Source organism: Kogia breviceps, chromosome 16, assembly GCF_026419965.1.
Source record: "Kogia breviceps isolate mKogBre1 chromosome 16, mKogBre1 haplotype 1, whole genome shotgun sequence".
In the NCBI taxonomy this organism is placed as follows: domain Eukaryota; kingdom Metazoa; phylum Chordata; class Mammalia; order Artiodactyla; family Physeteridae; genus Kogia; species Kogia breviceps.
The window spans coordinates 40951488-41095666 of record NC_081325.1 but is presented as its reverse complement, the minus strand read 5'-3'; positions in this window follow the sequence as shown (position 1 = coordinate 41095666).

Sequence of the window (144179 nt, the reverse complement as noted above, 5' to 3'; positions counted from 1 at the left end):
TAAAAATAGAGTTACAATATGATCCAGCAATCCCACTCTTGGGTGTACATCCTGAGAAAACAATTATTGGAAACTATACATGCACCCCAATGTTCACTGCAGCACTATTTACAATAACCAAGGCACAGAAGCAATCTAAATATTCATTGATAGATGAATGGATAAAGAATATGCGGTACATATATAAAATGGAATATTAGCCATAAAAAGGAATGAAATAATGCTATTTGCAGCAACATGGATGAGCCTAGAGATTATCATGCTAAGTAAAGTAAGTCAGACAGAGAAAGACAAATATCATATGATATCACTTATGTGTTGGATCTTTAAAAATGAAACAAATGAACTTATATACAAAACAGAAACAGACTCACAGACTTAGAAAACAAACTATGGTTACCAAAGGGGAAAGGTGGGGGAAGGGGAAAATTAAGAGATTGGAATTAACATATACACACACTATACAAAATAAATAATCAACAAGACCTTCTGTGTAACACAGGGAACTCTACTTAATACTCTGTAATAACCTATATGGGAAAATAATCTGAAAGAAATAGATTATGTATATGTATAACTGAAACACTGTGTTGTGCACCTGACACTAACACAACATTGTAAATCAACTGTAATATAAAATAAAAATTCAAAAAATGTATAGCACCATATTAAAACATGTTCATTCTTTTTATTCCATATATGAAGACACTACTGATGTTTGTGATAAATTTATAGTTTTCTAATCTTAATATATAATTCCTTGGCACAAAATCATGTTCTTTAATTTTTAAAAAGGTGTATGTGTTTATATTCAGGAACTAAAATCAAAATAGAAACGTGGACCCGTGCTTCTTATTTTTATTTTTTATTTTATTCTTTTTAACATCTTTGAGTATAACTGTTTTACAATAGTGTGTTAGTTTCTCCTTTACAACAAAGTGAATCAGGTATACATATACATATGTTCCATATCTCTTCCCTCTTGCATCTCCCTCCCCCCCACACTCCCTATCCCACCCCTCGAGGTGGTCACAAAGCACCGAGCTAATTTCCTTGTGCTATGTGGCTGCTTCCCACTAGCTATCTATTTTACGTTTGGTAGTGTATATATGTCCATGCCACTCTCTCACTTCATCACAGCTTACCCTTCTCCCTCCCCATATCCTCCAGTCCATGCTCTAGTAGGTCTGTATCTTTATTCCCATCTTACCCCTAGGTTCTTCATGACCTTTTTTTTTTTTTTCTTAGATTCCATATACATGTGTTAGCATACAGTATTTGTTTTTCTCCTTCTGACTTACTTCACTCTGTATGACAGACTCCAGGTCTATCCACCTCATTATAAATAACTCAGTTTCATTTCTTTTTATGGCTGAGTAATATTCCATTGTATACATGTGCCACATCTTCTTTATCCATTCATCTATTGATAGACACTTGGGTTGCTTCCATGTCCTGGCTATCGTAAATAGAGCTGCAATAAATATTTTGGTACATGACTCTTTTTGAATTATGGTTTTCTCAGGGTACATGCCTAGTAGTGGAATTGCGGAGTAGTATGGTAGTTCCATTTGTAGTTTTTTAAGGAACCTCCATACTGTTCTCCATAGTGGCTGTATCAATTTACATTCCCACCAGCAGTGCAAGAGTGTTCCCTTTTCTCCACACACTCTCCAGCATTTATTGTTTCTAGAGTTTTTGATGATGGCCAATCTGACCGGTGTGAGATGATATCTCACTGTAGTTTTGATTTGCATTTCTCTAATGATTAATGATGTTGAGCATTCTTTCTTGTGTTTGTTGGCAATCTGTATATCTTCTTTGGAGAAATGTCTATTTAGTTCTTTGGCCCATTTTTGGATTGGGTTGTTTGTTTTTTTGTTATTGAGCTGCTTGAGTTGCTTATAAATTTTGGATATTAATCCTTTGTCAGTTGCTTCATTTGCAAATATTTTCTCCCATTCTGAGGGTTGTCTTTTGGTCTTGTTTATGGTATCCTTTGCTGTGCAAAAGCTTTTAAGGTTCATTAGATCCCATTAATTTATTTTTGCTTTTATTTCCATTTCTCTAGGAGATGGGTCAAAAAGGATCTTGCTGTGATTGATGTCATAGAGTGTTCTGCCTATGTTTTCCTCTAAGAGTTTGATAGTATCTGGCCTTACATTTAGGTCTTTAACCCATTTTGAGTTTATTTTTGTGTGTGGTGTTAGGGAGTGTTCTAATTTCATACATTTACATGTAGCTGTCCAGTTTTCCCAGCACCACTTATTGAAGAGGCTGTCTTTTCTCTACTGTATATCCTTCTCTCCTTTATCAAAGATAAGGTGACCATATGTGTGTGGGTTTATCTCTGGGCTTTCTATGCTGTTCCACTGATCTATATTTCTGTTTTTGTGCCAGTACCATATTGTCTTGATTACTGTAGCCTTGTAGTAGAGTCTGAAGTCAGGGAGCCTAATTCCTCCAGCTCCATTTCTCGTTCTCAAGATTGCTTTGGCTATTCGGGGTCTTTTGTGTTTCCATACAAATTGTGAAATTTTTTGTTCTAGTTCTGTAAAAAATGCCAGGGGTAATTTGATAGGGATTGCATTGAATCTGTAGATTGCTTTGGGTAGTAGAGTCATTTTCACAATGTTGATTATTCCAATCCAAGAACATGGTATATTTATCCACCTATTTGAATCATCTTTAATTTCTTTCAACAGTGTCTTATAGTTTTCTGCATACAAGTCTTTTGTCTCCTTAGGTAGGTTTATAACTAGATATTTTATTCTTTTTGTTGCAATGGTAAATGGGAGTGTTCTATTAATTTCACTCTCAGATTTTTCATCATTAGTGTATAAGAATGCCAGAGATTTCTGTGCATTAATTTTGTATCCTGCTACTTTACCAAATTCATTGATTAGCTCTAGTAGTTTTCTGGTAGCATCCATAGGATTCTCTATGTATAGTATGATGTCATCTGCAAACAGTGACAGCTTTACTTCTTCTATTCCTTTTTGGATTCCATTTATTTTTTTTTCTTCTCTGATTGCTGTGGCTAGAACTTCCAAAACTATGTTAAATAAGAGTGGTGAGAGTGGGCAACGTTGTCTTGTTCCTGATCTTAGTGGAAATGTTTTCAGTTTTTCACCATGGAGAACAATGCTGGCTGTGGGTTTGTCATATATGGCCTGTAGTGTGTTGAGGAAAGTTACCTCTATGCTGACTTTCTGCAGGGTTTTTATCATAAATGGGTGTTGAATTTTGTCAAAAGCTTTCTCTGCATCTATTGAGATGATCATATGGTTTTTCTCCTTCAGTTTGTTGATATGGTATATCACGTTGACTGATATGCTTATTTTGAAGAATCCTTGCATTCCTGGAATAAACGGCACTTGATCATGGTGTATGATCCTTTTAATGTGCTATTGGATTCTGTTTGCTAGTATTTTGTTGAGGATTTTTGCATCTCTATCCATCAGCGATATTGGCCTGTAGTTTTCCTTCTTTGTGACGTCTTTGTCTGCTTTTGGTATCAGGGTGATGGTGGTCTCATAGAATGAGTTTGGGAGTGTTCCTCCCTCTGCTATCTTTTGGAGGAGTTTGAGAAGGATAGGTGTTAGCTCTTCTCAAAATGTTTGATAGAATTCACATGCGAAGCCATCTGGTCTTGGGCTTTTGTTTGTTGGAAGATTTTTAATCACAGTTTCAATTTCAGTGCTTGTGATTGGTCTGTTCATATTTTCTATTTCTTCCTGGTTTAGTCTCGGCAGGTTGTGCATTTCTAAGAATTTGTCCATTTCTTCCAGGTTGTCCATTTTATTGGCATACAGTTGCTTGTAGTAATCTCTAATAATCTTTTGTATTTCTGCAGAGTCAGTTGTTACATCTCCTTTTTCATTTCTAATTCTATTGATTTGAGTATTTTCCCTTTTTTTCTTGATGAGTCTGGCTAATGGTTTATCAATTTTATTTATCTTCTCAAAGAACCAGGTTTTACTTTTATTGATCTTTGCTATTGTTTCCTTCATTTCTTTTTCATTTATTTCTGATCTGATCTTTATGATTTCTTTCCTTCTGCTAAATTTGGGGGGTTTTTGTTCTTCTGTCTCTAATTGCTTTAGGTGCAAAGTTAGGTTGTTTATTCGAGATGTTTCCTGTTTCTTAACGTAGGATTGTATTGCTATAAATTTCCCTCTTTGAACTGCTTTTGCTGTCTGCAATAGGTTTTGGGTCGTCGTGTCTCCATTGTCATTGTTTTCTAATTATTTTTTGTTTTCCTCTGTGATTTCTTCAGTGATCACTTCGTTTTTAAGTAGTGTATTGTTTAGCCTCCATGTGTTTGTATTTTTTACAGATCTTTTCCTGTAATTGATATCTAGTCTCATAGCTTTGTGGTCGGAAAAGATACTTCATATGATTTCTATTTTCTTAAATTTGCCAAGGCTAGATTTGTGACCCAATATATGATCTATCCTGGAGAATGTTCCATGGGCACTTGAGAAAAATGTGTATTCTGTTGTTTTTGGATGGAATGTCCTATAAATATCAAGTAAGTCCATCTTGTGTAATGTATCATTTAAAGCTTGTGTTTCCTTATTTATTTTCATTTTGGATGATCTGTCCATTGGTGAAAGTGGGGTTTTAAAGTCCCCTACTATGATTGTGTTACTGTCGATTTCCCCTTTTATGGCTGTTAGCATTTGCCTTATGTATTGAGGTGCTCCTATGTTAGGGGCATAAATACTTACAATTGTTATATCTTCTTCATGGATCAATCCCTTGATCATTATGTACTGTCCTTCTTTGTCTCTTGTAATAGTTTTTCTTTTAAAGTCTATTTTATCTGATATGACAGTTGCTACTCCAGCTTTCTTCTGATTTCAATTTGCATGGAATATCTTTTTCCATCCCCTCACTTTCAGTCTGTATGTGTCCCTAGGTCTGAAGTGGGTCTCTTGTAGTTAGCATATATATGGGTCTTGTTTTTGTATCCATTCAGCCAGTCTGTGTCTTCTGGTGGGAGCATTTAATCCATTTACATTTAAGGTAATTATCAATATGTATATTCCTATTACCATTTACTTAATTGTTTCGGGTTTGTTCTTGTAGGTCTTTTCCTTCTCTTGTGTTTCTTGCCTAGAGAAGTTCCTTTAGCATTGGTTGTAAAGCTGGTTTGGTGGTGCTGAACTCTCTCAGCTTTTGCTTGTCTGTAAAGGTTTTAATTTCTCCATCAAATCTGAATGAGATCCTTGCTGGGTAGAGTAATCTTGGTTGTAGGTTTTTTTCCTTCATCACTTTAAATATGTCCTGCCCCTCCCTTCTGGCTTGTAGATTTTCTGCTGAAAGATCAGATGTTAACCTTATGGGGATTCCCTTGTGTGTTATTTGTTGTTTTTCCCTTGCTGCTTTTAATATGTTTTCTTTGTATTTAATTTTTGACAGCTTGATTATTATGTGTCTTGGCATGTTTATCCTTGGGTTTATCCTGTATGGGACTCTTTGTGCTTCCTGGACTTGATTGACTATTTCCTTTCCTATATTAGGGAAGTTTTCAACCCTAATCACTTCAAATATTTTCTCAGTCCCTTTCTTTTTCTCTTCTTCTTCTGGGACCCCTATAATTCGAATGTTGGTGCATTTAATGTTGTCCCAGAGGTCTCTGAGACTGTCCTCACTTCTTTTCATTCTTTTTCCTTTTTTCTGCTCTGCAGTAGTTATATCCACTATTTTATCTTCTAGGTCACTTATCTGTCCTTTTGCCTCAGTTATTCTGCTTTTGATCCCATCTAGAGTATTTTTCATTTCATTTATTGTGTTGTCCATCATTGCTTGCTTCCTCTTTATTTCTTCTAGGTCCTTGTTAACTGTTTCTTGCAATTTGTCTCTCTATTTCCAAGATTTAGAATCATCTTTCCTATCATTATTCTGAATTCTTTTTCAGGTAGACTGCCTATTTCCTCTTCATTTGTTAGGTCTGGTGGGTTTTTATCTTGCTCCTTTATCTGCTGTGTGTTTTTCTGTCTTGTCATTTTGCTTATCTTACTGTGTTTGGGGTCTCTTTTTTTTTTTGCAAGCTGCAGCTTCATAGTTCCCGCTGTTTTTGGTGGCTGTCCCCAGTGGCTGAGATTAGTTCAGTGGGTTGACTAGGTTTCCTGGTTGGGGTGACTAGTGCCTCTGTTCTGATGGATGAGGCTGGATCTTGTCTTTCTGGTGGGGTCCATGTCTGGTGGTGTTTTGGGGGATGTTGGTAGCCTTATTATGATTTTAGGCAGCCTTTCTGCTAATGGATGGGGCTGTAGTCCTGTATTGCTCTTTGTTGTGCATAGGGTGTCCAGCACTGTTTGTTGCTGGTCCTTGAGTGAAGCTGGGTCTTGGTGTTGAAATGGAGATCTCTGGGAGATTTTCGCCATTTGATATTGCATGTAGCTGGGAGTTATCTTGTGGTCCAGTGTCCTGAGGTTGGTTCTCGTATCTCACAGACACAGCCTTGACACCTGGCTGGAGTGCCAAGAGCCTTTAATCCACCCGGCTCAAAATAAAAGGGAGAAAAAATAGAAAGGAAAGAAAGGAAGGAAGGAGGGAGGGAGGGAAGGAAGGAAGGAAGAAAGGAAGGGAGGAAGAACGGATGGGAGGAATGGAGAGTGGAAGGAAGGAAGGCAGGAAGGAAGGAGGAGAGGAAGTAAGAGAGGAAGGAAGGGAGGAAGAAAGGGAGGAAGGAAGGAGGAAAGAAGGCAGGAAGGAAGGGAGGAAGGAAGGAGAGAAGTAGGGAAGAAAGGAAGAAAGAAAGGGAGAAGCCAAAATAAAGTTGGATAAAATATAGTTATTAAAATAAAAAATAATTATTAAGAAGAAAAATTTCTATTAAAAAAAACGGGTTGGTCTAAACCTAGGACAAATGGTGAAAACAAAGCTATACAGACAAAATCTCACACAGCAGCACACACATACACACAAAAAGAAAAAAGCGGAAAATAATAGTATATCTTGCTCCCAAAGTCCACCTCCTCAACTTGGGATATTTTGCTGTCTATTCAGGTTTTCCACAGATGCAGGGCACTTCAAGTTGACTGTGGAGCTTTAATCCGCTGCTTTTGAGGCTGCTGGGAGAGACCTCCCACTCTCCTCTTTGTTTGCACAGCTCCTGGTGTTCAGCTTTGGACTTGGCCTCGCCTCTGCATGTAGGTCGTCCGAGGGCATCTGCCCTTCTCTCAGACAGGATGGGGTTAAAGGAGCAGCTGATTCAGGTGCTCTGGCACAGGCCGGGGGGTGGGAGGGGCACGGATGCGGGGCGAGCCTGCGACGGCAAAGGCCAGCGTGATGCTGCACCGGCCCAAGGCGCACCGCGCGTTTTCCCAGGGAAGCTGTCCCTGGATCACGGGGCCCTGGCAGTGGCGGGCTGCACGGGCTCCCGGGAGGGGCGGTGTGGCGAGTGACCTGTGCTCGCACACAGGCCTCTCGGTGGTGGCAGTAGCAACCCTAGCGTCCCACACCCGTCTCTGTTGTCCGTGCTGACAGCCGCGGCTCGCGCCCGTTTCTGGAGCTCCTTTCAGTGGCACGCTTAATCCCCTCTCCTCACACACCAGGAAGCAAAGAGGGAAGAAAAGGTCTCTTGCCTCTGTGGCAGCTCCAGACTTCTCCTGGACTCCCTCAAACAGTATATGCTTTGCAGTTCAGATTTTTGGAACTATTAGGTAAAATATCACCTAAATTTATTTTTTGCCCACCTGATGATAATATAGCTGTAATTAATAAATATAATCACAAGTAATCAAAATTTGAGTGATAAAAATAATTTAAGAAAGCAATAATTCTAATATTTTATTTGCAGGCTACTTTTCTAAGTATTATCAGTGACATATAACACATTTCATAAGGTTTTAAAATAGATCTAAATATATTTGCCTTTATCATAACAATTCACTTTTCAACAAATGAGATGGACTTTATAAAGAATTTTAATGCACACCATCTTTGACATGTTTCTTTAACATAGTTGCCAGAAAGGCAACTATTAAAAAAAAAAAAAATCAGTCAGTGTTGCTGCTTTTTCTTGACTTAACAGTATCTGGAAATAAGGAGCTACACCCACACATCCACACATTCTACTATTTACTATGTATTTATTATATATATTTATCCTTTTTTTTTTTTTTTTTTTTTTTTTTTTTTTTTTTTTTTTTTTTTTTTTACCAAAAGCAGCTATAATTTTGATAAATGTCTCTTCCAGCCTTCCCTAGAAGCAGGATCTTGGAGGGAATTTATGAGCTAACAAATTAGGTGGTAGATGTAGGAAGTCACAGGAGCCATACATGAAGAAAGAGGTAAGTGAAGCAAAAGAAAGAGGAAGAGCAAATATAGAGTTTTTTACTGAGCTGACCTCTGTTTCGTAAGCACATATGATTTTTCAGTCTGGCTGAACATCTTCCAAGGGGGTTTGTGACACCTATGCATCTGCAAACAGTTCATCTAAGAGGGTATCTGAGAGAGAATTCTTTTGCAGATCCTTCCCATCTCCTGCCTCCATTTGGTCAAAGTTTTCTTCAAAGGGAGTTAATGCTCCTGTACTTTTAGACTCCCTCATCTAAACTCTTCAAATGCTCTGGGGAACTGGGTGCTCCTTCTATGAGTTTGTGCTTCACCTTAGTGTGTACATTGTGAAAGTGGTCAGGGATTTCTTCTCGAGAGCTCAGCCCTTCCCTGTCTGGATATTCATAGAATTTTTATGTCTTGGAATTCATATTCCATACTGATATCAAAATGTACTACAAGCCTCACAGGTAATATGAAGACAGATGTGTCTGCTTTTCTAAGAATTTGACTTAAATAAATATTCAGTACAAAGCTGAGAAGCAAGTCTCCAGAAGTTTGGTTGTATCATTCCTATTAAAACAAAAATCTGATAAGTACAGCAATGAAAAAAAATTGATGTGTGTAAAAAAAAAATCACATTTATTTAAATCAATTTTAATTTGTTTCTGACTCCCAACCAAACTGTGGGCAATTGTATTTCTGTCGTAATTAGCATTTGTTTTCTACCAATCCTATACAGCATCAGAACTTTTTACTTCAGGGAATCCTCCTGATCCTCAGTCATGGTTACACACTGGTTACCACTGGAATACATAAGGGGTCAGACAGCATGATCATTTCAGGCCCTACTCGTTGGCTTTCTTGTTCTTTGCTTAGGGAATGGGAATCCTTCACAAGGCTTTGTGCTGAATTGTTAGATCCCACAGATATCAGCTATTTTGTGTAAGGTCATGAACTTTCCTGAGGTGAAGTCATAGAACAAGAGGCATATCACTCCATCTCTCTGTGCTTCCCAAGGAACATTGCTATTTCTCAGCATACATGAATTCTCTATCCTTTTTAACTCTAGTCTCAAATCACTTCTCTATTTCTCTTCTCTATGTGAGATACTTGCATTTTATCTTCAGAAAATTTTTGAAAGGTAGAAAGAGACTTCAACACATACATTTGTTAAAATTTTTCTACAAATTAAAAAAATCAAGTTTATGCATGAATTCTAGGAGACTTAAAATTTCATTCCAATCTCAAAAAATTCATCCAGAGATTTGGAGAAAAAAAAGGAATATTATTTGTTGACATCAGTATAAGCTTGTCTGAAACTAGATATGGACAGTTTAATAAATGAAAATTATTGATGAATCTTATTTTGAATATTTATAAGTGCTGACACTTTGTATCCTTCAGGATAGGCCAGGTAATGCTGTGGTACAAGAAGTTCCTAAATCTCAAATGTTTAAAATAAAAAAAGTTTATTTCCTTTATATCCATTGTTTGCTGTCAAAAGAAATCTGCTTAAGGAATCACTAAGTGAACCAGGAGCTCACAATCTCTATGCCAACATGAACTTGGAAGGAGGAAAATAATTCTGAACAATCCAAACTTTTAATTATATATTGTAGCCCAGAAGCAGCATATATGTCTTTCATTCATAATACACTGGGCAGATCTAGCGCTGGCAGAAAGGAGAGAAAAAACAACTATCAATAATTAGCACTAATGACTAGACAGCTAGCTAGAAATGTCTACAAAGATAATGACCAAGTTGCATTTATTTCAGGAACAAAGATAGTTAAACATTACAAAAAATCTATAAATGAAACTAATAATATTAAAATATAAATAGGACATTAAAAGATAAATGGAATAAAAGATTATCCCAATAGATGAAAATAAGAATTAAGTAAAATTCAACATCCATTCATGATTTTTAAATATGGAAACAAATAAACAAAACAAAAGGAAACAAAATAAAAATTAAAGAAAATCACAATAAGGGCTTCCCTGGTGGCACAGTGGTTGAGAGTCCACCTGCCGATGCAGGGGACGCAGGTTCGTGCCCCAGTCCGGGAAGATCCCACATGTTGTGGAGCGGCTAGGCCCGTGAGCCATGGTCACTGAGCCTGCGCGTCCAGTGCCTGTGCTCCGCAACGGGAGAGGTCACAACAGTAAGAGGCCTGCGTACAGCTAAAAAAGAAAAAACAAAACAAAAAACAAACAAAAAAAGAAAATCACAATAAATTCAAAGTTATCTATAAAACTATACATCAATGATAATATCACCAATAACTATAGAGCACATGATATTAAATTCTAAAAAATACATTAATAATTATTAAAAGCTATCTAGAGGATCAAAATAAATGAAGAAAGATACCATAGTCCTACATTGAAACTATCAGTAAGTCAAAGTTCTTTATTCTTCTACTGTAGTTATGTAGTTTAAATGCAATTCCAATCAAAATCACGTTTTTAAAAATAAAAATCTGAATTTAACATTAATATGGAAATGTAAAGCTCAGTGGAATGGAGGAAGGAAACTTTCCTTAACAGTCATCAAAATTTACTACATAGCTAAGTGAATAAGATAGTAGGTATTGGTATAGTGACAGAAAAATTGGCACATTGATCAGATTTCACAATACAAAACCAGACATACCTGTGTATGAACACTTGGTAGATAATGGAAGTGGTATTGCAGATCAATTGGGAAATGATGAGGTTTTCAATGCATTGACAATAGTCTATCCATAGGGGAAAAATGAATAAGTATTCACATAATTTAAAAATTAACCCTTGGTAGATAAGACAGCCAAATTCTATAAGCAAAATTAAACTTTAGAGGACAGTGTAGAAGAATATATAAAGACCATAATGTAGGAAGAGATTTTTAAAGAAACAAGCACAGAATGCTAACTTCAAAGATTGATCAATTTGGCTACATTAAAATTTTAAAGTTCTGCTCATCCAAAAAATAACAAGAGAAAAGTCAAACCACAAACTGGGAGTCAATATTTAAAACACACATAACCAAACAATAAAGCACTTCTATAAATTAATGTAAAAAGATAAATAACAATCCAATTAAAAACAGTCATTACTCAAAAGAAAAAGCACATTTGAGGAATATGTATCTAAAAATATGCTCAAAATTGTTATTCATTAAGAAAAATCAATACAATTATGTTACCTTCACTATAGACTGCCACAAATTAAAATGCTGGAGAATACCAAGTATTAGAGAAGATGTGTATCTAGGGGATGCTTATACATTGCTGTTTGAAATGTAAATTGGTATAATCACTTTAGAAAACAAGTCAGTGTTATTATGTAAAGTTGACTTATCACATATAGTACATTCCAGAAATTTCATTCCAACATATTTACCTGAGAGAAAATCTTGCTCATGTGCCACAGAGCAGATACACAAGAATATCTATAACATCATGGTTTGTAATAACAATTTTTTTTAAAAAAGGAAATAAACAAATTTTAAAAGTATGGGTAAGTGAACAAATTGTACTACAGTCAATTTTACAAGACTGGATTAGGAGAGTGACATCATCAATATGGTGACATAGGTCACTCCTGACTTCAGTCCTTCTCCCAAAACACAATCTAGCAATTATCCATAAACTAGTCATTGTTGAGAAAATCCCAGAACCTGAAAGTGAGGCTGAAGCATCTCTCTGGACAAAAAAGATCAAGAAGGATCCATTAGAAAGATAAGAGGACCAGCTACACTTTGTATTGTCCCTCCTCCCAGGCCAGCACAGTGCCTCAATGGGAAAGTTCCCTGAGCCTACAATTTCTCCAATGGGAAACAGAGAACCCAAGGTGGTTATCCAGCTTCCCCAGCATTGGAGGACCCTTCAGAGACCCACTTGAGTCTTATCTCATGAAGATCACTGGGGAATCTGCAGAGCTTAAGCACTGGGGATCATATAGAAACAATAAAGTGGCATGGCTTACAGCAACTGTTATTCAGATCTTGGCAGACCATATTCCTGCTTGCAGTGGGGACTGAGCAGAGATCTTGGACAGTGGCTTTGCATATCTGCAGAGCCCAGCCAATGGCCCTGTCTAGTCAGGGAGCTTGGTTGGCAGCTCTGCCTGGTTTGGATCTTTAGCCAATGGGTTGTACAATACATGGAACCCTTTCTTCAGTTCATCCCAACTGCTGAGCCAATCTCATTCCCATGGGATGTGTGGCCACAGATGCCCTGTTCTATGGCACACGTGGAACATTTTCTAAGACAGATCATATGACAGACCACAAAACAAACCTCAACAAATTTAAAAAGATAGAAATTATGCCAAGTTTGTTTTCTGAACACAATGGTAAGAAACTAGAAATCAATAACAGGATGAAAGCCAAAAAATTCAGAAATACATGGAAATTAAAAAAAAAAAAAATCCTGAATAGGTTAAAGAAGAAAACCAAAAGAAAGTAAAAAAATGCCTTGAGACAAATGAAAGTAACATACCAAATCTTCTGGGAAGGAGCAGAAACTTTCCTAAGAGAGACGTTTATAATGATAAATGCCTACATTAACAAAGAAGAAAGATCACAAAAAAACAATAACTTTACATCTCAAGGAACTAGAAAAGAAGAACATATTAAGCTCAAAGTTATCAGAGGGAGGAAGATAATAAAAATCAGAGCAGAAATACATGATATATAGAAGAGAAAAAAATAGAGAAAATCAACTAAACAAAAGCTGTTTTGGGAAAATATGCACACAATTGACAAACCCTTAGCTAGACTAGCTAGGAAACAAAAAGAAGACAAATAAATAAAATCAGAAATGAAAGAGGAACCATTACAAACAACACTACAGAAATAAGAATTATCATAAAAGTTTACCAGACACAATTGTAGACCAACAAATTGGATAAACTTATAGAAATGGATAAATTTCTAGAAATATACAACCTACCAAGACTGAATCAGGAAGAATTAGAAAATTTGAACATATTAATAAGTGAATAGGTTTTATCCATAACTGAAAACCTGCCAACAAAGCAAAGCCCAGGAACAGATGGTTTCCCTGGTGAATTCTACCAAACACTTAAAGATGAATTAACATCAATCCTTCTAAAGCTACCCTAAAATATGCAAGAGCAGAGAACACTTTCAAACTCATTTTATGAAACCAGCATTACCCCAATAATAAAGCCAGAAAAGGATACTATGAGAAGAGAAAACTACAGTTTTCAGTTATCAGTATAACTTATGAATAAATATACACAAAATTCTCAATAAAATATTAGCAAACTTAGTTCAGTAGCACATTTAAACTATTGTACACCATGATAAAGTGGGATTTACCTCTGGGATGCAAAACTGGTTTAACATAGGCAAATCAGTAATTGTGATACACCACATTAACAAAATGAAAGATAAGAATTGTATGATTATCTCAGGAGACACAGAGAAAGCATTTGATAAAATACAATATCCTTTTATGATAAAACTGTAGAAGAAATTGTGGATAGAAGGAGAATACCTCACCAGAACCAAGGCCACATATGACAAACCCACAGCTAACATCATACTCTGTGATGAAAGGTTGAAAACTTTTCCTCTAAGGTCAGGAAGGAGAAAAGGGTGCTCAGACTTACCACTTTTTTTTTAACATAGCATTGAAAGTCTCAGCCAGAGCAATCAGGCAAGAAAAATAAATAAAAAAACATCAAAGTCATAAAGGAAAAATAGATGTTCTGTTTGCAGATGACATGATTTTATATATTTAAAAATCCTAAAGGCACCACCAAAGAGTAGTTAGAACTAATAAATTCAGTAAAGTTCCAGGATACAAAATCAACATACAAAACTCAGTTGCATTTCTATACACTAATAATAGAAAATATGAAAAAAATAGGAAAACAATCCCATTCATGATAGCATCAAAAATAATAAAATACTTCACAATAAATTTAAGCAGGGCTGCAAAAAACCATACATTGAAAACTATAAGATATTTATGAAATAAATGGAAGAGGACATAAATAAATAAAAAGATTTCCTGTGTTCATGGACTGGAAAAATTATTGTTGAAGTGTCCATACTACTCAAAGCCATCCATATATTCAATACAATCTCTATCAAAATTCCAATTTATTTACAGAAATAGAAAAAAACAATCTTAAAATTTATATGGAATCACTAAAGTTCCCAAATATCCAAAGCAATTATGAGAAAGAAGAAGAAAGCTGGAGACCTCACACTTCCTGATTTTAAACTATATTACAAAGCTACAGTAATAAACAAAAGTGTGACACTGGCATAAAAACAGATTCATATACCAATGGAACAGAATCAAAATCCCAGAAATAAACTTAAGCATATATGGTCAAATAACATTTGACAAGGGAGCCAAAAATACTCAACCAGAAAAATAAATTCTCTTCAATAAATGGGGTTTGGAAAACTGAATATTTATATGCAAGAAATTAAAACTCTATATCACACTGCTCACAAAAATAAAATTTCAATAGATTAAATATCTAAATGTATTACCTGAAACTGTAAAACTTCTAGAGGAAAACAGGGAAAAATCTTTTTCACATTGATCTTGACAAAGACTTTTAGAAGTGACACCAAAAGCCCAAGCAAAAGCAAAAAAAGAAGGGGTGGGGGACTACATACTTGGTTAAAACTAAATGTTACTCCATAGCAAAAGAAACCATTAACAAAATGAAAACTATGGAATAGAAGAAAACATTTGTTAATCATATATTTCTTAAAGGATTAATATCCAAAATATTGTGATTTATATTTATGATTCTCATAAATCTCAATAGTAAAAAAAAAAGTCTGGTTAGAAAAATGGGCAAATATCTGAATAGACATTTTGCTAAAGGTGATATGTAAACTGCCAATAGGTACATGAAAAGATATTCAGCATAATTTATCATTATGAAATTGTAAATCAAAACCACAATGAGTTATCACCTCACACTTGTTAGAGTGGACACTTATTATTACTTTGGGGCCACACAGATAATCCAGGCTATCTCCAGATTTTAATACCAACTATTTAACAACCTAATTCTATCTGCTACCATCATTCCACTTTACCATGTAACATAATATTCATAGGCTTAGGGAGTTAGTAAATCACATCTTTGGAGGGGCATTATTTTGCCTACCATAATATCATTTTTATAAAACTCCAAATCAGATTGAGCTGCAATGTATAGTTCAGGCATAAATAGTCAGATGATACAACTACAGCACAAGAAGGAAAGGATGTTAGACACAAAGTTTAAAATAGGGATTGCTTTTTGGTAAAACAGGTGATGAGCTATGGAAGAAAGTCTTAAGTAGATGAAAGTTATTGTCCATGTTTTGGGGTTGGATGGTTGCTTAAGGATGTTTATTAGTGATGCATGAACAATAATCTCTATAAATATTATTTATATTTTAGAATGTGACAAATATTTTAAAAACATAAAATGGAAAAAAAAATAACCAAAATTTTAGAGCAAATCATATGAATATCTGAGTAAGAAATGAGTGTTCCATGACAAGGGAACAATAAGTGCAAACGTCCTAAGAAGGAATTGGAATTTTCAAGAAACTCACTTAATACAGCATAAATTATTCAGTCTTATATAGTTATATTCATATATTCCATACAATATATGCAGTACTAATAAAGAATATATGTAAAATATGCATAAATTAAAGAATTTTAAAATAACACAACAGTACTATATTTTCATTCTTTTTTTGCCTCCAACATAAGTTATGGATAATAATTTTGTGTTCCATTGGTCTAATTTCCCACCTCAATAGTATGAGGTAATAGTGTAGAATAGTATCTAAGCTTTGTCTCATATAATTTTTTACTCACCCATAAAAAGGAACGAAGTTGAGTCATTTGTAGAGACATGGATGGACTTAGAGTCTGTCATACAGAGTGAAATAAGTCAAAAAGAGAAAAAGAAATATTGTATATTAATGCATATATGTGGAATATAGAAAAATGGTACAGATGAACCTATTTACAGGACAGGAGTAGAAACTCAGATGTAGAGAATGGACTTGTGAACATGGGGTGGGGTGAGAAATTGGGGGATTGAGATTGACATATATACACTACTATGTGTAAAACAGATAGCTAGTGAGCACCCTTTGTATAGCAGGGAGTTCAGCTCAGTGCTCCATGGTGACCTAGATGGGTGAGATAAGGGGGTGGGTGGGATGGGGGGGTTGGGTGGGATGGAGGTCCAAGAGGGAGGGGATATATGTATACATATAGCTGATTCACCTTGTTGTGCAGCAGAAACTAACACAACATTGTAAAACAACTATACCCCAATTAATTTTTTTTTTTTTAATTTAATACTAATATGTAGTTAGACTCATGCTAGGCACTATTGAGAATCCAACAGATATCCTTTCTTTTTTTATAGAAAAAAATTTCTTCACATTAAATTACTTTTTGGTATGGAGTGGGTAAAAATCACTATAGGCTGATTTATTGTTTATATATTAACTGTTTTATGGTAGATAATAATCTATATTCTAATTTCACATAATTCACTCTCCAACAGACAAAATAACTGATATTTAACTTTCATAAAATAGTCAATCTATTCATTTCCTACTGTTTTATTGCCCCAGATATTATGATCATTTTATTATTTATTTCAGACTGTTCTACTCCAAAGACTTTGCCATGGTTTTTCTTATGCAAATATTACGTTTGTTAGGATTCTTGTTGCAATAATGGAGCCTGGAGGTCTTTTATTGAAATAACTAATTGCAATATTGAATTGGGTCCTACGGTGATTTCTTACCTATATATACACTTGAGAAAAAGTGTTTTCAAGTCAGGATTTAATTTTCTTTTGACTGTATTATGTACTTTTAAAACAAGTACAAAATAATGATAAAAATCATAAAATTATTTATGTAATTCAAAACTTGTTGTAATAGCTTAATATACTTGTTAACAAGTTAGAAAGATTTCTAGTAGTGAGAACAAAAGTAAATACTTTTGTCATATTGTAGAATCTAAAATAAAGAAAAAGGAGAAGAGGAGAAAAGGAACTAGCAGAAGAACAAGGAAAAAGAGTAGAGGAAAGAAAGATTAAAAATAACAAGTTATATGAGCAGGAATGTGAAGTAATCCACAACATATTTCTGTAGTAGCAAATTAGTAATGGATTCATGCCACAAATTGTCTTCTACCCTCATATCTCAATTCAAACCACTTCGTTAAGGAATTTTTAGAACTGGAAACAAGAATATTTACTTCTCTGGATTTTTCAAAAAGTGCCTAGAAAATTACATGTGAAGAATTTTTCTTGATGTAATTAATTCATAACTCAATTTTAGCATATAAAATTACATTTAAATTGTCTACTTACTTATTGGTTGCTTCTAATTTGCAAACTTTTTAGGAAGAAGAAATATATTTTAATTTTTCTGCCTAGTCCATTGCAGTACATAGTAGATGTTAATAAATGATAATTTACTGAATGATTTACATTGCAAACTGCAACATATAACACAAGTAAAATGATTAAAATGAAGTCAGGTTTGTTTTTTTTTTAATTGTGGACATGGATCATTACTTAAGAGTTAATATCATCCAATAACCTCAATTTTAGCAGCAAGTAAACAGTTACAGAGGGAAAAAATATATCATGTCCATATTTGTACAACCAGGTGAAATACAAAGCTAGAAATACCATGATCCCTTTAATGAAAAAATTGAGGAATTGAAAGTGTTTTAATAGAAATCTTTTGCCATAATATTATCAATTAATTAGATAAGCATAACACTTAAGGAAAGTATATATTATTGTAGAGATAATAATAATTTCATTGTAATTATTGTTAACCTGTGCATGAATCACAGTTAGAGTTCTACAGTGAAAATGCAAAATAGATGTAAAATTTGAGAACTACTAATTTATATAACATGATTTATTATCTAAAATATTTATGCTCCATGGTAAGTGATTCCCTATATTCTAGGTCTGCATAGAAAGTAGTGGTATTATCTGGTGAGTAGTAGTTTGAAGTTCCATTTTGCAAAAGTGATGACAGCTTCATCCTGTGTGGCAATATCATGTCATTAGTTTTCCTATTTCTATATTTACCTTAAATAATCACATCTATTTCACACACCCAGAATTTATTTTTGTTGTTGTTGTTGTCTTTTTAAGACTTCCATTGGTGAACACCTAAGGCATTTGGTTGAAATCCTAGAAAGTTCTTTTATACCCTAGGATTAAGTACAAAACCAAAATAATTCCCCTTTGCTCAAGCCTCAATATTATAAGAGTAACCCACAATCCATAACTACCTGTCAAAATAAAGCAATATACTCTATAAAGGTATATAACACAAACTAAACTCTCTAAAATATATATTTTTAAAAATGTCCAGAAAATTTAGAAAACAAAACAAAGTTAAATATAAAAAGAAGCAAGAAGAAAAAAATGTCTTGTAATCAAGGGAAAGGATAGTCAATGTAAGGAGATACCATAGATCATTTATACAGTGATATTAGTAGACAAGAACATTAAAATAGCTATTAAAATATATTCAAAATTTTTCAGAAAAAGTGATTGAAGATGGATTGTTTTGGTAAGAAAAATTGAAAAATTGAAGTGGAGCCAACTTTTATATGAATGAAGAAGGACCAAAATTTTATAGCTGAAAAATGAGATATCTTATTTAAAAAATAACCAAAATTTAAAACAAAGGCATAGAGGGAAAAAAAAAAAGAAAACTGACAGAGTCTAAGGCCAGTGGGATAATATTAGATAGTTTAACATATATACCAGTAGAATCCTAGAAGGAAAAGGGAGAGAGAAAGCTACAGACATTGACTGAAGAGATCATAGTTAATTTTTCTCATGACTTTTGAAAGACCAATCTTTATGTTCAACAGACTCAGCAGACCCTAGAAACTCGCACATAGGCACATCATAGTCAAACTGATGAAACTAAAGTTAAGGAAAACAATCATAAAAAAATGAGTATAATAAAAATAAATAGTACATATAGTATAATAAAAAAATAAAGATGATGCCTCTAGTCAGAACAATATAATACAGAGAAAAATGGGATTACATTTTTAAAACAATTTTTAAAGAAAAAAATGACCTGTCAATCTATAATTCTGCACCCAGTGAAAATATACCCTTAAAAATAAAGGCAAATTAATACATTTTCAACAACAACAAAAAGCTGAGATGTATGCCACCAGTAGATAGTCACAACAAGAAATACTAAAGAGAATTTCTTCTGGCTGAAGATAAATCGTCGCAGATAAAAGCCAACATCTGACTAAAGAAAAGGACATCACTCCAAATGATAAATATGTGAATAAATATAAAAGGAACATGTCAAGAATTAAGAGAAGGCTATAGATCATTCAAATAAAATATAATATGTATGTGGGTTTTATAACATATGCAGTAATAAAATATATACAATGGTAGTATAACGTATGGGATAATTTGAACTATACTGTTAACAATTTATTTTATTGTACGTAAAATAGTATATCAGTTTGAGGTAGATTGTGATAAGGGTTTATATTTTAATTTTTAGAGAGCCCAGTAAAAATAATAATCATGCAAAGAGGTGGAGCTAAACCCAATAGTGGAAAAAACATATTTTTCAATCTAAAAATGTAGTGAATTAACAACAAAGCAAATGGGGAAAAAATATTAAAACAATATACTCATACACAACTATATCACAAATTACATTAAGTAAATGGATCTAACAATTTAATTAAAAGGGATTGCCTGAATAAATAAAAACAAAACAAACAAAAAAGCTGTTCGATAAGAGACTGAAATTAAAAATAAGGACACAGACAGGCTAGAAATAAAATGTTGGAAAAAATATGCTAGGCAAATACTAGTCATAAGAAAGTGTGTTTATATTAATATCATAAAAAATAGAATCTAAAGCAAAATAGATTGCTAGAGACAAAGAGGGAGATCATAATTACAAAATTATTAATTACTCAGAATGACATAACAAAAATAAATTAAAAGGTGAATATATTAAAAGATGAATTTATCAAATAACATTACTTCAAAATATATGTAGCAAATATTGACAAAACTGAAAAAGAATAGTTGTCACATTAACTTCCCTCAATCTCTTCTCACAGGGTATAAATGCCTACATATTTCATTTTGATAAAATATTGAGTCTTTGGAGAAAATTTTTAACATTTTTACTGTCAATTTCCAGCAATATTTCAATGGTTAGTAATGATTTTAGCTGCTTGGTGTCTACTATAGAAGCATAGGTATTCTTTGAACTAATCAATATTATTAAGTCTATAAAACCAAGCTCAAATTTGTAAAAATTAGAAATTTATTTTGTGAAGAAAAAAATAAAAATTAAGATGTTCTGTGGTATTTATGTGCCTTTGATGGAACAGGGAAATGACCATAAGCTGCATGAGGGTAGGGGACGTTTTCTATTAATTTCTTAGTATATTCCTAGTGCTGGTGGAGTACTTAGCACATAGGAGAAAAATCAATAAATAATTCTTGAATAAATGAATATATCTTTTAATCAATGCGCTAGTTTCACAAGCTTCTTAAGTTCTTCAACAATCTGATTTTTTGTAGTATGTATGTATGGCTATAAATACATAATATGCAAATATACTAAATCACAAGAATATAAATTATCTCCTAAAGGCAAGATACAAATGTATACTTCTAGCCTGAAGTTCTGCTGAAAGAGAAGCTTAAATAACCTGAAAGAAGAAAAACAGAAGAGTTAATGGGAATACATGTAAAACTGATGCGTAATTAAGTTGTATTCCATAGAGAGTTATACAATTCAAACTTCACTCTTGAAAAGATGAAATACTTACTATGTAATTATTATGCTGTTATTTACACCATGATTATTTTACCATATTACACCATGATTATTTGTGGCAGCACTAACATATAGAATGTATGCATATATATATATATATATATATATTTGTGTGTGTTTATATATATATACTATATATATATATAAAACATATATGATAGTCAATCTTCTGTGACTTTAGATGAGATTGAACCGTAGAATCATTTCAAACTTCACAAGGTTATTTGTGTCAGGAATCTACTTCAAGTAAGAGAATTGGATCATTTCAAAATTTGGACTAAAATGTGACTCAATAAAAAAAAAAGAAAAGCCAAAAAATATGAGCAAATATGTGATATTTTTCTACTCTACTGGGTTAAGAGGGAGAGATTTTCCAATATCTTATTCTTATTTATTTTTCCCCATAGTTGATTAAGATGTTTTGAAAAAAATAAACAAAATGAACTAACAAATAATATCTTGCCCTTATTTGTCTTAAATACTTACTGTTCTCAGAATGGAATAACAGAATAATATAAGGACTCTATAAGAATATTTCTTCTATGATGTCCAGTAAGGCTTAAAGAAATGGAATACTTGGACAAAATGGAGACTAAGATCACACAGTTTAGGGGCAGATTGAGAACTTTAGTAGCCAAGGAAAGAGACACTAAATAATATTCACTGATCATAGTGTTATCACAGATGGATACTGACACCTTTATACAGGGGTTGGGTAGTTTGAGGTGATAATATTTCAGAAGGGGAAGAATGGACTCTGAAACTAGATTGTTGTTTTTCAAATCCTAACTCCCTTATTAATTAGCTCTGTGACCTTGGGCAACTCACACTATATACATATAGTGTGAGTATATATATATATATATATATATATATATATCTATATATATATATATATATATCAGTAATTGTACCTACTTCATGGGTTCATTTTGAGAGTTCAATGAGTAAGTCCACATCCATAATCTCTTACTTGAAACCCTCAAGCCCAAAGGTGTTTTAGAATTTTTCTAATTTTAGAAAGGTGAAATGGTATTTACACTGAAATATTCCCTGTGGGTTATAAAGAACTTTGACATTTTTGTGGTGAAAGTTTCCTATATCTACATCAAGTGGGATTCATAAAAAATATGAACTACCTCTTGATGTATCAAATCAGGTTTTACAGTAAACAAATTTTCACCAAACATGAAATAACTTTCAGTTTTCAGAGCTTTGTGGATCAGAACTGCAGAAAATGAATCTGTATATGGAAAGCATACAGAACTGTGCCTAGAGAATGAATGTATTTGTTAATAAAAAGGAATATGTTAACTCTACTGCACTATGTATGGATCAGGTCATATTTGGGGTATTGTATCTAGTTCTAGATGTTTCATTTTCTGTGTAGCATGACACGCTAGCAAATAACACATAGGATATTTTTATAACTGTATATGTTAGCTGAATGGGAGAAAGCACAGTTGTATTCATTCTACACCTGTCTCCTTAAACTAGGCTAACCCACATTCATATTTCAACCTGGCTCTCCAATAAAATGAGTCAAAAACTGTGTTAAGTTCCATGGGAAACTGCTTTCCATCTTAGATCCAGACTTTGTTGGGCTTGCTCCCTGTATAACTTCCACCTCTGGCTCTGTACTCCATTCACTACCTCCATCTGGCACTCCTGAAGTAGTATTGGCCTGATCCTTTCCTGCCTAGATTTTAGCTTTGTCTTCTAACTACTGCCTCAGTTTCCATACTGATGGAGAGGAAGAGTCCTTTCAAAACTACCCTCCACCACTTCTTCCTGTGTCTTTAAGTAAGAATTGTTGGTTAGAATATGGAGTAGCTCAAACTGTGTGCTCATGAGACTAGAACCAGCACCAGAATTGACATAATCTACTAATACAGGTAGACTTCCGTTAATATAAGTAAGGATGTAAAGCTGTAAACAACACTACAGACTGTTTCACCAAATGATGCACCTCTGTCAATGCTGAATGATCATCAAACATTTTGATTATTGGCAAAATGCTTGGTTAATGGAAAGAAGTTTAGCTGTCAGATTCCCTACACTGCGAATATTCTATAGCTCTAGTAATAAACTACTGCATTATATAATTCAGTTTTTGATTAGCAATCTCTGAAATATTTCATTGAAACACTTTAAAAATATGTATACTTAAAATGTGTACATATTTCATATTTTCATAAAGGAAGACAATTTCAAGCTAAGTAAATTTATAAATCTAGGCTAAACATAGTTTTTACATTTTTTGGGGGGTGGGGGCTGGGCAGAGAACAACAGAAAAGTGTAGATTAATAGTTTTTCTAAAATATGAGGTGATGCTGTTTTGGCATAACTTCTCTGTATGTTCAGCTATTTTTGGACAGTATTAATTTATTACAGAAATAAATACCTAAAAAATTATTTTGACCCTGAGAGAATATTAAGATTTCTGAGAACGGCACATGCTGAACCACCAGTGATATCTCTGTGGGAGAAATAAAGTGAATTTCCTTCAAGGAAGTAAGGCACAGTTGTGAATTTCTTTTATGTCAACTTGGCTAAACATGTTAAGTAAAATTTAGTGAATAAGGTACCAAAAAAAAAAAAATAAAGTAGTAGGTGGTTGAAAATTGATTCAAATAATGAACTGCTTTTATTTTTTTTATTTTTTTTTTATTTTTTTTTTAACATCTTTATTGGAGTATAATTGTTTTACAATAGTGTGTTAGTTTTCCCTCTACAACAAACTAAATCAGTTATACATACACACATGCTCCCACATCTCCTCCCTCTTGCATCACCCTCTCTCCCACCCTCCCTATCCCACCCCCCCAGGCGGTCACAAAGCACAGAGGTGATCTCCCTGTGCTATGCAGCAGCTTCCCACCAGCTATCTAATTTACATTTGATAGTGTATATATGTCCCTGCCACTCCCCCACTTCGTCACAGCCCACCCCTCCCCCTCCCCATATCCTCAAGTCCATGCTCGAGTAAGTCTGTGTTTTATTCCCATCCTACCACTAATCTCTTCATGATATTTTTTTCCCTTAGAGTCCATATATATGTGTTAGCATACGGTATTTGTTTTTCTCCTTCTGACTTACTTCACTCTGTATGACAGACTCCAGGTCCATCCACCTCATTATAAATAACTCAGTTTCATTTCTTTTTATGGCTGAGTAATATTCCATTGTATATATGTGCCACATCTTCTTTATCCATTCATCTGTTGATGGACACTTAGGTTGCTTCCATGTCCTGGCTATTGTAAATAGAGCTGCAATGAACATTTTGGTACATGAGTCTTTCTGAATTATGGTTTTCTCAGGGTATATTCCCAGTAGTGGGATTGCTGGGTCGTATGGTAGTTCTATTTGTAGTTTTTTTAGTTTTTTCTCCATACTGTTCTCCATAGCGGCTGTATCAATTTACATTCCCACCAGCAGTGCAAGAGGGTTCCCTTTTCTCCACACCCTCTCCAGCATTTATTGTTTCTAGAGTTTTTGATGATGGCCAATCTGACCGGTGTGAGATGATATCTCATTGTAGTTTTGATTTGCATTTCTCTAATGATTAATGAGGTTGAGCATTCTTTCATGTGTTAGTGAGCAATCTGTATATCTTCTTTGGAGATATGTCTATTTAGTTCTTCTGCCCATTTTTGGATTGGGTTGTTTGTTTTTTTGTTATTGAGCTGCATGAGTTGCTTATAAATTTTGGAAATTAATCCTTTGTCAGTTGCTTCATTTGCAAATATTTTCTCCCATTCTGAGGGTTGTCTTTTGGTCTTGTTTATGGTATCCTTTGCTGTGCAAAAGCTTTTAAGTTTCATTAGGTCCCATTTGTTTATTTGTGTTTTTATTTCCATTTCTCTAGGAGATGGGTCAAAAAGGATCTTGCTGTGATTTATGTCGTATAGTGTTCTGCCTATGTTTTCCTCTAAGAGTTTGATAGTGTCTGGCCTTACATTTAGGTCTTTAACCCATTTTGAGTTTATTTTGGTGTGTGGTGTTAAGGATTGTTCTAATTTCATACTTTTACATGTAGCTGTCCAGATTTCCCAGCACCACTTATTGAAGAGGCTGTCTTTTCTCCACTGTATATCCTTCCCTCCTTTATCAAAGATAAGGTGACCATATGTGTGTGGGTTTATCTCTGGGCTCTCTATCCTGTTCCATTGATCTATATTTCTGTTTTTGTGCCAGTACCATATTGTCTTGATTACTGTAGCCTTGTAGTAGAGTCTGAAGTCAGGGAGCCTAATTCCTCCAGCTCCATTTCTCGTTCTCAAGATGGCTTTGGCTATTCGGGGTCTTTTGTGTTTCCATACAAATTGTGAAATTTTTTGTTCTAGTTCTGTAAAAGATGCCAGTGGTAATTTGATAGGGATTGCATTGAATCGGTAGATTGCTTTGGGTAGTATAGTCATTTTCACAATGTTGATTCTTCCAATCCAAGAACATGGTATATTTCTCCACCTATTTGTATCATCTTTAATTTCTTTCATCAGTGTCTTATAGTTTTCTGCATACAAGTCTTTTGTCTCCTTAGGTAGGTTTATTCCTAGATATTTTATTCTTTTTGTTGCAATGGTAAATGGGAGTGTTTTCTTAATTTCACTCTCAGATTTTTCATCAATAGTGTATAAGAATGCCAGAGATTTCTGTGCATTAATTTTGTATCCTGCAACTTTACCAAATTCATTGATTAGCTCTAGTAGTTTTCTGGTAGCATCCTTAGGATTCTCTATGTATAGTATCATGTCATCTGCAAACAGTGACAGCTTTACTTCTTCTTTTCCTATTTGGATTCCTTTTATTTCTTTTTCTTCTCTGATTGCTGTGGCTAGAACTTCCAAAACTATGTTGAATAAGAGTGGTGAGAGTGGGCAACCTTGTCTTGTTCCTGATCTTAGTGGAAATGGTTTCAGTTTTTCACCATTGAGAACGATGCTAGCTGTGGGTTTGTCATATATGGCCTTTATTATGTTGAGGAAAGTTCCCTGTATGCCTACTTTCTGCAAGGTTTTTATCATAAATGAGTGTTGAATTTTGTCAAAAGCTTTCTCTGCATCTATTGAGATGATCATATGGTTTTTCTCCTTCAGTTTGTTGATATGGTGTATCACATTGATTGATTTGCGTATATTGAAGAAACCTTGCATTCCTGGGATAAACCCCACTTGATCATGGTGTATGATCCTTTTAATGTGCTGTTGGATTCTGTTTGCTAATATTTTGTTGAGGATTTTTGCATCTATGTTCATCAGTGATATTGGCCTGTAGTTTTCTTTCTTTGTGACATGTTTGTCTGGTTTTGGTATCAGGGTGATGTTGGCCTCATAGAATGAGTTTGGGAGTGTTCCTCCCTCTGCTATCTGTTGGAAGAGTTTGAGGAGGATAGGTGTTAGCTCTTCTCTAAATGTTTGATAGAATTCGCCTGTGAAGCCATCTGGTCCTGGGCTTTTGTTTGCTGGAAGATTTTTAATCACAGTTTCAATTTCAGTGCTTGTGATTGGTCTGTTCATATTTTCTATTTCTTCCTGGTTCAGTCTCGGCAGGTTGTGCATTTCTAAGAATTTGTCCATTTCTTCCAGGTTGTCCATTTTATTGGCATACAGTTGCTTGTAGTAATCTCTAATAATCTTTTGTATTTCTGCAGTGTCAGTTGTTATATCTCCTTTTTCATTTCTAATTCTATTGATTTGAGTCTTCTCCCTTTTATTCTTGATGAGTCTGGCTAATGGTTTATCAATTTTATTTATCTTCTCAAAGAACCAGCTTTTAGTTTTATTGATCTTTGCTATTGTTTCCTTCACTTCTTTTTCATTTATTTCTGATCTGATCTTTATGATTTCTTTCCTTCTGCTAAATTTGGGGGTTTTTTGTTCTTCTTTCTCTAATTGCTTTAAGTGCAAAGTTAGGTTGTTTATTCGAGATGTTTCCTGTTTCTTAAGGTATGATTGTATTGCTATAAACTTGCCTCTTAGAACTGCTTTTGCTGTATCCCATAGGTTTTGGGTCGTTGTGTCTCCATTGTCATTTGTTTCTAAGTATTTTTTGATTTCCTCTTTGATTTCTTCAGTGATCACTTCGTTATTAAGTAGTGTATTGTTTAGCCTCCATGTGTTTGTATTTTTTACAGATCTTTTCCTATAATTGATATCTAGTCTCATAGCATTGTGGTCGGAAAAGATACTTGATACAATTTCAATTTTCTTAAATTTGCCAAGGCTAGATTTGTGACCCAATATACGATCAATCCTGGAGAATGTTCCATGAGCACTTGAGAAAAATGTGTATTCTGTTGTTTTTGGATGGAATGTCCTATAAATATCAATTAAGTCCATTTTGTGTAATGTATCATTTAAAGCTTGTTTTTCCTTATTTATTTTCATTTTGGATGATCTGTCCATTGGTGAAAGTGGGGTGTTAAAGTCCCCCATCATAATTGTGTTACTGTCGATTTCCCCTTTTAAGGCTGTTAGTATTTGCCTTATGTATTGAGGTGCTCCTATGTTGGGTGCATAAATATTTACAATTGTTATATCTCCTTCATGGATCGATCCCTTGATCATTATGTAGTGTCCTTCTTTGTCTCTTGTAATAGTCTTTATTTTAAAGTCTATTTTGTCTGATATGAGAATTGCTACTCCAGCTTTCTTCTGATTTCCATTTGCATGGAATATCTTTTTCCATCCCCTTACTTTCAGTCTGTATGTGTCCCTAGGTCTGAAGTGGGTCTCTTGTAGACAGCATATATATGGGTCTTGTTTTTGTATCCATTCAGCCAGTCTGTGTCTTTTGGTGGGAGCATTTAATCCATTTACATTTAAGGTAATTATCGATATGTATGTTCCTATTACCATTTACTTAATTGTTTCGGGTTGTTCTTGTAGGTCTTTTCCTTCTCTTGTGTTTCTTGCCTAGAGAAGTTCCTTTAGGATTTGTTGTAGAGCTGGCTTGGTGGTGCTGAACTCTCTCAGTTTTTGCTTGTCTGTAAAGGTTTTAATTTCTCCATCAAATCTGAGTGAGATCCTTGCTGGGTAGAGTAATCTTGGTTGTAGGTTTTTTTCCTTCATCAGTTTAAATATGTCCTGCCACTCCCTTCTGGCTTGTAGAGTTTCTGCTGAAAGATCAGATGTTAATCTTATGGGGATTCCTTTGTGTGTTATTTGTTGTTTTTCCCTTGCTGCTCTTAATATGCTTTCTTTGTATTTAATTTTTGACAGTTTGATTATTATGTGTCTTGGCGTGTTTCTCTTTGGGTTTATCCTGTATGGAACTCTCTGTGCTTCTTGGACTTGATTGACTATTTCCTTTCCTATATTAGGGAAGTTTTCAACTATAATCTCTTCAAATATTTTCTCAGTCCCTTTCTTTTTCTCTTCTTCTTCTGGGACCCCTATAATTCGAATGTTGGTGCGTTTAATGTTGTCCCAGAGGTCTCTGAGACTGTCCTCAGTTCTTTTCATTCTTTTTTCTTTCTTCTGCTCTGCAGTAGTTATTTCCACTATTTTATCTTCCAGGTCACTTATCCGTCCTTCTGCCTCAGTTATTCTGCTATTGATCCCATCTAGAGTATTTTTAATTTCATTTATTTTGTTGCTCATCGTTGCTTGCTTCCTCTTTATTTCTTCTAGGTCCCTGTTAACTGTTTCTTGCAAATTGTCTATTCTATTTCCAAGATTTTGCATCATCTTCACCATCATTATTCTAAATTCTCTTTCAGGTAGATTGGCTATTACCTCTTCATCTGTTAGGTCTGGTGTGTTTTTATCTTGCTCCTTCATCTGTTGTGTGTTTTTCTGTCTTCTCATTTCGCTTATCTTACTGTGTTTGAGGTCTCCTTTTTGCACGCTGCAGGTTCGTAGTTCCTGTTGTTTTTGGTGGCTGTCCCCAGTGACTAAGGTTGGTTCAGTGGGTTGAGTAGATTCCCTGGTTGGGGGGACTAGTGCCTCTGTTCTGGTGGATGAGGCTGGATCTTGTCTTTCTGGTGGGCAGGTCCTCGTCTGGTGGTGTGTTTGGGGATGTTGGTAACCTTATTATGATTTTAGGCAGCCTCTCTGCTAATGGATGGGGCTGTAGACCTGTCTTACTCTTTGTTGGGGATAGGGTGTCCAGCACTGTTCTTTGCTGGTCCTTGAGTGAAGCTGGGTCTTGGTGTTGAGATGGAGGTCTCTGGGAGATTTTCGCCGTCTGATATTACGTGGAGCTCGGAGGTCTCTTGTGGACTAGTGTCTTGAGGTTGGTTCTCGCACCTCAGGGACACCGCCCTGGTGCCTGGCTGGGGCGCCAAGAACCTTTAATCCACACGGCTCAAAATAAAAGGTAGAATAAATAGAGAGGAAAGAAAAGGAAGGAAGGAGGGAGGGAGGGAAGGAAGGAAGAAATGAAGGAAGGAAGCAAGAAAGCAAGGAAGGAAGGTGCAGAGGAAGAAAGGGAGGAAGGAAGAGAGGAAGGGAGGAAAGAAGGGGGGAAGGAAGGAAGAAAGGAGGGAAGGAGGGAAGAAAGGAAAGAAGAAAGGAAGAAAGAAAGGGAGAAGACAGAGTAGTATAAAGTATAGTTATTAAAATAAAAAATAATTATTAAGAAGAAAAATTTCCTTTAAAAAAAAACAAACAAAAACAAACAAACAAACAAACAAAATCAGAAAAATGGGTCGGTCTAACCCTAGGACAAATGGTGCAAGCAAAGCTATACAGACAAAATCTCACACAGCAGCACACACATACACACCCACAAAAAGAAAAAAAGGGGAAAATAATAATATATCTTGCTCCCAAAGTCCACCTCCTCAACTTGGGATGATTCGTTGTCTATTCAGGTTTTCAACAGATGCAGGGCACTTCAAGTTGATTGTGGAGCTTTAATCCGCCGCTTCTGAGGCTGCTGGGAGAGACCTCCCCCTCTCCTCTCTGTTCACACAGCTCCTGGTGTTCAGCTTTGGACTTGGTCTCGCCTCTGCGTGTAGGTTGTCCGAGGGCGACTGCCCTTCGCTCAGACAGGACGATGTTAAAGGAGCAGTTGATTCGGGGGCTCCAGCTCACTCAGGCTGGGGGGAGGGAGTGGCACGGGGGCGGGGCGAGTCCGCGACGTCAGAGGCCGACGTGACGCTGCACAGGCCCAAGGCACGCCGTGCGTTCTCCCGGGGAAGCTGACCCTGGATCCCGGGACCCCGGCAGTGGCGGACTGCACGGGCTCCCGGGAGGGCCGGTGTGGAGAGTGACCTGTGCTCACACACAGGCCTCTTGGTGGTGGCAGCAGCAACCTTAGCATCCGACACCCGTCTCTACTGTCCGTGCTGACAGCCGCGGCTCGCGCCCGTTTCTGGAGCTCCTCTACGCGGTGCTCTTAGTCCCCTCACCTCACACCCGAGGAAGTAAAGAGGCAAGAAAAAGTCTCTTGTCTCTTCGGCAGCTCCGTGCCCGCTTCTAGGGCTCCTTTAAGCGGCGCACTTAATCCCCTCTCCTCGTGCCCAGGCAGCAAAGAGGGAGGAAAAGGTCTCTTGCCTCTTCGGCAGCTCCAGACTTCTCCCGAACTCCCTCCCGGCCAGCCGTGGCGCACTAGCCCCCTTCAAGCTGTCTTCACTCTGCCAACTCCAGACCTTTCCCCGGGATCCGACTGAAGCCCGAGCCTCAGCTTCCGGCCCCGCCCGCCCCGGCGGGCGAGCAGACAAGCCTCTCGGGCTGGTGAGTGCCGGTCGGCACCGATCCTCTGCGGGAATCTCTCCGCTTTGCCCTCCGCACCCCTGTGGCTGAGCTGTCCTCCGCGGCTCCGGAGCTTCCCCCTCCGGCGCCCGCAGTCGGCGCCCGCAGTCTCCGCCCGCGAAGGGGCCTCTAGTGTGTGGGAGTCTTTCCTCCTTCACGGCTCCCTCCCACTGGCGTAGGTCCCGTCCCTATTCTTTTGTCCCTGTTTATTCTTTTTTCTTTTGCCCTACCCAGATATGTGGGGAATTTCTTGCCTTTTTGGAGGTCCGAGGTCCTCTGCCAGCGTTCGGTGGGTGCTCTACAGGAGAAGCTCCACGTGTAGATGTATTTCTGATGTCTCTGTGAGGAGAAAGGAGATCTCCGCGTCTTACTCTTCCGCCATCTTTAAGCCGTCTCCCTGAACTGCTTTTAATACTTGAAACATGTTAAGGTAATTAGAATAAATTTTGTTAATATCTGCAACCATTCAAATATGAGATTCTTGTCAAGTATAGTTTGCCTTTTCTATTGATGATACAATTCAGAAAATAAAATAGAAAATCCTTAAAAGGAGACCAGATTAATATTAATTTTCTATAACAAAGGACTCTGAAAGAAATTATATAAATTGATGCTCATTATGCCCATCATGTAATGTACTTAATTATTTGAAACTTATTTGAGTGAGGAGGTAAAATGGCTTGTTTTTGTTGTTATGTTCCAGAAGAACAATGATGAATGCCTTTCTTTACTCACCATATAACATGACAACAGGAGACACACATTAGTAGAAAGGCAACTATGTCCTGCCTTCTAAATTCTTCAGGAAGAACAGGTGTGTTGATTGCTAAACCTACTAAGAGATTAAAATATTTAGCTATACTTTTAAAATCAGCCATTCAATTCACGTTCTCCTCTTTCCTCATGAGATAAGGGATGCATAGTGAGCTGCCAGAAATCTGACTGTAAAACAAGGTGTTGTTTTTGTGAGACTCATGCTACAAACCCTGTTTTGAATAGTGCGCAACAGCTCTAGACCCTCATTTATAATAGCCACATATTTCCAGTTAAATGAAACTCATCTAAAATGCAATGTTAAAATCAAATTGTATAACATTTACTTGTTTTCATTTTATCTCTCATCATATAATAAAATTAGTTGGAGTGTTTTAGATGGTTTCGATAAGTCATTAAGAAATTATTTCATGCTTGTTTTTGGACTAATGCACAGCCAGTCCCTTTTACAGTTTAGAACTTCTGGGAAATATGAGGAGAGAGAAAGCTGAGGAGAAAGCAGAAGATTTAGAACTGCTTAATCTAACCACAGATCAAGAGGAAAAAATGGGGAATAATACATTTCCACAGCAGAGGGGAACCTTACTTTTGTCGGACAGCATCGTTATTAATTCTCCCAAAAAGCTGGAATGATAAAAACAATATAATGGCACCACTGTGTAATTGATGATATTTTTAAAAGAAAAACAGAAATGCAACTTAGAGTAAGAAGATGGTCAGCTCAAGGAGCTTCATGTAGTTTGTTTTTGAGTCCTGCAACCATTATGATAAGAAATTAAACTCCATGTATACATATATATTTAATGTTTGTTAAGTGTGAAAATATCAATACTTCATTGGCTTTTCAGAATTTAACAAGAAAAGTCTATTAAATTACATATTATTGAGAGAATTTGCTTAAAGTTAATTGTATGTCTGTTTACAAAACCAACATTGACAAAGGTAATATCCACCATTTTTCATTTGTGCAATAAATGGATGTATTGTAAATTCCACAAGTACAGGAATAATTTCTGAATTCAATTTCTGCACTACACCTAGTATAATACTATATAGAGGATTACTATAATTAACTTAAGCTACCTTATCATTGTGACTTTGTTCCTTTCATTTTGATTTAATGGCAAATTAATAATAATTTAATTAAAATGTTTATTATAAAGTGGTTACTCTATTTGAAGCATACATTTTGTTTAGGGAGGGAAGTTGGTGGTCTTCTTCCACTCTATGCTTGTAATGTTTCATTGCCATTTCTCTGCAAGGCTAAGTAAGCTTCACTTTAAGTGTCTAGCAACTAGTAAGTAGAGGGACAGGTAAAAGAAAAGATCACTTTATTTCATTTATGCTGATTAACTCTGTATTAGCAAATAATGTAGTGCTTAAAATTTTATTGCCAAAAGATTTGACCTTGATATTATGAGTAAGTTATAGGAATCCCGATGCTTGTGTACATTATGGTAATAACAGACTTTGGGGCCAAAGTTAGCCTTTAAACAAGTCAATAAGACATGGGATTTAATGACTTATCAAGATGTCCAGCAAGACTAAATATTAACTAGAATGCAGGATGATAATTATCAGTAAAGTACTTTCATTTTTTTATTTATATTCTTTTTGGCATGCTCTTTTTCTCCTTTTCTCTCTTTGTAATTATTATTTCAGTCAAAAAAGGATTTGTGGACAGATATATAGATGATAAATAGAAAGACTGACATTTGAGATATGATTCTGCTTTTCTTTTCTCCTCCTTGTTACCAAATTACCAGAGTAGAGTAGCTGAACTCACCTGGTTTTACAATACTTCTGTTTCCATTTCCCTTAAACTTTCTGTTACACATTTTCATGGCTTTGTTCACGTGGCATGAGGCATACCTTTATATCTTTATTTATCTGGAAAATTCTTATTCATCCTTTATCACTAATCTCAGTCATGTCTCCTCTAGGAAGTATTTCCTGAAAGCCACTTTGTGTTGAATGATTTGCTTGCACACCACACTATACATACATCAGTCCTATCACAACATTTCCAAATGGCATTATCTCTTTGGAAGTGCATTAAGGGAAAGGACTGTATCTCTTTCATCTTTGAGACACATGTACCCAGCAGCACTTGAGCATAGCAGGTAGTTAACATATACACTGAATTCACTGTTTTTGAATGCACTGTTTTGCAACTTACAAATATTTATTTAAAATTTATTCATAGATTTTGAAGTTTCTTGTGTTCTCTTGTGTTTTTTATTAATTGCTTTGTTAATGGCAATTTAGTGTTCAATCATAGGATTTCAATGATGTATTTGTAAAAGTTTTGATGCTTTATTTAGATGTTAATAAATTTATAAATCGTTAAAAATGACTCAAGAAGAATGATAAAGTGTGAAAGGTCTAATAAATGCAGCAAATAAAAAATAGAGGCAAAAGGAAAAATTAATATAAATGGCATTTAGATGATTATGACACTTTTGGAAAAACAAATCAAGCACTGATTATTTCTCTGCACAAAACTTAATGCTAAATAAATAATTTTTAGTTAAATAACAAATGTATTAAACACTGAAGAAATATAGGTGAAGATTTATGTTTTATCTATAAAAATGATATTTCTAAATATAAAATTTATATAATGTTATAATGACAAACAAGATGGAAAGATTTGTCAACATAAACTATTACATACATATCCCAAATCATCATAGACAATATTAACAGTCAAGTTATCTGGAATAAAATATTTATATCATACATAACTGAGAATTGATATCCTCATTTTATTAAATTCTTACAAACAAACCAAAAATATATAAACATCCTAAAAAAAGAAAGAACGTATAAAAGGACAGGTCACCAAAGATATACATTGTATTAGTAATAAAAAGATTTGCTGAATCATACATGTTATATCCAGTTGATGAAAGATAATGGAAACATTTCAAGAAATGTTACTTATCTTTGAAAATGTTAATAATAAAATAAAAGAGCAGGCAGTAAAAAAAAGTGCATGAGGTAATTCTAATCTGTGTCTGTATTTAAGCATTTGTATAATTAAGTTGATAATAATTAATGAGGATAAGGGAGTTAGAGATTTTTCTATTCAAACTTTTTCATATCTTTATATTTAACCTTCCCACAATAAACACTGATAATAAGAAAAAATATAGAATTGAGTACATTTCAAAATATAAAATTTCTTATTCTCTATAAAACCTTATTTCAATCTAAATGTCATTAGATACCTAACTGATACATTAACATTTACTTTCTGGAGACAATAAACATTATTTTTGTATGCTTTATAAGCAATTGAAACACTCTTGTAAAAATTATGAATGTCTTTCTGTGTCTACTTAACTCATTATTTTCACTATTTTATTATAACCTTCTGTTAATGAAGTACACAAAAATGAGAAACTTCTCAAAGCAAAGAAGATATCTCCAGAACAAAAAGATCACATCTAGAACTTGTCATTTAACTTCAGGATTGAGCATCATAGAGAGTCAAAGATAAAATGCCCAATGCAAGGATGTGAAATGTAGTTTGGTAAACAAGATATCCTTCAGGTTATTATAAATTCAACATTAATTACATTACTTTCTTGCTAGTGTGACATTTTTAATGTCCTCTTTCACAAACCAGTTTTCAAAAAACTTGTTTCAACAATGTTCAGCTAGATAATAGGTCCCTTAGCAAGTAAAAATGAAGTGATACAGATATTGAAAGCATTCTGTGCCCTTTGAAAATATTATGAAAGTAACTGCACAGATGGGCTGAAAGTTTAATTACCTCAAAAGAAGAGTGTCAGAGTCATCATTGCTGCTGCAACTGGAAATTTAGCAACCAAAATATACATCAGGAAATTACTCTGTGAATATATTTCAAATATACTGAAGAAACAGCTGCCATTCCTTTTATGTCTCCCAGACACGAGAGTTGCAGGGATGGAGTAACATGGAGATGCCACACTGGCTTTTTCTTAACTTGACATTTTCTAGGCATTTCTCAAATATGCCAAACTGGGAGAAATATATGAAATACAGTAACACGCAGCAATTAAAATAACACCAGTTTGATTTCATGTATTTCTGGTGTGCATTTTTGGGTAAAAGTTTATAGTTTTATTACAGGATGTAATGTTATTTTGGGCTCATTTTTATTACAGAGCTAAGACAACTAACATTATTTATATAGAATGACTAAGCTTCCTTTAACTGAAAATACTATGCTACTTAGGCCTTTGTAAATAATCTTTAATAATTTTGTGTACTTTAATATATCATCTTCTAAATGGTGATATGAAATCCTACTTCAGTATCATAGCTGTGTGGCAAGATTTCAGAAACTGTGAAAGAAAAAAACTACTCAACTGAGATTAATTTTCAGAGTAAATATTCATTCTTTTGCATCAAAAAAGATAAAGTGCATAAGAAAATAGTAAGAATATATGAAACTGCTCTCAAAACAATTTACAATAGGTCATAAGGCCCACTGTGGCATCTTGCCATTCTCTTCATCTTTGTTTCTGGCAAGATTTTGGCTGGAATTCTTTGAGCCTGACTTATTACCGATAATGGTAACTATGTACTTAACGAAAGACAATATAGTCTAAAGCTATAAAAGAAATGTGTGTTCATTTATATTTACCAAAGCAAGTTTTACAAGTATAAGAAGCAGTGTGACATAGTCTGGGAAATATTGAGAAACTATGACATTATAAAGCATTGTGTATCATTAATAACATCAATTTCTGAGAAGCAATACAATTTGTAATTACTCAAACCCCAATATGCTGAGTCCCAACTGAATTAATGATAACTCATTTTTACCTCCCAAACATGCATTTCATATAAGCCAAGTCTTACTTTAGGTCTTGGGAAAAAAGAATACAACTGGGACCATAGTTACCTATAGAGTATTAGTTAACAAATAGTTGGTATCTTCTGTAATTTAGGCATGTATGTGAGCCCCTATGACTAAAAAGTCCCAAAACTTTATATACAAGAGAATATGCAAAATATTATAAAGTATTTTAATGGCAATTAAAGATCTTGAAGGTGTTATAATTATAAATTTCTTGAAATAATTGTTTTGTCTTAAAATTTTAGCATGATCCAATGGAATTTCACCTCAATGGGTCAAGAAACTTAGATTTTAGAAAGTCATTCTTTAACAAATAAACTTAGATCAGAGATTTATAAGATATTATGTTAGATACATGGATCCAAGAGTGGTAAGTGAATAGATGTAGGATCCATAAAGACTTTTTAAACTTCAGTTAAATAAAGAATACATATATAATCAATGGCATCTTACATGCATGGCACCCCATTATTTGTCTGACCTCATGATCTATCACCTGACTCCACTCCTGGCCCACTGTACTGTTGTTCCTCCAACACACTGGAGGTGCTCCTGTCTCAGTGCCTTGGACATGCTGACCTTTGCATAGAATTCTCTCCTGTTAGAGGCACGATTTATCTCCTCATTCCTTCAATTCTTGATTCAATAACTACTTCTTTAGGAAGCTATTCCTGGTCAATGTATCCAAATTTCACCACCCCATCCTAACTCTCGTCAACTTACTCTCTACTTTTCTTGCTTTATTTTGTGTTCTTCTTATCACTTATTATCTAACATAGTGTAGTACATACAGATGTTACTTTATTTAAATTTTTGACTGTTTTCCTCACTAGAATATAAATTTCTTGAGAGCAGGGATTCTCGTTTGTCTTATTTGCTGTAATTCAGGCTCACAATAATATTTGTTGCATGAATAAATGAATGAACTAACTGCAATACAAAGTGAATGAAGTGCTGAAAAATTTGATCCAAAGAATAAATATTCTATTTTTTTCAAAAAAGAGGGCAGATAAGCTAATGTTCCTTTTCAGACTTAGAATTCTATGATTCTGTAAGGCACATGTTTAATAAAGCTATTTTATGCACATACACACAAATTTCTTATCATTTCATTATAAGGGAATTAAGATTCTCAATAATAGAAAGGAGGGAGGCAAACATATACATCTGGGAAGGAAAGAATTAAAAGGTCTGGCTTTTGATCTATTTCTCTCCCAATTACTGGTGACATATTCCTGGAGAAAAAAGAAAAGTCATCTTGTTTAATATCCGTGTAGGCATGCTGGTAACTGGATCATTTTGTATTGATAAATAGACTAATTCTATTTGCTAGGAGAAGAGCTCTTACACACTAAGTACACTTAGCATGATGTCCCTGACATTTATTTATGGTAAACCAACCTATGGGTTTATGAGTTATTAAGCACCAGAAAATGTCTCATAAGCTATACAATTATCTGGATTATAACATGGAGATATTAGTTGTGTAAACACTCCCTGCTGCTGTATATTGAGGTGAAAACACACCTCACTTAGAGATAACATCTACTACTTGGATCAGAGAAAGAATGTCAGATGTAGAAAGGAAGAACCTGGGTAGCCCTGAGAATGTCCGTGATTCTCACTATTCCCTTTGGGCCTCTTGACTGCTTGTTTCCTTCAAATTATTAATAATACCTGATAGCTCAGCATCAAATGGCTAAAATATCTTTGGAGGTTGATTCTGGAGCATAGTTCAAAAGGACTTTTTAAGTATTAAAAGCTTGAAATTAAGAGACCTAAAGTTCAGGTTTGTTCCTTACCAGAATATCTTGAGGAATTTACTTAATATCTTTAAGCCTGGATTCTTTATTTGTAAAATAAAGATAATACTTCAAAGGTTTGAGATGAAACATAAAAAAGGTAGTGCATCTGATATAGTTGTCAAGGAAATACTGAGTGTATATTTTTACATGTGTGCATATGTTAGACTCCTGTCTTTTATTGGAATAACAGATAAATGTATCAGAGATCTCATCTCATATCTTGAGCTTTTCATTTGTCATCAATAAGAAATAGTTATTGGAAAAACCTGATTCATAGCTAATAAGGTGGAATAGAGATGTGATTTCATTCACTCATGATGGTTTAGAGATAAAGATATCAAGTTTATTAATCATCAACTCTACAGCTGGCAATGAACTAGGTGTTTTCCATACACTAGTTCATCTAATTCCCAGAACAACTTTCTGGTGTATTGTAATCCTGTTTTATAGAAGGGAAAATTGGGGTTCAAACAGGTTGCATAATGGAAGTAGAAGATTGATTTACATTGTGCATTTGTCTTTGCCCTCAGTGATTAACAGAGACTTGAACTTACTAATTAACTTTAATGCATTATATAAGCAAACCCTAACAACTCTTATGATAAGACAGAAAGGAATTTTATATATACACACACACATATACATATATATGCATATATATATTGATATATATTAAGCAGGAGACTGAAGGAAGAGAGCAGAAGTGGTAAAACATTGCAAAAGGTTAAACTCCTAAAGGGTGTGATTGATGCTAAGTTGGGATTTGTGGAAAATTTCAAAGTAAAGCAAAAAGCACAAATAACAAGCCTAGCAAATATCAGTTAAAATTGCACAGAAAATTTCAGAATTTCTTAATTTACAAAAGGAAGAGGACCAGTCATGACATTTTCCTGTGAATACAAAGACTTTCATAAGTTTGGAGCCTAAAACCTGATGTTATATATATTGCATAATTAGATAACTTAGAACATATACAATGCATACCTGGAAATTCAAACAATAAAATAAAAACAAAGAATAGTTTTCACCATTGTATTCCTGATTTCATTATTTGGAAAAGTTTCACAATTCTGCTATATTTTGTTTGATGCCATCTTATTTCTTTGAAGAGCCCAGAAGATAAAATTATTTTAAAAATATTTTTATTTCCAAATGATATAATGACAAGTTACACTTGTCATTGGGTCTCTATTTTTTTTCTGGTGTTATTAACAATTACATTTTTCTTATTTAAATGTTTGCATTCAATGCAATATAGTTTTAAGGAAAAATTGTTCTAAATGAACCTCTCTAAAGTTCACCTTCTCGAAACAATCTATTGTGAAGTCATGCGGCAACTTAGACAGCAACTTTCTGCCTTAAATATCGTCAGTGAGAGGAGAAAAAAAAATGTCTTGAGCAAATGTCTCTTCTCAAATGGGAGAAAGTGACATTGCCAGTGAATAGAGGTGCTGCTTCTTATCTGTGCTTAATAACCTCTCTCACTGGCACCCATTCAGCTGCCACCTAGCACAAAGACACTTCTGCATGTCATTTAACAGGGCTGCATTAATACACCTAACCAATCAATGGCTTCTACCCATTCCACAAGGACACCAGTCTGTAACTATTACTAGACACTGTCAACAGAAAATGACACCAGAGTTGCAAAAGGCAAAATGTTGTCAGTTTAATCAGAGAACAGACAAAGAAGCAAACAATGCTACCAAGGATATAAGCATAACAAGGAGACTCAGAGGTTGGCATAAGCCACTCTTGGCAGGTCCCAGTGAAACCAGCTTGAAATTCAATGATATAAAATCTAATAGAATGACATAGACCATCAGAACTGCTTTTTTTCCCCATTCAATTAAAATTGGGGACTGCTTCTGGCAGAAGGAAGATCATTAACAAAATACTGGAAGACGGTGCAACTTGAATAGACTTTAGAGGAAATCAAACTATTTTTCCTTCTAAGAAAAGGACCAGAAACCTAAATTGTATTACGATTTGTTTAATCAGTTAATTAAGTTTCCTTTCCATGGAAAATTAAACAGATGTTTTTAAAAGTCTTATTATATTAGGCCAGTGGTTTTGAATTGGTGTATGTGTACACTGACAAGATAACTGTTCACATTAAGTAGTGATAATAGTGATGGATTTCTACAATTATGCATGTGGAATAGGTCTCAGAGATGATTTGGCCCAACCTGCTCATTTTACAGATGAGAGAGCTGAATCTGAGATAGGATGAGTGAAGTGCCTGAGAGCACAAGGGCAGTGCTGGGCTCCTGGCTCTCAATCCAGCTCTTCTTCCATAGCACTGTTTAAGGTTCATGTTTTACAATAATAATTCAATTTTTATCTAGAAAAAAAGGATTTCATTAATTTTTGATATACATGTAATGTGTGTTACTTGTGAAACAGTGAAAGGGAATTATTTTAATTATGTTACTTCAAATAGAAGAGTCGTAAACAATGGAGTATGCTTCTACTGCCCCTGTAAACCTTGTAAGATTCCTCTTCCACTCTCCTTTAAAAACTTGGGGATGTGCGGTGCCTTTAAAATACACTAGAGACAAGGGCCACAACTAGGCCAATAAGAGCTGGCTGAGAGCAGAAAATACACTGGCAAAATGTCAGAGATGCCATATCCGATCCCTCACTGCATTAATCTGAGTTATTTGGCTGGCTCATGACCCAGTTTTCACAGGGTTCAGTATTTTGGACTCATCTTTGAGATTGTCTGCAGTGTCTCTTTATGTAGAAGTCCAGTGCTGACTATGCTGCTCACTTGAAATGCCTCTTTTGGCCAAGTCTGGTCCATCCTTTCCTCCAACTCAATTTCCCCCAGTTCAGTTTCTGCTAAGTCCTGTAGCTCTGGCATGAGTTATACATATGGAGAGCCAAGTGGATAAACCTTTTCCCCCGGAAACATTCCAGACAGTTCCCTACCTCGGGCTGACAGCTTTTCCGGGTAGCTAAAATTGAAATTTGGTTTCAAAACTTACCCATCATTTATTATCTAAAGAGGTCTATTTCTACCTTTCAAAGTCCATGTACCTTTTGAATAAATAAGAAATATCTCAAGGATTATCTGTCTCCAATACTGACATAAGCACTTAATGGTTATATGTGACAATAAGAGTTAGTGTTTGCATTACCTGTGAAGAATGTGTCGGGCATGGATATATGGAGTTGGAGTTCTGTTATAAAAAAACTATTTCTTTATATTTTCAAAATTTAAAATTATAAAATATTTAATATGTTTATTTGAGTTTCACATACCTTCCCTTAAGCTTCTAATGCCCTTATTTCCTTTTCCCCGTACCTCAAGATGGGCTTTTCTTGTTTAAAGTGTGAATGCACACACAGTACTATAATATCTTTCTCCTTCTCCTTGACTCTCTGCCTTTCGCCTCTCCCAACTCAGGTAATTTCACCATGAAGCAATTTTTTTCTCACATCTTCTCATATTTTCTTCCTCTCAGCTTCTTCTGCCAACACCCATACTCTGCACCATTATCTCAGAAAAGTTTTCCTGTTGTTTATCCCCTTAATTTCATGATTAAACATGCACACACACACACACACACACACACACACACACACACACAGAGGGAGAGAGAGAGAGAATTATAATTATCATGGTTAATTAGTGTAAGGATAGTCCAAGTTTAACACACACACAAAAAGATAGTATCCTTTCCTTGACATTAGGAAGAATAATCACTAAGTGGTATCAACTTCTGGATTCCTTTAACATTTCTAGAAATTGTAGCAAATTGCCTCCCTATTTCTGCTTTGATTCTATAGTCACTCAGATTTAAAGATATTATTTCCCATGTAAATTTTCATTCTGCTTTGTGTAATTATAATACTGAAATGTTGGTCATCTTTTTCACTAAAGTTATGCAACTACACATTTTGGGTTAAACATAAACCTTGTATGTAAAGTAAATGCATTCTAAATGATCAACATACAATAGTTTCTGGAACCCACCATTTTGTAAACTGAGAATAGTCTGTATAGGGCAATTTTTTAAAATTTCAAAAACTGTGTTAAAAAATGGCATTTCAAGATGTTGGCTATGGAAGCAACTCAAATGTCCAGTGACAGACAAATGGATAAAGAATATATATATACCTCACATACACTTAGTGTTAAAAAAGAAGGAAATTCTACCATTTACAAAAACATGGATGGGCCTGGAAAAAATATGTTAAGTGAGGTAAGCCAGTCACAGAAGGACAAATGTCACATTATTCCACTTGTATGAAGTACTAAAAATAGACAAACCTATAGAAGAAGAAATAGAATGGTGGCTGACAGAGTATGGGAGGAGGGAGAAATGGGAGTTGTTGTTCAATGGGTATAAAGTTAAAGTTATACAAGATGAATGAGTCCTAGACATCTGCTGTAAAACATAGTTCCTACATGATATTTTGCACTGAAACATTTGCTGAGGGTAGATTTTATGTTGCGTTCCTATCACCAGAAAATAAATAAATAAATAAATAAACAAAGGGACATAGGAAACTCTTGGAGGTGATGAACATATTTATTACCTTGATTGTGATGATGGTATCAGAGATGTATTTGTTTGTTCAAACTCATTGAATTGCATACATTAAACATATGAAGTTATGTGTTCATCAGTTATGCCTCAATAAAGCTGTTAAAAACAATACAGTTTGTTAAAGAGTGAGGATATGGAGAGTAATGATGAGTCAGATATTGATTAGTAAATAAATAAGACTTAAAATAGTGATTTTTCCCCTGCATATCAGAATAGGATAGAGGTTAAGAGGGTGTGGTCTAAAGTCAAGACTAAAAAGTTCAAAACCTTGTTCCACTGTTAACTACGATGAACAAATTGTTCAATTTTCTCTTCCTTTCTTTCTTAATCTACAAAATAAAGACAATATTAATACCTTTTTCCTAGAGCTGTTAGAAAGGACAAATGAGACAATACACATTAAGCATTTGGAGCCATGCCTGGCATTCACTAAGGGTTAGAAACTATGATTATAATAATAAATAGTGATACTCTCTAGCTCTGAAGGACTGTTCTGATTTCAGTGATGTCTCACCTCTCTTGCACTCCTGCTGCTGTTCTACACAGGGAATGGAGGTAATCATTCAATTCCTGATACATGAAAAGACATGTACTGGTTATCTGATTCCTTTACTGGCTTACTTTGCAACTCTTGCAAACAATTATGGTCTTTCATATCAGTTACTATTTTGAATTCAAAAGGATAAATACTTATCATAAAGTGTATTGTAAATTATTTCTATTAAGACCTCATTAATAATTTAAATCTTCCAGGCTTTAGTTTTGTCTGCTTATCTCTGGATCATTCTGTAATCTCAACTAATCCATCCATTATAGGTATATTATATTCATGTTTCAAAATCATGTAATTCCTAAGGGCCACAGGGTAATAGTAGTGTTCCTCTACAAATACAATAATATTTAATTTTATAAGTAAGCATATTGGATTTAGTTTACAGCAGTGCATTTGAAAATTTGATTTGCCTGTGAAAGATCTGGCTATCTTATTGATATGCAGTGTATCTTGGTTGGGTGAGGTCCAAGAGTCTCCATTACCAATAAGCTCCCCAAAGATGCTAATTTTGCAGGTCAATGTCAGCACACTTTGTTCCACACATAATTTATAGAAAATTATTATGATCTTTAATATATAAATTAAAATAACAGGTCTAATTTTAACTTTCAGGATTTAGATTTGGCGTTAGGGAGTCAATATAACAAATTCTAGTTTGCAGTTATTTGATGTCACAGGAATTTGAGTTGATATTGTTTTTGTCTGCATGTATATTGAATTTTAAATAATTATATTTTCAGTATCATAATTCTAATACTTTGAATTCATCAACATAGGGGATAGTTTCCAAAAGAGAATAAGAGAATTGATGTGACAATAAAATCCAAACATGGATTTTAAACCAATGTTACCAAGTCTTATCTTTCTGTGACAAGCTTTAAGATTTAAAGAACAGCAAAGTTTAAAAAATACCTTTGGTTCTTCTAGTAGTAGTATACACTACAGTTCAGGAGCAGTCAAACTGATACTTCACTGCAAATCTTCTACTTTAAACAGCACTGGTATAAAGGTTGGGGGAAAAAACATGCAATATTAACAATATGACAAGACGAGAAGAGTAGAGAGGGAAGAGAAATGTCAAATTGTGAAAATACATTCGAGTGGAAAAGAAGCATGTTCTTGGTAAGGGTACATCATGTTGGGCTTATATACTGCAATATACATGAATAAGGTATGAAAAAGAAAGATCCTACTCATAATTAATTGAGCTTATGAAGTTCTGTTTTTTTTTTTCTGATTCAACACATTGATACATTTTTAAAATATAAAAGTTTTGAAAGAGAAAAAAGATACCCATAGCTATCATCATTCTTTCTTAGTAATACTAAGAAAGATAAAAGAGAAATAGAAATGCAAGTGAATTTTTATAAAATTCCATTAGACATGACAGTAGGGGGATTAAATGATTACTGCTCTTCTTTTGAATTTTTCATTTCGAAATTTAGATTTTCAGAGAATTGCAAGGGTAATACAGAGAGTTTTTACACATCTACTCAGCTTCCCCTAAAGTTAACATTTTACCAAACCATGGTGCATTTATCAAAACTAAGAAATTAACATTGGTATAATACTGTGCACTACACCATTTAGTGTTCATCATTACAATAATATCCTTTTTCTATCCCAGAATCCAATCTAATTTACCACATTGCATTTATTCATGTGTTTCCTTAAATCTCCTCTAACCTGTGGTAATTCCTTAAGTCTTCCTCTGTTTGAATGTCATTGACAAGTTTGAAAAGTACTGGAGAGGTATTTTATAGATTGACCCTCAATTTGGGTTTTCTCATTATTAGACTGCAGTTTTAGGTTTTTTTAAAAGAATACCACGGAAGTGTAGTTACCTTCTCATTGTATCAGATCAGAGGGTACATGATATTAACACGACTTATTACTGTTGATGTTAAGTTTGATCACTTGGTTAAGATGGTTTCTGCATGATTTCTCCACTGTGAAGTAACTTTTTTCTCCATTTCCACACTATAGACATAAATAAGTCACTGAATCTAGTCCGTCCTTAAAGAAGGGGAGTCAATTAAGATCTATCTCCTACAGGAAGGAGTATTGTGATAAGTAAAGTAATATCTCCTCAATATGCTTTTCCTAATCCCCAGAACCTGAGAATACGTTTTCCACTGGTTATCTTCAAGATTTTCTCTGTCTTTGTTTTCAACAGTTTGAAGATGATATCCCTAGATATGCATTTTGTATTTATCCTTTTCAGTCTTATCTGAGGTTCTGAGATCTGTGGTTCAATGATATCACCAATTTTGGAAATTATCAACCATTAATTCTTCATATATTTCTGTTTTGTTCTTTCTTTTTCCTTCTTCCAGAATTCCACTTATGTGTATTTTAGATCATTTGGATGTGTTCCACAACTACTGGATCTCTGCTGTGTTTTCTTTCTTTTCCACTAGTTTTTCTCTTTTGTTTTCAACACCTGGGTGATATCTACTGAACTATCTTCATTTTCACGGATTCTCTCCTTGGCTGTATTTGGTCTGCAGATGAATCCTTCAAAGACATTCATTCGTTCTGTTACTATGTTTTTGATTTCCAATTAAAATTTTCTTATAGTTTCCATACCTGCAGAAATTATCTACTCTATCTTGTATGTCTTCATGTTTTTCATTAAAATCTTTAAATATTAATTGTGCCTTTTTAACTACCCTCACTGAAAGTTCCAGGATTTGTGTCCTATATGAATCTTGATCTGATGGTTGCTTTGTTTCTTCAAATTGTGTTTTTTCTTACCTTTTTGGATGCACTGTAACATTTTTTGGAAGTGTGATGTGTTGTATAGAACTATAAATCCTGATGTATTTTATTTTTATGTGTGGAAATGAGCATGCTTTTCTTTCTGGTAGGCCTTTATTTGGGGGCAGGGGGCAGTGGTTGTGCTAATCTGACCAGGAGTTGGCCTGGGTTTGAAGTGTATTGTTGCTATACTTAACCTCAGTGCGCCAGAGGCTTTAAACTCTTCTAGTGATGACTTTTGTTTATGGTATTGGTTTATTTGCTAGATGATTTTTCTCTGTTTGTGCCCTACAAGGTTTTAAATCATCCTTTGTTCCTTAGAGAGATTACAGTACTGCAGCTTTTTAGCTTTGATCTACTGTCATTATTACCTGACAGTTGTTAGTGTGCTGAAGGTGGGGTGGAGAATGCATTCTCTTGTATTGATTAAGCCTTAATATTAAACAATTTATTGAGGCAATTAACCTTGATCTTCAACCTAAATGTCCAGGTATAGGCTACACAAGTGTTCTAGCTTCTCTTCCACCCTGGACCTGGACCCAACATGAATTACTGCCACCCCAACACACCCTCTGGTCCCCATATAAAGGGTTTTTGTTTTTTGTTTTTTGTTTTTTTTGGTTCATATTCCCTTCTTCAGCTGCTGTGAGTATCCACCAGGGCCTTTAGCTTTATTTCCCTCCCTTTTACTGATTAAGGCTTTTGTTTCCTGGGTGATATGAGGGAGATAGGTGTGGGAAGGATTTCTCTCCCCTCTTCCAGCTACAGAAGATTTCTACCACAACCCTCAGGCTACAGATTTTGTTTTCCTTCTTAAGGTTTTAAAATTTTTTTCCTTGAGGGGAGATTGATCTAAGCAGGGCTTCTGCAGTGACTGCTTTTCCCCCACTCAGCCAGCAACATCAGGAAAGCTTTCTTAGAGTTTTCCTTGATTTTCTCACTGAACAGCTGGTGGAATTGCTGGGAGGGAGAGCTTGAAAGTGGATGGGAATCCTATGTATGTCTGTGGTCCTTGGGTGCCTTACACTCTCATGAGAGCCCATACTTGGGGACTTTGCAATTTATTAAAATTTTCTCACTGAATCTTACTCCCAGTTCTTTGATGATTTTCCAAAAATTATTAATTTTAAGTTTGTCCAGCATTTTCACTTGTAAGGGTGGGAGTGACACTCTTTTCAATTCTTTATATATATATATATATATATATATATATATATATATATATATATTTTTTTTTTTTTTTTTTTTTTTTTTTTTTGCGGTATGCGGGCCTCTCACTGTTGTGGCCTCTCCCGTTGCGGAGCACAGGCTCCGGACGCACAGGCTCCGCGGCCATGGCTCACGGGCTTAGTTGCTCCGCGGCATGTGGGATCTTCCCGGACCAGGGCACGAACCCGTGTCCCCTGCATCCGCAGGCGGACTCTCAACCACTGCGCCACCAGGGAAGCCCAATTCTTTATATTTTTGAACTAAAATTGGAAAAGGCTTATCCAAAAGTCAAGCATAAGTCAGGAACAATCTTTTCTAAATTTCTTCAGCTCCTACTCCATGGGGGAGGAAAGAATAGGGTGCTCGTAAGTGTTGTTTAAAAAATGTAAAAGAGATGCATTTGTCAAATGCATTTGGAAAAAAATAACTGCTTTAACCCAATACACAACATTTCCTACTGTGACTTTCCCAAAGTCTTTGATATGTAAATATGTCTGGTCATTCAACAACAGAATGATGGTATGCTGGTTTTCAAACATATTTCAATGAGAAATACATTTCTCCCCTCTGAAAATATCAGGTAAGCTATCGGTAGTCAGAATACACTTTGTAACACCTGATTATTTTAATTAAATAGTATACAAAATATACTTGGTTCTCATGTTTCCACATTGTGAAACTTCTTATCCACTCCTGCTGTGATGGACCTTCCTCCTTTGAATAGACATCTGACATTCCAGGTAGCCCAGAGAGACACCGGACACCTTTGAACAACACCTCTTTGGATTGGCCTAAGAGCTGGGGGCTTTCATAGAAACCAGTGGTTAGACAACATAATCACTAATTACTCTGGCTATACCTAAATTTGACTATGAAGAGAATGGTCAAGTTATTATATGTTATGTAAGAAAGGGGTAGAAAATATGGCATTGAAAATTGGAAGAGAGTAATTTTTTCTTCTCACATTAAGCTGTTTCATTGTCCCAGCCACAGCATCTGTGACTGTGCATAAAAAGTGCTTTTCCATTTTGAAGAAAACTCAGTAATGTACATTTTTATGTTGACCATTTTCCTTAACATTTCTTAGCCACTTAGTTGCAGTGAATTCTTCCTAGGTTTTGATATTTAGAATATAAAAAAAAAAAAAACAAACATTTTTTTGGTAAGTATATAGTTTAGATGCTTCCTCAACTTCACTTTCATAAGAAATTGACAAATAAAACTGGATTTAATTGGTCAACCAGTATTAAAGAATCCATTAATGTCATGATAGCCTAAAAAAAAGTCATTACAAAAGGCAACAATTTTTTTTTTTTTTTTTTCCTGGAAGTTGAGAAGGTTTGCAATAAAGAATTCCTATCTCAGGGACCCTAGAACATGAGGAGATGCTTAACTAATGGTTAAGTTCTGGTCGTTCAAGGTTAAAAGCTATTTTTTATAGTCATTGATTCATTTCAAATTGGTTTCCTGCAAATGTCAATTAAGTCAGAAGGCCAGGACAAATTAAAAGTCCAAAATCCAAATGATCACACACTCTGTTTTTTTTTTTTTTTTTTTTTTTTTTTAATTGAATCAGCTGTTTTCTATTTTAAAAAAGTATACATTTTATTTTATGGTCACTTCTGAAGCATTTTGGAGATGTCACGTAGACATGATCTCAGGAGAATTTCTTGCCTGGTGCAGGCAACCTCTGTAGTTGGCTGTGTAGTCTTATATTACTTTGAGTGTGTAACTTTTGAGTCAGAGTTTCCTATGGCATGAAAAGCCTGGGTTGCCCTCAGGGATTTGTCACACTTTATTTAGCTCAAACAGGGATTCAGAAACCTGGAAAATGTACTCTACTTGGCAGCCCAGCTCTTCTTGCAAGTAGTGAAGTTCAAACTATCAAAGAACTTTTCAAGGTGACAATTATATAACATAGTATGTGACCTTTACATGAGATTTAAGCTGGGAAATTTAAGCTGAGGGGTTTCCCTCCTGCTGGCATGAACCCTGTCTCCTCTATTAAACATACAGTTTGGACAAAACACAGTTTGGCTATATGTAAACCATTTTTTCTATTCCATACTAGCTAAGGGACGGAGTTTAACATTACAAAGATAGTAATACACATGTTACCTTCCTGCTACCTTACCTGATAATTTGAAATAATTACAACATCCTTAGACCTCCCTTCTGGTTTGTAAGAGATGATAGTGGTCCCGGATTTCCTCACAAAGAAGGGGTTCTTTAAAAGAATTACACTGACAACTATGATAATTGGACTATTACAGAGGCATTAAGCTGGCTTAATCATTAAGAATCTAAGATGAAATAGAAGAAATGGAGTCTCTACTTAGTAGGGGCGGTGATCTGGGAGAATGAATCCAGTTTTGATTAAGAGTTGAACTAATCTTTTGTACTCCCCATCACAGTGGGATTTCATAATTATAAATTAAGTGCATCAAATAGTATTGAATTATGTCTTATATATAAAAATACTATGTTTTTTGTTGATTTTTTTATTTAGTTTTCAACATCTTCTTTGTTATGAAAAGAACATTAGGGAATTTTATGTTAAAACAATATCAGGCTTAGAGTGACAATCATTTGTCATCTTATCTTTTAGTGATTAGAATGTAGAAGAACCATGGACATGTACCTTTTCCCTTAATTTATATTTATTGAGTACCTCATATATTCAAGAAATGTTTCTGAACCACTGTAGAGCAGTGGGGAAAAATATTAAAAACTCTTTATCTTTCATTTTATTTTTTCCAGGTAATATTATATAACAATTTGTTTCTGCTCTTTTAGAGAAACCCATAGAAGCTCCACTCTCTTGCCGTGAAACCACAGCAGAGTCTGCAAACTACAACCAAGAGTGGCAAGAGAAAAAGCAGAGGTCACATGAGTTAACAGCAGAGTAAAGGAAGTTCCACAGAGAGCTTGTAGAGCTCTTTCTTCAGCGCAGTCAAAGGCAACCCCCAAGAAGTGGGAAGGGAAGAGGTAAAGAGAGCGCTTTCTGTTAAATAAGCCCAGGGGACTGTGGTTCACTCCTACAGTTTAAGGTCCATTTGTATTGCATGCAGTAGTATTTCACAGGATCAGGGTTAGAACAGAGCTGTTTCTTAACAGAAAACACTCTATTTTTTAAGAAAGACCTATTTTTTTCTCTTTTTTTTAACTTTTTTCCCTATCAGCCTGCATAGTGTCTTTGCCTGCAATGACACTTTTATTATTTTATACCATGAAACAAAACCAGAAAACAAACAAAAATCAACTGAAATAGAGCAAAACTACTCCTAGGAACTTGAGTCATAAATTGAATACAGTTTGTGTTCTAATTTTTGAGGTTACTTCACTTTTAAAAATTGTTTCTTCAGGCATATTGAGGGTTTTAAAATGACAGCATATTTTATTGGAATATACTGATATATTTTCATTCTAGTACTTAACAAGATAGAGGCATCAATCCCTGCTTCAATTAACATGTATTGACTGTACATAATTTAAATTTCTCACTGTGAATCAATATTCTGTAAAAATTTTTTTTTGTTTCTAGTATAAATGTTTTCCCTTTCTCAACATTACATTTTGGGGCAGTCCTTAATGATATATGCAGAGAGCTCTTGTGTGTGAAGTTCATAATGAAAACAATAAGATTTTTCCTGAGAGAACAAAAATCTGACATACTATAGGTCCAAAAAAACTCCTACATGAATGCATACAATAAAAGTAAAATTAACAGAACTTATTTTAGTATTAATATTTCTAAAAAATGAAGGAAACAGTCTTCATCATCAGGTCCTGGTAAAGCACAAAATGCATATATTCTAGAGTAGTTTTGACATCCAAACCTCCTGTCAAGCTACACTGGCTTCATTTTCTTGGAAATTCATTGATCTTCCAAAGACTTTTCAAGGTCTAGTATGTTGAAAAAAATAAGTCCTATTCAATAGTGCAGTTCTTCTCAGTCCTGGAAATCTGGGATATAATAGGGAGTGAGTGTGTTTTTGAGACCTGAGATGATGGCATTTAAGTGCATAAGCCTCAGAATCATGAACCTCCAATTTGCCCTGAGCCCATGCAAAAACTTACTCAAAATAGTTACCTCAAAATGATGTTAGTTTTTTTTTTTTTTTTTTTTAATACCTGCCTTTGCCACTTCTAATTGACTCTGCATGTTACTATAGTGATGTCTCAGCTGTATGAGTAGGGAAAACTGGCTAGGAGAAAAGAGCATATGCCTCCCAAATTGCAGATTCTGGATAAGTATGGTTGAAAATCATGAGAACATGTGTGGGAGTGAATTGTAGGTTACAGTATAAGGAAAATTTAAAGATATAGAGGTCTTTCTTTACCCCGGATTCACTGTTCTAATAATAAACAATAAAGTGCTTGAAGCTGGTTCTAATAATTTGTCTGTATTCTGTAATTAGGACATATAAATAATGAGGACTTTATATCAATATGATGGAGTTGCTGAAACTTCTTTGACATTTTATTAGGAAGAGGCAGAAGGCTAAGGGAGGTGGTTGTATCAAAATAGATCAATATATATGACCTGAGACTTCATCATTTGCCTATATTCTACTGAAGGGCCCACAAGACATTTCTATCTCTAAGACAATAAGGAATATGCTGATGAGAACACCACTCTTTTATTTGATTAAATCATGTCTATGTCAGTTGTCATGAAACTGTTTATTTGGCATATGTGTTCCTTTGAATTTCACTAATACGCAGGATGAAGATCTGTTTTGTTCTCATATAGCAAGGACAGAAACATACATGCATTGTTTTGCCTGTGTGTCAAGTTAACTCTCCTGATCTGCAGATACTTTAATTGTATTAGTATTCAGTAAAGCATCAACTGACCCAGAATATTTTTTTTAATACATTTATTTATTTATTTATTTTTGGCTGCGATGGGTCTTTGTTGATTCTCACGGGCTTTCTCTAGTTGTGGCGAGCGTGGGTTGCTCTTCATTGCGGTGTGTGGGCTTCTCATTGCAGTGGCTTCTCTTGTTGTGGAACATGGGCTCTAGGCACTTGGGCTTCAGTAGTTGTGGCATGCAGGCTCAGTAGTTGTGGTTTGCGGGCTCTAGAGAGTAGGCTCAGTAGTTGTGGTACACAGGCTTAGTTGCTACGCAGATTGTGGGATCTTCCCAGACCAGGGCTCAAACCTGTGTCCCCTGCATTGGCAGGTGGATTCTTAACCACCGTGCTACCAGGGAAGCCCGACACAGAATATTTTTGATGTAATGCTAATTGGACCTGCCAAGCAGGAAGTAGTAAATAATCTAGGTGCCTTAGTAACAAATACACATGTCAGAAGCCATAAAATAAACTTTTCAATGATTCAGAAATCTGCTAAATAAGTGAAATCCAATAGTATAGATGTTACTGAGACAAGATCTAGAGTAAAGGAAACTTATCCTCTAGAGTAAAGGAAAGTTTTTTGAATCAAACCTTGTACCACTAAAAAAATCCTCTTTGGTTTTGGTGCTTTCTGTGGAACTCTTTAGATTGCAGTGTCAGCATTTATCTTTTGGAAGTCCTGCTCCAAATCACTGATCGATTGGTACAGACTTGTCCTGGGGTTGACAGCCAGTCTTTCTCCTCAGTCACACCTGTGCTAGTGCAATAGGTACACCAATACAGAAGCATAAGGGCAGAGATAGGTATTATGCATTGGCTCAGATACATGGAATTAACTGTACTAAGAATCTTCTATTTACTCTTGCTAGTGGATCTGAACAGCAGTAGCATAGAATGTGGCTGGGCTTTGATCTGACATCATTACTTAATGAGATTGACCAGCAGATGGATTACATAGGTTCCTTTTCTCATTGGAAGGTCCATGATTTTGTCTTTACTGAAACTGACAAGTACTATGAATATAGGTTTGCATTCCCTACTTGCAGTATCTCAGACTACAGTACCACTCAAGAGCCTATAGAACACTGAATAACACAGTAAATATATATCCTACTGAAGGTTCACTTGTAGAAAAATAGACATGAACAATGATTTTATTGTATAACTCAATGTATTTATATATCATTTGGGAATCTTTAAATAATTTATGGCATATTAATACAATGGAGTAGTATGCTTTATAAATATATTAAATACATACCTATCAATAAGAATGTGGGTAAATATATTATCCTTTGTACATTTCAGCCTTCTTTTATTTAACATTTTGAAAACTAAATATATGTGTATATTTTCCCCTAAAATTATCTGAAATTATTACTGTTTTTAAACCAAACCCTCATATTCTCACTAGGGCTAAAAAAAATATGAGGGATGTAAAAATGTTTCTCTGGTATAGCTTCTTTTGAATTTGAAGCTGATACCCAATCAGGGCTGAGAATAATTACATTAGTACAGCAATTACCAAACTTACATGATAAGAAGAATTAGGCAAGGAATGTGTTAAATTATAGAATCCCAAGTCCTTTACCTGTATATTGATCTTTATTTGTTGTCTGGGGTACAGCTAAGAGTTTTGCCTTTGTAACTAGGTCTGTAAACTAAGTCTGTAACTGTAAACTAAGTCTGTTCATAACATCATATTAATTGGAAAACAATACTCTAAAATGTAGTGTTAGGGCAGCCTCAACAGCAAATCAACAGCAAATCGAGGGCATTAATTTAAGACTTTAATCACAGAAACGATATTTTTGTGACAGGAATGTTTGATTCGAGTGTTATTGCATTGGCTTTTTATTCTCTTGATTCTAATTTGTTAGAACCCATTTTTATAACTAAGCTGTAAGGTCAATTTGTATTCTGTTTCTCAACAATTAAACACTGTCCTATATAAAATTTGAACCTTGAATGACTGTTTATTCCTGAAGCCTAGCATATGCTTTGCAAATAATAGGAGAGTGTCACCAAATTACTCACCTGACCAAAAGGTATGTTATAAATGGTGAAATATATCTGCTTAGATATTGAAAATATTTTTCATTATATTTAATTAATTTGATTATAGACAAATCATTTCATTTTTTTTCTAAACGTGAAGAGTGGATATAGTCATCTTTAAAACTAGAACATATGGTTGACCTATGTCACTTTATTTTGTATAACTGAAAATGAAATGGAGGAAATTGATATATTCATCCTTATGTTGATATTTTTAAAGCAGAAAATAATTTCCATGGGCACCTGGGAACTGTTAGGGTAGTTAACACTAAATTTCAAAGTGATAAACCATATATATTGCTGTGTTATGAAGGAATAGATTGTGTCATATAAACATAGGAAAAAATAGACATTAGATGCTTATTTGGCTTTCCTTTATATGAACGGCTATAGAGTTTTCTGGCTCTTGAGAATAAAGGTGTATCTTTCATAGAAATTTAAAGCTACATCTTTTAACACTTTCTTTTTCGGTACACAAGTTAATATCTCTTGATGACCCAGCGTATACTATTCCCACAATACACACATTTTCAACGTAAAAAGGTGCCTTCTCTATACAATACTATTAGTACAAAAATAGATTTATATCCTGTGATTTCAGGTTTTAAATTTTACAGAAAATGACTATCTTGTATGTTGTTAAAACAGAAGTTAAGTAATCATTTGAGCAAGGTTAATAACAAACTGAAGGCAACAAAATATTTTTTAACTATTTTATTTGCTAATCAAGACTTTCTTAAAACTGTATTCCTAGAATTTTTATATCGGCGAAAAAAAGGTTATTGTTCTAATCTGGCATGTAACTCTCAAAGCAAGCAAATTTTGCTTATGATATGACAAAATGATTACATGTGGTGTATACCATATCTCTTCAATACTGTTTTCTTCAGACAATTAAGGAACACTAATTGTGTTCAGAGTATACAGCACAAGTTGGTTTAATATCTGTAAGAAAATTAATGTTGAGTATTTATTAAATTGAAAGTTTGGATAAATGTTCAGTATTTTAAGTTCTCATGCTGAACCACCATGACACTTTAACCAAATGATAAAACACTTTTGCAACAGATCTTTGTAACTAAATAGGTCCTAAGTGTATTTCATGAGCAATTATAATTCACAACACTGATCCTGGTTATATTCTACTTCTTCAATTATGACTTTCTTTTTCTTGGGTGTCATTTTCCATTTCTGAGATATTATCTGCTTTGGGATAATAAAGAAGCCATTGTCTTTTATTCAAAGGATTTTGAAATGTTACAGTACCCATAAATACTTGAAAATCCTTCATCAAATCTTAAAAGGCTTTTTCATAAATTGAAGTATAAAACAGGTTATTCAGGTGGAAAAGAATGAAATTGGATCCCTGCCTCAGACCATATATGTCTTCAGATAGGTTAAAGACTAAATGTCAAAATACAAAACCATAAATTTGTCAGTAAAAATAAAAATTTGTAAATATATTTTGGATATTGTGTAGGAAAGGACTTACTGAATAAGATATCAAAAAAGCTTTTTTTTCTATAAAAGCTTAACAAATTTGATTCTATTAAAATTGAGAAAGACATGTTTAAAGAAAATGAAAAGGCATGCTATACCAGTGTATAGAATATATCTATAATTGCTTTGTATCAAAAAATATAAAGAAAACCTACAAGTCAGTGAAAAGTACACATACAGAAGAACAGAAAAAAGTGGACAGAAGACACGAATAGGCATTTTACATAAGGTCAATAAACAGAACAAGATGATGTGACTGGCAAAATACACATCAACAACTTTATGATGTTCTGTCTTATTCCTATTACATTGGCAAAATGTAAATCTGGCAATACCAGTGTTAGATACTATGATGATGGATAGGATCCCTTATACACTTATAGTTGGAGAGTTAATTGACTTACAACTGAAGCAGTTTGCATTATTTTCTTACGTTGATTATTCCCATGTCCTCTGACCCAGAAAACCCATTTCTAGGTATTTACACATGAGATTCTCTTGCATCTGTGCATCAATGACAGATTCAGAAATATTGTATCACTGATGTTCACAATAACAACAGATTGGAAGCAACTCAAATGCCCATTAATGACCCTACATTCAAGGAATAAATTGTGATGTTGTATTTGGAAAATTGCATATTATTTGACAGTTTAACATGAATCCAAGATTATGAATGAATCTTAACAATATCCTACCAAGTGAAAAATTAAGTTTCAAAGGTTGCTGATAACCCTTTTTTAGTGAAAGAAAATGAAAAATATACTCTTTAGAAATACATGTAGCTGAAAATTTAGAATAGTCGAGGGAGGAAGTGGTAAAAGAAGAGCAAGAGGCCATTTGGTTAGATGGAATTTATTTTTAAGGTTCTAGATTTTATTTTGGATGATGTGTAAGGTTGTTTATTATACAATTAAAATACAGAAGTACATAAATAAGTACATAGAAGCTTGCCTTATATAGATTATTGATTACAATATTTCATAAATCAAAGAGTACGTTAACCAATCCTGAACAATTGGCATCCATTGAAAATTAATAACTGTGGGGCAGTAGCTGTCTCATCCCATGTCTCAATAACATTTTAAAATTATTTTTTATTCCACACCATATCTTGGGATTCCGTATATAAAATGGGTGTTCTTCATTTTATATGGACTTTAAATTCTTTCTCTATCCCTTTTCTCTCTCTATTTTGATGGTTTTATTCTAGGCTTCTATATTGACATTACACACTTGAACATGGAGTGAAGGAGTATAAGTAATACTTAGTGTTATATCTTTCCCCCCACAAGTCTTCCGTGCAGGTCAGTGCATGCAATTACACCATATACTGCAACAGCCTCTCTTCCTCTATGTTGTGGGTACAAGAGGCTTGTGGAAGGTTCACAGCAAAATTGAGCAGAAAGTACAGCGAGTTTCCATACACCCCCTGCTCCTATCCAGGTTTGGGCTTGTCCCACTATTAACATGTCTCACCATACTGGGACATTTGTTACAATTGATGAAACTCATTGACATGTCACTCAAAGTCCAGAATTTCCATTAGGGTTCACTCTGGGAGTTGTACTTTACATGGGTTTTAACATTTGTGTAATGAAAAGTATCCACAGTTTGTTGATGTCTTTTAATTACCCTTTTAAGGTCTTTTGGATTCTTCCATGTTAGGTTATAATCCCTACTATTATGGTATATACAGCATTGCCTTGATCATTTTTTTAATTAGGTATATGTCTTCCTACTACTATGTTGATAAATATAGGAAAGAGCCTAAGTCTTACGCTTTTTCATAGACTCAGATCTATCAGAGTGCCTTAAAGCTAGTAGAAACCCTATTAATTCTTATTAATTAACTAATTAAAACCCTATTAATGCTTATTGAATAAGTGAAATCTGGATATACAATTCATATTATGCTCATTTTTTTTGATCAACTTCATCTGAGTCCCCTGATGATTTCTGATTAAAAAAAAAAAAAAAAAAAAAAAAAAAACCAAGACAGAATTTTCATATATAGTGTCTTGTTTTTGATATCAAAACAGAGGTGATTTTTCTCATCACAAAGCAATAAGGACACCATAATGGAAAGACTGCTACTTGAAAGAAAAAATATGTCCATAGTTGAATGTAAAAATTATTGAGAACAACTCGTTCCAACAATGGTAAATTGTGATGTGGAGGTAGATGGAAGTAGGCAGCACACAAACAGTGAAAAGAGTTTCCAGCACTTTGTCATGAGTCAACACTGAGAAAACTACAGGCAGAGCAGGCAGGCTTGCTTCAATCAGAAGCTGGGGAGTTTTTAGAGCTGAGGATTCGGGCCTAAGGTGAGCGCAAGAAGCAGAGTTGCAAACCCTGACAAGCTCTGCAAGTAACATCTGCAAATCAAAGAGCAACATCCATGTGTGCACAGTGTGGAAGGGACTGGAGGTTACAGATTCGTCTCTTCCGCTTCACCCACACACACAAACAGCAATCACTGACAAGAACATCACTTTAGAAGGGCCTAGTGAAGTTCTATTTATTGATTTATTCATTCATTTATTTATTTGTATCCTTTGTACTTACTGTGAGGCAGTTTTATCAGGAAGGATCCAGTTTAATAAATCTAATACATAAAAGTGGAAGTAAGACTATTTATGTTGTAAGAACAAATTTCTGTGGCTGATTTTGACTTCTAACAAAGGCATTTTAATCTGATCCATTTCAAAGTGATAAATGCTCCCAGTATATAGGCCCCAAAGTATAGTATAATTATATGTCTGTATTTTTGAAACCGTAGGATGCTGAATCAAATTTGTCAACTCTGGGGAACTCTCTGACATGTAACCTGTGTTATGCATCACCTTCCCTGAGAGTATGAGGAAAACTAATTCCGTTCCTGGAAGGATAGGCTGACTCCGATGCAATTCACATTCAGAGTTCCTCTAAAAAGAAGATAATGAAACTATCTATATGGTATCCACACATTTTCAGTGTCTGAAAAATAAACGTAATTAGATATTCTTAATAAGTTGGTGCTCTCCATTCTTTTTAGAAATACTAGGGGGATAAAAAGAGAATGAAGGATCTATGTTCGGAAAGTGATTACTCAGAACTGAAATTATTTTTACTCAGCTTCAGTGTAAAATTTCCCTTAGGTACATTCTATTTGTGGGAGCTAGAAAAGAGAAAGAAACACCACAAACTTCAAATTCATTTTTGGCTTCTATCTCTGTGCAGGTGAATTAGTTAAATATTTTCTTTTACGTAACAGAACGTGTAACAAGAAAAATTCATTTAGTCATTAGCAGCCATTTGTTAGGCACTCTTGTACTGCTCATATTGTTAGTCACTAAAGACAAAGAGACATGAATAAACCAGCATGCCTGCCCTTGTAGAGGTCACAGCCTAGTTGAGGAAGAAAGAAGTACAATGTATTAAGGTATGCTGTCACGTAGAAATGTCCTGCATTTGGGGGCCACAGAGGAAGCATCCAATGTTTTGTGTGAGTTGGGAAGAGATATGGGTTGAATAAATAAAGATTCATAGAAGAGACAATATTAAATCCCAGTTTGAAAGATGAATAAGAATTTTTATGGTGGAAAAGGAGGCCAAAAGGAAGGGCAGGAACACTTTGGGCTTTGGAAATATAACTCAAAAACAAGAAGGAACATTTCTCATGCTGAATGTGTGTATTCCCTGGAGACTAAAGCTTAGATCACAAGAATGAAATTTGCAAGTAGGTGTATCTTTGAAACACTAAAACTTTTTTAAAAATAATATATTCCCCCCTCGTGTTGTGAAAGTATAATAGTTCTTGCTCTTTGAACATAGAGACATCATGAATAGTGGAAAGAACATCAGCTTTGAGGTCTGGTGATCTTGAGTTGAGATACTAATTCAGCCACTTATGAGCTAAGTTACTCTCAGCCTGAATTTCCTCAAGTGTAAAGTTGTAGTGAAATTTCTACTTTGCAAGGTTTGGGATGGAGTAAAGGAGGCATTTATCTGAGAACTGAGAGCTCAGACATGGGCAAAAAGACACACTAGAGTATGGCCTTTTGTTTTCCCCATCTGTTTTCTCACTTCTGAAAACATCATTTTAATGTGGTTGTATAATTTTGCTTTAAAGCTTCAAGATAAGTGTGGCTTTTGGTTTTGTTAGCCAAGATAATACTTTTAATCCTTATTAATATAAAGGATAAGCAATAAAGAAATCTGTGAAATAATTATGTCAACCATCCTAGAAAATGTATGTGTATCTAGTTAATATTTTTACTGATCTGAAAACTTAAGATAAATATTACTAGGGTGAGAGAAAATGCTTTGAAATGAGCCTTACTGAATAGGCCTTGGAGAAAACATATGGCATTTAAACAATCTGGATGTCCTGTGAAATATGATTTTCTTGTTTAGGATTTTCTTGTTTAGTGAATGTTGATTATTTTACTTCTCTTTTTACTTTAAGAAATGACATCAATGATATTTGCAGCAGCAATAATTGAATATCTATTTCTCCTTATATTATCAAATTTAAGCATTACAAAATTGTTATGAGATAGCTACCATTATCCACATTTTGCAAATAAAAACCTTCTGAATTTGCACAGGGAGTACGTGGTGGAGCCAGTATTAGAATGCAGGTTTGTCTGACTCCAGTCTAGAGAATGTCTTCAGTGATGTAGTGGCTCTTACTCTCCCTGGATTATTAGAATGAAAGGAAATAATGTTCCTAAATTCTTCCTTTTTAGTACTCAAGATTGTGCAATATTTCAAAAATTCTCTTGAATTTCTTCTTCTATCTAGTGGATCTATTTTCATTTTCCCCAAAGAGACTCACTGAAGTTTTCCCAGATACTAAGTTTCTGTACCTTCTCCTGGCTATAGACTTTTCTACTATTGTGTTCTTGTCTCTTCTCCTTCCATCTAATCTATGCTGGCATGCCCCAGTCCCTTCTCTGCTACAGGGGTTGCCCCAGACAAGTGGAAGATGAGACATTATTTAGCCAGTGTTGAGCACCAACATTGGCTTTATGTTCTCTTATTCTTACATAAGATTCAAATCTTTCACTAGACCTTTGACTTAGTATGCTTCTTCCTCTCTGGAAGACTATTAGAAAAGTATTCCAGATAACTTGAGAAATGTCATATCATTTCAGTCTCAAGAATATTCCTTCTTATAAATCATTAACCTTGAATTAAATTCATACACAACCAATTCTTAAATTCATTTGTCCTAGTCTCCTTAATGCCTACGTATTTTTAAAGAGAACATGTTTTCATAAACCAGATGTTTTTAGATTTGGGCCCTATAGGCTGACCACTAGCCTCAACTGTTCTTTTATTGCTAGTTTATTGGGGCTGAGAAAATAACATATATCATCCTCAATCTCACATTTTATATTCCTGAATATTTTTATGATCTGTGTATACACATGTTATGAAAATTATACAGCATTCTTTCCTCAAGAGGTCTAGCAGAGGGATTGGGTCTTGGATCATTTTACCCACAAAATATGAGATGTAGAATAATATGTATTTCACAGTTTTATAGAACTGTTAGTCTCTTTAAAGACACTTTAATCTAATCTTCATTTTTTACATTGAGACAACTAATACCAGGATCATTTAAGGGAAATACTGAATACAGACAATTAGTATGAAAAAATTGGTAACTACTTCTAGCTTTATTTTCTTCTTAAAATTAGAGGATGATGGTTTTCTAAGAAGTATCATATAGTGTTGAATAACATTTGTATGCCATATCAACATTAAATTCTTTGAATTCAATATCCACCTAAATCAGTATGTATTTAATTCTTAAAAGTTGACTGAAAAACAAAATTCACCCAAATATGCTTTACACACTACCTTTTAGAACCTTTTAACCTAAGTTCTGCAATTCTACTCAAAGGATAGTAAAATAAATTTGTACAAAGGTACAATGAACAGTATTATTGGATTTGTATATAAATAAAGATTAAATTAATGATGTATTGACTCTTGGAACTAGTTGTTTGCACTTTGTTTTATTATTAGAGAGTTTTAGGTTAGGAAAGACCTATTCATCAAAGGCTTTTTTGGAGTCAGGCTTCTTTGGAGTCCCTCATATCAATGTTTTCAAATTTCTTTCCAGTTGTACTATTATAGATATTTGCTTCTTGATAGTTGTAGGGTTCTATGGACAATGTTTACTATGATTTCCTAATTTTAATCACTACTTGTAGTTAAACTTTACCTTTCTACACACAGCAAGATGGGTATCCTGAATAAAATGAAACAATATGGCCTCTGAAATATATATTGGTACTTAGCAATGTATAAATTAGAAAGAACTAGAAAATTGAAATAACTTGAATTATGCCGTGTTCTTTAACAATTAAATGGCAAATATCACTAACATTTAGATAAATCTTGTAATGTAAACAAAAATAATTAATTGGAATAGAATAGATACTAACTTTGCAAGGTTTTTAATTTTTTGACATCAGAAAACAAATATAACATTTATGTACATTTCTAAAGATACATAAATTATCTTTAAGCTCCTATTTGAGTGACAGCTTTTACTAGAACTGGCAATAATTTTTACTAGCCTCAGTTAACCGGTGAAATGAACTTGCATAAGAGACCTAAAGGTACTTTTTTTCCACTTACCTTGATTTTCTGCTCCAGTTTATTTATGTATTTGTTCTATAAGAAGAAAATACAGCGAACTAACTTAAAGGTGATTCTATTTTGGAACTGTCTTTTAAGTCACATATTGAATTTTATTTAATTTTAGTAGTGCTCTCAAACTGTACCATTCATAAGTCTCAGTAATTTGATAAACCAAAATGTATTAACTTAATCAAGTTTATTTTCAGACAATGTCATTCCAAATCCCATACAAGAATGCCATTCTCAGAAAATTTGTTTATTTTTTACCTTAGTCTGTTTATTTCATGTAACATTTGCCTTAGTCTGATTTATTTCATGTAACATATTTGGGTTTGGAAAAGCAATTAAAATCCTACCTCAAGAAACAAGAAACATCTCAAACAAACAACCTAACCTTACACCTAAAGCAATTAGAGAAAGAAGAACAAAAAAAACCCAAGTTAGCAGAATGAAAGAAATCATAAAGACCAAACCAGAATAAATGAAAAAGAAATGAAGGAAACAATAGCAAAGATCAATAAAACTAAAAGCTGTTTCTTTGAGAAGATAAACAAAATTGATAAACCACTAACCAGACTCATCAAGAAAAAAAGGGAGATAAATCAAGAGAAGCAGAAATGAAAAAGGAGAAGTAGCAACTGACACTGCAGAAATACAAAAGATCATAAGAGATTACTACAAGCAACTACATGCCAATAAAATGGAAAACCTGGAAGAAATGGACAAATTCTTAGAAAAGCACAACCATCCAAGACTGAACCAGGAATAGAAAATATAAACAGACAAATCACAAGCACTGAAATTGAGAATGTGATTGAAAATCTTGCAACAAACAAAATCCAAGGACCAGATGGCTTCACATTTGAATCGTATCAAACATTTAGACAAGAGCTAACACATACCCTTCTCAAACTCTTCCAAAATATAGCAGAGGGAGGAACACTCCCAACTTATTCTACAGGCCACTATCACCCTGATACCAAAACAAGACAAAGAGTCACACGAAAAAAGAAAACTACAGGCCAATGTCACTGATGAATAGAGATGCAAAAATCCTCAAAAAAATACTAGCAAACAGAATCCAACAGCACATTTTTATTTATTTATTTTTTTGGCGGTAGGTGGGCCTTTCACTGCTGCGGCCCCTCCCGTTGCAGAGCACAGGCTCCGGACGCGCAGGTTCAGTGGCCATGGCTCATGGGCCTAGCCGATCCGCGGCACGTGGGATGCTCCCGGACCGGGGCATGAACTCGCGTCCCCTGCTTTGGCAGGCAGACTCTCAACTGCCGCGCCAACAGCGAAGCCCCCAAAAGCATATTAAAAGGATCATACACCATGATCAAGTGGGGTTTATGCCAGGAATGCAAGGATTCTTCAATGTACCCAAATCAATCAACGTGATACACTATATTAACAGATTGAAGGAGAAAAACCATATGATCTCAATAGATGCAGAAAAAGCTTTCGACAAAATTCAACATCCATTTATGATAAAAACTCTCCAGAAAGTAGGCATAGAGGGAACTTACCTCAACATAATAAAGGCCATATATGACAAACCCACAGCCAACATTGTTCTCAGTGGTGAAAAACTGAAACTATTTCCTCTAACATCAGGAACAAGACAAGGTTGTCCACCCTCACCACTATTTTTCCACATAGTTATGGAAGTTTTAGCCAGAGCAATCAGAGAAGAAAAAGAAATAAAAGGAATCTAAATCAGAAAAGAAGAAGTAAACCTGTCACTGTTTGCAGATGACATGATGCTATACATAGAGAATCCTAAAGATGTTACCAGAAAACTACTAGAGCTAATCAATGAGTTTGGTTAAGTTGCAGGATACAAAATTAATTCACAGAAATCTCTTACATCCCTATACACTAATAATGAAAAATCTTATAGAGAAATTAAGGAAACACTCCCATTTACCATCACAACTAAATGCATAAAATACCTAGAAATAAACCTACCTAAGGAGAAAAAAGTCCTGTGTGCAGAAAACTATAAGACACTGATGAAAGAAATTAAAGATGATACAAATAGATGGAGAGATATACCATGTTCTTGGATTGGAAGAATCAACATTGTGAAAATGATTATACTACCTAAAGCAACGTACAGATTCAATATAATCCTTATCAAGCTACCAATGGCATTTTTCACAGAACTACAACAAAATATTTCACAATTTGTATGAAAACACAAAAGATCTCAAATAGCTGAGGCAATCTTGAGAAAGAAAAATGGAGCTGAAGGAATCAGGCTCCCTGACTTCAGACTATATTACAAAGCTATAGTAATCAAGACAGTATGGTACTGGCTCAAAAATAGAAATATAGTTCAGTGGAACAGGATAGAAACCCCAGAGATAAACCCACACACATATGGTCAACTTATCTTTGATAAAGGAGGCAAGAATATAAAATGGAGAAAAGACAGCATCTTCAAGAATTGGTGCTGGGGAAACTGGACAGCTACATGTAAAAGTATGAAATTAGAACACTCCCTAACACCACACACAAAAATAAACTCAAGGGCTTCCCTGGTGGCGCAGAGGTTGAGAATCTGCCTGCCAATGCAGGGAACATGGGTTCGTGCCCCCGTCTGGGAAGATCCCACATGCCATGGAGCGGCTGGGCCCGTGAGCCATGGCTGCTGGGCCTGCACGTCCAGAGCCTGTGCTCCGCAACGGGAGAGGCCACAACAGTGAGATGCCCGCATACCACAAAAAAAAAAAAAAAAAAAAAAAAAAAAAAAAAAAAAAAAAAAAAAAAAAAAAAAAAAACTCAAAATGGATTAAAGACCCAAATGTAAGGCCAGACACTATAAAACTTCCAGAGGAAAATATAGGCTTAGCACTCTATGACATAAATCACACCAAGATTGTTTTCGACCTACCTCCTAGAGAATTGGAATTAAAAACAAAAATAAACAAATTGGACCTAATGAAACTTAAAACCTTTTGCACAGCAAAGTAAACCATAAATAAGATAAAAAGGCAATTCTAAGAATGGGAGAAAATATTTGCAAAAGAAGCAAGTGACAAGGATTCAACTCCAAAATTTACCAGCAGCTCGTACAACACAATTAAAAAAACAAAACAAAACAAAAACAACCCAATCCACAAATGGGCAGAAGATCTAAATAGACATTTCTCCCAAGAAAATATACAGATTGCCAACAAACACATGAAAGGTTGTTCAACATCACTAATCATTAGAAAAATGCAGATCAAAACTACAATGAGGTATTACCTCACACCAGTCAGAATGGCTATCATCAAAAAATCTACAAACAATAGGTGCTGGAGATGGTGTAGAATAAAGGGAACCCTCTTGCACTGTTGGTGGGAATGTAAATTGGTACAGCCACTATGCAGAACAGTATGGAAGTTCCTTAAAAATCTAAAAATAGAACTACCATACGACCCAGCAATCCCACTACTGGGCATATACCATGAGAAAACCATAATTCAAAAAGAGTCATGTACCAAAATGTTCATCGCAGCTCTATTTACAATAGCCAGGACATGGAAGCAACTTAAGTGTCCATCGACAGGTGAATGGATAAAGAAGATGTGGCACATGTATATGATGGATATTACTCAGCCATAAAAAGAAATGAAATTGAGTTATTTATAGTGAGGTGGATGGACCTAGAGTCTCTTATACACAGTGAAATAAGTCAGAAAGAGAAAAACAAATACCGTATGCTAACACATATATATGGAATCTAAAAACTATATATATATATATATATATATATATATATATATATATATATATATATATATATATATATGTTTCTGAGGAACCTAGGGGCAGGACAAGAATTAAGATGCTGATGTAGAAAATGGACTTGAGGACATGGGGAAGGGGAAGGGGAAGCTGGGACAAAGTTCAAGAGTGGGCATGGGGCTTCCCTGGTGGCACAGTGGTTGAGAGTCTGCCTGCTGATGCAGGGGACACGGATTCGTGCCCCGGTCTGGGAAGATCCCACATGCTGTGGAGCGGCTGGGCCCATCATCCATGGCCCCTGAACCTGTGTGTCCGGAGCCTGTGTTCTGCAATGAAAGAAGCCACAAAAGTGAGAGGACTGCGTACAGCAAAAAAAAAAAAAAAAAAAAAAAAAAAAAAAAAAAAAAAAAAAAAAAAAGAGTAGGCATGGACATATATACACTACCAAATGTAAAATAGATAGCTAGTAGGAAGCAGCCACATAGCACAGGGCAATCAGCGAGATGCTTTGTGGCCACCTAGAGGGGTGGGCTAGGGAGGGTAGGAGGGAGATGCAACAGGGAGGAGATATGGGGATATACGTATATGTATAGTTGGTTCACTTTGTTATAAAGCAGAAAGTAACACAACATTTTAAAGCAATTATACTCCAATAAAGATGTTTAAAAAAAAATGAAAGTGTGTCTTCATTCATTCCATCTGGATATGTGTCTTCCATTCCATGTGGATATGTGTATTTCACACAACTTGGCATCAAGGCATAAATCCATATTTATGTAATAAGCAACAATTGAAAATTAGTTAATGTAAAATGTTTATCTCTTGAAATAATATATGCAATAAGTCTTAAATTTATGAACTGTCTCTAATGTATGAACCTGTATTATGTAAGTACTAAACTATCTATTGATAAATTTTATGATTGATTCATTTCCTCTCTAATATGGTAATATAAATTGAACTCAATTAGGATCAAGAGATATTTATTCAACAGCTACTCTTTTTCAAAACGCTCTTCAAATACACAAGGCACTCTTTAAACATCTAACTCTACACAGACACAAATTTGGTTATAGCCATACAGTCAATACCTGTTTAGAACATTCTATGCATTAGGCCCTGCATTTCCTATTGGGAATAATATGATCACTGTTCTTATGAAATTTATAATCTGGGAAATTCTTCTCCTTCAAGAATCTTCCATTTTAATTACAAAGTCTAAAATAAAAGAACTTGAAAGACTAGAAAATATTAAATGAGTTCTTAGCTATGAAAAAAGATATTTATTAGCCATTAACTCTTATCATGATTTAACTTTTGAATTACAGTCAATATGGAATGTGGCATGTTTTCAAGTCACATTCAGCTAACATAAATTGCATTTGTTTTGATAAAAAATATTTTATCTTTTAGTTCCATGTTGGCCAATAGCACATAAATGTAACAAACCATTGACTACTTACTTGGACAAGATTTATTTGAATCTTTCCATTGATATTTCAACTGAAATATTATTGTTTATTCACCTGAAGAGCAGTTGGAAAGTTTAGATTTGTACATTTTAGATTAACAGATTTAAATGATTGAACTTCTCTAGGACCTTAGCAAGTTAGATTTTTGTTAGTAAAATACGTATTTTGAGCATTGGTAGTATATATGCTATACATAGTGTGTGTATAATACATTCTACATATTAACTATGTACACATATATTCATTTATCCTATGTTGTGACACACATAGTAGAAAAATTGAAGATCATAAAATATTATACAGCTATTATTGGAAATTTATTTAATAATTTAATTTAAAATTCATTACATATCCATTAGGTCAATACTGAAATATTGATGTGCACACAAATCTTCAGGGGATCTTTTTAAAATGTAGATTCCTGAACCCAACTTCCAAAGATTTTTATCCAGTATGTTTGGAGGCTTGCATTTCTAACTCTCAGCTAACACTGATGCATAGACTTCAGTGTGAGGAGCATTACACTAGATTTAAAAGTCTCTATTAGATTATAATCTACTTATAAGCCTTGTACCTTAGTATTTTTCTTCCTCAAACTGTATGTTTTATCAAACAAAAACATCTGAGACACAGGAATACTTACATCAAGATTACGTATGAAAAATTAAAGAAAAAGATTACATATGCAACTATGAGGGCGAACCTAAGATATTTATAGTGTAATGAAACATGTCTTACTGGTGAAAAAAAAAAAAAAGGAAAAAAAAAAAGAATAAAGAGGCATCACCAGAGACACTGTATTGTGATCCTATCTTAATCAGTGTTCTTATATTATTCCCATATTATTAAACGTGAGTAGTCCAACATTCAGAGCTGTATCCACTAGAAGTTTAAGAATATTCTGGGAGGCAAAAAAAAAAGATTTCCATAGAATTCATTTGAATAAGACAGTACTTACAAATTTTATTTTTAAAAAACAAGTTAGTGGAAAAACAAAGTACATAAAATAATGGGTATTTTATATAATTTTTGATACAAAAAGCCAAATAGACAAGAACACGGTTAGTTTCTCAGAATTTAATTAATATCAGAACATAGTCTATTACTTTGTCGACAACCAGGAGAGAGGTTCTGACAGATGTTTTAGTGAGGAGGAAGTGGAATTTTATAACAGAAGTCATTAAATAAGCTTTATAGTTAGTTGTAAATGAATTTGTAGAAAATGCATACAGTTCTCAGTTTAAGAAAGCATTTAGACATTATTTATAAGCTTTCTGATATCAAAGTGTTTTAGAAGTTTTCAGATATGATTTTGAACTTCATTTTGGAGAATTCTACATTACAGTTATAATGAGGATTCCAGCAACAAAATAAATACATTTAAAAGCACACTGTATAGAATTCTGTATTAACAAGGATTGTTTCTCTGGGTACGCTATAACTTATGAATCATGGTGAATTCATGGCTATTTTGTCCCTTTCCTTTGTCAGCTGTGTAAAATTGTAGCCATGATTTCTGAGTATTGAAAATCATCTTAGTAATCTATATTTTACTCTTTTATTCTAATATTCACTTTCCTTTTAAATAAAAAAAAACCCACTTGTAATGATAACCAGATCTTGCTTTTCTCTATTCTCATTTTTGACCAAACCAGTTTCTTTTACAATGAATATGAAGACTTTTAAAAGGTAAAACTATAACATAATGATGTTTTATTTAATAGATGTCTGTTTCCATTTCCTAATATTTCTGGCAACCAATGTAGAAAGACTGTAGAATTGCAGTGATTTTGAACTTGATATCTACTCTAAAATCTGTTTAAAAATACATTTCTACTGAAAAACCAAACCATTAATGTTTTAGAATGATATCTGAGTGCTTTTATTTTAAAAATGGAGTAGTTATTAGAAAAGTATGTAAAAGTAAATAGAAAAAAAGGATATCAAAATATCAAAGGTGTCTGTATTATCACAGTCCTGGGTTTGATGCAGAAGTGCAATTTAACATTTATTCCTACAGGAGAGAGCCATTAAGGAAACTTTGGAAAATTATCCAGTCCATGTTACTCATATGCCATGCAGAGGTATGTCTGAGAAAAATCCTAGAGGCCCTATACCTTATTAAAAATTGAGCTGTTTTCATTTCCCATAACCCTCTATTAGTTTATAACCTCCTAGTGTCAGAAAATTTTCTTGCTATAAATCCACTGAATCATTTCAACAGCCTCTGGGTAAAAGCTACACCTGTTCCATATATAAATGGTCTAACAGGCTTTATTGTTAATGTATGAGCTATAAAGAGTCAAAATAAATGCTATTGTTAATGATATTCAAAGTTTGTGATGCTAACCAAGAACCATGATAGTATACTTTCTTCTTTTTGGCAAAAAGGAAAATGGAAGACTGAACAAACCAGTTAAGATGATAGCAAAAGTTCAGTTAGGACTCTTAAAATATTCATGCTCCAAAAGACCCCAAATTTTTTTGTAGTTGGAAACATTTTTTATAAAACAGAGAAAAGGAAAGTGTGTCAATTTCATACCCTAATGCCATCTCTTCTTGCGTTCAACTCCTAACATAAAATCCAGATTTATTTTCTATGTTCAGTATTCATAATTTATTCTTTCTCTCACTCTATCTCAACTCTTGCTGTAGATTGACAAATTCATCAGATTTGTGGGTGGCCAGTGTCGAAATGTTGTAACTATGTATTGATTAGGTCAAAGTATTAGTCAAAATTATTTGAAGATTTATAACTTCTCTACTAACTTTTTGTTTTAGAAATAATAAAGAGACAGGTCTGTGCTCTTTTTGAATTTCTTCACCCCTCGCACTTTTTAAACAAAACTGGACATTTCTCATTAAGTTAGACTTCCGTGTTCATGAAGACTCAAGGATTTATAAAATTATTTCTCCTAGGGAAGAGATTTCATTTATATATACAGGGGAAATGCTTAGATTAGACTATGCCATGAGCTCTATGATCATTTTAGTAAACAATTAAGAATTATATGCTATCATTTTATATATAAGAAATTGCATTCATTTATAAATTTTCTTTCACCATGACTTATCAAGCCAATTATTCTTATTAGCAACTAGCTTAGTGTTTGTTTCTGTTTTTCTTTCTTTACAATTGTTGCCATAATTTTATGTGTCAGCAGATTGGCCATCTTTGTAATTGATGAAAAATTACATATTATTTCAACTTTGCTAATAATGCCAGACCAGGAATTGAAATACATTATAGCAGAACTTTAATATATCAGCCTTTAAATGAGCAACATTATTAACTGAAAAATAAAATGACACACTATAGAACTCTGTACACTTTAATGAATCTCAAAAAAGTTTGGAAGTAATTTGCAGTGTTTTACTTTTTATCATTTTATAGTAAGCTGTTCAACAAGAATAGGAAAATATAGCTAAAGTTTAAAGAAATCTAATTTTATATTGCTACTAATAGGCCTCTAGGTTTTAATCTAATCCATTATATAATGGAGTGTTAAATTTTTATTTTTGAACATGTAAGAAAGTGTTGTCTCTGAGTATTTACTCCCAAAGGTAATCCTTTTCGACTGAGAAGGTCACTGGGGAATTAGGATCTGAGGTCGTTTTAGAATAAACACGTTATCTATTTTTTGCAGTATGTTTTATTTGTCATGATCACTGTGACTGCTTAGATAACGTCTCCATTTTTATGCTTTGCTTAGACATCTATGTGTCACCCTCTCCATAGAATGTCAGTGGCTGAGAAATTGGAAATGGAGGAATCAAAAATGTTCAGACCATTCTGTTATAGTATTAGTGACTATAAAAGATTATGTTTGAACTTAGTGGTATAAATTTAGAGTAAGCAATAGAAGGCAGGAGAAACTGTATTAGCTAGGGCTTATCTATCCTAAGATTTACACACAAAGGTAGTCAAGCTGAATGTTAATATCAGACAATCCAAGATTTGGTAGAAGGAAATAAGAAATGCTTATGCTGTTCCCATTAGATAAGGAAAAGAATGAAGAAAGCAAGGTAGAAGATAACCTGTCTCCTGTGTTCTTTCTCCAACTAGTTTTTTTTATGTCAGTATTTTCATGAAACTTGAAGAAAATCAATTTAGTGTTTCCTAAAACACCTTGATTTCATGAGTCAGTTTCCATTATTGCAAAGGAGAATGAGGATTGCTTTCCATGCTAGTTAATCTGTCATCATGGGTCCACAGATGCAAAAAACTGTCTGTGCTTTAATATATTCATCAGCAGAAGAAATATTTTTAAATAAGGCTTTAATTTTAAACAAACACAAACTAAAATCTCTTTTTTATTCTCCAGATGACAGTTGGGAAATGTTTGCCTGGAAATAGTAATGATTATAAGTACTCCCCATCCGGGTTCACTTTGTTGTTTACAAACCGACCGGGTTTGCTATGTGCTGATTTACACATGCTTTGGGGAGTATTTTCTTACCTTTTAAAAATGACCACTTTTGAAAGTTCTCTTCAAAATGATGATATTGTTCAGTATGATATACAATAATATAAAATCATTATGATAAAATTAATAATTCTAGGGGGGACCTTCAAGAAGGTGGAGGAGTAAGAAGTGGAGATCAACTTCCACCCCACAATTACATCAAAAATACATCTACATGTGGAACAACTCCTACAGAACACCTACTGAACGCTGACAGAAGACCTCAGACTTCCCAAAAGGCAAGAAACTCCCCATGTACCTGGGTAGGGCAAAAGAAATGTGATCTGCCTACCAAGGTATTTATTTATAATGATGAGTTACCAAATAGTTTGTCATCGCCTGACAAAGATCTCTAGCTTTCCAATCTCTGATATAACTTGTCTCACACTGCCTGACCCTTATGTCAGTGCAACAATTTCTTTTTATATTACAGAGTAACTACAGTTATACTGCCAATACAGATGACTGAAGACTGAAGGAATAGGCCTTGAGTGTCAAAGGTCTTGTAAGACTTTCCATTTAAGCAAATGACAGCATCATTAGCATTAGAGCTCTAATCTGTAACAATAGGCTTTAGTCTTTTCTGTGATGTTAAAGATCTGAGCCTTTTGTTTTGTATTGCCTTAAGGTAGCTGTCAGAAAATTAAAAGGGACAGGGACCATGGATGCAGGGAAGCCAAAAAAAAAACCAACAAAAAAAGGGCTTAAAAAATATTTAAAGGAAGGGACTCTGAGTATGGTTACTTTACATGGAACAGACTTGAAAGCATATATCACATATACTATTTCTAAAATTTTTAATTTTGAAATTATTATAGATGCACCGGAAGTTGCAAATATAGTGAAATAGGTCCCATGTATTCAGCATCCAGTTTCTCCCTATGGTAACATCTTCCATAATTATAGTACAATATCAAAACCTAGATTTTGACATTGGTATAATGTTTGTGTATAATTTTATATCACTTGTGTAGATTTGGATAATCACCACTGCAATCAAGATAACAAGCTATATTCCATTACCAAGTTATCTCCCTCATGTTATCTCTTTATAGTCAGGCTCACACCCTACTCCCCACCATCACAAACCATTGGCAAACATTAATGTGTTTTCCACCTCTATAATTCTGTAATATGAAGAATTTTATAGAAATAGAATCTTCTAATATGTAACCTTTAAGGAGTGACTTTTTTTCACTTAGTATACTTTTCTGGAGATGTATCATGTTGTTATGTATATTAATAGTTTATTTTATTGCTCAATATCATTTATGGTATGGATATATCTTGTTTGTCTAACCATTTTCTCATTGAAGATCATTTGAGTTTTTTCCAGATTTTGGAAAAACTATTTTCACTATTATGAATAAAACTGTTATAATTTTTTCTGTACAGATTTTTCTGTGGACATAAGTTGTAATTTCTCTGGGATAAATGTTTAGGAATGCAAGCACTGGGCCAAATGAAAGTTACATGTTTAGTTTCTAAAGAAGCTGACAATCTGTTTTCCAGAGTGGCTGTGTAATTCTACACTCTGACATGCAATGTATGAGTGATCCAGTTTCCATCCTTGACAAAATTTGATGTCACTATGTTTTTTTGTTTTTTTAATTTTAGGTATTCGAATAGGTGTGTAGTGATATTTCATTGTGTTTAATTTTCATTTCCCTAATGATTAGTAATGCTGAACATCTTTTCATATACTTATTTGCCATCTGCGTATACACTTTTGTGAAATATCTCTTCATGTCTTTTGCCCATTTTCTAATTGGATTTTTTTAACTTTTGAGTTTCCAGAATTATACTTTAAATTCTAGTCTTTTGTTTGATTTGTGCTTGTGATTTGCAAATATCTTTTTTCCTGTCTGTAGCTTGAGTTTTCATCCTCTTAACAGAGTTTTTCATAAAGCAAAAGTTTCTAATTTTGTTAAGGTAAAATTTATTGATTTTTCTTTTTATAGTTTACATTTTTGGTGTCAAAATTCACTACCATGTTGTTCTCAGGACCTGAGGTCACCAGCTACTCTTTCTTCTTCTCTTTAACATTAGGTCACTTAACATCTGTTTATACATAATGGACAAGGTTTTCTGTTGTTCTTCCTTAGCAGGAGGAATAGGGAAAAGTATGAAATCAGCCTATACTAAGTTTTTGAGACAATTTTTCCTAAAAGAAACCACCTACACGGTCTTAAAAAAAAACAGCCTTCAATAGTTTGACAAGCATTAAAACAACTTTCATAGGAAACAGACTAAGATCCTGTCCATTCTCCCCTGTGTCCAATTCAGATGTGTCCATAGAAGATAATACATGCCCAAGTTGTCAACTCAAGGATTACTAGGAGACAATCCTCCTACAAAAGAGCATCCATTTCTTTCTTCAATTTTTTTTGGCCAGCTTTATTGTGATAAAATTGACATATAATATTGTATATGTTTAATGCATACAATGTGATGATTTGATATGTGTATATACTGTGAAATACCACAATAAGGTTAGTTAAAACATTATTTATCGCACATAATTACTATTTTGTTGTTGTTGTAGTTATGGTAAGAACATTAAACCTCTAACCTCATAGCAGCTTTCAATGTAATATAGTATTGTTACTCTAATCACCATACTGTGCATTAGATCCCTGGAGCTTATTCCTCTTCGAACTGGAAGTTTGTAACCTTACCACCATCTCCCCATTTCCCCCACCCCTCAGCCCTAGAAACTACCATTCTACTCTCTGTTTATATGAGTTCAATGTTTTCCAATTCCACAAACGTACAGTATTTGTTTGTTTAATTTGCTTATCATAATGCCCTCAAAGTCCATTCATGTTGTCACAAATGGAGTGATTTCATTCTTTTTGTAATGACTGAATAATATTCCATTGTACATTTATACCAAAGGATACCAAATCCTTACTTGGTGAGGATACCAAATTCCTACTTTATCCCTTCATCTACGGTTGGAACTTCAGGATATTTTCATGCCTTGGCTATTGTGAATAATGCTGAAATAAACACAGAAGTGCAGATGTCTCTTTGACATAGTGATTTCATCTTATTCAGCTACTTATGCAGAAGTAGGATTGCTGGATCATATGGCAGTTCTATTTTTAATTTTTTGAGGAACCTCCATACTGCTTTCCATAGTGGCCATACCAGTGTACATTTCTCCCAAAGGGACACTGGATTTCCCTTTTCTCTACATCCTCACCAGTATTTATTACCTCTTGTCTTTTTGATAACCATTCTAATGGATGGGGAATGATACCTCACTGTGATTTTGATTTGCATTATCCCAATGATTAGTGATATTTGGCACTTTTCCATGTACCTGTTGGCCATTTGTATATCTACTTTGGAAAAAAGTTTATTCAGGTCCACCTTGTAACTTTATTTTTGGCCCACTTTTTAATTGGAATTTTTTTTTTTTTTGCTATTGAATTGTCTAAGTTCCTTATATATTTTATATATCAACCCCTTATCAGATGCATGGTTTACAAATATTTTCTCTCATGCTATAGGCTGCCTTTTTAGTTTGTTGACTGCTTCTTTTGCTGTGCAGAAGCTTTTAGTTTGATGTAGTCACACTTTGTTTTGTTTTGTTTTGCTTTTTTTGTTTGTGCTTTTGGTGTCATATCAAAAAAATCATTGCAAAACCAAGGTCAAGGAGCTTTTCCCCTGTGTTTTCTTCTAGGAGTTTTATGGTTTTCAGTCTTGCATTTAAGTCTTAAATCCTTATATTAAGTCCTTAATTTTTGTGAGTTTTATAAGTTAGGGGTACAATTTCATTCTTTATCATGTGGATTTCCAGTTTTCCCAACCCCAGTAACTGGAGACACTCTATTTTCTCCATTGAGTCTTCCTGGAAACCTTCTCCAATATTAATTTACCATACATGTGTGAATTTATTTCTGAGCTCTTGATTCTATCCTATTGGTCTATGTGTTAGTTTTTATGTCAATAGTATACTCTTTTGATAATAAAAGCTTTGTGGTATAGTTTGAAATCAGGAAGTGCTATCTCTCCAGCTTTGTTCTTTCTCAAGATTGTTTTGCCTATTTGGGTTTTTTTGTGGTTTCATGCAAATTTAATTTTTTTTTTTTCTATTTCTGTGAAAAATGCCACTGAAATTTTGATAGTGATTGCATTGGCTCTATATGGCTTTTGGTAGTATTGACATTTTAACAATATTAACTTTTCCAGTCCATTAACATTGCATATCTTTTCATTTATTTGTGTCTTCAATTTCTTTCATCAATATCTTGTAGTTTTCAGTGATGGACATTTCACTTCCTCAGATAAATTTATTTCTAAGTATTTTTTTGTTTTTATGCTATTGTGAATGGGATTGTTTTCTTCATTTCTTCTTCAGATAGTTCATTGTTACTGTATAGAAATGTTACGATTTTGTATGTTGACTGTGTATCTTGCAGCTTTATTGAAATTGTTTATTAGTTCTAACAGTTTTTTTGTGAAGTCTTTAGGATTTTCTATACATATAAAATCATGTCATATTCAGAGAGAATTTTACTTCTCCCTTTCTGATTTGGATGAGTTTTATTTCTCTTCTGGTCTAATTGCTCAGGCTAGGACTTCCATCACCCTCTTGAATAGGAGTAGTGAGAGTGTTCATTCTTGTTATGTTCTTGATCTTAGAGGGAAAGCTTTTCACCTTTGAGTATGATGTTAACTGTTGGTTTGCCATCTCTTGTCTTTATTATGTTGAGGTATGTTTCCTTCTGTGCTCAATTTTTGGGAAGTTTTTATCATGAAAGGGTGTCAAATGCTCTTTCTGTATTCATTGAGATGATTATATGATTTTTGTCTTCCATGCTAATAATGTGATGTATCATATTTACTGATACGCATATATTGAATCATCCTTGCATTACAGGAATAAATCTCACTTGATCACAGTGTATAATACTTTTAGTATGCTGTTGAATTCAGTTTAATAGTATTTTACTGATAATTTTTGCAACTATATTCATCAGGGATATTGGCCCATAGTTTCCTTTTCTTGTAGTTATCATGTCTAGATTTGGTATCATGGTAATGCTGACCTCGTCAAATGGTAAGCATTCCCTCATCTTTTTGGAAGAGTTTGAGAAGAATTATAAGAATTGACATCAATTCTCATTTAAATATTTGGTTGAATTAACCATGAAATGATATGGTGCTAGATTTTTGTTTTGTTTTTAATTGGGAATTTTTTATTACTAATTTAATCTCCTTATTTGCTACTGCTCTGTTCAGATTTTCTAGTTCTTCATGATTCAGACTTGATGGGTAATATGGTTCCAGAGTTGTATTTATTTCTTCTCGGTTTTCCAGGTTTTTAGCATATAATTTTTCACAGTATTCTTTTTTGAGCTTTTGTATTTCTATGGTAAAAGTTGTAATTCAGTGTAACATATATTTTTTTTCACTTATAATTCTAACTATTTGAATCCTCTCTCTTTTTCTTGGTAAGTTAGCTAAAGGTTGGCCAATTGTTTTATCTTTTCAAAATACCATCTGTTAGTTTTGTTAATCTTTTATATTCTTTTTCTATTTCATATATTTCTGCTTTGATCTTTGTTATCTCCTTCCCTCTGATAATTCTGGGCTTTTTTTTTTTTTTTTTTTCTAGTTCCTTGAGGAGCAAAGTTAGATTTTATTTAAAATCTTTCTTTTTTTCTTAATGTAGGCATTTATCACTATAAACTCCCCTTTAGTACTCCTTTGCTGCCTCCCATTAGTTTTGGTGTGCTGTATTTTCATTTTCATTTATTTCAATATATTTTAAAATTTCTCTTCTGATTTCATTTTTTACCCAATCGATGTTCAGGAGTGTGTTATTTAATTTCCACACATTCATTAATTTTCCAGTTTTCCTCCTCTTGTTGATTTATAATTTTATGCCATTGTGTTTGGAATAGATACTTAATATAATTTTAATCTTCTTAAATTTGCTGAGGCTTGTTTCGTGACTACATATGATCTTTCTTGGAGTAGGTTCTGTGTGCACTTGGGAGAATGTGTATTCTGCTGCTGTTGGATGGAATGTTTTAATTATCTGTCTTCAATTCCTGGATATCCATTTCTTTGGGCCCAGTTACTAAAGGTGTCCCATATTCCTTTCATGAAGAATTATTTCCTTGGTTCTTCATACTCCCTGTAACCTTGTACCTCTGCACTTGAAGATGCTTTTACCTCTTCCAAAATTTATAAACTATCTATAATAAGAAGATCTTCATCTGTGGATGGGGTATGCTGAAGCTTGCTATGCTTAGTGAAGGAAACCAAGTGTGGAAGCCTGTTCAAACCAGGTCTCGGGGCATGGTAACTCATTGGCTTAGGTCATTGTAGTCCTCAGCATCAACAATCATTTGGTCCTTGGCAAACACTGTGGGGTGATCCACAGAGACTTCAAGGGCTTTTATGGTCCTCCATGGTTCCTCCTGGTCTAGCATCTAAGATCATGACAAGCAGTGGTATTGCCTGGAGCCAGTGGTATGTACAAGCTCAGTTGTGGGGGCCAGCTGCAGGTGTTTGTGTAGTATCAGGGGCCAGTTACAAAAACAATTAGTGGTGAGAACTAAGGTTTGCAGCAAGGACTGGGGCCAACTGAGCACGATAGAAGCTGTAGGGGCCTTGGCTGTCAGTGTGCACTGCCATGACTGCTGGGTGTCTCCGTGGGTGGACAGCATTGGAGGCTGGTGATGGGAGTTGGGGAAGCGTTGTCAGGTGTACAGCTGGAAGAGTGAGCATAGTGATGTAGACCAGTGTCAGAAGATAGGGGAGAGCTGATGAAATCTACAGGGGTCTATGGTAGCTCTGCTGGCTGTTGATTTCTTCAGGGGCAAAACTGCTGCAGTTGTCTACAGAGCATGTTACTGGGAACACTCTTGCTCCTGCTGTGTGGCTGGTATTGGTAGCTTCTTCTTTTCTTTCTTGTTATTGGCCATCTCCATGAGTCTTATCTTTGCTGACCTCTTAGTGGGGGGTGAAACTGAAGCAGATCTGCAGGAGGTAAGCAAAAAAGCTGGGGCAACACCTTGCTCACTCAGTTCTTAGTTTCCCAGGAAGGAGAACTCTTTCTAGGCGGGGAGTTTCCTCTTGTTGCTGAGCAATGGCAGCTTTTGGGATGGGATAATGCAACCAAAATTAAGTTGTTCTTCCTTCTCTTTCTGTGTGGTTATTCTCAAGTTTTTTGTTCCTCTGTGTTTTCAAAGCTTCTGAAGTAGAATCCAGAGTTCTCCCAGAGTTGTTTTGGTATAGCTGTGTGTATAGCTGTCTAGTTGTGTTGTTTTGTTTTGTTTATTGGTGTATAGTTGCTTTACAATGTTGTGTTAGTTTCTGCTGTACAACAGAGTGAATCAGCTATATGTATACATATAACCTCTCCCACTTGGACCTCCCTCCAAGAGGCACATGAAAAGATGACCCAAATCACTAGTTATTAGATAAATGCAGATCAAAACTATGATTTGAGGGATAACCTCACACCAGTCATAAAGGCCATCATAAAAATCTACATACAATAAATGCTGGAGAGAGGGTGGAGAAAAGGGAACCTTCTTGCACTGTTGGTGGGAATGTAAATTGATACAGCCACTGTGGAGAACGGTATGGAGGGTCCTTAGAAAACTAAAAATAAATGTCTAATTATTAATCTTTTGGCGAAGATGGAAGCTGGAGCACCAGTTTGTGACAGTCTGTGAAAAGCATCCTAGGAGGTCTTCAGTCACTCAGTCTACCCACCTTGGTCTGGCTGGGTTCTGGTGGCACTTTCTTCATCCCTTTCTTCCCCTCCTCCTTCCTCTGTCCTCACCTCCTCCAGGCATGTGGTAGCTCCATGCCCTATGCCTGTGCCAGGAAAGGTGCAAAGGACTAGTAGGGATACTAGACTGGACTCAGCAATGCCACCATCAAGAGAGCAGGATATGTGTGTCATTTGGAGGCTGAAGTTGTTAAGAAATGAACCTACCTTTCTTATGTTTACTTACTCCTTAAACAGTGACTTTTGAAGAAACATATTGATGATGCAGACAAAATTTGGAAGGAGCTTGACTCCCTGAATTGCTTCCTAGAAAGTTTCATAATGAAAACCCACATTAGACTGCTCAGTGAGTGAGAGGGAAAATTCCACTAGAGTTTATCCCTTAGAATGATCATTATTATCCTAACAATTACAGGACCTTCAGAAACTATTACAGTTAGTAGCCATAAAATTCCAAAATTCTAATTTTTTTCTCATGACTCTGAAGCTCCAAGAAGTAAAGAGACACCACAAAATAGAAATCAGAGTTAATTTTCATAAAGTTTAGAGTTTCCCTTTCTGTTACCTTAAATTTTCTTATGTCTTCTACTTCATTTATAAAGTAAGTGTTTTAACCGCCAAACAGATAATAGAGTACTATGGGTACTAACAAAATTCAGCACGTTTTTATTGCCCAAGTGAGCTAGTATGTAAGTAAATATGCATGAATAGTACATAAACACAGGTACTCTTTTTTTCTCCCTAGCATGAGTATAAAATGTGTTATCTTACTAGAAAAGCAAAAAAGACTATAATTTTCTATCTAAATGTTATGGTTCATGCCAACTGGTGAAACTGCAGTGAGAGAAAACACTGTTCTTTGCTGGGTTATCCTTGTCTATTTCAGGAAGAATAGAATCTGATGTTGAAAGACTTTATCTCATTCCCAGAGTTTAAATATGTATGAAGGAAGGTATTCGTTTTGATATACTGGACTAATAGTGTTAATATTTAAATGGTTCCTCTTTTATTTCTAAAGTAACGCTTCATTAATATGTGAAATATAATATCAGCTTTGGTCATATTGTTTCAGTCTGTTTGGCTGCAGGCCTTGTGTGACAACCTTGCATTGATTTACATAGTGAAGACTTTTTTGCTGCTGAAGGGGACTAAAACTTCATGTTTAAACACAGGCTTTTTGCAAGGAATAAGAGAAACTGAATCATTAGGATTTGTAGATTACAAATGACGGTTGTATTTGAAATATGTTAGTATGTCTAAAGATTGTTCTCTTTGATTAAGTAATATATGTTGGCTTCTTAATCGTTAGAGATCATCATTAAACTGACAGAGATTGAAAATCTATATCCTCAAACTTTTAGGATTAGTAAATTTAACAACTTTCTTTCAAAAGTCAAACCCAGAAGTATTACTGATATACATTTCTTAATATTTTTTATGAGTAAAACTTCTGTATTTAACTTTTTATTATGGAAAATTTTAGACATTTAAAAATGTGTGATGAATAGTTTAATTAACCTCCAATTATCAATTCATGATCAATAATTTTTCATTTATATTCCCACCTATTTCTCCTCCCTCTGAATTGATATGAAGTAAATCCCAGATTTCATAAAATTTCCTTAAATGAACAGTTTAAGCAGAATTAGCATTATGGTAAACAACAAAGACTATCAGTCCAAAAATGTTTATATATGTATATATATAAATAGATATGTATTACACAATAATATACAGTTTGTACATATATACTGTTTTCCTTCCTTAGAATAATTAATTAATTGAGAGTAATTTTCACCATCCCAATCTATTATAACTCATTTTCATTACTAACATTTCCTTACCAACTTACTATTTTTGTTAGTTGAAAAATACATTGTAAAACAACTCTTGCCACCCTGGAGCTTACATTATAGAAAGGTAGATAGAAATGGATAAGAAAACAACAGTGATGATAAGCCATATGTCAAACACACAGTGACTTTTTAAAATACTAAGACAAGAGAAATGGAATAGAAAACTTTCAAATCCCTGTTTATTATCATCTTCTTGCTCATCTGTGAGTAGATGTGTTCAGAGTTACTGGCTCAAGATGTAGCAGTAAATGTCTGTAGGGGAGCAAAATTTGCCACCCCAAAGTATGCCTCCTTGGCATGAGGATTAATTTAGGTTCATCATTTTAAATGCCTGACTCAGAAAGAACCTTCCACCTTCCCCCAACTGCTTAAAAGTATGTATATAGAGGAAGTGTTACAGGACGGAAGCTATCCCCACAGATAACTATAGTATGAGCTAGGTGTATAGAGAGGGAGGAACCTAGCAAAGTCTGCTAGTTAAAATTCCCTTCTCTGTCCCATTTTCTCTATGAGTCCCAGAAAACATTTGCTTACCAAACATTTGCTTTTCCATCTCCGTGTGAATTACATTCCACCCCTTTGAAGTCCCAAACCACTACGCCCAACATCTATGGCGAGCTGCGTCTGACCAGCAGAATAACAGTCGCCACACGCTAGATTCTTCTCGTATCACACTTTATTGGAGTACAGCTTGGTTATGGAAAGATGGAAGGAAGACGCCGCAGCCTTAACGGCAGCTGCCTATATAAGATTCGGGGTACTGTGCAAGTCTCTGACTGGTTCATATCGAAGGCATAGCCACGCGTCACCTTCGGACTGGTTACTGCTCCAAAACCTTGTTAGCATATTCCAACGCATGCGCACTGGCTACAGGATGGATGATTCAGCTTTTTCTATCCTGCTTTGCGGCAACTCTTTGCCGCGCCCCACATCTCCCCCTTATTTATTTACTATAGCACTCAGTGAAGTTTTGCTGGTACGCATGCTCACACCATGGTGTGCTCACGGTTCAACAGCAGTTTTTCACTGGCACATCTACGACACCCTCCTGCGTGCAAGGCCAGCATCGGGCTGCAGGGTGCTAGGGCTGTCTAGACGTAAAAAGGGGCTCCCCATGGAGGTGCAATGGCAGCAAAGCCTCTCCGTGCAAGGACGCTCATCTGGAATTATTCAGGGCAGAGAGCCAGGCTGCCGGGGAATCACCTTCACTGATAGCCAAAAGCGCCTGAGTGAGCAGAACCTTATCTCGACGCGCTCGGATACGAATTCGACAGACCAACCAGAGACATAGCACAATCCCAAACAGGCAGCAGGCTGCAAATATAGCTATTCCCACCCACTCTTTGAAAAAGGAGAAAGCAGAGGAGGGCCAAGAGGTAAAGTCCCCGAAAGTAACCGGCTCCAGTTTGGTAGCATTAAGCCGCAATATTTGAATCTTCTGTTTCAGTATCATCCGTTCCGCCTCTCGGGACCAATTTCCCGCTAGGAATCCTCCGATCAATCTGCTTTTATTGAGTGCATGATTATCCATTGTTGCATCATCCGTGCGACAGTCGGTATCCCTTTCGAGTTTCTCTTCCACGCTCCGTGTCAATCTTGACGGCACCCAAATCGGGTCTTGATCCGACGGTTCACTCCGTGTGTCGAGTTCTGAATCGGTCCTCCATGCGGGGTGCAACGTTCCCGGGTTTCGGCACCACTTATGGCGAGCTGCGTCTGACCAGCAGAATAACAGTCGCCACACGCTAGATTCTTCTCGTATCACACTTTATTGGAGTACAGCTTGGTTATGGAAAGATGGAAGGAAGACGCCGCAGCCTTAACGGCAGCTGCCTATATAAGATTCGGGGTACTGTGCAAGTCTCTGACTGGTTCATATCGAAGGCATAGCCACGCGTCACCTTCGGACTGGTTACTGCTCCAAAACCTTGTTAGCATATTCCAACGCATGCGCACTGGCTACAGGATGGATGATTCAGCTTTTTCTATCCTGCTTTGCGGCAACGCTTTGCCGCGCCCCACAAACATCCTCTTTAGTCTTTAACTGAAGATGGTATTGTATTTATGGTAGGACTTTGGCCATTTTGGTGAATTTCTCATTTTACCCCAGTCTCTCCCATGTATTAAAAATGCTATCAAGCTTTTGTTTGATTGTTCTCCTGTTAATCTGTCTCATGTCAATTTAATTCCTAGGGGGCTTCCCTGGTGGTACAGTGGTTAAGAATCTGCCTGGCAATGTAGGGGAAATGGGTTTGATCCCTGGTCTGGGAAGATCTCACATGTTGCGGAGTGACTAAGCCCATGAGCAACAACTACTGAGCCTGTGCTCTAGAACACGCAAGCCACAACCACTGAAGCCTGTGCACCGAAAGCCTGTGCTCCGCAACAAAAGAAGCCACTGCAGTGAGAAACCTGCGCACCGCAACGAAGAGTAGCCTCTGCTCACCACAACTAGAGAAAGCCTGCACGCATCAACAAAGACCCAATGCAGCCAAAAATAAAATAAATAAAATTTTTAAAAAAATGATTCTTAAACGAATCAGAAGAACCAAGGAGGCTAAAGAAAAAATTCTTCCTCCCCAAAATACCCATGCCTATTTTTAGGAAGCACTGCCCATAGATATATCTAATGTACTTTAAAAAATGCATTAGGCAGCCTCTGGATATAATTTTAAATTGTGATCTATTCCTGATGTTTTGATGTTGACATCTTTAAACTGATTACCTGAATATATGCTAACATAAGTAAGAGATAGGCACAAATATTACAGAATGTATATATAGTACTTTGGAGATGGCTTCAAATTCTTGGACAATCCTCCACCAAAATGTGGGGTTTGTGGTCCCTTCCTTTGAATTTATGAGGGCCTTGTGATTAATTAACCAAAAAGAATGTAGAAGTGGATTGTGCCCATTTCTTGGCCAATGCCTTACAGAACTGGCAACTTCTACTTCCTGTCTCTTAGAATACTTATTCTTGGAACTCAGCCACCACCTTGTGAGGAAGCTCAATCTTTCCTATACAAAGGAACTCATGTAAAGGGGAACCCAGGTCCTACTACTAGCTGCAGCTATGTTTCCAGCTGACTGCCTGTACCAATTTACTTGCTGTGTGAACTTAACTTCTTAGAAATTGTCCTCCAGCCCAAATGGAGATGCTGCATTTCAAATTGATTAAAACAGAGATGACTGATTTAAATTGCAGATTCTGAAGCAAAATAATTGATTGCTGTTGTTTTAAACCACTAGGTTTTATTTGCTATGAAACATTAGATGATCTTAAAAGAATAAAACTCCATGTAAGTTACCTTTTTAGGTAATGGACTTTATGAAGGAGGGCTATTTCTGAGGTTTATTCTGTATTCTTAGAATACCATCATCATTAAAACATCAAGTTGTTTGTTTGTTGAATGATCTGTGTCCTTCTTGATGCCTCCACTGATATTATATAGTACTCTTCAAATTTCTTTCATTCCCACCCCCCAACCATATGTCCTGCATTCCTCTTTCATTGGAATTTTTAAAAAGGCATAGTGTATGTTTGATATATTTTCAATATCATATGATCTGTCAAGCTCTCCTCTTCATGGGGTATAAAATCTTTGAAACTAAGAACCAATTTTTTCATGCCTTGAAGGATCATGTTTGTCACATAATCAATGTTTATTTTTGAATGAATGAATGAGTTAAACATTACCTTGCTTAGTGTTCTTATTCCATGGGTTTATATTGTTTTTGCCTACTTAAATATATCTCACTATAGTAACTTTATAAACTCTATCCTTTTTCAAATACAATTACTTTAAGTAGGTTGTAATGAAAATGATTCTTTTTTTTTAAATAAAAATGATATATGTGGAAATGAAACCCAGTAAAGTACCTTTAAGATACAGCTTTTTTGCCAGAGGAAAATACTATAAATCAGTCTTATGATCCAGTGTTTTCTAAGGGGAAACTGTACATGCAAGGGAATTAAGGAGGAAAATTAACTTTGAATTTTTATCTTCTACTCAACTACTAGTAGCTAGGTGTCAATTGTCAAAATTAAAAATAGCATATCAAGCAAGGTCCATTCAAGAGATTAGAGACAACACCATTATTTTAACAAAGAGTATTTAATATAAGGAATTGCTAACCAAGTATTAGAGAAAGTAAAAGACAAAAAGGGACAGTAAGATGGTAGCTGTGTGAAGTATCTACCACACCTAGAGTGGGAAGAGGTAAAAATTATTATACTTCACAAACTGGGAGGAGGGGCACTGGATTTATGAGAAAGGGTCTCAACAGGCTACAACTTGTTCTTCTGAAGGAAGATGAGGGGCTTCTTCTGGGAATATAGGAAACTCAAGCTGAAGCCAGCTGCTACTGTTGGAGCTAACAGCTACCGTCAGGTTGATGAACCGCTGGTGGAGCTTCATAGGAAGTGGAGTGCCCCTTCTTCCTCTTCTGGTAGCTAGGTCTCCTTCAGAGCTCTCTGTTGGCTGAGTTTAACAAGGGTCTTTTGGGAAAGCTGAATGTGTTTTCCAGAGTCCCAGCGTCAGCATTAAGTAGCAAAGAATAAAGGGGTTGCTTTGAAGCTGAGGGGAAATAGTTTAAAAATCAACCCATATGGGGTGTTAAAAACCATTGTACAGCTTTGGTTCCTGTATGTTCTCATTCACCAGGGTCTGTGTTTTACATTATAGTCATTTAATGCTCCTCTTTTAGAAGTTTTCTCATATAGGAAGGATATTGAATATTTTTCCCATAAGTAAAGGAAGGAATGTGGATTACATATATAATAAATGAATATACATTTACTCTTGATTAGTCAGGATTCAATAAGTTTGGACTAAATTAATGATAAAATTGGATGCAGATACAGGCAGAAGTATGGTTATATGTGCATGTATGTCTATTTGCATTGCTTAGCAATTACAGGTGGAGCAATGCATGAAAAAGACAAAGGAAAAGGATGAAAAAATAAGTAAAAACAAGGATCAAGTAGGAATAAGAAGCAAATAAAAGAATGAATAAGAAGCAAATAAAATAATGAATAAGAAAATAATGATACTGACAAATTAGTCAAAAGGAAACCAATCAAAAACTAGTGTAGGATTAATCTTTTGAAATCTAAGTGCAAAACATATTCCTAGCCTAATGTAATTTTAAGAAGTGAGGTCAGGAAAGAGTGTAATCACTTTGACTTCTTCAGAATAGATTACTCTACCTCTGCTTCTCTGTTCCCAGAGCCTCAATAAACTATTCCTGTACTTAGCAGGTTGTAGCTTTGTATTCTTTCCATTTGGGCATCTGTAAGAATGGGCATATCTTAGGCATTTTTGTTTTGCAACAAAAGACAACATTACCAGTTTAGTAGAACTTGCTTATTACTTACAGAATTTCACTCCAAGTAAGAGATGCAGTACATTTTGTAAATCTGTTAAGTATTGGGACATTATTTAAGATTGAGAAAGGTAAGAACTGAATATGGTGTAAGTTCTACAAACGTGACAAAGGAAAAGTCATTCTCTTATCCATTACCTATCTATATTTATCTATCTGTATCTCTCTATATTCATATATATTATGTTTATATATGTTAAATTTATGTTTAATAACTATTCACATACTTTGAAGAATGTTTCTTTAAACATGATAGACTATCACACATCCAAGGAACAGTGCTTATATTTCCTAGTTAGATTTTCTAGGATGAGTTGACCATGTGATGCAACATGACCCTTGAGCCCTCTGTTCATTTCAGCCTGGACAGTGGCTCAGGGGATAAGTATTTTGACTGGCAACTAGTGGCAGTCATATGGCAACATAATCAACAATATTTGTATTTGTCTCTGTCTCCACCACCATCTGTGTGTGAGTTTATGTTGTCATTAGATAACATTTTCAGCATCATTACTAATATTTTCTTACCTTATATTAATACCTTTCCTTACTTTAATTTGCCTGTATAAAAATATCAAAAGAAGAATAAACCCGCATCCCACTTAGTTATTTTCTTGGGCCATTATTCTTTGAAGGTTGGTGTCTGTCCCAAATGTATAAAACAAACACAACCTTCCTTCTCTACTACATATTATGAATTTAGTCCATAAAGTACCCAATACTGTTTATATTCTTTTCCATTTGGATACTGAATTGTCATGATACTTTGATAAGAAAGACTAAAATATTAGAAGATTGTTCCTTTGCAGCTTCAATATTTATCATTTTTAAAAAAAGGACCTGGGCTTCCCTGGTGGCGCAGTGGTTGAGAGTCCGCCTGCCGACGCAGGGGACACGGGTTTGTGCCCCGGTCCGGGAAGATCCCACATGCCGCGGAGTGACTGGGCCCGTGAGCCATGGCCGCTGAGCCTGCGCGTCCGGAGCCTGTGCTCCGCAACGGGAGAGGCCACAACAGTGAGAGGCCCGCGTACCACAAAAAAAATAAAATTAAAAATTAAAAAAATAAAAGGGCCTAACTTAATACTTATGATTTTAATTAGATGGACTTTATTCAGTGAAACAATGAAACAGAATCTAGAAATTTGCATCGATTTGGTCTGTTAGTTTGGTATTTGCCAAAAAATACATAGGTGTAGGTACATATACAATGCCCAGGTAGCTCCATTGCTTATCTTAATTGCATCTAAAACATTAATATATTTCATAAATAAAACACTCCCAAATATTAACTACTTCAATGAGGGAGATAACAGAGAGGGTGAATAGGCTCTCATTATCAAGTTTATTCTTTCATTAGGGACACAATTAAAATATTTGAAATTTTAAAAATGTAAGAAATAGGAAAAAAGAAGAGGGACAGCAGAAAGAAAAAGAAAGAAGAAAAAAAAAACAGGAAATAAAAGAGTGAAATGAGAATTGAAGAGAGAGGAGATAGAGAATGGAAAGGGAAAAAGAGTGAGAGCAAGCAGGTGAAAGATAAAGATATAAAATAGTACTGCTAAATGATGTCTGAGATTATATCTGATTTACTAGTGAAAAGAGACTGCAGAGTCATAGAAAATCTGCTAGTTTAGAAGCTGTTTTCTTATAATTGAATTTTCCAATGATCTTAATCAGGATATGATTTTATGTGCATTATGCTTTACATAAACATTTCTATTTTTTTCAGATTCCAAAATTTCATTAAAGCTTAGAATTTTCCACTTTTAAAATACTCCACACATAGTAAATTAATGCATGATTTTCTTGTTAAAATCAGCCTTGCCTAAAATGATCTGTAGCTGAACAGGAGCAATAGCAAAGGTGTGAACTACTTCAGGGAAGTGCTAACTTCAGAGCCCAAATGAAAACATTTAAATGCTAAAATTTTTCAGCAACAGCAAACAGATATTTCTGCAAAGTATCATTCATTTCATGTTTTCCAAACTACTTTTTCTATGTACATTTACTTCTTCATTCTTCAAACTTGGACTTTCCTGCCACTTTACCAATTTTCTGTGCCCATTCATCCTTGAAATGTTTCATTTTTACTTCTCAATCTCTCCTCCTCTGCAGTAATTGCAATGGAAGATGGGTGTATAGTTCTGCTCTAAAAAATGAATTCAGTATTAGTGACATGTACCAGGCTGATGGCACTGCAAACTGAAGGCCATTGTTTTAATCACAGTAACCCAGGAACCAAACAACATTATCTCACAGTTGCCTGAACAACTTTTCTCAATTCTATTCTGAAAGAAGGGACAATAATTAAACTTTTGGCTTAAAACATAATTTGTGTTAATTTTTAAAATGACTGTGCATGATATAGGTTTCTGCTTGAAAAGACATATTGTATTGATGATGCCAATCAAATAGCCATTAGATGCTATTGAATTTGAGTGGCTCACTAAGGCAGACACCTGCCTACTAATTTTAAGTTCCAATTAAGTTTTTGATTGCATAGAAATTAACTCTCAAAAAGAGATAAACACATATTTCAAAGGTAACTTGAATGATTCTAATGTCATTGTAAGCAAATATTTTATTCCACGGGGCATATACATTTCTAGTAATGTGTCTTCTAAAATATGAAGGAATTAAAACTCCTCTCTCCCTGTATAAGCATATATAACAACTTCGTACAAAATGCTCACTCCAGAATAAGTTTTCAACTGTCTGAAACAACACTCTACCCCTACAAACGTCAACTAATAGTGGTTTTGTGGTGCTAAGACAACAAAAATAGACTAAGATGCAGGATGACTAGATTTACTAGATTTAAGTAAGATATAGATATAGGGTAGAGTAGATAATCACAAAGGTCTCATACTCATCTAATAGTTTTCAACTGAAATAGGCATGGTCTTTTGAAGCTAAAGCAAAGCCCTATGGAAATGTAGAGAAATCTAGAGAGTCTTTCTCAATGAATTTTTAAAAGAGTATGACTTCTTTTGGGTAGTTAGAATCTTTCTCAATATTACAATTCAATGTAGCCTTAAACTCTTTCTCAAATGTAATCCCATCACATAACTTCACCCCACCATTAGGACTTATTTACTTTAATAGATTTTGTTCATCAAGATTCCCCTTAAAAAGCAAATAACCTTTAGGATACACAATACTTTATGTTTGTTATTAGCTAATATAAGAACCCAGATGGGTTTATAGCATAAAACTGGGGGGGGGGATAGGACATAAACAAAAGACATGGGGCTTAAACCTTGTCTTTGAGAAAGGGAAGGGGATCAGAAAAGGAAAGAACAATTCCTAATTGCTAACTTAAGGATTTAGGAGACTAACTAGCTTACATTTAATGGAGTAATGTGATTAGGAAATGACAAATTCTAATTATGAGAGGTAAAAATGAATTAGAAGGATTTCATTAAAAAAAAAAGCTAGAGAGTGAAGCTTGATAACATCTTCAAATATTAGAAGGACTAACAGGGGATCAAGAGATTAAAATCTAAGGTCATAGCCAGCACAAATGAATAGAAATTACATGAAGTAAATTACAATTAAATATCAGCATAAGCTTCTTAATATTTATAACTGTATAGTTAAAAAATCATGTGTCTACAGAGGTAATAGTTTCTTCATCTTTGGAATTTAAGTAGTGTTTAAACAACCATTGCCAGAAAAATATGCAATGTTCTTGCTTAAAGTGAGCATTTAGGCATTTGGTAAAAAGTTTTCCACAAAATGTTAATTCCAAAGGATATTAATTATCTCTAAAGGGTAAAAGATTCTATTGTCAAATAGGTACGGTAGATACCATTGAAGTAAAGTTAATCATGCAACTTTAATGCACATCTTCTCCCAGTCTTCAGTATAATAACACACTACTCAAATCCCCAGTGGGAAATAGTCAGTGCTTATTAAACATGGAAGATCATGAAATCCCTTATTCATTAATGATCATATGGTATGATGCTTTACATAATATATTTTGGGAAGTATAATCTATGTCACAAATTATAAAAGATCTTATGTTCTTTCAGAATTTAATCTGGTTCAAACTATTAATAGGTCCTGTTGCAGTGTAATGTGGTAATTATGACTTAAGTATGAAATATTTCTAAGCCATACAACTTTTTCCTTAAATCACACCTCATAGATAAATGCCCAGCTTACCTATATGAAAGATTGATTGACTTCATATCTTTAGAAAGTTAATATTTAGCAATCTTTATTGGAAAAGCTATGGCAATACTATAAATATACATGATACTTTTTAATAACTCAATATGAATCATGGCTGTTAATTCTTAGAATAAACATATGAGGGTGTATTATTATTGTCATTTTACAAATGAGAAAACTGAGTATCAGATAATTGAAATAACTTGTCCAAGAGTATAAACTTAAAAAAATGAGTAGGATCAGTGTTTTTGTCTTCAGAGTCTTTGTCTTAAAATTCTTACTACTTTATTATTAAATAAAATATGTGTGATTTTTTTCAGCAAGCTTTTAAGCAAAGATCTTTAAAAATAGAATAGACCATGAGTCATCTTAATGATTCAAATACTTTCTTATATGAAAACACCAGGGTGGATAAATTATCTCTGGAGCTTCTTTTTGGCTTTGTGAAAGTAAACATAAATTGAAAAATAATTTTCATACAATAAAGAAATTTGCACACTGTTATTAGATAAAATGGTCTCACAGTCACTTGTTATAAACTTCTGTGAAAAACAGGATTGATTTTTATCAGTCTGAAATTTTTCAGTGGAAACAGTCATTGCTTAACACAGAAGAATGAACTAATTGCTAAATGCCATTGCTAAATGCAATTTACATCCTATATGAATGTAGGAGGCAAATTTTAACTACTTTTTCTGGAAAAGATACATATGATTAACATTAAAAGAAAAGATACATGGTCTTTTCTGAAACTTAATAAGTTTTTAAGCCAGTAACACTACCAATTTGCTAAAAAACATAAAAAAATTTTGAGAAAATTAAGCTTTAAATTCAAGGCTATGAGGGAAAGTCTAGCATTACCATATGAATGTCAAGATGGTTTTTAATTCTTTGGACTGAGTATTTTAATTTTTTAAAAGTGCCAACTTTGTTAGGAGATAAACTAAATTAGTAGTTACTGCAAGAAAAAAAAAGATTGCGTTTTCCCATTCATGGACATGGTTGAACATTAAATCTGCATTAATTATAGAGCCATGAAATATGTAGTTTCAGCTATTTTTTTCCTATTGTAGAAAAATAGTAAAAATATAAAATATAAGCAGAAAAATTATATCCTCAATAGTATGAGGCAAGAATAAATCAGAGATAAATAGTCTAGACCTAGTCTTGTCCATTTTTCAGACTTTTGCTTTTCTGCTGACAGGTATATAATGTAAACCTTATTCTGAATTCACATATAAATGAGCTTTCAGGACTTATTAGATCAACTCAAGCTGTCTTTTCAAAAAAAAAAAAAAAAATTACACTGTCCATGATTCTTAATTGTTAACATGGTCAGAATCCATAAACAAAAAGACCACTAAATTCATCTACGGCTATCTAATTTTCTTTGGTTTTCCTTTATTTTATTGAGGAAGAGTTTACATTGGCTCATAAATATGACTTCCAGACACTGTAAAGCTCAGTGACTTTGGTGTATCTAAGATGTCTTGGTAAGACACTCATGGCTGAATCATTGAAACCCATTATGTTGTTTCCTTCTATCACTGTAGTTTGTGGAGATGTTCTAAGGGAATGTCATATGCTTTGTGAACATTCTGAAATGAATGATTCCAGTTAACTAGTGAGTAGACCTCTAAAGTATTGTTTTTATTTGCTGTCTTTTCCTTGATTTCTCTGTTTTGCATCTCAAAAATAGAAGCAAACAAACTGGAAGAATAGAAAAAAAATGAAGGAAAAAATTCTCTCTCTCCTCCCTAATATATGTATATGGAAATATTTAATTTTCCCATAATTCTGTAAAGTTATACAAAAATTTACTAGGCAATTATATTGCTGAAAACTCAGATAACTTCTCTCACCCTGCATTGTTCACATTAAGAATTGAATATTTTCTTTTCCAAAATCTGCAATTTGATCAGAGAAATCAGTTCTTTATTTTGATGAACAAATTTTTTTCATATATGATACATATTAAAAATAATACTTCAGTATTTTCCTTGTCAAAATTAACTACTGATAATGCATGTTCTATAAATATATGTCCTATGAATATATTTAGGATTGTGGGAAGAGATAATAATATCTTCATGGAGCAAGAATAAGATTTTCTCCAACTTTAAAAACAAACTGTTGAACAAAAATTTAGAAAAAATACAAAGGTTAGCCAAATTTTATACCATCTGGAAGCTACAGTCATTCTCTGGATCTTTAGAATGATGCAATAGATCCCAAGTGCTGGATACATGCCAGTAGTCACAAGGAACAGCTGATAATAGGTGAGTCTATTTCTACCCAGTTCTTCAGCATGTTTATGGAAGTCATTTAAGGTTTGAGATAATATCTTTTGTTTCTGTCCTTCTTTCTTCCTCCTTCCTCCCTTCCACTCTTCCTCCCTTCCTTCTTTCTTTCCTTCCCTCCTTCAATGATGATTCCTATTTTATTGCTAAGCCCTATGCTAAGATATGGGATTCAGTTGACAGTGCAATAATTTGGTAGTTTCCTTCACAGAGCTTGGAGTCAAAGGGGGAGATAGTAAACTATCAAAATTGTATACAAATAAATATAAATATGAAATTTTGTATATTGTGTATTATGACAAGTATGATGAAGCCAATGATCAAAGATTTTGAAATCAATTAATAGTGGTAGGGAGTATAACTACAGCATTAGATAGCATAGTTAAGGAAAGATTTTCTGAGAAAATAGCACTTAATGATATTTGAACAAGGAAGAGGAGACATCCCTGAAAAAGAATGTGTTTAAGGGAAAGAATAATTCACTCAAGAGACTAGCATAAACTGACTCTGCATGTGAATGATGGGCTTTGAGCCTCCCTGGTGGCGCAGTGGTTGAGAGCCTACCTGCTGATGCAGGGGACAGGGTTTGTGCCCCAGTCCGGGAATGTCCCACATGCCGTGGAGCGGCTGGGCCCGTGAGCCATGGTCACTGAGCCTGCACGTCTGGAGCCTGTGCTTTGCAACGGGAGAAGCCACAACAGTGAGAGGCCCGCGTACTGAAAAAAAAAAAAAAAAAAAAAAAAGATGGGCCGTGTGGACAAATGGTATTGAGTAAGCACAAGAGTCATTTGCCTTGAAGTTAGAGAAATAAGCATAGGCTGTATCAGACAGGTCTTACAATCTACATTAAGCACTTTGAATTCTTGTCTAAGTGCAATGGAGAAACATTGTAAATGCTAAGTGAAGGGATTATAAGCTGAATTTTATATTTACAAAATATCTCTGTAATTTTTACAGAAATATAGCAAGCAAGAAAGAGGTAGACAAATTAGTGATCTATTAAAACTATCCAGGTTAGTGTGGGAGATGGTGCGGACTAGTGCAAAAGAGAAGTAGGAAACTGGAAAGAATGTAAGTTTGATTTTTGAGGCAATTTTGCAGAATTAGTGATGATATGGAGTTCTTTGGGACGTAATGAGGAACATCTAGTGTTATTCCTCAATTTTCAGCTTGAATGACTCAGCAAATAGTAATACCATTCACTGAAATGTGAATGCCTGGTGTTTTCAGGGAGGGAAGGAGAGGGGAAAGGTGACAGTTTGTTATTGCATATGTTACATTTACAAGTAGGTTTTGTTTGCTTTTCTACATGTTAAATGAGAGAACTGTGTGAATGAAAAATATTGTCTGTGTTTGGAGACCTTCAAGATGGCTGAAGAGGAAGATGTGGAGATCACCTTCCTCCCCACAAATACATCAGAAATACATCTACATGTGGAACAACTCCTACAGAACACCTACTGATCACTGGCAGAAGACCTCAGACCTCCCAAAAGGCAAACACTCCCACATACCTGAGTAGGGCAAAAGAAAAAAGAATAAACAGAGACAAAGAATAGGGATGGGACCTGCACCACTGGGAGGGAGCTGTGAAGGAAGAAAAGTTTCCACACACTAGGAGGCCCATTCACTGGAGGAGACAGGGGTGGTGGTGGGGAAGCTTTGGAGACACAGAGGATAGCACAGCAACAGGGATGCAGAGAGCAAAATGGAGAGATTCCCACACAGAGGATGGGTGCCAACCAGCACTCACCAGCCCGAGAGGCTTGTCTGCTCACCTGCCAGCCGAGATAGGTGGGGGCTGGGATCTGAAGGTCAAGCTTTGGAGGTCAGATCCCAGGGAGAGGAATGGGGTTGGCTGTGTGAACAGAGCCTGAAGGGGGTTAGTGTGCCACAGCTAGCCAGGAAGGAGTCCAGGAAAAAGTCTGGACCTTCCACAGAGGCAAGAGACCATTGTTTTGGGTGAAGGAGGAGAGGGGATTCAGAGCACCGCCTAAATGAGCTCCAATGACAGGCGCAAGCCACGATTATCAGCACAGACACCAGAGATGGGCATGAAACGCTAAGGCTGCTGTTGCAGCCACAAAGAATCCTGTGTGCAAGCACAGGTCACTATCCACACCTCCCCTTATGGGACACTGTACATCCCGCCACTGCCACGGTCCCATGATCCAGGGCCAACTTCCCCGGGAGAACACACGGCATGCCTCAGGCTGGTGCAATGTCACTCTGGCCTCTGCTGTCAAAAGCTCACCCTGCATTCCATAACTCTCCCTTCCCCTGGCCTGAGTGAGCCAGAGCCCCATAATCAGAGGCTATTTTAACCCTCACCTGTCTGAGCAAAGAACAGACACCCTCAGGCAGCCTACGCTCAGAGGCGGGGCCAAGTCCAAAGCTGAACCCCAGGAGCTGTGCGAACAAAGAAGAGAAAGGGAAATCTCTCCCAGCAGCCTCAAGAGCAGCAGATTAAATTTCCACAATCAACTTGCTGTACCCTGCATCTGTGGAATACCTGTATAGACAACAAATCATCCCAAAATTGAGGTGGTGCACTTTGGAAGCAACAATATATATATTTTTTCCTTTTTCTCTTTTTGTGACTGTGTATGTGTATGCTTCTTTGCATGATTTTGTCTGAATAGTTTTGCTTTTACCATTTGTCCTAGGGTTCTCTCTGTCCATTATTATTATTATTATTATTATTTTTTAAGTATAGATTTTAGAACTGGTTATCACTGGTGGCTTAGTTTTTTGGTTTGGTTGCTCTCTTCTTTCTTTCTATTTTTTTCTTTTATTATTACTTAAAATTTTTTTATTATTAATCATATTTTTTATTTTAATAAATTTACTTTATTTTATGTTTTTTTTTTCTTTCTTTCTTTTATTCTCCCTTTTCTTCTGAGCCATGTGGCTGACAGGGTCTTGGTGGTCTGCCCAGGTGTCAGGACTGTGCCTCTAAGGTGGGAGGGCCAAGTTCAGGACATTGGTCCACCAGACACCTCCCGGATCCATGTAATATCAAATGGTAAAAGATCTCCAAGAGATCTCCATCTCAGAGCTAAGACCCATCTCCACTTAATGACCAGCAAGCTACAGTGCTGGACACCCTATGCCAAACAACTAGTGAAACAGGAACACAACCCACCCATTAGCAGAGGGGTTGCCTAAAATCATAATAAGGTCACAGACACCCCAAAACACACCACTGGATGTGGTACTGCCACCTGAAAGACAAGATCAAGCTTCATCCACCCAAACACAGGCACAAGACACTTCAGAAGGAAGCCTACACAAACCACTGAAGCAACCTTTCGCACTGGGGGCAGACACCAAAAAAAATGTGAACTATGAACCTGCAGCCTGCGAAAAGGAGGCCTCAAACACAGTAAGTTAAACAAAATGAGATGACAGAAGAAACATACAACAGGTGAAGGAGCAAGGTAAAAATCCACCAGACCAAACTAAAGAGGAAATAGGCAGTCTACCCAAAAAGGAATTGAGAGTAATGATAGTAAACATGATCCAAAATCTTGGAAATAGAATGGAGAAAACACAAGAAACAATTAACAAGAAACTAGAAGAACTAAAGAGCAAACAAACATTGATGAACATTGCAATAAATGAAATAAAATATTCTCTAGAAGAAATCAATAGCAGAATAACTGAGGCAAAAGAACGGATAAGTGATCTGGAAGAAAATATAATGGTAATACCTACCACAGTACAGAATAAAGAAAAAAAGAGTGAAAAGAATTGAGAACAGTCTCAGAGACCTCTGAGACAACATTAAATGCACCATCATTCGAATTATAAGGGTCCCAGAAGAAGAGAGAAAGAAAGGGACTGCGAAAATATTTGAAGAGATTATAGTTGTAAACTTCCCTAAAATGGGAAAAGAAATAGTCAATCAAGTACAGTAAGTGCAGGAGGTACCATTAAGGATAAATCCAAGGAGAAACACACCAAGACACATATTAATCAAACTATCAAAAATTAAAAACAAGGAAAAAATATTAAAAGCAGCAAGAGAAAAACAACAAATAACATAAAGGGAATCCCCATAAGGTTAACAGCTGATCTTTCAGCAAAAACTCTGCAAGCCAGAAGGGAGTGGCAGGACATATTTAACGTGATGAAAGGGAAAAGAAATCTACAAATAAGACTACTCTACCCAGCAAGGATATCATGCAGATTAGACAGAGAAATTAAAATATTTACAGAAAAGCAAACATAAGAGAATTCAGCACCACCAAACCCGCTTTACAAAAAATGCTAAAGAAACTTCTCTGGGAACAAAACACAAGAGATGGGAAAGAGCTACAGTAGCAAACCCAAAACAATTAAGAAAATGGTAATAGGAACATACATAATGATAATTACCTTAAATGTAAGTGGATTAAATACTCCAACTAAAAGACATAAACTGGCTGAATGGATACAAAAACAAGATCCATATATATGTTGTCTACAAGAGACCCACTTCAGATCTAGGGACACATACAGACTGAAACTGAGGAGATAGAAAAAGATATTCCATGCAAATGGAAATCAAAAGAAAGGTGGAGCAGCAATTCTCATATCAGACAAAATAGATTTTAAAAGAAAGACTATTACAAGATGCAAAGAAAGACACTACACAATGATCAAGGAATCAACCCAAGAAGAAGGTATAACAATTGTAAATATTTATGCACCCAACATAGGAACACCACAATACATAAGGCAAATGCTAACAGCCATAAAAGAGGAAATCGACAGAAACACAATCATAATAGAGGACTTTATCACCCCACTTTCACCAATGGACAGGTCATCCAAAATGAAAATAAACAAGGAAACCAAAGATTAAAAGATATGTTAAACAAGATGGAATTAATTGATATTTAAAGGACATTCCATCCAAAAACAACAGAATACAATTTCTTCTCATGTGCTCCTGTAACATTCTCCAGGATAGATCATATCTTGGGTCAAAAATCAAGTCTTGGTAAATTTAAGAAAATTGAAATCATATCAGGTATCTTTTCCGACCACAACACTATGAAACTAGATATCAATTACAGGAACAAAGCTGTAAAAAATACAAACACATGGAGACTAAACAATACACTACTTAGTAACCAAGTGATCACTGAAGAAATCAAAGAGGAAATCAAAAAATACCTAGAAACAAATGACAATGAAAACACGATGACCCAAAATCTATGGGATGCAGCAAAAGCAGTTCTAAGAGGGAAGTTTATAGAAATACAGTCCTACCTCAATAAACAAGAAACATCTCCAATAAGCAAGCTAACCTAACACCTAAAGCAATTAGAGAAATAAGAACAAAAACTCCCCAAAGTTAGCAGAAGGAACAAAATCATAAACATCACATAAGAAATAAATGAAAAAGTAATGAAGGAAACAATAACAAAGATCAATAAAACTAAACCTGCGGCTTTGAGAAGATAAACAAAAATTGATTAACCACTAGCCAGACTCATCAAGAAAAAAAGGAAGAAGACCCAAATAAATAGAATTAGAAATGAATGAGGAGAAGTAACAACTGACACTGCAGAAATACAAAGGATCATGAGAGATTACTACAAGCCACTATATGCCAATTAAATGGACAACATGGAATAAATGGACAAATTCTTAGAAAAGCACAACCTTCTAAGATTGAACCAGGAAGAAATAGGAAATATAAACAGACCAATCACAAGAATTGAAATTGAGACTGGATTAAAAATCTGCCAACAAACAGAAGCCCAGGACCAGATAACCTCACAGGAAAATTCTAAGAAACATTTAGAGAAGAGCTATCACCTGTCCTTCTCAACCTCACAGGAAAATTCTAAGAAACATTTAGAGAAGAGCTATCACCTGTCCTTCTCAAACTCTTCCAAAATATAACAGAGGGACGAACACTCCCAAATTGATGCTACGAGGCCACCATCACTCTGATACATTAACTAGACAAAGAAGTCACAATTAAAGAAAACTACAGGCCAATATCACTGATGAACATAGATGCAAAAACCTCAACACAAAGCTAGCAAACAGAATCCAACAGCACATTAAAAGGATCATACACCATGATCAAGTGAGGTTTATCCCCAGAATGCAAGAGTTCTTCAATATATGCAAATAAATCCATGTGATACACCATATTAACAATTTGGAGCAGAAAAACCTTATCATTATCTCAATACATGAAGTAAAAGCTTTTGAAAACATTCAACATCCATTTATGATAAAAACCCTGCAGAAAGTAGGCATAGAGGGGACTTACCTCAACATTATAAAGGTCATATATGACAAACCCACAGACAACATCATTCTCAATGGTGAAAAACTGAAACCATTTCCACTAAAATAAGGAACAAGAGAATGTTGTCCACTCTCACCACTATTATTCAACATAGTTTTGGAATTTTCAGCCACAGCAATCAGAGAAGAAAAAGGAATAAAAGGAATTCAAATCACAAAAGATGATTTTAAGCTGTCACTGTTTGCAGATGACATGATACTACAAATAGAGAATCATAAAAATGCTACCAGAAAACTAATAGAGCTAATCCAAAAATTTGGTAAAGTAGCAGAATATGAAATAAATGCATAGAAATCTTTTACATTCCTATACACTAATGATGAAAAATCTGAAAGAGAAATTAAGGAAACATTCCCATTTACCATTGCAACAAAATGAATTAAATACCTAGGAATAAACCTACCTAAGGAGACAAATGACGTGTATGCAGAAAACTATAAGACACTGATGAAAAAAATTAAATATGATACAAACAGATGGAGAGATATAACATGTTTTTGGATTGGAAAAATCAACATTATGAAAATGACTATACTATCCAAAGCAATCTACAGATTTAATGCAATACCTATAAAATTACCACTGGCATTTTTTACAGAACTAGAACAAAAAATTTCACAATTTGTATGACGACACAAGAGACCCCAAATAGCCAAAGCAATCGAGAAAGATAAATGGAGCTGGAGGAATCAGGATCCCTGACTTCAGACTATACTACAAAGCTACAGTAATGAAGACAGTATGGCACTGGCACAAAACCAGATATATAGATCAATGGAACAGGATGGAAAGCCCAGAGATAAACCCATGCACCTATGGCCACTTTATTTTGGTTAAAGGAGGCTAGTATATACAGTAGAGACAAGGCATCCTCTTCAATAAGTGGTTCTGGGACAACAGGACAGCTACATGTAAAAGAATGAAATTAGCATACTCCCTAACACCATACACAAAAATAAACTCAAAATGGATTAAAGACCTATATATAAGGCCAGACTCTATAAAAACTCTTAGAGGAAAACATAGGTAGAACACTCTATGACATAAATCACAACAAGATCCTTTTTTTCCCACCTTCTAGAGAAATGGAAATAAAAACAAAAATAAACAAATGGGACCTAATGAAACTTAAAAGCTTTTCCACAGCAAGGAAAACCATAAGCAAGATGAAAAGACAACCCTCAGAATGGGAGAAAATATTTGCAAATGAAGCAACTGACAAAGGATTGGTCTCCAATATTTACAAGCAGCTCATGCAGCTCAATATGAAAAAAACCATAGAACCCAATCCAAAAATGGTCAGAAGACCTAAATAGACATTTCTCCATAGAAGATATACAGATTGCCAACAAACATATGAAAGAATGCTCAACATAATTAATCATTAGAGAAATGCAAGTAAAAACTACAATGAAGTATCACCTCACACTGGTCAGAAGGGCCATTATCAAAAATCTACAAACAATAAATGCTGGAGTGGGTGTGGAGAAAATAGAACCCTCTTGCACTGTTGGTGGGAATGTAAATTGATACAGCCACTATGGAGAACAGTATGGAAGTTCCTTAAAAAATGAAAAATAGACCTACCATATGACTCAGCAATCCGTCTACTGGACATATACCCTGAGAAAACCATAATTCAAAAGGAGACATGTACCACAATGTTCATTGCATCTCTCTTTAAAATAGCCAGGACATGGAAGCAACCTAAGTGTCCATTAGATGAATGGATAATGAAGACATGGCCCATACATACAATGGAATATCACTCAGCCATAAAAAGAAACAAAATTGAGTTATTTGTAGTGAGGTGGATGGACCTAGAGTCTGTCTTGGAGAGTGAAGTAAGTCAGAAATACAAAAACAAATACCGTATGCTAACACATTTATATGGAATCTAAAAAAACACAAAACAAACAAAAAAAGTTATTAAGAACCTAGGGAAGGATGGGAATAGAGACGCAGATGTACAGAATGGACTTGAGGACCCAGGGAGGGGGTAGGGTAAGGTGGGATGAGGTGAGAGAGTTGCATGGACTTATATACACTACGAAGTGTACAATATATAGTCAGTGGGAGGCAGCAGCATAGCACATCGAGATGAGCGCAGTGCTTTTTGACCACCTAGAGGAGTGGGATAGGGAGGGTGGGAGGGACTCACAAGAGGGAGGAGATATGTGGACATATGTGTATGCATAGCTGGTTCACTTTGTTGTAGGACAGAAACTAGCACACCATTGTGGAGCAATTATACTCCAATAAAGATGTTAAAAAGAGAAGAAAGAAAGAAAGAAAGAAAGAAAGAAAGAAAGAAAGAAAGAAAGAAAGAAAGAAAGAAAGAAAGAAAGAAAGAAAGAAAGAAAGAAAGAAAGAAAGAAAGAAAGAAAGAAAGAAAGAAAGAAAGAAAGAAAGAAAGAAAGAAAGAGAAGAGAGAGAGAGAGAGAGAGAGAGAGAGAGAGAGAAAGAAAGAAAGAAAGAAAGGGAAGGAAGGAAGGAAGGAAGGAAGGAAGGAAGGAAGGAAGGAAGGAAGGAAGGAAGGAAGGAAGGAAGAAAGAAAGAAAGAAAGAAAGAAAGAAAGAAAGAAAGAAAGAAAGAAAGAAAGAAAGAAAGAAAGAAAGAGAAAGAAAGAAAGAGAAAAACAATACATTTTGAAAAATAAATAAATAACCCTCCAAAAATATATATATATTTTTTCTGCCATATCAATAAACAAAGTATGTTGCAGCCATCAATCCATCATATTACAGCAGCCCTGATGGTGAGCCCTGAGAGAACTCAGGATGGAGGCATTATGTCCATCTAGCAGTCAGCTGCTGCAGCCACACCTAATGGTGTACCCTGAGGAACTCAGGATGAGAAAACACAGGATAGTGACCCCAGATAGCTGAGGTCATATCAAAGGGATGATTTCAGTGAGCCCAGACTCTTGCATCTTCCTGTACATAGAAAAGCTCTAAATGTCTTAACTTGAAATACCTGGTTTTCTTTAATTAACAGTGATCTTTAGATGTTCCTACTACCTTGTCTTTGTTGCAAAACTTCTATATATCCCGACTCCCCCCTGCCCCTGCCCCTGCCCTTGCCTCTTGGGAACAGTCCCTTAGAGTTATCTGAGAGCCGTGTCTCCCAGGCTTGAAGTCCTTAGATTGTCCACCAAATAAAACATAACTCTCAACTTTTAGGTTGTGCATTTTTTCAGTCAACACTTGCATTGATGATGTAAATTTGAATGGAGTTTAATCTTGAGGACAGAATAGGTCACTCTATTAGTTTCCTAGGACTGCTGTAACAAAGTACAACAAGCTGAGTGACTTAAAACAGTAAAATTGTTTTCTCACTGTGTTGGAGGTTTTTAGAAATAAATCAAGGTGTCTGCAGGGTCATGCTCCCTCTGAAGTCTCTAAGGGGAGACATTTTGCTTTTTTTCTTGCAGCTTCTGTAAGGACTAGGTGTTCTTTGGGTGGCAGTATAACTATTATCTAGGTCTCCATATTTATATGGCCATCTTCCCTCTGTGGCTCCGTGTCTTCATATGATGTCTGCTTTTTGTGTATATCTCTCACTTCTTGTAAGGACACTGATTATATTTGATGAAAGTCCCAGATTATTCCAGTATGATCTCATCTTAACTAATTACATTTGTGATGACACTATTGCCAAATGAGGTAACATTCTGAGGTGTTGGGGCTCAGGACTCCAACACATCTTTTTGTGAAACACAATTCAACCCATAACTGTCACCTATAAAGAGAGTGTAGAGAAAGAAGAAACAAACTTAGCAATGAACACTTGAGGAATTTCAGCATTTAGATTTCTTATAGTGAAGGCCCTGATGGAAGGTCTGGAGTGTTCGTTAGGAGGAAGTCAGGCATGTATTTCCACCACATTAAGTGAAGAGAGTAATTAAGGCAGGAGTGGCAAAAAGCATTCAATTCTATTATGAGGAGTAAGATGAAGGCAGAAAATGGCTAAGTTCATCAATGAGCAATGGAATTGCTGATGTTCGTAATGATAATCCTGGCCATGAGTAAAACATTAAATTATGTCAAGTCAGCATTACTCAACAAAGCAAGAATATGTGAAGTGTCGTTTAGAAAATTTACATTGAAGTTAGTACTAATATTATTATGTAATTTAGGTGTTGATGTTCTCTGGAAACTCTATGATGAATAACAGCTAATTTCCAAGATTAAAATGATTCTGTATGGCTAATTAGTCTAATGTTCTCTATGTATATGATGAAATAGTGGAGCATTACTTTCAGCTCACTGTGGAAGAAAATATATTTGGATGTTTTACAGTGAACAAAAAGAAATTTTACCTTCATAAGTGACATGAATGCAGAAAACAAAACCAACAAAAATGTGAAAATATAGAATCTGAGGGATTTCTAAAATATTGGAAAGCTAAAAGTTATAGAAGAATATATAAAAATATTTGGTTATATATACATATATATGCAACATATCACAAGATATACCATAAGCCAAGTCAAGAAAACTAATTTAAAAATTATTTCTAATGCTAACATTTATAATAAATGACTCTTATATATTAATTTTACAAACACCAAAAATGAAAAGTCTACAGTAGGAGTGGAGTAAGAGAAAGAAAAATGTTGAAAACAAATGTGTATATGGTAAAAACAACAGTACATTGTCTTATTTAAGTAAAAGTACATATGTGTATGTATATATGCACAGCATATATATCTGTGTAAAGAGATGCATGAAATTATAGTCTCTCAATGGAGTTTATTTTAAGGAGGTGAGAATTTAGGTGATATTTATTTCCTTTCACGTACTAATATTTGTAAAGTTAATATAATGCAAAGAAAAGCAACAAATACCTTCTCGTGAATAAATGAGTGGACACAGCTTTCCTCGATATTGGTGTCTACAATTCTATCATGTACATTTTTAATGATTTACTGAATGGACGTTTATAACTGTCTTCTTTGAGTAAGGAATTAAGAATGAAAACTATATTCTTACCCTCATAAGATTGGTATTTTACTGGGTTAAGTCTCAAAATAAGTGCATTCTTTTAATTTTTTGTTTTAACTTTTTACTTTACAAGCACTGTAACACAGGCCAATAATTTTATATATTAAGATTTTTTTTGTATAAGTATCTCTTGTTCCTTTTTCCTGTTCTTAAATATCTCACCACTAGAAAATTTTTACCCTGGACTGCTTATCTTGCCTAGTCTTAAAATTAATGAACAAGAGTTAGCTAAAGAGGTCAAAGTAGTAATAAAAAATAACTTACATAAAAATGTGAATAAAATACAGAAATCACAAGAATATATGTACTTAAACATGTGAATTTACATTTTATTAAAACAGTATCCTCATGTTTCTCATGATAATGCATAAAGGTTATGCAGTTCAGTAATGTTAAGATGTAATTCATTATGAGACAGGTAAATCTAATGCTCTAGTGAACCCAAGGCTAATCATATTAATTTGTGTGCCATTGTTTAGGAGAGAAAAAGGTCAAATTAATCCCAAAAGCAAACTGGGAAATATTCCTAGTCCCCCAAAACTTTCAAATGAAGAAACAACATTGCAGTCTCTATATTACTCTCAATGAAATAAGCAGAAATTAATGAAAATCTAGGGAAATGTAGGTTCATATTTATTGTTCATATTGAACATATTATATGTTCACATTTATTGTTCTGAAATACTCCACAAGAAAATTTCTAGAACTGAGGAAGCAGAAAATATTCTCCCATCATTTTCCTGTACTCTCTCCATACAGCTTGTCTGAAGGAGAAATTGCTCAGTTAATAGTTTCTATAGAAGCAGTTTAACCAGTTTCCTAGGGAGCATAGTTGCTTAGGAAACTCAAATATATTAGAGCACAGAGGCTGTGATAAGACACCTACTGGTGCACTTCTTCATTTTTTTCCAGCTTCTTCTCACTCTCCTGGCTGTGCTCTCATATGTCAGAAATGCAGAGTTGGAAAACCAGTGTGGTTCTTGGCACAGGGTGGGGTTCAGATAATTGCTTACAGGCTTACCATAAAGACCACCTTTGGTAGACAAGTTATTTTTGAGGGCAGATTGGGTGACATTTTCCTACTCTGCAAGCACATTCCATTGGCCAATGGGATAATCTCTAAGGATTTTACTATAATCATATTCTCTGAAAACCCTGGCACATTAAGAAATGGTAATTGAATTTCATGAGAGCTATTTTCAAAATCTGCCCAATTAAGAAAAAAAAAAACCCACAAGGATATAGTTATACAAGACACATTCTAAACCTTAGGCTGGTTTCCTGAAAATAGCAGTGATGTTTTCCCTTTGAAATGCTTAATGATATACAAAAATAGAGTACATGTTATAAAATCACTTTGGGATTTTTTAAATCAATGAATAATTCTGGTGTTAATGAACTGTTTCTGTCTTTTATCAAAAATAAAGGTTGTAAGAACGTTAAATTTTATGCCTGTTTTTCTACTTACTATCTATCTAAACTGGTTTTGTAATGCTTTTGAAATTGGACCACTCATTTTCAGTTGATATCCTTTAAAAATGTGAAATGATGATGGTAACGTGGAGACAAGTGCTGCAAATGTGACTCGGGGTTTCAGCACACCAGGCTACCACATTTCGCAGCTGTTTGGTAGACATGAGGAACTAAGCTACAGGACCCATGCCAGTGGGCTGGGAACCCCTAGATGATGCAGCATTATAAAAAGAGAAAAAAATAAACTTTGCAATTAGCCAACAGCAATCCCTGAGGTTCGAGGCTCAGCATTATTCCCTGCCATCTGCATTCTCTCTGTGAAACTCTTAGAGAGAGGCCATCACAACTTTTTCTCAAAAAAGGTTCATAACAGATTATGGTAAAGCTACTCATATTTTAACAGTCCTAGATATTCAGAGGGAGATAGAGAGAAGAGAGAAGAATTTCCTAAAGCCTAATTCAAGTTACTCCGAGTTAAAGTGAGCTTTAAACTGTTTTATAAATGTTTAATTTTCCAATTAACTTTGTGTGCTTTGATGGTGAATGGAACTCTGAGACTCTTGTTCAGACACTACCTACCTGCTTAGGGTCAAGATCCTACTTCTGTTTTTCATCTTCCTTTTGTGTCAAGGTTTCCCTGGGCATAAAAGAGATAAATGCCAAATATTTTTATCCACAAATAACAGTCAATGGCATGATCTTCTTAAAAAAATCCTGTAATTCGGGCACCCCTCCATGATCCCTGACTCTCCAAATTAGAATGAACTCCCAGCCTCACTACAGCTCTTGGACTTCTAAGAACATATGCCTGTTAGTGACCTGTTAAGTGCTGGGTTGGTCTTTCCTGAGTAAAGATAAATAGCACAAACTGTGCCTTCTCTAAGACAGCAGCTCAGAGATCTGAAATTCTTCTCTTGCTTCTTCTACATTTTTTTTTTTTAGTTGCAGTCAATATTTACTAGGCACTAACTTTGTGCTTAATTGTGCCAGGTACCGTATCTATATTTATATCTATAGATATAGAATTAGATAGATAAAAATATGACTCATCATCTTTGTGGAACTAACTTTCTCCCATCACTAATTTCAGGACAACACCCTCTTGAGGAACACTGACTACATCCAGGGCAATCTATTAATTCTGACCTGATTGTACACCCTGGACCTTCTTGGTTTTTATGGCTGTTTGACAACATCCTTGGGACCTTTCCTTAATCAGGAGCAAATAGCTTCTTTAGGGAAACATTTTACTCCTGCGGATTATCTTGGTGTCTTCTGTTAAAAGGCAAGAAGATCATAGTGAAGGGTTACTATGAACAGGGAAAAAGAGTAAGAGGAAGAAATATCCAAAAGTTTATTAAATCATTTTATACATAACAAATATCTACATGTCTAAACTAACAAAATGACTCTAGGTCTATGGACATTTCCAACAAGGCAATGTAATCATTTTTATTTATCCTCAAGTTTTCCATTTTCTTTGCAGGATTTCATATTTTTTTAAAAAAAATACAGTTTTACTTGGTTCAATGAAGATGTATTTTCCACAGAGCAGTCAAAAGGAGCCATTTCAAACTTTTTTTTCAGATCCCATGCCCCAGCTCAAAACACCGCAGTGTCCTTCCATCACACCAAGGAAAAGCCTCAAAAGTCATGCAATGGCCTACAAGCCCCTCCATGATCTGCCCCCAATTACCTCCCTCCCCTTTGCACCCAGCACTGGCCTTTGCACTCTTCCTCTGTGTGCCCTGCATGCTCCTATCTTAGGTCCTTTTCCTCATTATTCTCTCTGTCTTGAAAACTTGTCCCCAGATTGTTTATGGCCCATTCCCTCAAGTCCTTTAGGACACTAAAAGTGCCTTCTTCTCAGGATTTTCTCTTCTAGTCCCATATCTAAATGTCCATACTTATCCCTCTTTATTCCTTTACTCTCCTAATCATTTTATTCTTAGCCTGCTTTACAACACTATGCATTATATATCTATTATTTCATTCTGTTTACCAAACAGAGTGTAAGTTCCATGAAAGAGAGATTATCTTGTTAACTGTTGCATTCTAAGCATCTAGAAAACTACTTGAAAACAGCTGAGCTTAAAAAAAATTAGTGATCTGAGTGAAAGAATGAAAGAATGATTGAAAAGGTCTCTATAAGCAACAAGTAGAATATTGTTCATGGTTCTCGAGTTACCTCATAAAACCTCCTCAGAGTGCCACTTTTCCAGATTCTTCTGGCTGTCTCTTCATGAGAAAAAAAAAAGAATATGCTTTGAAATACTTCTTTCAGTGATGGGTATGCAGCTTTCAGATGACCACTCATTATATTATAAAGGACAGTTTACCAACCCTTCTTCTTGAGAACCTCAAAAGAAAACACATATGATTCTATGTCGTATTAATTAACATTGATATTTTATTGTGAAAAACATGAAAGTATAAGTCTATGTGTTAGTAGTTTGTGCTATGGGACACATTCTGCTTTTGTAGTTTGTTACATTTTACAATCAGGTGTTACAGTGAATACAATTTTGCGACAATGATTCAAATACCAAAAGAAACAGAAAAAATGGTCTCCTGTGTTAGCTTGGGTGTCCTCAAAATAGGTTTCAGACAATGACTTGTGTGAAGATAGTTTGAGAAGCAATGCCAGAGAGTAAGTGGGAAGAACAGAAAGAGTGAGGCAGAGAGGCAAGAAAACCAGTGTAAAGGCACATTATCAATTCCACTGCTGTATGTAACAGATGCTTCTAGGAAGCACAGGGAATGCCTTCCAGGATTGACTACTTAAAGCATGTTTCCAACATTGCTCATGTCAGTTGATAGTTGCTTACTTCAGAGTGTTTACACCTGTACTGCTGACCTGCCCACACTGTGAGCACTTCCTACTTCTACCCTGCAGAAACCCTGGGAAAGTCCAAGAGGATGTGAGGTTGGAGCATTAGCAATAAAGAGGTGAGAAGTTCATGCTGCATTCCATCCACAAGTGCCCTACATGAAGTTCACTCTGTTACTGAGTCTTCAAGATCTCTACTGATGACTTACTATGCCAGGGTTAGTGGGATAAGCTACAGTCCTCTTTTCTGAAACAGCTTAAGGCTGTTAGTGATATTTATCATGTCCCTTCTCCACCACCAATTCTAGATATGCCTTCTCTTCAAGCAGCATTTCATCTGTTCTTGGTTGCTTGTCTGATGGAATCTCCAAAAATTTCATCTCTGAGAAGTCTAAGCCTGGAGATGCTTGGTCCTAACTGTAATTGCTGCAAAAGTCCTTTCACAATAGTACTAGGTATATAAGCACCAGGAGAGGCCCAAGTAGATCTCCTGATGTCCACACAGACTCCCTGCCCCCAGAGAACCTAGTTCTACTATGTTCCTGAGTACAGATGTCCTCACCCTTCTACCCCCAAGAACCAGAACATCTAATCCAGCAGAAGCTAGGGCATTGGTCAAGGAAGCATAAATTCTTCATAGATGAGAGGCAGTGATGGTGAGAGAAGCCAAACCTACTTGATCCCTGCACTGCATGTTCTAGTTATTGGGTACTAAGCTCCATATTTCAAGAAATCAGTTCAAGGCATACACTGCATCCAGACAGACAACATCTCAACACTGAGAAGTGTTTTGTCAAAAACATATGCCTTGGTTGTATCTTTAGTAGGATATTCTGTTATGCCAGGTGGTTCTGGATAATACTGCATAGGGTAGATTCAGAGGGTGTCATAGTCATGTGCCCATCATCACACTACCTTCTCTGTTAAACTGACCTTTTAGACTGAGGTGATGCCACATGCTATAAGTCTTAGATGTTGATGTTGGCAAAACCTATGGGCAGGGAAGGCAAATCAGTACTAACGTAAGATTCAATTTTGTTTGGGATGAAATACTAACTTCCAACTTGGAAGGGCCTGTTGTAATTAGCTTGCCATGAAGTGACTGAACAAGTCTCCTTGAAGGACAGGACCACTTCATGGGCTCAGCATTGGTCTTGCAATGAAAATTTCAGACGTTCAAGCATCAGTAGAAGGTAGACCTGGCTTTTTGAGAAGAAGCTCAAACCATTGGGCCCGTGCATAGCCTCCATCCCCACTACAAGGAGTCTACTTATGACTTCTTCCACAAACAAAAGTGGTAAAGAGCAGAAGTTGGCTAATGTCTGCTGGTTGGCTCATCCTGTCCACTGATTTTATGTTTTTCTGTCCACTGATTTTTGAATGTGTCCTTTGTGTCATATCAACATTACTGGGCATTAATTTGAGATTCAAAAATCTTGACTCCTGTAAGTCTATCTGTGCACTGTTTCCCAGACCTCTTTGACTCTGAACTTTTAATCTCACTCATCTCAGGCCCCTTATCAACTGTCCAGACAACTTGTGTAACCTGACCTCACTTCACATCTTTCTTCAGGACAAGTGGCTGACCAAGTATACTCCTCCCAGTTCCGCTCACAGTGAAGAGTCCCCTTGTCATTGCCCTTTAGTGACACTCCTTGTTGTCTTGAATTGTGTCTCCCAAAGATCTGTTGAAGTCCTATGAATGTGACCTTACTTGGAAAGTTGGCAGATGTAATCAAGTTAAGATGAGATCATAATGAATTAGGGTGACCCCTGATCCAATAATGGGCATCTTTATAGGAGAAGGGAGAGGGAGATTTGGACACAGAGACACACACAGAGAAAATGTCGTGAGGTAATCAAGGCAGAGATTGGGGTGGTGCAGCTGCAAGACAAGGAACAACAGATTTGTGGTAACCACCAAAAGCTAGGAAGAGGCAGGAAAAGATTCTTCCCTGGAGCCTTGGAGTCAGCCTTCTAGTTTCCAGAACTGTGAGAGAATACATTTCTGTTGTGTTAAGCTTCCCAGCCTGTGGGGCATTTTTATTACAGTCCAAAGAAACAGTTAAACTTCTCATTGTCTGTCCTGTGGTGGTTTTACATTTTCACCTCGTATCAAGTTCTGAAGCCAGCCCATCTGTGAACTGTGCGTTTGTAAGCCATGTGACCAGAGTTGGGAGCTGAGGAAGACACACTAGTAAAACAGAGGCCAGGCTACCTGCCTGTGCAACTTTCTTGTGTCCTTCAGCTCTGTTCAGAACAGTTCTAGGATATACTATTTCCATTACACAATTGATTACGTCTGCAAACACCTGACCATATGATTTTGTAACCTGACAATATGAGGATGATGTTGCACTGCTCTCATAAAGTGTCCCTTGCTGCTTTAGGTCAGGAATTCATCCATATAATAGGAGCTATTTTTCACACAAAGAGTAGTCTTTGCTGCTGAAGACAGGGCTTTGCTGTAGAACACGACCATCTGTGCCAGGATACTCTAATTAGGGCTTTCTAGAGACCCCATACAGCTTCTCCATCTCACACGGGGGCCTTTAGTATCATCGTGTTCACTGAGTCAGATCCTCAAGCTACAGGGCCTCTTGCACAACAGCTTGGACCTATTTGCAAAGACTTCTCTTTGCCCCTTGAGTTATATTTTACTAACCAGGACAGGTTTTATGCTTTAAACTTAGGAATTCACTCTTTTTCTTGAGCTACATGCCCCTATGTGGTAAGTAGACCTATGAAAAGTTTCATTCCTTGGGCTGACTGAGTTTTCAGGGTTAAATTTCTTTCTCTTATTTTGGAAATTCTGCAAACATACTGTTATGTGAGTTTAATCAAGCCAAGGCCATCACTGCAGATTTCTCTATTTCTCTCTCACCATTAATCTGATAACAGGTGTCCTAAAATACTGCTGAGAGAGGAAGGACATTGAGATGATTAGGGTCTCATTTAACCTTCGATTCTAACCCTGTGTTCCAGTGCAGACTTTTCTTGAGTTTGATGGTGTGTAGGGGGTATAAATGCTATTTATAAAGTGGTATCTTGATTCACTCTGCAGATATTCCTTTTGAATAAATATCCATCTAGGGCAAGATTTGAGTGTTTTTGCATCTCTGGACATAAAAACCATCAAACTCCATTACAAAGTTAAGCTTTATCTAAGGCAATGCCATTCCATTTTCTCTTTTTAGATAAGTAGATGTCTAAAGTACCCTCAAGAGATGTTTATAGCTTTCTCCAACAATTAGGTCTGTATAAAACAATAGTCTCTGAATTTGACTTTTAATGTCCCAGGGATTAGTTAAATTACTGTAACCCCAAGTACATTTTCAAAAAAGGCCTCCTTACTTATTAAGTAAAAGCATACAAAAAAATGTCCATTTCATTCTTAGGCCTTGTAACCTTATATTACCCTCCCCCAGCGGAACCCAAGCTTCATGCCATACACACATAGCTGTTCGGTGTGGCATTATGCCAGTATATGCTTACATGGACTAAACTTTTCACCATAATTTCAGAGTTTTACAGGGAACATGCCCAAGAAATGAACCCATTTAATATACTGCAAATGTGAAGCTAATTAGGAAAAAAAAAATCTTTCCTCAAGTTTTGCTTCTGAGAAATGATATCCAAAAAATACAAAATTTGGCTCAAATCCATTCCTGTATACCACAGAAGAAATGCAAAACAAATGTGTCCGTTTGTTAATAAGAGTCTTTTGTTTGTTTCTAAAGTATGTGGGCAGCAGTTATGCAAAGTGTGATGTTTCTGAAGTTTAAAAATAATGTTGAAATAATTTCATGTTCTAAGCTTTTTTTTGTTTAAAAAAGTTTGATTCCTAAAATTTAGTAATAAATTATAATTAGTTACATAATTTATTTCTAAATATTGTCCTGATTAATTTTCTATGTAATTGTCTGGATATATTTTGAAGTTTTGGTTTTAGGTCACTTTCTTGATGCTCATTTTCATCTCTTTTTGTCTTTCTTGTGGTGAAGAGAACAGAATGAGGTACTCCTTTTCCTCCATCCTCATCTCTCTCTCCTTCTCTCTCTCTTTCTCTGGCTCTTTCTTCCTCTCTCTCCCCCCCCTTCTTCTCCCTTTCTTTCTCCCTCTCTCTCCCCTTTCCTCCCTCTTTCTCTCTCTTTCATTCTCTTCAAACACTCATTGATTATTTTATTTGTGCTGTCTAAAGAACATTCAGTGACTTGCTGACTGAAATGAATGCCTTTTCCTTACTGTATTTTATATATATATATATATATATATATTTTTTTTTTTTACTAGAATCCTCTATCTTCATTAATTAAAAAGTAGAATATTAGTCTTTATCTTGAAGTTGTATGATTATCTTGGATGGGCCTGATGTAGCCAGTTAAGCCTTATTTTAAAAAGGTGAAACATTAGAGATACTCTCTCTTGCTGACCTTGAATATACAGTTTCCATGAGTTTTATAGCTGCAAGGAGATAAATTCTTCCAAAACCCCACAAGCTTGGGAAAGGAACTGAAACCTCAGATGAGACTCTGATCCAGGCTGACACTTGATGCAGCCTTATGAGAACCAGAGTAGAGACCCCTGCTGAGCCTCGACCTACAGACTGTAAGAAATGAAAAGCTGATGTTTTAAGTCACCAAGTTTGTGGCATTTGTTACACAACCATAGAAAATGAACATACTGAAACCAGGGTTAGAAGGAGACAGCTCACAGGTGCTATAATTGTATTTGTTCATCATTCTAACTAAATTGATTTCCATTAAAAATAGCTATTATTAAAATATTAACAATAACAATTGTAATATATGGAATGCCTTAGCTCTTTATATGTATTAGCTAATGTAATTATTATTTAAAACTCTATGAGGTAAGCATTAGAGTTCTGAATTCATAGGCAATAAAGAGAGTATTACGGAACCAAGCTCTCTTATCACAAGTGGCAGAAGTCGTGTGTAAAGTGCTGACTGGGAAGGATGTGGAAAAGACCTCTGGCAGACAAGTCCTCTCATGTGGTTTCCTAGCTCACACCCTTTCCACTTCAGTACACTGCACTGTATTATTTATATGAAATTACATACAAGGTATCCTGTACCAGCTTGCTAAGATCAATAAGGTATGAGCTTATAATGAAGAGCTGTAAAATCTAGTGGGGAAAACAGATATGAATTACACAGTATCTCCTAAGATCTAATGAAGTACTTGCACACTGGGGTTATATTCTGGAGGGATTAGAAAATGCTTAGAGAAGTCATGGCAACTGAGCTAAGCCTTAAATACTCTAAATAATCTCTCTGGTAGAAAAATTGGGGCAGCAATTATTTGGGTGAAGAAATAAACTGCTGCATGTGGAATTGTGACTGTACGGAACATGTTCACAGAATGTTGAGTAGACAGGAGCACAGGGGAGTCAAAGGTATAAATAGTTTTTAATCTTAAATGTATGCTTCCTACATTGTTTACATGTTTTCTCTGTTCATCTCTGTCTGTTTCTTTCTCTCAATCTCCACACTCCCAGTCTAAATGTTTTTTGCCTAGTAAATTGCAAATGCTTGGATCACAGTGTTAGCACCACATTTTGGAAAATACCTCAGTCAAAACTTCATTTTAAGACCCAGTAACACACACACACACATACTCACACACACACATGCACACAGGCACACACACCTTATATGTGTTTGTATTTTATTGTCAGAATCATGGTTGATGCTTAGAATATGTAGTATACATGTTACTTATTTATCCTTTGTCCTCAATATCTTTTTTTTTTCAAGTATTTTTTTTCAAGTGATATTCATGATTCCTAGTGGTGCATGGCAAAATCCTAGGTATTAAGGACAAAGAAATTAACCAGTTTGGCAAGTACACTGATATTTTAATGTGTGGGAATGATGGCAGTTGGGGAAAATATACCAGGACAAAAATAAATGAAGATGTGTTAGAGAACAGTAAATCTTAGAGAATGAAACAGAATAATATGTAGGAAGTGACTGAAGAAACTATATTAGAACAGGTGGCCAGAGAAGAGCTTTCTAAAGAGATAACACCTGAGCATGTCTAAATTCTCTGATCCATCAAATATATAGTTTACAATGAACTATTTCTAACTAGGAAGAACTTTTGCTTAATTAAGTATAGCTTCCAACAGAAGGAAAATATTGTAGAAAAATCTGACTTCTGTGTAAGGAAAATATACATGTCTAATACTAAGAAAAAATAAATATAAAATACTGTAGAAGTCACTATTAATGTATTATAAAAATAAAAGCTGCCAAAAATATGTGATCATGAACAATTTTCACAAGCAGGGTAAATTTATCAAATTAATTTCCCTGTTGTATTAATGTTATCAATAACAAATAAATTAGATAAACTGAACTGAACTGAAAGGCACCTATCAAATTTTCCAAAATTATCATTCAGAGATTCTTGTAATTCAAACATTTTATATAGAGGAGGTGTAAGTTTTACATGCTCTTTAATTTCACAAACTCAGTTATGTATCCTCTTTATGGGCTTTTTCTTTTTTAACCTTTGAAGGAAAAAATGAAAGAATAAAAAGACCCTCACAAAACAGTTAATCACTTCACTTGTGGGAAAAGCAAGAGTAATATACATCTAGCAGCAACTGAGAGAATGCAGGAGAGGCTATTTTTGTGTTCATTGGAGAAATATAAATCTTCAAAAAATTTTTCACTTATCATTTCTTGTATTCTATTTGGTATATTAAATTCATATACAATAAACTTGAAAACCAGTCATTTTGCATGAAACTAATTACATCCAGTGGAGACCCAGAGGACAGATTCATCCTGACAGAATACTTTCAACACCATTTACTTGTATGTAGCTTGCTGTACACAGCACAACGCCTCAGCTGGAATCATAGCTAGTGACCTACTCTTCCTAACTCACTGGCAGTTATTTTTATGTTGCTGTTATTTATTTAATTCTTTTTGAAAGTCTCATGAAAAATGCTTCCTAGATGTGTATGGGTTAAAGGAAGCATTGATTTTGAAATTATAATTTATATACACACAGAATAATAACTGATTTCACAGTTCATTAATTCAATTGATGAACAACAATAAAAGAGAGGTATAGCAAAATATAAGGGGATAAGGTGGGAGAGAAAGTGTATAATTTTACCCACTCACTATTCAAATGAAATAAATGATCAGATGTACTTTATATAAGATGGTAAATTCACTATAGAAAAAGATTAACTTTAATTAAGATAGAGTTTTAAAATTTTACTTCAAGTATGAAATTGGAGGGGTAATTCTTTTGGAAATATGCAATTCTGACATAATTTAAGAAGATTTAAATTTGTGCTATGGGGAATAAAGTCTACTTTTTACAGTGAATTACATAAAATGTCCAGTTTTCCTTCTGAGTTAATTTGTGTTTGACAGTTGCAGAAAATATAGATGTTGTAAGAACTACATATATGTGATATCTTGTACTCACAGTAGGGCTGTATTTTTTTCTCTAGTGCTGTATTTTTTAATGCTAAATGTTTATTTCTCTATTTTCTCAATGAAAATAGATAGGTTTTATTTTTCAAATATAGATCATATTAATAGGAGGATATGGCATATTTTTCAAAAACTGTTTCCAAATGAAAATAAATTTCACAATATATAAACTTTCATGTTTGTGGATAAAAATATATATAGTGAAAAATGTGTGTAGATATATATATATATATATGTATGTATATATATGTATAGCATGATGAGAATAGGGGAAACATGTTAGATAATTTCTTCATTTTATTACTTTACCATCATGTAAATCTTCACTAGTTTAAATAATTCCAAGGGTATAGATGGACTTAAATATATATATATATATATATACCTTAATAAATGTCATAACTTTTTTATGTTAAGTTATAAAAAATATTAATTTTGTATGTGGGTATGTAAATAAAATTCCCACTCTAATGAACCTGGAGAGAAAAGTACAAGGAGCATTTTCTTCTTCTCATCATGGGAAGAAAGGTCAGTAAAGTACTTTTTAAATGCCAGGATAAAGTAGCCATCCATAAGCTAGTCCAACAGGTGATTATGTTAACATTATTCTACATTAGAAATGCTGTCTCATAACCGGAACTTTATTATTTCCAAATGAATGTTTAAGAGAATAAAATGAGTTTATTTTGAAGGTTAAGTGTATTCAAGTCTGAACACTATGGTGCACAAAAAAAGATTAAAAATGGAGGGTCTGCAGCATGAAGTCTTTAGAATTAATATAACGTGACTGAGGTAGTGACAGAGCCGATGACTCACTGCCCACTCTGAATAAATACTCGAAGCAACTACAGAGAAACTGCCAAGGTCAAAGCTAAGTGCTATTTCAGACGGATGTTATTCTCTATACAGCAGTCACTCTCTCCTGCTTCCAGCTTTCCAAAAGGAGCTGGTGCACTGCAGGCACTCAGGATGAATCAGCCAGGTTTAATAATAATCAAGAACACTCAAATAAATGTCTCCAGAAAGAGAAGCTATTGAAAAACTTTAAAAATAAAGACTATTTGAACTGTGGCTCATCTCAGAAGGCACACCTTTCTTGACTCATTTCAGAACAAAGGTACTAAAGAAGAATAGGGATGAAACTCTTGGAGAGTCTTTCCTTGCAGCCAAAAGGATCAGCACACATGTGTCAGTTACCTCGGTGATTCTAATACCCACACAGAAAACATTCTTGGGCAATGCAAAGGTGGACAGGAGCAAGCTACTGTGCGTCAATATTCATTGGTGGAGATTTGTTTTTATTTTAATGCAACTGTAGGGCAGGTAGGTAGTTCAATCTTCTAAAATTTAGAGTGAAAGATTTAGCAAAGCTGTGACGTTGAAGAGAAAATAGGAAACAAGTATATTCTGAGAACTATTTGAGTGCTTCATAGTATCAGTGTTTGAGTAACTTTTTTCCTTGCTACTATATTCTTTTCTTCTTTGGGGATGGTATGTGTATTCCTAACTTTGGCTGTCACTTAGCCTATCACATAAAATGTTTCCAAGTGGAAATTGTGACATCTTGTGTGTATTTTGGCTATTAATACAATTTTGACATTGCAGCAGAATACATTGAATCTTTGAAACTTCTAATCAGTAAAAGTTAATTAGGAAATACCTTAAGCCTAGTCAGGAAAGTCATCACCTCACCACATTTCACTACTGTGACAGCCACCAGTTCTCAGAGCAATTTTCATACAGCATCATTACTCATTTAATAGAGTGTCCATGAGAGATGCAGATATTTTATCTAGGAGTACTCTTTTAATCACATTAGTCATACGTAGCTTACACGATATTCTGAAACAATGGGCACGTTCTAGCTACTATTTATGTGTAACAAATATCCAGGATTGCACAATTCTGCATTGACCTTTCATTGGATGCAAGTTGACCACAGAGCAAGTCATGACTTTGGGTGAGGTGGATCTCTTCTGGAAGGCAATTTCCAGGTAGGCAATCAGTTGAGAACTGACAGCTTCCAACTGACAATCCCTAGAAGTTGTGGGATTGCTTCATTTCTGAAAGAGGTAGGGCTGGGTCTGGATCTTGCACAACAGCATCTTCTTTCACTACTTCCTAATTTATTTTTCAAATCCCTCTACTTCATTCCAGTCTACTGCCACCATTCTAATCAAGGCTACATCTAGGTTATTGCCATGGCTCTTCATTGTTTTCAGCCTATTTACATTGCATAGTGAATTAATGTTACCAACAAAAAATCTCTTCCTATCAGATACTTCTTTCTTAATACACTTTGATATTTTCTCACTCATTGCTCTATGTAAAATAAAACTATCTAAGAATCATTTACAAAGCTCATCATGGCATTGCTATTTCACTACCTTTATATACTCATGCTCTCCCACATTTTTCCTTCACTCTTTGTCTCCAGATTGAAAGGGGTTTTCTTAAGATATAGTAGGCCCTGTGATTTCCACATAAGGGCTTTCAGACGTGTTATTTCTTCATCCTAAAACATCCTCCAACTTCACCTTTCTCCCTTGCCCTTGGCATAACAAATGTTTACCAATCTTTGAAAATCCACTTAATCAAGGCTCCCAGATGTGCTTAGGAACAAATAACATTTTGTCTACAGCCACACTATCAGACAAATATTGAACCTTATGGGATTAAAGATAGAGGCATGAAAAACTTATTGAAAGTTGATATTGATATATTAACTCACATTGTTTTTGATCCCAACACCAGACACTGCCTGACTATAAGTAGATTTTCAATAAATATTTGTGAATAAGTAAATAAGCCAGATAAGAATACACTTAATTATTAGAAACCATCCATTTATATCTGTTCATTTTATCCCAAATAATATCATGAATGACTCTGTCAAATGCTTGGAAAATTTTCAGATACATTCTATCTATAACAATTGTTCTCAACCATGTGAAATTTTGCCCACCAGGGAAGAGACAGTTTGTTACACCAGGAAGTTGAGAGGGAAGGAAAGATCCTTCTATCATCTAGTTGATTGAAGCCAGGAACACTGCTAAACATCCTAGAAGACAACCTCCCTCCCCACCAAAAAAATATCAGACTCAGGATAATGACAATGCAATGCCAACATTGAGAAACCTAATCTATATCATTTATTCAATTAGCTATGGCAAGTGCATACAAATAAAGAAGGAAAGAATGAAAGAACAAAGGAAGGAAGGGTGGAGAAAGAGAAAGAGAAAGAAAAAGAGAGAGAGAAGATGGAAGGAAGGAAAGAAAAAAGGAAGGAAGGAGGGAAGAAAAGAGGAAAGGACATATGCTTGTTGAGACTTGATCTTTGTTCTTTGTGGTTTTGTTATGTTAAGAATGACCTCTTCCCTTCTTGCCTTTCTAAGTTCTCAGAGGCATCTACTTGATAAAACCTTCTTAAGCTGCATCTGTCATTTTCCACAAATTAGCCAGCCTGACAACTTCTGGGACTGTGTTATTTTCAACACAGTTCCTCAGAGACCATTAACTGTAGCTCAGTGACATCAGTGCACATCTTACTGTACCTCAGAAAACAATTTGTCAGACTCAGGACACCCAAAATTCCTTAGAGTACCAAGGTGCTCACCTGTTATCTCCTAATGTATTTCGGACTTGTATTATCCTCTATCAAAGATGGTTCTGCCTCTCTCATATGATAATCATTAGACTTGAAAGGGAAGTTGGAGGTGATATATTCTTCATCAGTTTCTACATTTAATGGACATTTCCAAGCCTCTGCATCTTGTTCCATGATGTTTCTTCAGATTTTATAGCTCTTCCTTTTTCTTGCGTGTTTGAAAAGACATCTTCAAACCATAAAGTCTTCCATAACCATACATAAGCATCTCTCAACTCCTACTTCAGCACCATATTCTATTCCATTTTTTATCTCTCAAATCACTGAACACTGTATCTTGTACAAGAGTTTAATAATGTTCCTAGAATCAAGGATTCAGAATACAAAGGAAATTAACATATGTATATTTTATACATAGGTTTGTTAATATGTCTACTCATACTTAATTTGTACCTTGACATCTCCAACTTTGTTAGGTCTCTTTAAAAGAATAATAAACAAAATTTAGAATTTAATTACATTCTTATAATTTTTAAATTTATTTGGTAAATGGCTTGACTATCCATATTTTATTAATGTATAATATTTCATACTGATTTATTTCTGCTTTTTTTTTTTTTTTTTTTTTTTTTTTTTTTTTTTTTTTTGCAGTACGCGGGCCTCTCACTGTCGTGGCCTCTCCCGTTGTGGAGCACAGGCTCTGGACGCGCAGGCTCAGTGGCCATGGCTCACGGGCCCAGCCGCTCCGTGGCATGTGGGATCCTCCCAGACCGGGGCACGAACCCGTATCCCCTGCATAGGCAGAGGAACTCTCAACCACTGTGCCACCAGGGAAGCCCCTCTGCTTCTTAAATGTATCATTCTGTTTCATCTTTAAAAAACTGCTTTATTCTCTTGAAATTTTACTTTCTTTCTTGGATGTCACTCTTGTGATTACATGTTGCTTTATCCCACAGAATGGCATATTAAACCTTGTTTTGTATTTGATATAAATCTCACTTTTAACCTTTATTATGACATAAATATTTTTCATGTATTTTTATTTTTGCATAGTTTTGAACGTTTATATTTTAACCAAGTTTACCTGTTCTGCTTTCAGAAATATTGTGTGTATCATTCTGAGGATATTATCAGGTACCCTATAAAATAGATGCTAAAAGGCCTTCTAGTGACATTCTTCCTGGAAAATATCTCTTTTATCCCAATACTCAGAATGCACATAGAAGGTAAAAGTTAATAAATCAAAATGTTAGCATCTATAACTCAGTGGCTTACAGCTTAGCATCACACTGCATTTAGTACTAAACCAGAATGACTTACGTGATCTGTTAGAATGGAAAGATTTAATGGTCAGTGTGGAGCCAGTCTTGACTGCAAAAGTGCAACTTGTAGAGTCAAAGACAGGATCACTTTCCTTTGAAGATGGCAGTGGTGCGAGATAAAGACAAATGAGAGCAATGATATGCTACAATGACAAGGCACCTGAAGCTCCATTTGAACAAGTGGCAGCTACAAAAAATATGTTATGCTAAGAGTTATGGGAATAGGACAGCAATAGGTACAGTGTTTAAGGTAATGCTACACATGGTTGTACAGGAACCAAGAGAAGGCAATGTAAAATTGACAGCAGTAAAATTGTAACAGCAACTGAGAGGTATTTTAATAAGGATAGGAAACCCTTACTGGAATTATGGAGGTCATGTTTAGCAAAATAAACTCATTACCAGAAGTCTACCAGAGGATTATTTTTAATTTGTGAAATCATTTATATGAACAACCTTGCAAATAATTAAAAAAATATGTTAAATGATTTTTAAAAGTATGTAAAATCAAGCTGACCTGTATGGTTCTAGCTATATGGTTATTTTAACTACAGTTGGAAGACATTGAGAATATGCAAAGGAAATCTTTGAGACACAGAATTAATGGTTGAGTAATTTACCATCAGGTGGTGGAATAGGAAATAACATTCCAGAGATAAATGGAACTTGGTCACAAGGAATTTTTCATTAAACAAAACAATCAATAATGGTTCCCTTCACACTTTTGAAAATGTACATCCTACATAAGTTTAGAGAATGGACAATTCTAGAAAAACAATACTGTTAATAATATGAAATGATATGAAGTTCGAGATTTGAAAAACTAACCTCTGCTAGATGCCCATTCCACCATAACTCTTTTATACTCAGGTCAAACCTGGTATTTATCATTATTAGACACATTCTTTCACTGAAATATTTTTAACTTGATTAAATTGACCCAATTAAAAAAAAAACTTTCTAAAAATCCTGTCAAGGAATTTTATCATGGCTCTCATGACAGAGCTTAACTGAATTAAATTTAAACCCCTCACCCCCCAAAAAAACCCTAGATGATGTGGACATATATCTAGTCATTATTCTATAAAGGAGACAGTACATTGATTCATTTTGTATGTCATTGAAAACGAACTTAAATTTAAACAGAACATTTAAAAATTGGCCCTATGTCCTAAGATCCCTAAATAAGATATTAGCTAATAAGGAAAAAACTACAGTAGATAAGTGATAGATAAATTAGCTTGTTTATGGACAATGAATTCAAGAGTCTAATAGGAGATTTTATAATCCCTTAATCATACTTTTGCAATATTTGACTAATAATTTAGTGAAGTATTTACCTCAGTGAATTATTTGAGCCTGTGCCCAACTTTGTCTCAGCACATATACTCCAAAGGTTCTGAGATAAAATAGAAATGGGGGACGCAAAGCGTAACTAGGCAAATTTACCTGCTTAATTGTTTTGCCAAAGGCTCATTTTTTAGACATCCTTGCCTTAGTTAAGAAAAAATTTGTGTGTGAGTGGGCATGTGTTTATGTTTAACCCTAAGGAAGGGTCAAAAATGTGTGTTGAGATAAAGCATAGGGTGGGAGACTTTGAATAAAGTTTCTTCCCTGTCATCCTAGGGAAGTACTTCTCTTAAGAATTTTTATGTTTTTAAATATAACTGTCCCATTCTCAAAAAAAAATGTGATATAGTATTTTTTAAAGTGGTAGTAAATACTAGAGGGAACTCAATTAGGATAATTCTTCAAACTGTGCTCTGAATACCTAGATGTTAAATTATCCTTTATAAATATATACAAAACTAAAACACATTTCAAAGGTGGCTGCCAACTCTGACATGCCATGCTGTCTCCATCAATAGAATATCATTTTGCCCTTGGAGCTTTCTCTTTCATTTATTTAAGGAGGAACAGGAGATAAATGAATACATTAAATAAAACAAAAAAGTATAATTTCACTTTGCAAATTTTTGTGTTCTTATCAGCTAACTTATTTAGATATCTGTTATTAATTGAATTCCAGCCATTGCTTTGCAATATATATACTGCTTCTCAAAGAGCTGGTTCTACTTCCCTGATATACTTTATTATTTCTTCCTCTTTCTAGCTTTCTATATGTTTTTATTCCATCTTAAAATTCACCCCCAACATTGGTAGATATTTTGATTTGTTCATGTCAAGGCCTAGAAGAACCTTGAACCTGCAGCCCACCTGTGGCTTTTGCTCTCAATTCTAGTTGGAATCTGGGATTCAAGCCTTTAAAAATGGATTCTAGACAACAAGAAAAATTTAACTTCTGTGTGAGACATCATTACCATAACACAAGGAATGTCCTTATTCCAAGGAACAGGTTTACCAGTATGACACAGTAATACAGTAAAATGCTGTTTGTATTACTTAAGGGATCTCAGGTTGCAAGTGATGGAAAATGAACTTAACCTAGCTTAATCAAAAGATTATATTGGTTTAGAGTACATCCTCCAATTACTTATATTAATATGTATATGTACTTATATATTTATACTTATATTTATACTTAAAAACATAGATGGAAGGGCAGGAATGAAGGTTGACTTCAAAAGAACTGCAAAGAAGATCTTCAAATCTACCTTTCTCGTTTCTGTTTCTCTTTGGATATAGGTTCATAACTTCACTGCAGATTATTTTCCTTCATTAGGCAGAAACCAGAGTCAACCAACAATAGCACAGTCCTATCCAAAACTCCTAAAACAAGTAATTGTTTCTTTTTCTCTCCTCCTCCTCCTGTTTTTTATTCTTCTTCTTTCTCCTCCCCATTCTCCCCCATAACCCCTCCTCCTCTTCCTCCTCTTCTCCTTCCTCTTCCTCTTCCTCTTCCTCTTCTCCTTCTCCTTCTCCTTCTCCTTCTCCTTCTCCTTCTCCTTCTCCTTCTCCTTCTCCTTCTTCTTCTTCTTCTTCTTCTTCTTCTTCTTCTTCTTCTTCTTCTTCTTCTTCTTCTTCTTCTTCTTCTTCTTCTTCTTCTTCTTCTTCTCCTTCTTCTCCTTCTCCTTCTCCTTCTCCTTGTCCTTCTCCTTCTTCTTCTTCTTCTTCTCCTTCTTCTCCTGCTTGGACCAATCAAATATGGGAGATTGAATTTGTGGGAAAAACAAGCAACTCCGTGAGAACAGTATGGAAGAGGTAAGTAGGAGAAAAATACAGAGAAAGGTGGTTTGCTTTTATAAAATGAGGAAGTGTTCTGGAATTTATCAAGTATTAACCACACTGCAATAAGAAAGCCTTGTCTTCTAGAACATTTATATAAATGTCCAACTTAAAATCTGGAAATAGAAGAACTTCCCTGGCAGTCCAATGGTTGGGAATCTGCCTTCTAGTGCAGGGGGCGTGGGTTCAGTCCCTGGTTGAGAGAACTAAGATTCTGCATGCCGTAGAACAACTAAGCTGGAGCACCACAGCTAGAGAGCCTGCGTGCTGCAACTACTGAGCCCGCAAGCTCTGGAGCCCACATGCCACAGCTAGAGGGAAGCCCACATACTGAAACAAAGAACTTGCTCACCACAACAAGGATTCTATGTGCTGCAACTAAGACCCAATGCAGCCAAATAAATTTAATTTAAAAATTGGAAATGGAAAAGAGTATAGAAATATGTAATTATGACCAGATTTATGAGAAGACTATATTTCAATGTAGCCATCAAAGCATTTTAATATTGCATATATGTATAGAATAGATAAAATATTGCTGTATTCTTCAACTTTTAACTAAGAAAATGAAACCAACAGATTTAAAGCAGAGAGAACTTAATAAAGAAAATTAGTTGCACTGGCAATGGAAAAACTGAGCAAGAAAATGTGGACAATGATATGTTGCAGATATCGGCAACAATGGGGAACCAATAGTATTTTTTGGCTAGAGGTACAAAGGAAAGAGGCCATGTTACCTGTGCTCAGGGGAAAGGTTTATCTGCAACAGCTGGATTCGGGCAGTCCACTTTAGTGGGAGTTAGAACCCCAGAGGAGATATAGACATCGCTGGAGTTATTGCTGTCAGAGTAATAAAAATTTTGGCAAAGGGGAAGAAATCCTTTGGCTTCTTCCTTCCTCCAATTCCCCTGTCTCCTACCAGGACCTCCCATTGGCCAGAGTCAGATGTCTGCTGCCTTCAGAGCTCAGGAAATGAACCCCTTGAAGGTCAGGAACCTTATCATATAAGCAGAGAAAGGAATTGATCTTAAGGGAGTATATTTCTGTTTTTCTTTTCAGAGTAATAGAATTGATTTACTACCTTTTTTTTTTTTTTTTTCTATTTAGCTTGTTTTTACTGAGAGATTACTATAACATCATCTGAAGTATACTAAATATTGTCTATTTCTGACTTCCAAGAAAATGAAATCTAGTTTTTAAATGTAAAGATTTAAAAGTCTACTTATATAAATTTACTACAAGTTTGTTCAAACTGTATTTATTTTTAGTTTATGCATCATAATATTATTTCAGGGAAAGCAGTTGTCCTCGGTATGCTTAAGATTCTATAAGTTCACAATGGCATCAATCAAAAATGAACAGGTTGAGTGTGTACAAGACATAAGGATGTGTACTGAAAGGTGACATACAAAGAAATGAGTATTGGAAACATGACAGTTCTTGAGGATAGGAGAAGGATCCAAACAACACTGTTGTACTTGATGATGTTTGTTTCCTCTGCCCGAGGCTGAATAATTTTTCCTGCTGATTTGTTCAGTGAAAAAGACAACAATAATCCTTTCAGTATTTTTTCATTTATAATACAAAATATCTGCTTACTGGTTATTTCCTATCTAAATTTCTCTGATATGAGAAATGCATGTCATAGCAATCATTTCCCCTTAAACATGGGTTCAGTTTAATACCCTGTCTTCCTCTCCAGCAAAATACTTTGTATTAACCTTGGTTGTTTAAAAAGAGAAGGTTCTGTTTCTTTTCTTTCTTGTTTTAAATTTTTGTGAGTTTTTACTTCATGGAGGATGAATGACCAGCAATCATGAAAGCCTTTTTCTTCTTCATACGTTGAACAGTGAAAACATTGTGTCTTTCTGAACTGAGAAAGAAAAGGTTAGCTTTTCACCTTTTTTTCCAGTTTCCTTGATATCACAGTTTCCCATTGCCTTCTAGTAGTTTTTAAAAGTAGAACTCTCTCTTTCTTCTAGCCTTCCCCCTCCTCCCATATCATTCTCTCTTCATTATGTTTTATTTCTTCATAGTATCTAATGCTAGTAACATTTTCCAATTTGTCTATTTGTTTATATTGTGTTTCTATTCTGCCCCACTGAACCATGAGCTCCTTGAAATTATGGAATTTTTCTTGCTTTTCATTCCATCTCCCAGGCCTAGAACAATGCAACACATTCCACGTTCTCTTTAAATGTTTATTGACTGATGTACAAGGAACAAATTAATATGCATGTCACATAAGAACCCCTTATATAGAAAGGGATAGGTATTAATCTATTATTTAATATTCCACTAGTTCAGGAGATTTTCAAAAATAAGGACTTTGTTTGAATCCATTGTATAATGTAACAGGAACAGGCAATGACTAACATATGGTTATTCATCAGATGGTTACTGAGTGAGAGACTACATGAATGAGTAAAGGTCTACTAAGCCTCTTTCATTCACTGATTCACTGATTGACTCATTCAACAAGTATTTGAGTGCCTGTTATGTGCCAGCATCCATCTAGACACAAGAGCTACATTAATTAATAAAACAAATGCTCTGCTCTCATGTATCTTACAAATATATTTTAGAAAAAAACAACAGCTAGAAGATTTATTAATGATAACTGTCCTATGAACTGGTGACAAAATGGTATTAGTTCATGTGTTCTTAACCTCTATTGGAAGGCATGCATATTTATTTGAAACTTAGTCAGAAGTTCCTAAATTTGTGGTCAAAGACTTTGGCAGCCTGGTGAGCAGCAGATTTTATCCTTTGGGTAAATGTTTTCCTGGGAGGAACATTACTAGCAAGGTACAGCATTGCCTTATCAAATTGTGGGCTATGGCCCATTTAGCAAATTATAAACTCACATTATTTTATTTTGATCAGTTTATCATTGATCATTTATTTAGATTAAATGAGGGAGAAGACTAGAATAAAAAGTAGACTAGGACAGAATAAAATAGGAAAAAATAGAAAATTCAGAATGCTGACGCTTGTCAATTCACTTGCAAAGTGTTAGTATTATTTAATACATGTATTTAAATGTGTTTGTGTTTGTGTGAATCTTTGTATTACCTCATTAGGTTATACATTATTTGATGTAGGCTGAATTTAAAAAAAAAAAAAAAAAAAAAGGAAGAAAAACTATTGGAGCCATTAGCTGATAGATAAACAAGAAGAGGGTCCAAATCCTAGGGTAAAGAATGGACAGCAAAATAAGGCTAAGACTCAGAGAAGGATTAGTGGTGCTGAAAGTGAGAGTGGCTTGAGTAAATCTCCTACCCACCACAGGAAAAACTGTCCAAAGGCAAGGAAATGAGGCAGGAAAGATCAAGTGGTGGCTAGTCCTGTAAATGGGAGACACAAGGAGATGACTAAATATGACATGTGTGTGGGCAAGTGCATGAACAAGGTGGTGGTGGATTGGGGTTTAGTGAGATGGAGTTGTCCAGTGGGATTACTGGTTTACAAAGGAGAAAAAAGTGGATAATTACTTTAATAAGGCAGGGTTTATGAGGGTTTTCAGATATTGAACCAGATATGCTGAATCGCAGTTTCAGATACATAAAATAGATGATACGTAATAGACTAAAGCAAAGCAAAAGTTTCCTGTATTCTGAAATGGGGGTGAGAAAGTGCTGAGAATATGAGAATAGCTGCTGCTCTCATTGAATGCAGTTGGTTCAGAACCTGGTTGAAGTTTCTGCATTTGTAGAAGTTTCTCTGTGTGTTTCATGGGGAAAGGCTTGATAAGCCTGAGAAGCTGGAAATAAACTAGCAACTGCAGATTCACAGTGTTGCTAGAGTTTATTTACTAATGTTTCAAATGAAGACAAGAAGGCCTGACTTATCTATCTCCAGGACTACTGAGAGCATCAACTGAGATAGAGTAAGCCTTCAGTACTGAGGACTGTTAGAAGGGACAACAATAATAATAAGAGCAGAGGAAGAGAACATTTAGTTGAAGGGGATTATTTTTTCTAATTGCTTCAGATTCTCAAAGATAAATATACATATGTGATCTGTGTGATTCTTGTACCTGGTGATCGCATTACAATTCACATTCTTTCTATCCATTTAGATATGCCAACTTGGTTTCTGGGCTTTTACTTATTTCTTCTACACTTGGTTACTTTGTTATTGATCTTAGAATTTTTAATTTTTTTAATTTTTAATTTGAATTGTCTTCATTATATGAAGAAACCATGTTTAACCTCATGGAAGAAATAGTGACTTTTCTTAAAAACTTATCATAAGTGATTTCTCTTAAAAAGTGTGTAAAATGGATATGGTGAGGACCAAATGAAGAGGACCTGTCACTTTTTCTTTGGATGTTTAAAGGAACCAGTGAATACTAGTAAAAATATAAAACTAAGAATTTGTCTTTTCTTTGCTCTAAGCTACTTAGGATAGGCCCTGACCAAGGGAATGAGTTGCACTTAATAAATATCTGTTGAATTTAATTACGTGGATGTGACAAAATTGTCCTACAAAGGTTTAAAATTTGTGTTATTTCTAAAAAATTCAAAATCAGAATAATATTTTTGGACATTCATGCTTAATAAATAAAACTGGATTTCTTGCTTCATATTTCACAGACATGAATAAAACAGTTCTAAACTGAATGTTAGCCCATGAAGTCAGCATCTGTTTAGCAAGCAAATATTTGGTAAGGATAATTTTCAACCATGTGAAAAGGAGTCACCCTGGCTTTTTCAGGGTGCTACTGATTCCAAATCTAGTTCATATGCTGTCAAAGCAAGCTAAATTCTACAGTCAATTGGACAAAGTTCACGACACTTGCAATAAATTAAATTAAAATAGTCTCTTACCTTTATCTGTCATTTAATGGAATAAAAAAATCTATTATTTTCTTCAAGTTTTAAAATCAAAGTTAGTAGAAGTTTAAATGTTAATTTTGTGGGTTGTTAAGAGTAACCTTCTAAATTTGGGTTTCTCAGATGTTAAGTTTCTTTTGCAGTGACTGATGTATATGCTTAAAAGTTATTTCTTTGGAAAATGTCCACTCTTATTTAAAATCTATTAAGATTTTTAAATAGAAATTTTTAGATTTATCATCTTAACAATGTTGTTTTATTAAACAAAAATCCTCAAAGTTTAAAGCCAACTGAAACTTCAAAGTTTCCAAGCTGAAGAAGAGATCATCTTAGGTCATTTTGAGGTCCTCAGTGGAGCACATTTATTCACTTTATTATACAGATCATCTATCATCCAGAAGAGTAGCTTTCTCAGAATATCCCAGTGACACAAAAAAGAACTTAAGTTTGAAGAGTCATAAGACCTACTTAGAACTGCATCACATCTTTGAACTCCTTATGGAAATCTGGATGAAATCTCCTTTCTGGGATGCTGCACTTAGCAGTCTACAACAGCAACACATTTATGTGGGTCTCTTAAATGGTCATTACCTGGTGAACTCTAAAGAAGTTTCAGTTCCAGCAGTAATCCCATTAAAAGTTTGTTATCCTCTGAAGGATTTACAATTTGGGGAAAAATAAAAAATCACCCCATGATTTTGCACACAGGACAGCAACCCAAGGAAAACTTAATTAAATCATTTCCCTGTGCTTCTGAACATAAAGTTTGGTTATTTATATCTTATAAAAGAATTAAAATTAAAATGTTCTTGTATTTTCTGATTCTTTATTTCAATAAATGGGAAACATTGCCACTGTATAGAATAATTACTTGTGCATAATATAAAGTAAGAAATCTCTTACTTTTTAAAAAGTACATATATATATTCCACAGGTAATAATAAAACTGATGAGGATTCTAACAATCGGAAATTGTCAGGTCAAAAATATCACACTTCAAAATACAACGATATTTTATTATATTGAAACCCAATTTATATCTTAAAATTGTAGGTGTCAGTGTATTTCTTATTATATTGATATAAGTACACATTAGAATAACTAAAAGCAAATTTGAATGACTAATAATTTTCCTTCTTTCAAAAATATATCTGGTAGAATATTACATTGAGATATTAAACTAGGTCACCTTCCATATATTACATTGCACTCCTTGACCTCCCTCAAAATAGTTAATTTCAAAAGCCAAGGCTAGAAAGTTGGATTTAAGAAATATTAATTTTATAAACAAAGATTAAGAATAGTAGATTGAGCCAAGACTAAAATGAACTAGATAAGGATGCCCTAGACTGAGAAAAAGTAAATGACTGAACCAGATGCTAAGAAGCTTATTACTACTTGACTCTAAGAAAGAGTGTTGTTAGAATATCCAGATAATTTGGGCAATTGAGAGTAGGGTCCTTTGCCTGAGCCCTCCAGCAACCAAGTCTCCAAGTGTCCCTGCACCAATGTGGTAAGAGATGAGCAGAAATGTCTTCATGAGCTGTCTACACAAGTGTGTCTGAGGCAGTCTGCAAAGTTTTTTTGTGACTCCAGTGTGCTTTCCATGTACCTAAGAGTACCATGGACACTGTGCCAAGAGCCATTAAACTTGATGGGTTTTGCAGTCTGGATGATGTGGAAACAGCCGTGAAATACACGGACCTCTAAAGATCAGCTACAAAAGTAGGTCTCTGTGTAAATCAGTGAAATTAGATGTTAATACCTCTCAACATACAATAGTCTTCTAATGTCTCAAGCCCTTGCAACTCTGATTCAACCACAGGAAACTGAAGCAAGTGGGGACAGAAGAGATGGGAAGAAGCTGAATTGACTGAAAATTGATATCTTCTGTGTGCAGAACAGAAGTTCATAAAACAAAGCCCTTTGCATGTTTGAAAGGTGGCAATAAATGTTTTGTACAATTGAATTTATGGAATAAGACGCTTACCAGTTACGTATGTGTAACCTATATAAACAGTCCCTGACTTAAGATGGTTTCACTTACAATTTTTCAACTTTGAGACTTGATGATGGCGCAAAAGCATACTCTTTTAGTAGAAACCGTATTTCAAATTTTTAATTTTGATCTTTTCCCAGGTTAGCAATTTGTGGTATGCTACTCTCGTGATGCTGGGCTGCAGCAGCGAGCTGCAGCTCCCACTCAGTGAAGCGATCACAAGGGTAAACAATCTTTACTCTCAAAACCATTCTGTTCCCATAGTGTCTTTCTGTTTTTCAATTTCAGTACAATATTCAATAAACTACAGGAGTAGTCAACACTTTATTATAAAATAGGCTTTGTGTTAGATGGTTTTACCCAACTCTAGGCTAATGTTAGTGTTCTGAGCACGTTTAAAGTGAGTTAAGCTAAGCTCTGATGTTTGGTAGATGAAGTGTATTAAATACAATCTCAACTTAGGAAATTTTCAATTTTCTATGGGTTTATTGAGAGGCAACCCCATCGTATGTCAAGGAAGATCTGTACTCCAGTTAACACTATTCATTTTTAACTACGTGTTATAATATTTTAATCATTTGCGATATATACATCAAATATTGGCATACATCATACTGGAATTATACCATGGTGTTGTGACATGGTTAGGTGGTGTAGAAAGAAGTAGGGAAAGGGCTCTAGCAGAATAAAGAGTGATACTGTGGTACAATGCCCAAAACAACAGACTGGGATTCTTCTTTTTATCATTGTATACATGTTTGTAAACTTTCTCTATAGTGTGCCTTAGTGTCCTTGAACAATTTGCTTTGACAAAAAAAAAAAAAAAAAAGATCCACTGAAAGCTAAGAGATGGTCTGACACTATAATTTATGATAATGATCTCACTTTTATGTATTTGGCTATTTCATGTTAACTATAATTTAAGAATATGTTATGTAGAACTGTGTGGAAACTGAATATCAAGTCAGCTGTGGAATCATTTATGCATCAACGTAGCTCAAAGAGTAACAATTTTTTTGATATTTTGCTATGTTTGAAGCTCAAAATAATACATAGACCAATATCTTAAACTTATTAGTGACTAGATCATATTTTTTGGTAAATATCAGGTTTCTTACTGATTCTTATAAAAAATAGCTTTCCAAAATTTATGCTGATGTTATGAATATTTTTCCATGTTTTATGGGAACTTTATGACAATGTCTGTGGTTCTACAGGTATTTTGTCCGGTGCAACCTTAATATTTCCTAGAGACTGCTGATGATTATAATTTTTTTGCACAATTACACATTACAAAATTTCTGAATAATTCACCAGATATTGATTAATATATAACCTAAAATACAGCCCGTAAGGTCAAGGTAACTGCATCACTTGTTCAAATTTCTAATGTATTAATAATGTTGTATTTAAATCATTCTAAAAAGATTATGTTATCAACTAAATAAATGAATATTTTGATTAATGAAAAAAATTAGAATGGAAAGATATGGAGATGTTTACTAACATACTATAATTTTAAAATGAACAGAATATTGGTCTTTATGCTTAACATTAGCATCACAAGTAGGGACATATTCACCAACACACAATCCTGGAATACAACCAACCCAACAGCAGTGAGGTTATATTTGTTACAATGCGGCTCCACTGGACTGCAAAAGTGTAAAAAATGGATGGCAGCAGGATACCTGGCCAGCTCTTGTATGGTGAGTTGAAGTAGGAAGATATCAAATAGGGCAAGCTGAAGGAACATGATCCAGACATATTGAAGAACAATTTTGAGTAATGAAGCATAGCTTCAGAATACTAGGAAATAATATCAGGGGAAAGGCCAACACAGTGTGGAGAAATCAGAGTGGCAAAGGTGGTGTGCAGCCAGGTGAAGAAGCAGCACTTCAGATTGCAGCAGCTTTTACAAAGAGCAGTCACTCCCCCAAAGAACTCTGGCCACCAGTATTCATTGAGTATCATGACTGATTTCTTACTAAATATTTTAGAAGTATTACCAATAAACAAAAATATTATATTCTCATGACGAAAATTCCTGTCAAAGCTATCTTCTCAATTATGTACAATGATGTCTCGTTTCCAAACGTTGTTGCATAAAGACTAGTACTATATGCAAACTAAACATATAGCATATTTAGATACGTGTTTGCAGGTGTCCAATCATACAGCAGTCCAATAATTGCTGTATAATTTTGTTAAGGAATTTTCACATACAGGGAGATTTTTGCTTTGGGAACTTTCCTGGAAGGTCAGTTAAACTGTGACTGGTAGGATATAGTGAAGTAGATAAGATCAGTCTCAGGAGTCAGGCCATCTGAGAGTTGAAATCATATACCTGACAATTTATCCAATTTTCACCCTGGGCAAGTTGTGAACTTCTCTTAGCTTCAGTTACTGTATCTGTATAAAGGGGTACTCAGAGGGCTATTGGGAATAAAATGCACAGAAAGTGTTCAGCACTGTGCCTGACGACATGTTATTACCAGCAGATGTATAAATTTTTTCTTAATGGCCTATATAAAACCAGTAAGAATTCAGTAGTTCCCATTCACAGTGTTGGTGCCTGAAGGATGTATAGAATCCATACAGAATGAGGTGTGTTTTCCAGCCAATATTACTGTACATTTTTATGTGAAAAGAAACCAAAAGTGGTAAAGAAAAAATGGTTTCTGAATGAAAGTGAATAAAATTTACTTATGAATTATGTTTGAAACTGACTTGTGACTGAATTCTAGGAGGAACTTGCATTTTTCTTTATGTATCTGGTGCCCAGCACAGTGCCTGGGAAAATTATTTAGTAAGTAAACAGTTATAGTTGGAATGAATGTGTGTGCACATAAATCAACCTCTAGGGCATGATTTAGTTACTAATCTAATAGATATTATTTAATTTTAATAAATCTTGTCAAGAGATTATGTCTCTTGTCTTCAAATATGAGAAGATGTGCTGTTAAAAAAATAACATTATTTGGTCCCCCGACAATTGAATGAAAGTGGGCTTCCTTTTCTTATTTGTATATCTAAAGTACAATAAAACTTAAAATAATTGAATATTTCTTATTTTTTCCTTTACTTTGTGAAGGACTAGACCACAATATATTTTTTTAATTATTTATCTCTTTTAGTGAACATCTTCATATCCTTAAAGGATCCATCTTTGATCTGATTAAATTTCCTTTATTTTAAGTCCTCTGTATTTGCCTTGTTAAACTGTCTAATCATTTTTTTTCCAAATATATGGTTTGCAGATTATATAATATGTGACTTACAATTTTCCACATCGGTATATGGCCATTTCCTGCTATTTTTCAAAAGTAAAGTAGAAATTAATCTTGATCCTAAAATATGTCAAATAATAATCTCTCTCTGCCTAAAAGCAATTTTTTAAAAAGATATGTTTTGGGTTGAATCTATATGTTGTATAATACTGTCTACTAGATATTTGGAAACTGTTAGAAATTCAGTCATGGAGATTAAATAATTTACCTTAAATTTTACATTAGTTTGTTTTTTGTGCCTAATTTCCCATGTTACATTTTGTGCTTGTTGCAAACCAAGATTTTTAATCTTTGTCTTCAATGTTCCCACTGTTCTTAATAGGGGATTTGGATGCCCTGAGGTAGAAAGATTAAGAACTGTCATTGAAAATGCCAGTTAACTGGTAGCATACAGAAAATTTTAGGTGATAAGGTTGGAAGCAAATGCAATGATTGGAAGAAATGTATAGTCCAAACAAGAGCTCTCCTACCATTTCCATTAATATGGCTAAACTATTTAAAGACATTTAGTGTCTTTGCCATATCTACCTCATTAGTAAAACTTTCTACAGACATATCTTTATGTCTTTGCCATATCTACTTCATTAGTAAAACTTTTCTACAGTTTGATTGACCTTACTCTCAAAAAGTTTTTCAAATACCTAAGATAAATATAACTTTCTTCAATTTCAGTCCAGCATGGGTAGTTTTAACAGTGGCATCTGTTAGTATTTCTTCCTCATCTTTGCCAGAAACCTTAATGTCACCAGAATGTCACCAGAAACCTTAATTACCTATCACATTTTATTTCTAAATTATTTTCCTGATTTTTAAGGTGAAAAATCAATGTAGTTTTATTGTTTTTATGATGTATCCATTCAAAATTCACAGCAGTTTTGTCTTTCAGAGAGCAAAGCGCTTGTAGAGATCACCCCATAGATCTTCACTACTTTCCTGTGAAGCAATACAAAACATTATACCATGTAGGGAGATATCTTATAATTCTGATTTCCATCTACTTAACTAGAAAAGATTTACCACCCCACAGTACAATTCAGGATTGCTCCTTCATTTATCAATCTATATCTTTTAATTTTACCGTATGCATTTAAATATAACATTTGTCTGAATAATTGACTAAATTGCTCTCTTTGAAATATTGTATAAACTTTTGGCATTATAGTCTTAATATCAGTAACAACTTTTTATCACAGAATAAAAGTACCTAGAAAATAGGTTCTTATATCTCTTCTAAGAAATTTTGATTCCCAGTGCACCTTTGGCAGTGAGCTAGAAAGGATGGTTAAATAGGGTTACTAGGAAGAAGGTTCACAGTTATTTTGAAAGGCTACTAAGAAGTACAGGTTGTACATAATTGGTAATCAAATTAAATTAATCTATTCCCTAAGATATATATATTCAAGTAATTTTATTTAATGTATATCAGAGAAGTCTTAGATTTTTTTAAAACAGTAGATAGGTAACTTTAAAAAATGTTTCCATCAAGAAAAGAAAATGTAAAAATTTTAATAACAGTAACTACTTTACATAACCAAAAATATTAGTTCTACATCCATGCTAAGAAATTAGTTTTCCTTTCCTAATATTGGAAAGGGTTAATCATTATGCTCTAAATCCTTTCAGCATTTGCTGACCAGCTATAAAAAAACCTGGGAGGTAGGGGAGGGGATGAAGACATACAAAGAAATACATCCTCCCAAAAAGATTTTTCATAAATTTTTAGTAATTCTTTTTTAAATAGGAAATAATAATTGTTAAATTCTTTAAAATGAATTTAATAATAGATGTCTTATTTCCTTAATGCTTATTCTCAGCTTCCACTTAAACTTCCTCCAGTTCTTTAATTCTAGCCACTTTAGAGATTCTACTTTGTTCTTAGTGACTTTGTTTAAAATCCATATTGCCCATCAATTACTCCTAGATATTCATCTCCAACCGTCACTGATTTCCTGAGTTCTAATCTTCAGTTTTCAGTGGTCTTCTAGAGAACTTCACAAAGATGCCTTGGTTTAATGTTATTTCAACAAATACTATTTAGATGTAACAGGTGACATGTAAGGCAATGAGGACAGCTGGGAATTCAATAGAACATAATCAGTCTTTATGAAAATAATATTCCAATATGTGGGACTGAAATAAATATAGTTAGAGGGTATTGTATGTTAAAAAAATAATAATTACTTTTGGGAAAAATAATCAGGCTATGTAAGGGGTGTGTGGGTGCCAGGATACTGAAGTAAACCTTACTGAGAATTTGACATTTGAACAAAAACAAAAAGATGGGGAATCAACTCATGCATATGTCTGGGGTGTGGAGGGTGAACATTCCAGGTATAGTAAACAGCTAATGCAAAGAAGGTGTTGCAGGAATATTCCTGGTATAATTCAAGAACAACAAAAAGGTAATTGTGACAATAATATGGGGGATTAGTAGAAGAATAGATAAATAATAGAAGGTCAGAATCTGTAGGTCATCAAAGGCTATTGTTAGCTTTTACTATTAAAGAAAAATGCGACCATTATAAGGCTTTTTAAAAATGTGACAATTCATGCTTTAAAACTATCACTCTGTCTTCTCTATTAATAAAAGAGACACATATCCAAACGTAAAATAATGGTGGTTTAGATAAAGATAGTAGGTAGCACTGCTGATGGAAGAAGTTTTCAGCCATTATTTCTTCTATTTCTAGTTTTCTGGTCCTTTCTCTCTTTCTTCTCCTTCTGGGACCCCTATTATATTCCGTAAATCTGTTGGGTCTTTTCATTCTTTTCTTTTTTTTCTCTTCTGATTGGTTAATTTTCACTGCTCTGTCTTCTTGTTTGTTTGTTTGTTTTTTGGCTGCACTGCACAGCATGCAGGATCTTAGTTCTCCAACCAAGGATCAAACCCGGGCCCCCTGCAGTGGAAGTGTGGAGTCTTAACCACTGGACCACCAAGGACGTCCTCCACTGCTCTGTCTTCAAGTTTGCTGATCCTTCCTTTCCCTTGATCTAGACTGATTTAAACCCCTCTATTGAATTTTTCAGTTTAGTTATTGTATTCTCTGTGATTTGTCTTTGGTGCTGTTTTACTCTTTTCTATCTTTTTGTTGAAATTCTCACTTTATTCATTCTTTGCTCTCCTGACCTCAGTGAGCACCATTATTTTGCATTCTCTATCAGGTAAATCACTTATCTCTGTTGCATTACATTGGTTTCTGAAGATTTATGTTTTTTTTTTTTTTTTTCATTTAAAACATATTATCTTATTTCTTTCCTTTTCCTTGACTCTCTGTGTTGCTTTCTGCATAGTAGATAAAATAGCCACCTCTCCTTGTCTTGACAGATTGGCCTCATATAGGAAAGGAAACTTGTCAACCAGCCAGCCCCAAGGTCTTGGTTGCCTTTCAAACCTTTGTGATCATCCAAGCATCCAACTTTGTTCTTAGTGGCTACCCATTGTTGAGGGTGTACTAAGACCTATCAGTGTCCCCAAAACTTGGGAAATGCCCATTAGTGTGTTCAGGTCCAAAAGGACTGCAAACTGCCTGCCCCTTCAGTTACCCACTGAAGGCTAATTGGAAGCCCCACCTTCAGGCAGCAGTTGGGAAAACCAAGATATTAGATATGCAGTCTAACCCCTATCAGGAGAAACTGGCGGCTGGATGTTTTTGCTTATACTCACTCTGTGCTGAGCCAGAGGAATAGCCACTGGGATTGCCTATGTGCCCAGATAGAACCGCATCTTTGTTGTGTGGTACAGGGGGAAGTCATGAACGTCAATCTATGCCAGTTTTCTGTCAGAGATAGTTGATTGGGAGCCAGTCCCGTAAGTGGCATCCATGGCAGTTCGAGTGCTTGATGTGTGGACTAGCTCTTTCCAGGGAGAAGTTGGAGGCTTGGAGTGACTGTTGGAGGCAGCTGCAGGGAGACATGGGGGACGTATCACCAGCTCTGCCAGACTCTGTAGCATCCTGGTCATCTCCTACGTGCAGCAGACAGGTTGAAAGCTGGAACGTCAAGCATCATCTGGGAATGATGCAGTAAAATCCCTTCAAGGGAGAAACTAGGAGGTGGGTGTTTTTGCCTGCTCCCTCTTTGTTAAATCCTGGGAAGAAGCTGTTGGAAGTGCTTGTGTGCCCATTGAAAAACTGTTTTTTTTTTGTTTCTTTGTTTGATATGTTCCTGTGGGACTTGTGGATGCAAAGCCCTGTTGGTTATCAGAGCTAGGTGATTTGAGGGTCTATCTGTCAGGTAGCAGCTGAAAAATTTGGGGCTGTAGCTGTATTGGCAAGTTGCTTCCAGGGAGAATCTGGAGACTTGGTTTTGTTGTTGGAGCTATCCAGGGGGAGAAAGTAGGGGAAAAGTCCACTGGCTCTTTCAGGTTCCAGAGAAGATCCCATTCAGCACCTAGATGTGGGCTAATTAGGAGACAGAACCTCAGGCAGCATCTGAGAAATCATAAAGTTAAATCTCTTCCAGGGAAAATCTGAGAGATGGGTGTTTTTGTCTTCTCCGTCCAGACAGCCTGGAGAGTGTAGCCAAGAGAGTGCTCACACATCAACTTGATAACCCCCTCTTTGTCTTCTGTAGTCCTGTGGGATTCATAAACACAAGCCCTGTTGGCTCTCAGAGCTAGATGATTTGGGGGCCCTTTCTTCAGAGAGCAGCTTTAAAAGTTGGGGTGCTAAATGTTAAGTCCAAATCCTTCACTCCTCAGGGAGAAACTGGGAGTTGGAAGTTCCCTCCTCACTGCAACGTTCCGTGGCTGTGTCGGTGGAGAAGTTTACAGTTGAGAGTGTCTCAGCCTTTCCTATCCGTTTCAATGTGGGTATTTTCTCTTGCTCGATGTGTAGTTTCTGGAATTCTCTCAGTGTGGATTGATCTATGGGTAGTTGTATGCCTTCATGGGAGGAGGGAATTTCAGGAGCATCCTTGTTGACATCCCTTTTAGGTTTTTGTTTTTGTTTTTTTTTCAGTTTTATTGAGATACAACTGACATACAGCATTGTATAAGTTTAGGTAGAACAGCATACTGATTTGACTTACATACATCATGAAATGATTACCACAATAAATTTAGTAAACCTCCATCATCTTATATAGATACAAAATTAAAGAAATAGAAAAAAAATTTCCTTCTGATGAGAACTCTTAGGATTTACACTTTTAACTTTCATATTTAGTATAAAGCAGTGTTAATTATATTTATCATGTTGTACATTACATCCCTAGTACTTATTTGTCTTATAACTGGAAACTTGTACCTTTTGTCAGCCTTCATCCAATTCACCCTCCCTCCAATCTCTGCCTCTAGTAACCACATAACTCATCTATTTTTTGCTATGAGTTTGTTTTCTTGCTTTTGAAGTATAATTAAACTACAACACTATGTTAGTTCCTGGTACACAACATGGTGATTCAATACTTCTATACATTACAAAATGATCACCATGAGAAGTCTAGTCACCATCTTCCACCATACACATATATTACATAATTATAGACTATATTCCCCATACTGTATGTTTATATCCATGACTCATTTATTTTGCAACTGGAAGTTTGTAACTCAGTCTCCCTCACCTATTTCTTTCATCCTCCAACCTGCTTCCCCTCTGTCAACTACTTGTTTGTTCTCTGTATCAATGATGGTTTCTGTTTTGTCATGTTTGTCCATTTGTTTTGTTTTTTACTATTAGGTAAAGATACTTTTCTTAATAAGATTGCATATAATAAACATTCAAGTTTTATTTTAAAAAATGTATAAATGCATGCACCCATTTTATTTGGTTTCCTCACACAGCACAAAGCAAGCAAAAAACTAAGAGCGATTTTTGCAAGACTCAACAACTAGGCTGTCTGCTAATTCAAAGACAACAGATAAGGGACATAAGTGAAAAAGGAGGTTAGATTAGATTTTAAATATCAGGATATAATGTGATGTCAAATGATACAAATTACTTCACCAATTTTTTTTAAAAAAACTATTAATGTGTATGTGTGTTTGCTCTTTTTTATGTGAATACTAAGGCAACATACAGGTTCATTTATCCACAATGAAAATAGCAATATTATATGTGTCCTTTACATAGTTTATCTCTAGTAATTACCAGCATATAGTTGATACTTAATAAAGTTCCTGATTTTTACTTTTTCAAATTCTTTCCCATTTTTATGATAGTAAATGATAATAACATATATGTGGTAAAAATATCTTTGATAGTGTACTTCATTGAATCAGAGATACCTATCGCTTTGTTATTCTAGTTTTAAAGAGGGGGAGCCTAGATAAAAAAATAAATATTCTTTGGTATTATTTCTTTCTCTGCTTGCTTCTTTGCATCTATAAAGCCTTCAGTATATATTATAACCTTTCAATTTTTTCAGTGTAAATTCTTTTCATTGTATCATTTTTGATAAGAAGTCTCTATGTTTATAAGTATAATAAAAATTCATTTTACCATTTATACATAAAATCATGTACCAGTTAGAGATAACCTAATAAAATCAAAATTTCTGTGACCAAAGAAATGCTAGCAAACCGCCTCTGCTGAATTGTTTATAGCTAAGCATGCTACTCATTTTCAATGCAATCAGTAATCTATCTTTTTTCTATTTATTCCTACTATGAGACACACTAATTAAATTCCCCTTTGCCCAATTCTTTTTGTATATCACATGAATAGCAGGTAAAGTCAATTTGTGAACTTATTGTCCTTGACACAGTGTAGAAGTGTTTCCAGCTGGAACTGATTATGTTTATTCTTCTGTGTTACCCAGGTAAAAAATAATGCAAAAGATAACAATAAATATTGCAGCTCTAACTGTATTTAAATTTATTCTGCTACTGTTATGGAACAATGCAGATAAATAGCAAAAGATCTTTCACAGTGTCCAAAGAATGTCGCCATAGCTGTAATTATCTTCTTGCATGTGACCATGTGCTCTCTGCATCAGGAGACAGGTAAATGATTTTAAAATAAAGAAAATCAAATTGAGATACTTATTATCCTTTGAGGAAATAGATTTAACACTAGGATATGCAAGTCTTGTATTCCATCTTCCTGAGCAAGGCAATATTGTACACATTTTATAAGGTAAACTTTAAAAAAATTTTACCATTTTTAAAAATTGTGATAAGAACAGATAATGTGAAATCTACCCTCCCAATAAATTTTAAATACACAATATAGTATCCTTAACTATAGGCACAATGTTGTACAGTAGATCTCTAGAATGTATTCATCTTGTACAACTGAAACTTTTTATCCATTAAGCAGCAACTCCTCATTCCCCTTCCCCAGAGCCCTGGTAATCACCCTTCTACTTTCTGCTTCTACAAGTCTGACTATTTTAGATACCTCATATAAGTGGAATCATGCAGTATTTGTCTTTCTGTGTCTGGCTTTTTTCACTTAGCATATGCTCTCAAAGTTCATCCAAGATATTGTATATGGCAGTGTCTCCTTTTTATGGTTAAATAATATTCCTTTTTATGTATATACTACATCTTCTTATCTATTCATCTATCAATGAGCATTTAGGTTGTTTCCACATTTTGACTATTCTAAATAATGCCACAATATACCTGGGGGAGCATATATCTCTTCAAGATCCAGAGTTTAATTATTTTGATTAAATACCCTGAAGTGGGATTCTTGAATCATATCCTAATTATATTTTCATTTTTCTTAGGTAAACTTTTATGTATATCTGAAAGAAATATTTGGGCTTTCTCCTATAACATTCTCTTAAAGAAGTGATTCTTGCAGGTTTATCACAGTGATTATTTTCAACATGCCAAAGGTTGGTATACAAACATGACAGAATCTTTAAACTATATTTTGGACAATGTGAGAGTATGTATACATATTATGTAAATATTATTCAAGTAATATAAATGCATTATAATAATATATAAAATATATAATACTCATATATCATACTTTATAATTTTATGTAATAGTTAAAAACCTTAGTGACACAACCAATTTATAAGTGCTAAATTTCATAAACTGAATTTTTAAAAAGAAATAATCTGGACTTTACTTACATAATATTTTAAATTTCAGGCAAAAGTACTGAACATCTAAGAAGCAATTCATTTTATTGAAACTGAACAGTGTACTATGGTTTTTAAACTCATATGGGCTTGTGAATTTTAAACATAGGCAGAATAAAAAAAAGTACATGCGCTAAGTTATATTAATTTGGAATAAACACATACAATTTAAATAACACTGTTTTCGGTATTTAATACCTCAAATGGATGTTTGTCAGTCCATAGAAAGTATATTGTAATTAGAAAGTAGTATCTTTCAATCTCTAATTTTTGGAGGTTTATAAACTTTAATCCATTAAAAAAACTTATTTTTATAATGTATCTATACTAATTTCCTTTTGAAAATGAAAAGATGAAATTATGTGTGGTGTATTAAAACATTATCCTATGTAGTTTGTTTCATCATATAAGAGCTCCCCTATGTTTTACTTGTTTTCATTTGAAGCTAATTTACATTTCATGGAAAACTATATACAAAGTCAGGGAGGAAAAGATACTTTATGAACAAATAGGTAACACTATAAAGATATTTTAACATATTATCAAATAAAATAAAACTCATATATGTATCCAATTATTTAAAATTAAATTTATCCAATTATTTATATTAAAGATATAATATACTAACACTATAACAGTTCTGTATAAACCAAATCTCTGAATAATCCAGCATGGATCAAAGTTAATATGTTAACTCAAATTCATTTTTGTAGAGAATCTCATTTTGTGTTTAGTTCTCTTAATCTTACTTGATAAGTTTCTCAGAGTCTAATGCTTACTTGTAGAATCATAAACTTCAGACCTTGATTTTCATTTTACTCTGAGATGCATGAACTTGTTTGGTTCTTTTCAAGTTTTTGATGGAGAGAGAGACAGTACTACAGTGCCAATTATGAGTGAATGTGTGGGCTAGAGAGATTAGGTGGTTTTTTACATGTCATACAGTAAGTGTGTTGCATAGTTGAATGTATGGACAATTTCTTCCAAGCCTTGTAGCTAATCATTATGTGGATTTCTTCCCCTTAGCACTTTTTATGAGGATTCAATATTTAAAACACACACACACACACACACACACACACACACACAATCATTAAAATTGATATTAGTGTTTGTGAAGGGAAAGAGAAATACTACAAACCCTAGTCTTTTTACCTAGCAGCCAATGG